Below are 144,179 nucleotides of genomic sequence, written 5' to 3'. Positions count from 1 at the left end.
ATGCATTTGTAATGATGGTGTAAGTGACTCAAAATGCAGGGCAATGGAGAACCAGGCCCTAAACCTTTTACATGGCACAGGGCGATGGATGACCTTTGCCTAGAGTCAAAGAAACTCAGAGGAACTCAAGTAAAGACTCTGCTAAATTGGCTTAATGGAAGTGGCCTTGCTGCAGTGCTAATGTTTGGGAATGGGGAATTCAGTCCCACACCATGGCGAAGCAAAGTCTTTTAATCAGCCGTAGTGGGAAAGAATGGATCCTTTCCTATCAGGTTGGGTTGAGAAAGTGCCCGAGCCTTTTTCTTGCCTGGAATGGAAGCTTGTCATAGAAGCAGAGAAACTGGAGTTGGAAAAATACCTTTCTAGAAAGCCCAGTCCATCCCCTGTCTATGGAGGATTGTTCCTTACACTGTATTTTCATAGGTTTTAAGGCCAGAAGGGACCATGATGATCGTCCGTTGGACCTGCTGTATGATCCAGGCCAGAGAATGCAACCCTGTGATTCCTGCAATTGATCCCCAGGGGCGGCTCCAGGCTGCAACATGCCAAGCACATGCTTGGGGTGGCAAGCCCCGGGGGGCGCTTTGCCGGTGCCACGAGGGTGGCAGGCAGGCTGCCCTCGGCGGCTTGTCTGCGGAGGGTCCGCTGGTCCCGCGGCCTGCCTGCCATGCTTGGGGGCAGCAAAATTCCTAGAGCCTCCCCTGTTGATCCCAACACCTTGCAGTTGGACAAGAGCACATGAAGTCTGGAGCATTCACCGGTGCTTTTTGCTCTGCCTAGTTTTAAGTGCCACATTTGGCACTTCCCAGGGGAGAATATTCCAGAGTCAGATACATGGCACCATTGCCAGCGCTCAATTCTTCTGGCACTAGAATACTCTGAATGTAGAGAGGAAATATTTTTGCCCCAGGACACCAGTGCAAAGCCCCACCCTTCAAACAGAGAGACAGTTGCACATCCACCACTTTGTGCCTAGTTACTATGGCAGTGGTTTCTTCGGCAGCCAATTTGTAGCTCTCTGGGCCCAGTTCTCTATCGATCAAGTGTCGTCATTTACTTCCATGATCTGATTGTATTTTACATCTACTTTGCACTGGGGGTCAGTGACTGCACACAGAGCAAGCCAATGGAGAGCCAGACACTCCAGCTCTTAACTGTGATCTCCAAGTGGCAATGCTCACTGCTCAGTCAGCGTCTCCTTTGCTTGGCCTCTGGCCTTTATGAGATCTCTCGCACACTCGCACCCCGATTGCAGGAAAGGACCCCAGGATAATGATCCAGAAGCATGGGCTGGCAGGGAGCTAATGGCTTCCTTAGTGTCTGCGCTCCCAGCAATTGTAATTTCTCTGGGGGATAGCCTGGTGCTTGGTGCACTTCAGGTTCACTCATCACTCTGAGCCTTGTAGGACAAGGTTAACAGCAAGAGACTGTGGTGGTTTGTACTAGTGGCTGGCTGGGCAATGCAGCTCCAGCCTGAGGCTCGTGTGCTGCATAACAGGCACCTTCTTGGCTGACAGACTGGGGGACTGAACCAGGGACCCTACAAACATAAGCACCCACAGTTTGAAATAAAGAGCCAAAGCTCCATAGCTGGGGGCTGTAAAAACTCATTTTTCCTGTGGACCAACCTAGAGGAGCAGCCTTACCACACTCCGCAGTGAGTTACACGTGTGCACCAGTGGGGCCGTTTATCATTGAGTTACAGGAACTTCAGTGTTGGGTTGGAGGCAGGGCGAGAACACAGCATCTCTGCTCAGACACAATGAGGGGGACAGGGAGAGATGCCAAGATACCATGAAGTTTAGGGGAGAATGTGCAAGGACAAATATTGGGAAGACCATACACCAGCATGGACCCCATTTTATGTATCATTTTGATTATGGTAGTGGCTAGAGGCCTCCTGCAAAACAGAGCGCTTTTGTGCTGGGCAGAGGCTGTGGGCTGGGGAGGTTCTCTCTTGCACGTTTCTGGGTCCAGAGGATGTTGGGAATCAAGTGATCCATCCACGATCACCCATTCCCAGTTCTGGCAAACAAAGGCTAGGGACACCATCCCTGCCCATCCTGGCTAATAGCCACTGATGGACCTGTCCTCCATGAACTTACCTTGTCTAGGTAGGATAGAATCTTGTGGCACTTCCTTCTTCAGTATAATAATGAATACAGTAGCTCTGTCTAGGTATCCCAGCTCTGATCACCATATTTTATGGCACAGCAGGTAACCATGATACACACAAACACGAAAATAAAATCAAAGGTACCCCATCACAGAATGTATTTGGTTCATTTCATTTGACAAGAGTAGCTTAGGTTTAATTATTTATAGTACTTCAGAGCATACCAAGAGATGTTCTGTCCTGTGTTATGTAAAAGTAACGGAACCTTAAGAACAGCACTGTGATGTCAAATCACTGCGGAGAAGCAGGGCATGCGATGGAAGGGTTTGGGGGTTTTGAGTGTGACAAGAACACAGTGGGATTTATCAAGGATTTTGTGTTCATATCAGCCTCTTTCATCCATCTGGAGCCAAAAGCATGTTCACGTATTTTATACAAGAGTCCCCTCACCTACTAATGAAAGGCAGCTGCTTCTGGGGTGGGACACAGCAGCTGTGTAACAGTGCACCAGAACACAACACAACAGTGTAGGGCAGAAGGTGAAAAAATAATGTTATAGCCCATGAAAGCGCAGGGGGAATTTAAGGTGGCAGAGTGAAATTACCCAAAATGGAACCTGGCCAGGCTACTGACACAGGGAAGGGGCACTTCCTGTTCTCCAGTACAGAAGGTTAATTTCAGGTTCACTTTCCTCCCCACTTGCATAGACAGCCAGGGGAAGGGCTGCTGGAGAGGCAGAAGTGGGGAGAAGATGAGCTCCCGCTGGGGGATCTTTTTGTTCTATTCAGCTGAAGTGATTATCGTTTATAGGTTTTCATTTGGGGGTTTCCTTATTTACATTTTTTTTCTTATTGTCAGTTTTGACTGGATGGCTCAGACATGTGGTGGGGTTGGGGGTGGGGTTTAAATTAAAAAAAACAACTGGAAAACTCAAATTTTCAGAAATTAGAGGAAATTTTAGTTAAAAACAGGATGAGAAATGTTGAAAAAGGGACCCATTTTGAACTCAAATAGAATGAAATCATCTCCAATACAGTTGCAAAATTAATAACAAGAATTCAGCCTGGTCCATGCAAGTGTGACATGGCTGACTTCAGTGGAATTACTCCCAATTAATGCTGGGGTACAGGAAACACCACTGCAGTTATACTGGTTGGTGAGAGGAGAATCTGGCCCTGAGACTATCATGTATTAGAAAATTAGAACGGCCACACTGGGTCAGACTAAAGGTCCACCTAGCCCAGTATCCTGTCTACCTACAGTGGCCAATGCCAGGTGCCCCAGAGGGAGTGAACCTAACAGGCAATGATCAAGTGAGCTCTCTCCTGCCATCCATCTCCACACTCTGACAAACAGAAGTTAGGGACACCATTCCTTACCCATCCGGGCTAATAGCCATCGATGGACTTAACCTCCATGAATTTATCCAGTTCTCTTTATTCCTTCCCTTACCTCACAACCCAACATCCCCATTGGTCTGAAAGCGTCTGCTGCACACACCATTGATGTGCCAGGCTTCAGGGGAAAGTTGAGGGCACGTTCCCAGGATAGTGCAGGAGTGGAAGGGAGATGTTTCTGTTGCTTTGAATTGCTGGATGGCTGAGTTAATTTGTCACCATTCATGATTGTTTAATGGTGATGGTGGGCTAAGTTTACATGTTATTGTGGCAGCTGCCATCTTGGCTGATATCAGCAATTGACCTGAGCTAAAAATGTGAGTTTCTATAGCAGGGGCTGGAGCAGAATTGCATCCTCTGTAGATCATGCACAGAGAAGGATGTATGACACTCACTAACCATTATGCAAATATGTTGTAATTATTGTTATGTTATAAAACTAATTGTCAGGGAGATTCAAGATTTTTATCTGGGTCGTTTGTTTATTTGTTAGTATTGTTTCAAGCTAAAGAAAGAATCAAAACAAAAGAACATTGACTGGTATCCAAGCTGTGGGGTCACTAGGACTCTTTGGCAATTCAGAGCGTGCCAGAAACTCTCGAGAATGCTCTAGACCAGTGGTTTTCAAACTGGGCCGGGACCCCAAAGTGTGGTCACCAGGGCCAGCGTTAGACTTGGTGGGGCCCAAGGGCTTCAGCCGGCTGTGGCAGGGCTTGGGATCTGTTGCCACCCTGCCCGGGGTCATGTAGTAACTTTTGTTGTCAGAAGGGGGTGGTGGTGCAATGGAGTTTGAGAACCGTAGCTCTAGACATTGAGAAGATGACAAGGATGGCATCTGTTGATTTAATCTTAATTCCTCAGGGTTCTCAGAATATGTATCTGTTCTGGTAGCTAGGGAAACAGAGTTTAGTAAAGCTGAGGAGGTCAAAAGCATCTAATCTATAAAGACAAGGACATGACAGCCTTTGACACTTTCTCAGCCAAAACAAGTCTGGTCTCCCAAGCTGGAGTGAAAACTCCCTTGATACTTCAAGGTATCAGTTTAGTCTTCAAGATAGTTGGTGTAAATGCTTCCTCCATGAGTGCTGATCATAGCCAGAAAGGAGCTTATCTCTTGGAACAGTGTCTAGTCGTGTGTAGTGCCATAATGTTATGCCTGCATATTTAAATGTCTCAATCCCTTAAACAGAACAGGAGCTTATTGTGTCACACAATATATTTTTGAAACAGCAAGAAAGGGGGCCAATTTTGTGATGTGTTTGGCAATGAAGTATAAATATGAGCTCTGTTAAGTGAATACCCTGCAATATATTGTAGGTCACACGTAACAAATCTATGGACAGAGATGACTTTTCCATATGGAAAGAATTGTAAGTGTCTGTTTTTCTTAAGGGAAAAAATGACTCCTTTATTTCAGTCTCCAGATCACAGAATCATGGGATAAACCCTAAGCAATATTCCTAGATTCCCTCAAGGACAATGCAGACGGGAGCCTGGGAAAGTTTATATTTATGCATAATCAGCTGTATGCTGCATTACAGAAAATTCCCTTACAATGAAGATTAGGAGCATAAGAAGGAAGAATTCCGTGCACTGCTACAGGCTGGGGACCGACTGGCTAAGCGGCAGTTCTGCAGAAAAGGACCTGGGGATTACAGTGGATGAGAAGCTAGATATGAGTCAGCAGTGTGCCCTTGTTGCCAAGCAGGCCAACGACATGTTGGGCTGCATTAGTAGGAGCATTGCCAGCAGATCAAGGGAAGTGATTATTCCTCTCTATTCGGTACTGGTGAGGCCATGCCTGGAGTACTGCGTCCAGTTTGGGGCCCCCCACTACAGAAGGGATGTGGACAAATTGGAGAGACTCCAGTGGAGGGCAACAAAAATGATTAGGGGGCTTGGGCACGACGACTTACAAGGAGAGGCTGAGGGAACTGGTGTTATTTAGTCTGCAGAAGAGAAGAGTGAGGGGGAATTTGAAAGCAGCCTTCAACTGCCTGAAGGGGGTTTCAAAGACAATGTAGCTAGGCTGTTCTCAGTGGTGGCAGATGACAGAACAAGGACCAATGGTCTTAAGTTGCAGGGGGGGAGGTCTAGGTTGGATATTAGGAAACGCTATTTCATTAAGAGGGTGGTGAAGTACTGGAATGGGTTCCCTAGGGAGGTGCTGGAATCTCTATCCTTGGAGGTTTTTAAGGCCTGGCTTGACAAAGCCCTGCCTGGGATGATTTAGTTTGTGCTGGTCCTGCTTTTAGCAGGGGATTGGACTAGCTGACTTCCTGAGGTCCCTTCCAAGCCTACTATCCTATGATTCTATGAACAGCCAGATTGGATCAGACTCGAAGTCCATCTAGCCCAGTGTCCTGTCTTTAACAATGGCCAACAACAGATGCTTCAGAGGAAGGTGTAAGAACCCAGCAGTAGCAGTTGTGGAGTAATTTTCTCCTGCAGCATCCTGGTCTCAGTAGTTTGACACTGGCTTATGCCCTGAAGCAGGAGGTTTAATAACCCTTCCAGGGTTTGTTATCATGAGTTAAAAATATATATTGCATGACATAATGCGCTCAGATGGGTAATCATCCAGCAGAGCTCAGGTCAGGGTGTTTGTGCACACAGATACACATGCACATGCCCCCATTTTCAGCCAGATTTCCAAAGGGACTTCAGACCAACTTTTCAAGGACCGAGCAAGCTCTCCCTCCCCGACCCCCTTGGGACGCTAATGGCCATATTTTCAAACCAGGTGAGCACACCATGTGCAGAGCTCTTAAATTACAGCCATTGCCTTAAGTTCTAAAATGGATGTATAATAATAAGATAGATGAGGTGACATGACATCCCCAAGATCACACAGCTAAGAATAGGAGCCACGTGCCCTAACTCCAAGTCCAGAGCCCTTTGCCATACACACAACTCGAGCCCCAACCCAAAATAATTTTTACCTTATCCGAGATCCAGACCTGAACATCATTATGATCACATCAAGGTCCTTATCAACCACGTACAAGCACTCACTACTTCTCTGTGCTTAGTACCACCACTGGGGTTCCTTGTATATATATTACAGGCATCTAATAACAGCTAAAAGCAGCAAAGAATCCTGTGGCACCTTATAGACTAACAGACGTTTTGGAGCATGAGCTTTCATGGGTGAATACCCACTTCGTCAGATGCATGTAATAACAGGTAGAGGCATGTCGGAAATTAAGGGAGGATGATCAGAGACAAGCAACGAAAATTAGTAGAGGACAAGAAAAACTTATTCACGAAGGAAAATTAAAAGAGCCAGATATGTGTCGATTGGGTGAACAATGGCAATAATATTAATCTCATATTCTGGACGCTTTCCAGACTTCACCAATTACTCCATGGGAAGAAGGTAACTATTATTATTAAAACTGTCTGGAGGGCAACAGTTTCTTTTGGCATCCACATTTGACATTTTGAAATTTGTCTTTGTTCCGCATCAGAAGGAAATCAAAAGCTTTCAAACTTTTTTCAAAATGGAATTGCGTCAAAATGGTGGTTTTCTGATCCAGACCCTGAGCTTTTCAATTCCTCTGCCTCAGAAGTGGTCAGAGAATGGTCACAGAACCAAAAACAAGAAAGCTCTGGACCTCACAGTCCTTCCCAATGAAAATGTAAACAAATCCAGTAAGGTCTCTGCAAAACGTTTTGGTTCTGACAAAACAACATATACAACAAATTTCATGTAGTCAAAAATGTTCTGACCAGCTCCAATTCTTATCCCCATTGCGCAGCTGGGCAAATAGAGGCAGAGAAATTAAAGAACTTGACACAAGGTCCCCAACACAGCAAGTCAGTGATTACAGCTGGAACAGGATGCAGGAATCCCTTGCTCTGAGCCTCTTGCTCAGTGCACTTGCCCTTGTTGTCTCTTGCTACCCCATGCTGCATCTCATACTCTCTGATTTAGTTGGGGATTGGTCCTGCTTTGAGCAGGGGGTTGCACTAGATGACCTCCTGAGCTCCCTTCCAACCCTGATATTCTGTGATTGTGCTGTGTCTGGATTAAAGAAAGGTGACATACAACTGTGTACAAATATTTGCGGGATGGTAAAATTAGACCCAGTCAATATTTTTTAAATTTCAAAATTTTGATTAAATTTTGAAATGGGAGGTGAAGGGGAAGGAATAGGGAAAAACATATTAAAAAATTGTGACATAACCTAACCATCCCTGATTGGTTAGAAGTTGCAGTCAGACAGAATCATGGACAAAAATCAGCATGTATTCTTCTTAAATGCTTGGGATTCCTGCTGGATCTTTGCATTTGTTGTCTATTCTGCATCCGTTGGTTTTTTTTTCACTAATCCTGGACATATCTTTGATGCAAGGGATGGCATGGGAGAGATGAGGCAACCTCGGGGTCAGAAGGATACTCCCCAGGGAGCAAAGTATCCTGCACTTTCCTCTGAACCAGTTGTTGATGGAATACTGGGATAGATGGGCAGCTGGGCAATTCTGAAGATCCTGTGGAGCTGGATGCCACTCAGCATCCAATCTTATTAACAGTTGGTTTGGCCAAAGAGTGGCAGGGTGACTCATTTGGCAGGATATTTAAATAAGGGGGGGGTATTAAAATACCTGATTGCTATTGATTTTTCACTCATGCCGTAGTCATTTGCGCTGGACTCTCCAAACCGTTTTACATGATGAAACCATTAGGAGAAGACTGGCTGGCGGGGCTGGGGAGATGGTCTGTTTGTACTTAGCAAGCTGGCTGCTCTGGTTTATCCCCACGTTTCATGCAACATTAGCTGTAAAGAGCCTGGGCAGACTTGTTAAGTTTCCTAAGAGTGAATAACAAGCAGAAAATCCCATGATCCAAAGGCCTATGAAATGATAAAAGGTATGGGTCCGGTCACCATTGACAGTGGAAATGAGATGCAGATGGAAGTCTGGACCTATTCAGAGCAAACAGTTGCAGTAACTCATTGGAATGGAAAAGTGTTATTGGTTTTCAATTAATTTCCTTGCTATTAGAATTCCATTAATGACTAAACACGGCTTCCACTTTTGACAGTGTTATTAGGTTAAGCTTCATTGCAGATGCAATAACCCAACACAAATGGCTAGTGCTGTATCCTGTTATTAAGTGGTAACAAAATTTAAAAAATCAAAAGCAGCACAGAGGTTGAATTATGAGGCTGAAATCATTATAGGCACTGACTTAGAATTCTTTCTTTCTGTCTGTCTGCAGGAATCACTTCCCTCATTTCTTTGCCTATAAACATGGCAAAAAGTCGTACACCCTGATTAATGTTGCTAAGACTTTCCCTCAGATTGCCCTCTGGGAGAGCCCAACCTTTTACCCCCTTTGGTTCCCTGTTGCCCTGCCCCAAAGCAGTGGCTATTGCTGGTTCTTAGTACCGCTGGGGCTTCCATATGGAGGAGTCCATGCTGGCCAAGTCTGAGCCAAGACATTTCCTAATGATAACACTTGCCTGGATGCACAATTCCTTAATTATAGCAATACTTTGCACTTATGGCTCCATATCTCTGTGGAGCTCAAAGCACTTCACAGATAATAGTTAATTAGGCCTCTCAGCATCCCCTTGTGGTAAGTATGTCACTTATTATTACACCATTTTTAAAATTAAGAATGGAAAGGATACACAACTTTCCCAGGGTCATACAGCAAATCTCTTGAAGGCCCCTACAATTAGACTTGAGAATAGGATCCCGGTCTTCCAAGTCTCTGCTGTAACTGCTAGACCACTATCCCTCCCAGACTTATAAAAACAAAAGTATTGCTGTGTAAATATTACTGCACGCCATGTACACTCACTGGGGTGCTCTCTCCCCCTCTAGTGGTGGCGGGGCCACAAAGAGCCTGCGACAGGCTTGGCAAGGAGAGCAGAGTCTTTTAGCTCCAGCAGTAGAGCCAGGGACGTGGCATTACATTAGTTGCATCTTCCCCACTTCCCTTGCAAAGGGAGGGCGCTCTTCCAGAGGCATAGCCAGAGATTTAGGGTAGGACTTTGGAAAGTGCTTGGTATTGCCCTAACTGTCCTCACACTGAGGTCAATGAACCTTCCACTGACTCCAGTGGGAACAGAGTTAGGGTAATGAACCCACAAAGCCCAAATACCACAAACAGTGGCATAAACACTGGCAGATTCATTGGTCCCTGTGCCCACAATCTCTCCATGTTTACTTTCTGGTACAGTCCTCTACCCCACATTAGGATCTTGTGGGGCTAGACCAATTTAGCAATGTGTTAATAATAGACCTGTTGAAGAACCTCCAGAGACTCGCCACTCACCCTAAGTATTGTTCGGCTTAACCACATGCATAACTTTAAGCATATGTAAAGCCATGCCCACTCAGTGTGGAGCTCTGTCCCTCACTGATTGGGGCTTTACCACCTAGTGACTGATGAGCTACCACAACGTTAGCTAAGAGGGGTGAATCTTTTAACTCAGGCAGTAGAGGCTCATGTATTAAGATCCAGAGGTCCCATGTTGAATTCCCATTGCTGAAGACCAACCGAGGGGCATCGGCATCACACACATAGATAGTCCTACTGGCTGCAACAGGACAACTTGTGTGTTTGGTGTCACTTGTGTGAAAGTGTCTTGCTGAACTGGGGGCCCAGTTAGGGTGACCAAACAGCAAATGTGAAAAATTGGGATGGGGGTGGGAGGTAATAGGAACCTATATAAGAAAAAGAGCCCAAAATCAGGACTGTCCCTATAAAATCGGGACATCTAGTCACCCTAGGCCCAGTCAGTAATAGGTCCATATGATGTACCATACAGATTTACTCCCCAAAGGCTGGAGTTATCTCCAGATGACAAACTTTTAATTCAGTAATATGGACAGCCTCAGAGCCACCATTTTTGCAACTAGCATATAAATGAGAGAATGAAAGAAGCAAAAAGTCCTTTATTTAGAACATAAGAATGGCCAGACCGGGTCAGACCAATGGTCCATCTGGTATCCTGCCTTTGAATGAACAGAACAGGGAATCATCAAGTGATCCATCCCCTGTCACCCATTCTCAGCTTCTGGCAAACAGAAGCTAGGGACATCTTTGAAAATTACCCCTTTTTTCGGTCAGATGAAATATTCCTCCATGTGCTAGTGGCATTTAGTGACTGTTTAGATTAATCCTCTGGCCCCATTCCCAAAAGGTCCATCTGTATCTTACAGATTTTGGTTTCTGTTGAAAGGACATGCATAGGTAGCGTTCGGCTCTTTTTTCCTTTCCTTTTCTTTTTTTTTTCTTCAGTAAAAGAGACACAAGTGTTCTGCAACACTTTAATGTGAAAGGAAATGTCTTACATTTCTAAAAATAGTACAGTAATTAAAGGGGAGGGGAGGAGGTCCTGTGGAAGAACTAGTATCTGATCATGTAATTAAAGACTATATAATAATGCATATGCACAAGAGGAATCCAATTAAGTTTGCCCATGCATCCTTAATTCTGGCCTGTCCTAACTGTCGAGTGCGTGACTTTGCAACCTTTATATTGACCTAATAAGATAGATTGTTGTGTGTAATTATTATTTCTATGCCGAGTAATCAAGAGAACTCCCCAACAGAGCGCCCCCTCTTTCCCAGACACTGCATTGCAGGAATTGTTGTACTCTAACTTCCCCTACTGTCTGCCATTCTGGTTCTACAGCTGTCTCACCTTCCAGTCAGTCCACCTTTCAGACTGAGTACCCTTCCTGGAGTAAAAGAAATGTCCAAACAGAAACCTGTCCCCAAAAGTCTAAAGCACTTTATGTCAGGCCTCCAGCCCCCACCTGGGACTCATCTGTGTTTGTCCTTTCCAGTCCCAGGGATTGTACTTCCCCTGTGTGGCGGTGTACGTGGGCAGATGCAGCCCGAAACACCATAGAAGCAGAAAGTCAAGGACAGCCAGAGAAGCACTTGTACAATGATCCTAAGAGAAAGGTGAGAGAGCTTTTTGCTGGCTGGAAAACAAGGCTTAGAATAATGAGCAAAAAAATTGTCTCCTGATTGAGTCCTACTTTGTTCAGAGAAACAAGACTTTGTATAGTTTTTGAAAATAAACAGAATTGCAACAAGGAAATACCTGACTCCACCATCAATTTTGTCTCTTACTGGAAACAACCTTCAAGACCCTGAATATTGACTAACTGCTAAGATTAGAAGGGGTAACAATCTGTTAGCCCACATAATTAACACAGTGCTCCTCTACCACTTCCCCGCTCCTCCAGTATCCTTAATACCATCAGCTGTTTAAAAAAATCATCCCAAAGTATTTTAAAGTAAACATTAAATTTAAAAAAAATCAAAATCCCCAGCTCCTAGCCCCCCAAATCTCATTAATAGAACCTCAAAATATGAAAAACTACTTACCTGTAATAAAGTAAATGCCATATATGAGAGAGGCTATCAATAAATTGGCACACATAACTTGGTGGATTGTACTGAAATGTCTTAGAGGAGAAAGTTGGGGGATTAAATTGCAATTAAATGACTTCAGACAAGTCCAGCCTCCATGAGATAACGAGGCAGGTCATTAAGTGAAAATGACTTTAACAAAATTCTGTCTGAGCTGGGACTTTCCATTTGAGCGGCTTCGAAGGTCTCTCCCATCTCAGAGCAAATTCAAAAGGAACAGAGAAACCACTGAAATTCACAAAGCAAAACAATGAGAGAGAGACGTTAATTAATCTCAGTGTGATTAAGAAGTTGAAGGAGATGGGAAGTCTAACTGTGTGACAATTACTTTTATTTATCCGTTTTATAATGAAGTGCTAGCAGGGGTGAAAGTGAGCCGGTACTGGCTGGTGCTCTATCCCGGGAAGAACCCACACTGTCCCATACCCAGCCCACATTAAAGTGCCGCCCTTTTAAATCAACAGGGAAGCCCCTTGGGATGCTGACCCCAGCCCTGCCCCTTCCACGTGAGGCCCTGCCCCTTCTTGGGCCAGAGGCCGACCCCCCCCCCCCGTACTGGTAAGTGTCCTCAGTTACTTTAACCCCTGAGTGCTAGCAAGGAAGTTTCTTCGGAGTTCCAGCCAGACACTGGTTATTTTCCAGACTCCACCTGCTCTGTACAGTCACCTGCCATTACAACCTCAGCAGTGAAAGGAGAAGCACAGTTTCATAGCAGTATCGATGGGGGTAACTCTGGATAGTTGTGCTAGTAATGTGTGTTATACTGTACGCTAAGTATAGCTCTTTTGTAGCACTTTCCATCAGCAGATCTCAAAGTGCTTTACAAAGGAGGTTGGTATCATTATCTGATACTGTCAGTATCATTATCGGACACAAGGCTGTTAGAAGAGGCTGACTTCTGACACAGCCTGCAAACTTTTTCTTTCTTTCTTAAAAAAAACCAATGGAACCTTTTTGTAACCATCAGAGAGAGAGCTGGTGGATTGGCAGAAAAAATATTTGTTCACTCAAGACATTTTTTAAAATAAAAAAAATTGCGATGTGTCAGTACTGTAGAGATTAGATAGCTCCATAAATTGCTCAAATTGGTTTGCTCATCCTGTGCGTGTGATAATGTGGACACACTGCTGTTATCAAGTGCCGTTCATCGTGAAGTAAAAAAATTGCAAGATTCTTCTTGATTGGCTGGCTCAGGGGATTGGGAATGGGCTAGAAAGCCTTGTTCCTTTGAACACAGTCTAGATTGGTAGCATCCAAAACTTAATATTAGCATGGCCTATGTAACACAGATACCTTTACTATTATCAACTGGGGTACAGTAACACCAAGGAGCCCCAACCTGAGCTCATGGGGAGAGGGATAGCTCAGTGGTTTGAGCATTTGGCCTGCTAAACCCAGGGTTGAGAACCCTGGAAAATGCAGTTTTATCAAAATGAATCAGGGGCTTGTGTCAACTTTGTCAACATTTTTGAGACCAAAGTTTCAAAATGATTTTCCCATTTTCTTTCAATATTGAAATGTTTTGTTGAGGTAGTGTCAGTTTTTTTCTGTGATGCAGTGGTTTGCCCCGTAAAGGGTAGTGGTGCATAAGGGGGTCATCCCACCCCTGTCACATGGTATGGTCATGTAAGATTTTGGGAGGTCTGAGATATACAAGGACCTAAGGGATGTTGTGAGAGAACAGTCCTGGGAATAAGTAGGGTTTGGGAAGAAATCCTATTACTGTTTCTTTAAGGACCTGAGACCAGGAACCTTGCAGAGTTAGTGGGGCAAGTCTCCCCTCTCTCCCAACCAACTGGGATGAGCTCTAGGAAGGGGACCAGCATATATGCTATTCTGTCCCTCATAGCAAAGGAGATGCCAGCAGGAGAGCACCTGTCTGATGAACCGTTGGAGCCTGGGAATTAACTGGGGAAAAAGGGGGCGTCTACCAGTGGCTTCAGTTACAACCCAGCTCCAGGAGAAGAGCTGGGGTGGGTCTCCTCTCTTACAGAGGGAGTTACGAACGTCCTGAACCATAATCACAGCTCTGGGAGACTGGGAGACTCCTGCCTTCAGGAGGGCAGCCAGAAGGACTGTTTGAAATACAGCCCAGCTGCTGGGAATGGCTCTGAAGAAGCTCAGCAGTAGCTGCTTGGGAAGACACTGCAAATCCAGGGTGGGAACAGTGGAGCTCACAGAGCCGTGGAAGATGCTGATGAGCCAGGGAAAGGACAGACTAGCCCAAGGAAGGAACAATCCTTTGCCACCTAAACTGGGATCCCTGGGCTGGAACCCAGAGGAGAGGGTGGGCCTGGTTTGCCTACCTCTCCCCAAACAAGAGGGGGGAAGTATTGGCTTCAGGATGGAAAGAGGTCAACAATGATGAGTCCCAGGTAGGGGGTGAGAGCCTGGCAGAGAAGCCACTAGATTTTGGTCCTTCTGTTTTGGACTTTTCTGTTAAACCTGGAAGGGAACTGGACTGGGAGGTGACCTGGCTGGAGGACGAGGCCTTGGAAACTGCAGACCACTGTGGAACAAGGAGGATGGACAAAGAGATCCAAGAGTTGGAGAATCCCTGCAGCACCACAGCCTGACACAAGGGGGCGCTCCGATGGTGACTGTGCCTCATAACGGTTGTGTTTCAATGTTATGGTTTTGGTTCATTTTTGTTTTGACCTTTATATTACAATATTAGTTTCAATATTATAGAGCTGATATTTAATGTTTTATATCATATTAAATGTAACATCTGAACATCAAAATGACACATTTTAACACTACTGAAAGACGTATCACTCTTTCTGACTTCAACATTTTCAGAATTTCCATTCCATGACAACATTTTGAAATTGGGATGATTTTTTTTCAAGATGCTGGAATTTTTCAAGATGCTGGAATTTCCCATGGCACAGAAATCCATTTCCCTTCAAGGGCCTTTTTTTTCCCCCAAACAAAAACTCAAAAAACGTCAAAGAAGAATTTTGATGCAAATGAAAATTTATTTGCATCAAATATTTTGTGAGGGGGGGCGGGAAAACAACTAATCGACCTTTCCCAACAAACTCTCCTGATGATCCATGATTATAAACAGCCTGTTGGATTCCGTAATGATCTATAACAAATGCGTAACCATTAATCAAAACAGCTGTTGCGCATTCATTAACTCTTTATTAACAATCAGCGGAACTGATGACCTACCAGAGATTAGTTAGCCCTGAATCCTCCTGAAGTGCTGTCCTTATAACCTTTCAAGCTGGCTAGAGACATAACCAAGAGGACAAACAAATCACAATTCTGCAGCTCAGAGGCTGGGATCACAAACATCACTTACAGAGAAAATGAGAACAAAATGTTTGACCTTTCTCAGCTTTTCCATATCACTGACTCAACCTTTGAAGCCTGCTGCTGTTATTTTTTTTCCCTTTCAAACTGTCTTTATTACAATCCCCTGCGCTCTCATTTTTATACCTGCTACTGGGTAAGCAATTGGCCAGAGACTGAACAGCGCTGGCTTCCTTGAGGAATAATAAACCTTAACAGAGGAGTGTTGGTTTTGTAATCCTTGGCCAGTGCATAGAGTTTGAATACCTGTTCCCCATCCCTATCCCAATCAATAATGCATTGTCCTGGATGGGAGAAGGTTGGGGGGAGACGGAGAGTTGTTGGTCCTTCTGTTTCCTTTGTGATATTGTTATGTAGGATCAACGCTACAGGGAAGAGCAATGGAGATAGACGTTGTAAATTGCAGTCTGGGTTTATAGTTTAATTTCATGTTATAATGTAAGTTTTTTATTAAATCTAGTGTCAGGAAAATACAGGGTCCGGGTGAGAATTATGCTCCTGCTTTGCTGTATAGGAACTCCCTGCAGCTCCATGTTACTGTCCTGCACTGGCACCAGAAGGTTGGGATGGGTTTGTTACTAGTTCCCGATTTTGGAAGGTAATTGAGAACTGGCCTGGTGCCATGGGTAGGTGACTGGCCTGGGAGTCAGGATGCCTGGGTCTGCCACTGACCTTGAGTGAGTCCCTTCATCCCTCTAGGCCTTGGTTTATCTGTCTGTAAAATGGGACAAAGCTACTTGCCTTCCATTGCTGGGCACTAGGAGGTCTGTGGACGAAGATGTTGTTACTAATAATAGAACTGGGGGGCCAGGTCAGGCCTGAGGTGGAACTAGCCAAACAAGCTGTGTTGTCGTGTCTGCCAATAGACGGCTTTCAGAGGTGCAGGGTGCTCTTGAGGTCAAGGGGCGAGGTGGGTGTTTGGCACCTTGGAAAGTCATGTCTGGATGCTCTGTAACCTTCACTGATTAAAAGAACTTGGGTGTGTGCTCAGGGCCGGCTCCAGCGTTTTTGCCATCCCAAGCAGGAAAAAAAAATATAAAAGCTTCGATTGGTGCATTCTTCAGCGGCAATTCGGCAGCAGGTCCTTCCCTGCGAGAGGGACGGAGGGACCTGCTGCCGAATTGCTGCCCAAGAGCTGGACATCTCCCTGCCCCTTACAGGGGCCACCCCAGGCACCTGCTTGCTGCGCTGGTGCCTGGAGTCGGCCCTGGGTGTGCTTAAAAGGGTCAGGCTCTATGAGGTCTGTGTGGATGAACTCTCGTTGTTCAAAGGCCCCTGTTCACTGCACACATAAGGGTAGAGTTTTAAAGGTATTTAGGCACCTAACTCCCATACACAATTACTAGAAGCTAAAGGAAATTGTCTTGAGAGAGACTATTAAACACTAGCCCAGCCCTATATCCTTCCCCCTTAACTCACTCACTCCGGAGGAAATAGATAATGGATCTTGTAGCCAGCAGTATGTGCTGGACCAAGGAAGGGAACTGAATTCCAGATGTGAGGACCTCTTACTCAAAACACCGCTGCAACCAGCCCTATCACGATTGAGTGTGGGAGCCTTATCTGAATGCCCTGGGAGGTCTTCCTGGATCGCTGCATACAGAATCATAGAATATCAGGGTTGGAAGGGACCTCAGGGGGTCATACAGAGCATCTGGCAGGGCGGTGATGAAGGCATGGACAGCAAAAACAGTGATCTATCTCCCTTTGGCAGCTGGTGAAACTGAGGCTTGTGCAATGTTACCCACTGAATCAGTGGTGAAGCTGGAAATAGAGTCCGGGTTAAATGGGCCCTTCTTGATGTATATTGCAGCGTTGCCTAAGAGCCATCGTCTTGGACCAGGACTCTATTGTGCAAGGTGCTGTACAAACACAGGACAAAAGATGGTCCGGCCCTAAAGAGCTTATAAACTGAGTAATGAAACCCTTAAATGCTCACTGCCCCTGGACTGATTTGATAGTCACTCCATTGTCCCTCGCATAAGGTTTCCAGATGCTGCCCAACAAACCCCTTCTCTCCATTAATTACTTACTCTGACTCCTTGGTTTGGATATTTGTATTTTTGAAGACCTGCGTTGACCTGGTTATTGGATCTCCTTGATCTGCAAAGACTTATGTTTTTCCCAGAGTCCTCGCTGCTTTTCATCTGGGCTGAGGGAAGCTAGGGCGGAACACCAGGCTGTAATTGGATGGCCTGTGGCTATTGTGTCTCATAAACCTTGGCGTGGATATGAGGGGTGAGGGAGGAGATAAAAAGAGACTTTATATCGTAGGCCAGTGGAATTCAAGTCAAAGGAAGAATTAACCAGCCGATACCCCAGGGCAGTTTCCCAATGGAATATGGTAGTGGGGGGCCCCTGTGAATAAAGTCTGTCTTGGCAGCCAGCTAGCACAAGGGCAGGTATTTGAAGTATTTCCTGAATGGCCTAAGGCTGTTATTATTTGCAGAGGAGGGAGCCTTCTTCTGGTGCCACTTAAGCAGAGCCACAGCAGGGGGTTAACAAATCCTGGGCACCGCAGAGGCCAAGGACTGGGAGGAGGGGGCCCTGATCCAGCAATGGGATTCCAGAAAGGCCCAGGGATTCTCTCTCCAGGATCTCGTTGCTGGATCAGAGCCTTTGTGGGGCCCTCTCTGACTGCTGCCCATGGCTAATAATCAATAGCTCACTGGTGAATGTTAGCCACGAGCTGGTCCTGTTAGCAGCCCAGCAGCCTGGCACGCCGCTTGGTTCCTGTTAGCCATTAGGCCTGTGGTTAATTTACTGTGTGGAGGGGCACTGAATCTAGGCCTCTCTCCTCCCAGGGATGTCCTGCAGTACTCTTCCCTGAGTAATGAAGGTACCTTTCATGTGCCTGACCTCCAGGGACTCTATCCCCTGTGGGTGAGCCATCTCACAAAGCTTCCCTTGTTATCTCCTCCGGAGGGTAAGGGCTGAGGTAAATTCCCAGTGCTCTCGACCGCTAGGCGAGACTTTTGCACCATTTCCCAGAGACCTCAACATGGTGAGCTGTAGAGCACAACTCCACTGCTGCTTTACGCCAGCAGCTGGGACACAGGTGCGGCTGCACAAACAAGGCGGTGATGACACTAACGCTGCAGTGTGCAAACTACTCTGGGCTACTTGTAACTAGTTACACTGACTGGTTGCCCCGGACTGGTGACGAGTTGTAGTGAGGCTGATCTTCAACAGAGAGACCCATAGTTCAGGGCCGCTTTAGAGTGATTCCACCAACTCCCAGGAATTGGGCCCCATGCCTAAGAAGGCCCCGCAGTGTCCAGAAGAGGGCCCCCGCGCCCTCCGCCGAAGTGCCGGCGGAAACAGTGGCAACCGATTGAGCTGCCACCGAATTGCCGCCACTATCTTCTGTGGCAGCTCAATCACTGCCACTGTCTTTGGCAGCATTTCGGCGGTGGCTCTTTCGAATCGGGCCCTGCACGTCCTAAAGCTGGCCCTGTTCAGCTTTGTGTGTTGGAGATTCCCCACCAGCCCCAGTGCTGCTCAGAGCAATCAGAAAAGACAGACACAACCAAGTCTGTCTGACTGAGCTACTAGCAGAAAGGGTTATTGGCTCCTCCGAAGCTCCCGGCAAGGCCTGGCTCAGCCCAGCGGAATCTTGTCGCAGGCATTTTATTACTGAATAGCAGAGAGGAAAAGGAAGATGCATCTTCAGAGAAGCATTTTGAGTGAGCTAACCCTTCAGGGGACCAGTCCTACCTCAATAACGGGGAGGAAACAAAGTCCTGGCTTGTGAGGACAGAGCTCCGACACCTGATAACACCGACGAGTGGAATGATTTACTTCTTGAGGTGTCACTGCTGCACAAAAGGACCCAAAGTTTTATCTAAGTCCTATTAAACTGATGTCAACTTTTATCAGTGCATCCCTTTTCTGTCTGGCTCTTGGATTGCTAAAGTGGAGATCTAGCTGAAAAGGCTACAGAGTTTTTGTGTAAAAATGTGGGCAGTTTCTAAATCGCTTTAATGCTGTGGGTTTCTAAAAGGCATGCAGCTGACCTGCCTGGTGGACAAAGGGGATATTTAAAGGGGGCATTGGAAGGAGCCAGACTAAGAAGTCAATAGGACTCAGCAAGGACACAAGCAGTTCTCCTGCATGCTATCAACTGCAGGACAGGGGCCTTTGGTTTGATACTGCCAGCCTCAAGCATTCAGAAATCATGAGTCAAGCCCTAAATATCAGGAGACTGGCTTCAAAATCATGAGACTGTTTTAAAATTATAAAGTTGTGCCTTTTTATTTGCATTCTGAGTGCTGAGCCTCTAGGGGCCATGTATTCAAATGTTTAGCCATTATGAGCCTGTTTTTCCCAAGCTTTTCTCCCCAGTCATGAGGGTAAGAAATGTACTTCTGTTATTTAAAATGGAAGCTGAGATTCTCACATAATCACCTGACCTCAGGAGCTGGGGATTTAAGAAAAAATATTAAAGATCATTAAACTCATGATAAAATGACAAGCATTTGCAATAATGCAACTATAAGTCATTTATTCAGGGTAGGCATTGTCGCTTAATAAATGCCTAGCACACTGGGATTCAGATCTTGGCTGGGAATAGAAATGATCAGAAAATTTTCACTGAAACAATTTTCCAAGGGAAAATGCCATTTCAACAAAACAAGAATCTTCTGTGAAATCATATTGATTTTGATGAAATTTAGTTCAACAAAAAATTGAAAAAAATGTTCAGAAACATCAGAACCTCCCAGTTTGTCATTTTTGAAACAAAAATGTTTGATTTTTCACTTCAAAATGACTTTTTGCTTTGAAATTTACTTTATTTCATATTTTTAAAATTTAAAAAACTTTAAAAGGGTCAAAATCAAAAGAAGATGTTTTGAATTTATAAAAATGAAATGTTTTGGTTGCCCAAAAATGAAATTCTTTTTTGAATTTCACTTAGTGAATTTTTTTTTAAATATTGGGTTTTCCTTCTGATTTGGGACAAAATTCTGAAATTTCAAATTTTAGGTGGGATGGAAAATCTGTTTTCTGACCTGCTGTAGTTGGCACCTCTAGGCATGACTGAGATCCAGATAATATTAACAATGGAATAGATTGATAGTGCAGGGAATATCTTTTTGTTCTGTATTTGTACAGCACCTAGCACCATGGGGTTCTGATCCAGGACTGGGTCTATTAGGATACACCGAATATAAATAATAACAATGACAGCAAGCACCCTTTGGTTGTTACTCTTTGCGGGCTCACTGGGATGTTGTGGAGACCTGCTTGAGAGCAATGTTACAGAACTGCTCCATCAGCCCAATTCCTAGCTGCTAACAATACATTTATCAGGATCTTTACAGAGCATTGTGGTGCTGGATGCTATCAGGAGGGGAGGTGTGAGTTGCGGCAGCTAGGAGCGTGTGAATTGCAGAAGAGGAGGATGGGCTAATAATACTCCAGTCTCAGAACTGGTAGTCTTAAAGACAGATTGAATTTTAAAAGTACAAGGAGCCCACAGGACCAGGGAAATTTGTACAGTATTGACAACATGTGGACATGATAAATATGCTGATGTCTGAGGAATCAATTCATTTTAATTTGGGAATAAACAGGGAAAAATGCCTGTATTATCTCCCCTCAAGGGGACTGAGCTGGCAGTCCTACGTAATTGGATTTGTTCTTTGCTTTAGAAACTATTATTTTATTTTCTGTACTTTATATTGGATGGCCTGATAGTGATCTAATGGCCTCCAAGGGTTGCACAGAATCAAGTGAAGGAAGCATTTGGAAATAATATTAATAATAAAATAATACCTAGCACTTTTCATCAGTAGATCTCAAAGCACCTTACTAATGAGGTCAGTAACATTATCCTCATTTTACAGATGGGGAAACTGAGGCATAGAGAGGGATGTGACTTGCCCAAGAGCCCCCAGAAGGTCAGTGGGAGAGCCAGGAACAGAAGCCAGGTCTCCTAAGTCTTACTGCAGTGTGCCTTAGACCACCCTCCTGCCAGAAAGGGCTCCCTCACCCTAGACTCCATTCCCTTCCAAAATGGAGTGTTCGCCCTGTTCTTCCTCTCCCTGCTTCAGAGAGGAACGCAGGGCCAGTCTGTGCCACTCCATTGAAGTGAACAGATCTCTGCTGGTGTGTGTCAGCTGAGAATCTGGCCTCTGGCTTGGATCCTACCCACGCAATAAGCCTTCTGAAGCTACTGGTGTTGTGTGTGAGTAAGGGGCTGAACTGCCAGGCACCTCTGTGTACAGCTCCAGACCCTCCATGAAGATGCTGCAGTTACTGATTGTGACTGTTCTTGTCTTGTGGGTCAGTGCAGAAAGCAGGGGACTGATCAGTTCTCACTGCACCCTTTGATCATCTTAGACCCCTCAGTCAAGTGCCCTCCTAATGCTTCTTGGCAGGCTGAGTAACCCTAAGGCTTGTACTTCAGAGGTGCTGACAGCTCCTCGAATTTCCATGGGAACTGGGGGCTCTGATCCTCTCAATGTCTAGCCCCTAGATTTTAAGCTGTCTCTTGCTGTCAGACCTTTAACGGTGACAGCCTTGGGCCTGTCCCTTTCTCCTGGCTCCAGGTGAACTCAGGGGGAGCGATTGCTGTTTGTCTGTGTTAACCTTTGACCCTTCTTAACATTGGTGCCCTTTGCTGGGGGATAGCTCAGTGGTTTGAGCATTGGCCTGCTTAAACCCAGGGTTGTGAGCTCAGTCCTTGAGGGGGCCATTTAGGGATCTGAGATTTGAAGAAAAAAAAAAAGAACCGTCTGAGGACTGGTCCTGTTTGGGCAGGGGGTTGGACTAGATGCCCTCCTGAGGTCCCTTCCAACCCTGATATTCTATGCCATAGGCAGGGTCAGGGGCATTTCTAGCAATAGGCATCCCCACCAGATTCATTGTCGCCCTCTCCTGCCTCCCTCAGAAGCATGCACTGCAGGGAGGATAAAGACCAGCAGCAGAAAGTCATTATTGCCCTCCAACATCCAAGAAGATCGAGGCAATCAAAGGAGGACACAATGCCCACCCCATCTGCAGTGGCACCAGGACCAGACATCTATTCCACTAGCTCTTTTGGCCCCCTCCAGGCAAATTTCAGGGGCCTCCTCCACAAAAGATGTTTCATCCAAATCAATTATCCCCTTTGAGCCAAAGCATTCTTGGTGGGAATCCACCATGACATCTCAGTGCCAAACCCCGGTGTGGGAGCTCTAGTGAAGATAGATGGCGCTGTGTGCCGGGATGTAGCTGACTCCAGGCTGTTTTTCCCATGCAGCGTAAGAAAGGCGGGTCTTGGCTCTTGCAACAATCAGAGCTTGGCGCTGCATCCCAGGGGAGCCGTAGGTGGAGAGAGTGCTGATGAGTGCTCAGCTAGATGGTGACATCCATTAGTTCGGCTTGGAGGGTTTACTGAAGCTGGCTGGCTTAATTGGATTTCTGTACGACACAAATCTGCCCAGTCTGTAGCAGCCGAAAATTAAACAAACGCGAAAGCATTTACATGTGACTGCTCAGCACGGCACAGCTCACCAAGGGTTTGAGCTGGAGAAGGACGGGGGCTGGTTTTGTTCTGCTGGCAACAAAGGGAGGGGACTGAAATGGATCAGGGGAACTGTCTGAGCAAAGCCATGAATTGAGCTCAGACTCTGATTCAGGGGGCTGAGACTGAAACAGCCATGAGCAGGGTTCACCTCAGGTGCCAGCAGTGAGCCAAGCTGTGGTGTGCTGGCCACCCCGCCTCCACATCCACGCTGTATGAGTCAATGCAACTCATGGAAACGGAAGGAAAAGCAAGTCTCAATTAAAGACCCAGGGCTAGCTCTTGCCCGTCTTGTTCAGGGGAGTAGCCCAAAGCTCTGCCAGTAGCCCTATTGAAATCAATGGGCAATTTAGGTAATTGGAGGGAACCCATCACTAGACCAAGGGCTGGGAAACCTGATGTAGTCCACAGAAACTGGGTAGTATCCTTTTAAATAGCATGTGAGCTGTCTGGTGGTGCTCACTGTGTTCTATGTTTCAGCTGCCATCCGATCCCTGCCAGAGCAGAAGGATGGATCTGGAGCTAGGTCGGGCATGTTCTGTATTTAGTTAACAGGGTTAGTTGGGTTCCACCGTTCCAGTGTAGTTCTTATATTGTGCAAAAAGCCAAATACGCAACAGCTGGGTTCTGTTCCAGGCTTTGCCACAGACTCACTCTGCAGCCATGGTCAAGTAACCACACCACTCTGTGCCTCAGTTTCCCCATCTGCAAAGTGGGGATAATACTTCGCTTGCTCACAGGCATGCTGTGAGGTAAATTCTTCAGCATTTGGGAGGGATTCAGAGACTTAAGGGGGTGGGCCAAAGATATTCTATAAGGTCAGATACTCTGACAATGGTGGTAGGAAGAGTAGCACTGGAGAGCTCCTTAACAGCCAGCTGCAATGAAATAAAAAGCTGGCTTTTCTTTTGGGGAGTCACAGAGCAGGTATGTCGTGTTCTGCAGGATTCTGAGGACCCTCTGTGTGGTGTTGGAAGCCATTGAGAGCTGAAGGTTGCTCCTCCTGTAGCACTTCTAGACTTCTGTTTCCAGGAACTAGTTCCTCAATCAGCCTCAATGGGGAAGACTCCCATTGACTTCTGTTTCCAGGAACTAGTTCCTCAATCAGCCTCAATGGGGAAGACTCCCATTGACTTCAATGGGGTTTGGATCAGGCCCTCTATCTTGCTGACCCTGATAGCACTAAATATGTATTTCTGGTGGAGAATTGAGCTGCTCAAGCCAGGCTGGCCACAAATGGCCTTTCGACTCCCTCTGCAGCTGTAATTAAAGAGATGTTCCTTTGCTTAGATCATCACATTATCTCTCAGATCTCCTTCTGCTATGATGGAGGCAGACTGAATTTGCAGTTGACCATGTCAAGTCAACTGCACGTTCAGCTGAGAGATGGGGATCCCTCTGCTAGCAATACTCTCCGCTGTTCCCATCAGCGAATCCCACCGTAACACGTCTCGCTGCAGGTGTCACTCTGGCGCTTTAGTGATGGCTGCCTTCCTTCTCACATGCCGAGGCGCCAGCAGCTGGAGAGACAGGTCCATTCTAACACACACAGCTTAACCGGCTTGGCCTGAGGAAGCTGGAAGCAGGCAGATGGCGTGGCATGATCTCCTGTCCACCTGACGCCTCGAGTCGACTGCTCTTATGGGAATCTGCTCTAGTCCTCCTGCCTTTAACGTGCCACTCAACGATCTTGCCAAGATCTATCCTTTGCTGTCAGGCTACTTTACTGATTCCAGAATCCACAAGCAGTGTAAAATCCATGCCTCTTGCCAGCCTGGACAGTGGCAGCATCTGCTCTGGTATCCTGCATTCCCCACCATCTCTCTGCGTTCACCTGAGCAAGAAGACGCAGGAGCTGAAACCTGTATCATCAGTGCTCACTGTTTGCCCCCTGCCCTTATTGGTCAGACAAAAGGAATTAGTATTCTTAGTTACCAGCATCTAGGAGCTCTAATCATGGAGCCAGGATCAACTAGCTATGGACTGTCATTGTGTGTAAGGAATGCTGGCAGAATCTGCTTGCATGGTCAGTCCTGGATGCAGGACTAAACTGATTGTTCCTGGAAATAGAGTCTATTAGGGCATCATCCTTTTATATCTCACAGACTAGGTGGGTAAGGTAATATCTTTTATTGAACCAACTTCTGTTGGTGGCAGAGACAAGCGTTTGAGCTTACATAGAGCTGTTCTTCAGGTCTGGTAATGTTGCCACTAAGAGTGTCACAGCTAAATACAAGGTTGGAACAAATTGTTTAGTATAAGTAGTTAACACATATTGTAAGAGACCACCAAGGTGAAGTAACTCGTTAACATCTCTTTAGTCATAGCACAAAAACTGGGGAGTTAGTGGATTACAGATTGTTGTAATGAGCCATATCCAGTGTTTTTATTAAGTCAATGATTTCTAATGTCTAGCAAAGTTATGAATTTAAGTGCCCAGATTTGTCTTTTGAAAGTGTGTTGTAATTTGAGGATGAGGACTCAGAGGTCAGATACAGAGTGATCGCTTTGTGAAAAGCGTTCACCCTCGGGTGATAGGGTGCTTTTCTCTTTTATCCTATTTCTGTGTGAGTTCATTTGAGAGCAGAGTGAATGTCTGTTTTCACCCACATTGTTGTTATGGGGGGAGTTAGTGCACTGGATGAAGTACCCCACATGTTGTGATAGGCGTGAGTAGGACATATGAAATTCAAATGTGTGTTGTGGGCGAGGGTTGATCATTGTAGCAGTGGAGATGTGTCTGCAAGTTTTACATCTGTTCTGGCAGGGTCTGGTTCTGCTTTGAGTTTGTGTGTGCTGGTCTGTGGGGAGCCTGCTTCTGATGATCAGCTTGGCAAGACTAGGGGGTTGTTGGAAGGCCAGAAGAGGGGAAAGATTTCTTTCAGGATATTGTCCTCAGCGAGAATGAGTTGTAGTTATTTAATTATACACTGGAACTCGTACGGGGTATCTCAGACATTTCTCCCTGAGGTGAGAGAGAAGGACGAGAAGGCACCTGGGATAGTGTCCTCAGTTCTGGGCTAGAACAATTCATAGGATCTCAGAGCAGGAGACTCCCCTACCTTTTTCAATCAACTTTAAATTCAGGGCTGGAGAAAGCAGCCAGACTCTTGGACACTGGAGGTTTAGGTTGGACATTAGGAAAAACTTCCTAACTGTCAGGGTGGTTAAGCACTGGAATAAATTGCCTAGGGGGGTTGTGGAATCTCCATCACTGGAGATTTTTAAGAGCAGGTTGGACAAATACGTCAGGGATGGTCTAGATCAGTGCTTCTCAAACTATCTGATGTGGTGGACCAGCATTTTTTCCCCTCAATATGCTGGGGACCTGTACCACATTTCCCAGGGACCAGTACCATATTTGTGCCATATTATTATCGTTTTTGCATAGGCACGTAGCACATCAGATCAGAAAAACTAACATTCTTCACTGCATTAATTGGAATGGGAATGTGGCGTACATGTGGAGGTGTTCCCATTTAAATGCACTGAAGACAGACAGAAGGGCTGTGCATCTGGGCGCATAGTATAAAATGACTAGATCCAAGAAAATATTATTTGAACATTTGTAGTAATATTAATTTATATCAGAAACAATATAATGAATAAAATAAAAATTGGCAGACATTTTTTATTTATCAATATTATGAAATGGGCTTCTGGAACATAATATTATTTAATATTGTTGACTTTTATTGACTGATAATTATTCTTGGTGGAATTCCTGTGTGATTTTTAAATTATACTATTATTTCTCTCTTTCTTTCCTGGAAACTCCCCATGGACCAGCACCCAATGGCTTGCAGATCGGCACCGGTCCACGGACCACCACTTTGATTAGCACTGGTCTAGATAATATTTAGTCCTGCCTTGAGTGCAGGAAACTGGACTAGATGACTTCTCAAGGTCCCTTCCAGTCCTCTGATTCTATGATTCATCTGGTGCAGAGTGTCAGGAAACCAAGGAAATCTGTGTGGGTGACACACTGTGGCTAGCCTGTCACTGGTTGAGGCTAGAACTAGTTTACAAGGCTAAAAGTTCAGCAGGTCCTCAGCTCCTCAACTGGTGGGTGAATTTCTGTTGTCTTTTAGCAGTCTCTAGTATGTGTTGGTTTCCATAAGTCTGCATGGTCGCATCAGGATCATGGTTCTTTCTTGCTGCTTGAGAGCTGGAAGATCTCTGACCATCGCCTTAATGACCGTGGCTTGATTGTGATGTCCTTGATCTTCACATCTAGGCTGAAAATCTGGTCCATAGTGTGACTGGCTACATGGGTTGGACCAGAGATGACTAGTGAAAGTACTAGGGAGGCAAGTGAGGAGATGAGTCTTTTTTATCTGCAGCCTTGTTGATATGCCTATTGAAATCTCCCAGGATAACAAAACTGGGGTATTTCACCCCCGCTGCCAACAAGGTTTCTGTGCACTCCTTTTGTCTGTAGTGGTCTGTAAATGAACATAAAATGTGTTAGCTTTGGCTGCGGTTCCTGTTGTCAGAGGAATGAAGTTAGCTACCGGAGGCACCTCTCTTGGATGTTTGCAGAGAAGTTGAATAGAGCCTTGATGCAGCCTCAATTCACATACTTTTCAACTGATTCCCTGCAAGAAGAAATGTGACTAGGGCTGTTTTATTAGATTCACCTACATGTGTAATCATAACATCAAGGAAAACACAGGCATCTGCTTTACTGTTCACTGGGAAGAGGTTGGGCACTTTTTATTAGTCAGTGTAGGATATGCTTGCCTATAGGGAGGAAGGCTGGACCAGTGGCCTAGTGCTCTAGGCTGTAGAAGAACTGGGTTCAAGCTACTGCTCCAACCCAGACTTCCTGTGTGCCTAGTCTCATTTTCCCATCTGTACAATGGGGATAACTGCACTGTCCTACCTCACAGAGCTGTTGTAATATAAAAAAATGAAGCATTGTGAGGTGGTCAGATACGAGGACAATACAATTTTCAAAAACACCCAAGTGACTTAGATGCCTAAGTCTCATTTTTAAAAGTGACTTTATTGAAAATGTCACTTTTGAAAATAAGACTTAAGAACCTAATGCACTGAGGTGCCTTTGAAAATGTTATGTGTGTCTGGTTCCTGGTGGTACTATTTGAACTCAGATTAATTCACCAGCAGTTAATGAATGTGATTGTAAATGCTAGTCTAGCCCCGCCACAAATGTTTGTTCCAGGGAATAAATATGTGTGCAGAGTCTAGACTAGCATTTGCAATCACTTTGATTAACTAGTGCTAATTGGCAACAGGACTGCAGACTCTGGTCTAGACAAACCTATGAAGCAGGAATTAATACCAGGAATGGTCCAGTGATTCCCTCCATTCTGTTCCCCTTTCCCTCTATTCCAGGTGCACTGCTGTACGTCAGTCTCCTACAGGTTAGGGCTATGGGGTGGTGATTTCAAAGCCGCATGGGAGCTGCAAAGGCATCGGCTCTATTTGCTTTGCTGTGATTGCAGGCATTGCCCCTGGTGTCAGGAACATACCTCGCTATTGTAAGCAGACAGATGCCTGCTCTCAGCAGGCCCCTCTGATAGCTGCTTTATGAAATATTAAAGGGCGCGCAAAGAGCACACCTCTCCCCCCGGCCCAAATGATGAGGCTTAAATTGAAATGTCAAGCGAGTCCCATGTGAGCGTAGCTTCTCCCTGTCCTCGCGAGGCTAGATGAGCCCTTTCCTGAAGTTCTTCCCTGCAGACGGAGGACAGATGCTCATGATTATCACTGGACACGAGCAAGAAAAATGATGGCAGTTGTACCGTTTTCTCCCTCTAAGGAAATGTTTTTTCCAAGATGCCTCTGACAGCTGGATGCTGGGCCCCTTAGAAGCTTCTGCTGCTGCATCTCTGCTTTGTCTCTCCATAAGCAGTCTCTCCGCCTCTTTCCTCCCCCTCCCTAAAGCATAGCCTATATTTAGAGTGTTTAGAATTGCGTATTTAAATGGCAGGCTTAATTAAATTCTCCTGCTGAAGAAATCAGCCTTTATTGCTTATGCATGATCCTAACCAGTGGGTTGCTCTGATGTAAACAATCAGAGGCAGAAAGAGACCCGGGAGGCCTCCCAGAGCTTGTGCAGGGCAGATGGTCAAGAAGTGCCGCTGAATATTGCAGCTTTCCAGCTGAGCCAAGGGATTCTCTGCTTTGCCCCTTTCCCCTTAAGGAAGAATCCCATAGAATGAAACTGGCAAGGTTCTATAACTGTTACTACGGGATTTAACACAGTATTGTTCGGCAGGAGACAGCCTAGCTGCTCCTAGCGGTCCCTTCTGGCCTTAAAAATCTATGTGAACGAGATCCTGTCTATAGGTATTTCGTGCCATTCTAGAGCAGGGAGAGAATTCTGCATTCTACTCTATAGGATGATTCTGAAAGGCTGTGGTTATCCATTCATTTCTATAGTGCTTTTCCATCAGAAAAGAGCAGCCCTGGGGGTAGTGTCAACATGTGACAGATGTGTAGTCACATTGCTTAATGCACAGCTGGAAGGGACTCAGATATGCGGGTGACAGGCTTTCAGAGCATGCTCATCTAGATGAGATCAGTGTCATATAACCTAAATATGATCCACAAATAATGAATGTGTCAGTCATTGGGGAAAATATATTGAGCATACTATTTTGCGAGTGTAATTCAGCCATCTATACAGGCTCTTATGGAGGAGTATTGAATAGGTATGTAACTATCAGGACTGTACAGAAATTTAAGGCCAGATTCTGCCAGCTTTACTTGTACTAAGTAAAACCCTACAGCAAAAGTAATCCCATAGGGAACTTACTACTCAAAGGTACTACTCCCAGTGAGTAAAGGTAGCAAAATCTGGTCCTCAGTAGGGTTTGATAGAAGTTACTTTAGAAACCTATAGAACTGAATAATACTTCTTATTCATAGACCTATAAGCATCTTACAAAGGTGGGTGAATATTACGCCAGGGAAGGGCAAATAAGACACAGAGAGATGAACTGATATACCTTTCTTGTACAGATGTTTTGAACCAATTTGATCAATAGCAGGAATGTAATTCTCCACTAAATCCTCTAGGAGTTCTGCATCAGGGTGTGGTGAGAAATCTATTTGATGAGAAATACCAAAATCAGAAAAGCCAACTCTCGCAAATTTATTACAAAAGACACAATTTCTGTGTAAAATTGAGCTTCACTCTCTATCTCATGATAGAAAAATCCTGACATTTAGAGTTCTACCATGAGATCGTGAGTGAGGCTCAATTTTACCTAGAAATCTCTGCCAGCCCCAGGCATGGCGGGGTTCCTGCTGTCAGCTCTGGGCAGCTGCTTCCTTGCCTGCCTGGAAAGTGGGAGAGGGGACCCCACTGCAGCCTGCCCAGGCTTGGGGAGGGTGAAGAACCCTAAGGAGCAGAGATGAGGCTGCCAGGGGGATGAAGTGAGAAGTGGAGGGATAAGGGGGTGGGAGGGTGAGTTCTGAGCAGATGGGGTGAATGATGGGAGGGTAAACTGAGGGCGTTGGGGGTCGATGGTCTAGAGGACTGAATTGATGGGGGCTGGGCGGCTGAACTGAGGGGGGTTGGGTGGGATCAGACCTGATGGGAGACTGGAGAACAGGGTTAATGGCTGGGCAGGAGATGGACAGATGCAGGAGTGAGAGCTCCTGCAGCAGTGGCCAAAATCCCCTGATCTCAAACATGTGGGAGAGTGGACAGCACTAATTGTCACATGCACACACCTAAGCATGGGCGGCTAGTGTCTTTCGGCTGCACAATCCAAGGAGCAGCTTTTCTACCAGAGGCTGTGCGTGAGCAGTCCAGAGTAGGGGCTTCTCCCAGCAGAGCAGGGTAAAGCTGGATCCCAGATCCAAGGACTGGAGTGACCTAGCAGATCACCGGTCCGGATAACACTGGTGGGAAAAGTCACAGGTGTACAGCAGTTTGTGTGTGTCTTCTGCATGGGGGGTGAATGACACTCTCTGGGGTTCTTCACCTTCCTCTTCATCATCAGGAATTGGGCTCTAATGGAGGCAGGATCCTCAGTGCATTGGACCATGTGGTATGGGAAATCCAGTGTGTATATGCCCTTGAATTTCCTTACTTCAGCTGGTACGTGTAATATCCTAGGGGTCTGACTGCAGTCCTTGCACACCTCCATTAACTCTGCCAGGAGTGGTGGGTACACAAGGACGGCAGGATCAGACCTGGAGGTGCTGTGTCAATGCCTGGGATTCTCCCTCTCCCAGCACTGTATTAATATCAATATCACGCTGCACTGAAAGCAGCATCTGCACTCTGCAAAAGCCCTAGAGAAACAGCTTTGTTTTGTTCCTGCTGTTGTTGCTCGTGGTAGAGTGACAGTGGTAGAAATAAAATGGTTTATTGATGTCTTTTTATTTCCTGCTGGAATCATATAAATATGTATACACACACCAGCCCTGTATTTATACAAGTGTAAATTATTACTCAGTGCCATTCCAATGAGAACATTGAAAGGAATCTTGATTTGATTTGATTTCAGAACAAAAATTATAAAGAGACAGAGTCCTGTTTTTGAGGGCTTCTCTACATAGAGCTTTCTAATGTACTTGTAACCTCCAAATATAGCAACACTCGTGGCTGAGTCCCTGGCGATTGACCCCACTACCTCGAAACAGAAGCTGTGAACCACTAGTTCTTAAACTAAGCAATCAAGTCTGTTAGCTCAGAGGCATATAAGTCCCTATATATGGTCAACTAGAGGGAGACAAAGAGACACACGGTTAGCGTGGGTTGCACATGTAACCAACTCAATGTGATACTCTGTTTCCATCTCCCCACATCACTGGGTCTCTGATAGAGGCTACTGAGCCTGGTACAGCTGGGGCAAAGAGAGCTGGGCCTTTTAGCTCATGCACTAGAGGCTCATGATTTTTGAACTGGAGATCCAAGTTCAGTCCTGCTGCTGAAAAAGTGTGCGGAGCTGTACACTTGTGATGTGCTTCCAAGCCATGCTGGTGCACTCTACTTTGATGTCAGTTTTCAAGCATGTTTCAATTGGTGTAAGTAGCTCCTGCTACAGTTCTCCTGCAGTGAGGCAAGGCCTTGTTACCAAGTTAGCCAGTCTGCTTGCTGCTCAGATCTTCTGGCACTGCAAACAGCCCCCAATCTCCTGTGCTACATTTGTATGCCGTGGTCGGTGGGGAGGTGTAAACATGCTTGTTTCATGCTTCTGCCTGGATTAAAATCTGAACTAGGTTTTCTGTGGTCGTGTCAGACAAGTGGGGAAAGAAGAACCAGTTTTCCCAGAGATGGTTCTGACTGTTATGGAGAGAATCTGAGCTCAGGGGAAAGCTTAGGGTGAAGTTAGAGTTTATTGTGCAGTCAGTATACAGAGAAAGGCTCCAGGGAGGAGTTAGGTCTGGAATATTATTTCTATTACCCTGATGTCTAGGAGCTCCAGTCATGGGCCAGGACTCCATGGCGCTAGGCACTGTACAAAGAGAACATGGTGATGGTCCCTGCCCCAGAGCGCTTACAATCCAAGCAAGGAACCTGATTCTGTGCTTGGTGTTAGGGGCAGGGTGCTAAGAATGTTCACAGTCAGGCTACTGCCCCCTGCTAGCAGCATTATCACTGAATTGTTATATGTGGGGAGCGCTGTCTGCAGTGTCTTCAGGAACTGTAAATAACGAGTCGTAAAGAGGGAAAACCTGTGCCTGACGCTGGGCAAGAGACCGCTGAGAGGCCATCATGCTGCCTGGCAACCTGCCACCCGCTCAGCAATGGCCAGAAATGACAAATGGATGTAGGGGCTCAGACCCCAGGCAGAGTGACTGACCTGTCCTCAGTGAGCCGCACCCGCTGACTGATACTGAAAGGGCCTGGCTTTTTCTACACTTTGCCAACACCCATGCAGCTTGTCAGGGCAAAAAAGTCTCATTGATTTGGACTGAGTTGAATTGAGATAAATAAAGGGGTAACAGGTAAAATATCTCCTGTTGTACCATCTGTTACCAAACAGACTCATTATCTATCAGCTTCACGCTGCTGCCTGTACCAGGGTGACCTGGCTGCACAACAGCAAAGGATTGGGTCTGTCGATTCCTGGGTGGGGGATAGAAATGAGGGTCCCAGGGTCAGGAGGGAGCCTGGTCCCAGAACAGTGCCTGTAGCTGGAGTAGATGGCTGTGCTTGGGCAAGCAAGTCCTGAGGACCTTCCTAGGCTGGAGAAGGTCTGGACCATTCAGCTGATGGAGGCTCAGCAGGCTCCCCAGTCTAGGTTGAGAATGGGACTGTTACTCTGTTCTTGTTCCAGATTTTCTCTTTTGTACTGGAGAACAAAGAGGGCGACAAAGTGCAGTGTTTCTCTCTGGGTGATGATGAGGTTTACCTGCCTATGTAGGACCCACTGAAGTTCAATAGCAATATTGGAAATCCTTAGCAGGCTTCAACTCTTTTGCTTTCCATCCTGCACTGGAGCCATGGGCTGCTCCCCAGACGTGGCTCCAAATGCAGCTCTGCGGCACTAAGCAGCGGGAATAAACAACCTTTGGAAATCTCCACGCTGGAGCCTGGGGTGGAGGAGAGGATCTGAGAAGAGTCGAGACAAATAGTTCATATCCGGTCATTAATCTGAGGTCTGGGGAGCAGGGCATCTCCTGCTACTGATGTCAGCAATGAGTGAGCCCTGGCAGAGAGATATGGGGGTCAAACTGCAAGTTTCAAGAGAGAAATAAATTGTGTGAGAGGCAACAATTGATTGTCAAAGCGGACAGAGCAGCAGGAGAGAGGAGTTCCCTGGTCTGAAGTCAGCTGTTCTCTCTCTGGTTCCTAGAGTTCTTCCCCAGCTGCTTGGAGGGTGACATGGATTTTTCCTGGCCATGTCACCCTGCTCTGCCCTGCCCTGCCCCCGGCTGGATCCAGGAACAGGCAATGAGAGGGAGAAATGTGTAAATAGTAATAGTCAATACTAGCAGCACGCTTCGAAGCACTTACAAAGGAGATCAGTATCACTATCCCTATTTTATAGGTGGGGAAACTGAGGCACAAAAGGTCAGTGACTTGGCCAGGGTTTGCCAGAAGCAAAGCCAGGGAGATGCCCAGCTTTCCTGAGGCCCAGTCCACTAGGCCATCCTGCTGTAATGGCGACGCAGCCCCTAGAAGCTCCAGCTGAGATCAGGGACCTCAGGGTGTTGTACATGCACCCTGCTGGGAGACCGTCCTTTCCCCAGTCTAATTAGAAGAGCCAGGTGAAGGGTGGGAAGATCAACCAGCAACTGAGCTGGGAATTGAACCCAGTCTCCTGTGTCCCAGTCCAGTGCTCTATCCACTAGGAAGCACTGCCTCCCCATACTCTCAGCCTCTTAAAAAACCAAGGCTGAGACTTGAATCATTCCAGTTCCCTGGAGGGAGAGAGAAGAAACCTGGACAATCCTTATTGAGAGGTTTCCCTTTTGGTGCAGCTGAACAAGAGGGTGAACGGAGCAGCTCTGACTTCCCAGCATGCTCCAGCAGCGTGTTCTAAAAATGGAGTTGCCCCACCCCGCCGCGGTACAGCCCGAGATCTTGCTCTGTCTCTGTGCAAAGGATGGAGCAAGTGGGAGCGCAGTCCCCATTGCTGTGCTAAGAGCAGAGGGCTGGGTCCATCACCATTTCCTCTCCTAGCCTGGGGGAAGCTCAGCCCCCTGGAACTCCCCCTCTTCCCTTATCATGAGATGTGGGGGCACCAGACTCTGGAGTGGGAGCAGTAGGGGGGCACAGGAACCTGGCTGGGGAGTTTAGGGGCTCCAGGAATTCTCACCCACAGGGGTAGCAACACCTGGTGGGAGAATTGTCCAAGCTGGGATTCCGCTATGTGCCCCTTTCCTCCCCGTAAGCTCTGCCTGCTCCCCTCTCTCCTCCAGTGTGACTGAGAAGGAAAGAAGAAGAGCCTGAGATCCCCAACTCTCCCTCCTCTCCAAGGGAAAAAGGAGACACAGGCTGTGGTTTCCCCGGCCCTTGGGGAAACAGAATGGCCTCATCAGTCCCCTCTCTTTCCTGGCACTCCATGGTGGTGGTGGGGGAGCTGGTGGGGACGGCTGGAAGAGATAACGGTTGTTCCCCTATTCTGTTGTCATGCTCCGTTCAGATACATTTTCCATGGATGCCACAGACTGGCCTGACTATGGCTGTGCTGCAACGACACCTGCAGCTGGCCCGGGCTGCCTCAGGAGAAGGGGCTTGGGCTAAGGGGCTGATTAAATACAGTGTGGACCTTCGGGCTTCAGTGCAGCCTGAGCTCTGGGACAATCCCACCTCCTTGGGTCCTAGAGCCTGGGCTCCAGCCCGAGCCCGCATGTCTGAGCTGCAGTTAAACAGCCCCTCAGCCCAAGCCCTGGGAGCCTGAGTCAGCTGGCCCTGGCTAGCCGGAAAAGGGGGGAGGGGGTATTCACAGTGTAGACATGCCCAGAGCATCATTGCCTACCCCACCGAGTTTATAATCTCCATAGCCAAGACAGACAAAGGAAGGATTATTATTATTGTAGAGGCCCTGGAAGATTAAGGGTGATATTTTCAGAAATGCCTAAGTGCCTAAATCCAATTTTTAAAAGTGACTTAGGGGGTCTAGCTCTCTGTGAGGGTTAATGGGACTTGGGCTCCTAAATCACCTAGGCACTTTTGAAAATTTACACCCAAAGTGACTTGCTCAGCTTCACCCAGGCAGCTTGCAACAAAAGATTGCTTTCGTTCCTGTCTAGGGCCTTCACCGCAAGCCTGTCCTTCCTTAGTTACTGCTTCCCACCAGACTGGTGAAAATCACAGCTCCAACCAGCGGCTGTGTGATCCTAGGCAGATAGTTTGCCCAGGGGTCAGAGCAGAGCCTTGCTTCTGTCCTCCAGGCTGGGCCACTGGCACCTGTGTAAACTAGGCTGAGTCACTTTAGCCATGCTGGGGCTTGTTTCTCCACCTTTCCAGGTGGTGGATAAAATTATGGCCTGACCTACTTCACAGGGACATTGCGTGGGTTCAGGGCTGTGAGATCCTCGGATAAAAGGGTCTATTGAAGTGCAAACGATGAATGTTTCCCACTAGAAAATGAAGAGGGGAAAGTGCAGCATCAGCAGTAACAGGCTGGAGTGGAGGAGTCATTACAGATAGGAGATGGAGCAGTTACACCCCCTGGGGTAGCCAATGCTGGTGAAACTGGCACAGGTTTAGCTACCGTGGGACTAATCCATTCGAACTTTACTGCAGCAGTGGTGCTTGCACAGCACAGGGTTGTATGAGCAAAAATGAAATGGAGTAAGTTTGGAGCAATGGTAAGTCTGAATGGAACAGGAAGCGTCTGACGGAATTGAGATGTCTTCGAGCATCCGCCGCTCCAGACTGCGTGGGTATTTGCAGACATACAGAAGCAGTGTTTGAGTTTCAGCTAATTTCCTGCTGTGTCCCAGGTTGCTGTTATGACACAGACTGCATGAGCCAATGACGGCTGTGCTACGACACATAGGTTGAGGGACAGCCGGTTAGTTGTGGCTGGCGTGATTGGGGCTCTGGGCGAGGGCTCAGGATAGCTGGGTTCAATTCCTGGCTTAACCACGGGCTCCCTGTGTGGTCTGGGGAAAGTCACTTAATAAAACTACCCCGTGCCTCAGTTTCTATTCTATGGGGTCGGACCCTCAGCAAGCTGCAGGTGAGCCATGCCAGAGCTAGGAGCTGAATCCGGATCAGCTGAGTCCCATGCCTGTGTTTCAATCACAAGGCCACCCTTCATCCCAATATGTTCTTTACAATCATCTCGACATCCCTTGTGATCACCCTACACCTAAGTGTTCCCTCAATGACAGCATTTGATCCTGCCTTTCTCAGCGGCTCACCCAGCACTACAGCCTGGCTTTTTCAGGCTCAAATATCTCCTGTTAATAAAGTGGCAGGAATTCGTTTCCTTCAAGAACTGAGTGGGCTCAGGATAGCATGGAGAAGCATTACCCTGAGAGACATGTCAGTTGGATGAACCTTTATGTATGACCAGGGCTGCCCGGGGTGGGGGTGGGGGGCAAGTGGGGCAATTTGCCTCAGGCCCCATAGGGATCCCGCGAGCCCTGGCCCAACAGCAGTCCAGGTCTTTGGCCTGCATTTCGGCAGCGGGGAGCCCTTCAGTGCTGCCAAAGATGCAGAGCGACTGAAGGGTCCCCTGTTGCCTAAATGCCGCCGAAGAGCTGGACCGCCACTGGGTGAGTACAAACCCCACAGCTCCCCCATTTTGCCCCAGGCCCTCTGAATCCTCTGGGCAGCCCTGCATATGACACTCCACAGCAGCTGCACAAAGTCAATGTTGCCTGGAAAGACGTGCTGCCCCGTTGTGAGCAAGTAGGAAGAATGAGGTTTTTCTATATATCTTTGACATTATTAGCTGCCAAGAAAAAACAGGGCCCTGGATTCGAGTATGCCACAGCCTGGGATTTGTGGGGAAATGTTCACCTTCTCTTGTCTTACTTTTAAGTTCTCTGGCTTTCATTTTTTCAGTGAAGTAGTCGTCTAAACATGCTGTGGTCTAGCTAGGGAGGGAATAATACCATTGCATAGCTAGAGCCTGTTTCATGTATCGTGTTCTAGGTAACAAGACGAGTAGATACAATGCTTGTAAAATTAGACTGCCTCTTTATTAAGAGAACTGTCTACAGAGATGTTGCAGCTGCAGCTAGCATTCTAGCCATGTGCACTCAGACTGACTTCCTGGTGCCTCTGCCAAACTCTTCCCTCCAAGTTCCACCCAGGTTACTGCAGGTTTCCAATGCTTTCCAGACCCTGTACAGATGGGTCCACTGATGCAGCCACTTCTTAAAGGCAGCTTCCAACTAGTACACATCTCTTTGCAGAATGACTCGGGGAGGGGGAATTTTGGCCAGGACACCTGTTATCTCTGAAAGAATCATGTGATGTTAAAAGCCATACAGCACATCTGTGCTGTGAAAGGTACCACAGTATCTTTCTTTCATAAGGCCTTTGTAGTAATGAACATGGAGATCACCTTACCTACACTAGCCCTTGTTAAAAAGTTCACCGTGTGCCTACAGTGACCATCTGTTTGTATCAGAGTTACTGTAGCTTCCCCCTGTGTTTAGAAAAGAGAGGAACTCTGGGGTAGCTGGTGACGAATGGGGACTTTTTAATGGGAATCTGTGCATCTCAGAAGGATGTAGACCAAGTTGACCTTGTAGGAACCAGAGTTTCCCCAGGAGTGTCAAACAGGATTATTCAACTGTCCGGTTACAGAGTATTTCTGGGTATAAGCAACCCCCTGCCTTGTACAAACTATTCTTTGGGTCAAGATTTTCAAAAGTAACGAGTGATTTGGGGTGTCTCAATTTTGGCATGAGACACCTTGAAGGCCCCTGACTATCAGAGGGTGGGTGCTCGGCACTTTCTGGGAATCGGGACCCTCTCAAGTTGGCCCCCCCAAAACAGAGGCCCCCCAAATCCAGTTATTAGTTGTGAAAATCTTGGCATACAGATAGTCCCACAAACATTTCTGAAAGCTTCATCAAATCACGTTAAGGCAGAGAGAGGGGAATGAGCTGATTCAGGAAATCTGCATTCGAGAACTTAAAAAGACAAGACTAATCCCCTCTCCCTCCACACAACCCAAAAGACAAATAAATCACTTTCATGACTGTGGGGAAAAAAAGCCTTCATTATCACCCAATAGCTCAGCAAACCTTGAAAATAAAGTTAAATCGCAGCAAAACCACTCCGACATGAGCGGTGTGCTGTGTCGCCTAACGAATTGCTAGTGTTCTGTGCCTGCTAAATGAGTTCTTTTCTGTTTAAGGCCTGTCATGCCAGCATGCTTAGATTAGATGAAGGCTTGCGGCTGTACTAAATTTACTAAAGGACATGGGCTCAACAGCAGTGGGTGGACTGGAAACATCTCATAATTCACTCCGAGTGTGTCATGGTATAATTCCCCACTCTGAATCTTAGCGTCCAAAAGATGGGGTACCAGCATGAATACCTCTAAGCTCAATTACCAACTTAGAACCTGTAGCGCTGCCACCAACCAGGAATTCCAGTGCCTGGTACACTCTGGTCCCCCCAAAACCTTGCCCGGCGACCCCCAAGACCCAGACCCTCTGGATCTTAACACAAGGAAAGTAAACCCTTTCCCTCACCGTTGCCTCTCCCAGGCTTTCCCTCCCTGGGTTACCCTGAAAGATCACTGTGATTCAAACTCCTTGAATATTAAAACAGAGAGGAAAATTGACCTTCCCCTCTCCTTCTCTCTCACCCTCCCAGACTCTCCCTGAGACAGAAAGTAATCCTAACACAGAGAGAAATTAACCTTTCTCTCCCCCTTCCCTCCTTTCTCCCCACCAATTCCCTGGTGGATCCAGACACCGTCCCCTGGGGTCTCACACCAGAATAAAAAAAAATCAGGTTCTTAAACAAGAAACTTTTAATTAAAGAGAGAAAAACAGTAAAAATTATCTTTGTAAATTTAAGATGGAATATGTTACAGGGTCTTTCAGCTATAGACACTGGGAATACCCTTCCAGCCTAAGTATACAAGTACAAAGTAAATCCTTTCAGCAAAATACAAATTTGAACTCCTTCCAGCCAAATACACCTTTGAACTCCTTCCAACCAAATACACATTTGCAAATAAAGAAAACAAGCATAAGCCTAACTCGCTTTATTGACCTAGTATTCACTATTTTGAATCTATAAGAGTCTGGGCCCTCTGAGCCCCCAGAGTGAACAACAACCAAACAGTAACAGCACACACACAAACTTCTCTCCCTCAAGATTTGAAAGTATCCTGTCCCCTGGTCAGGTGACAGCCAGGCTCACTGAACTTAACCCTTTACAGGCAAAAGAGATGTTAAGTACTTCTGTTCTATTAGCTCTTACTTATCTGTTTATGACAGAGTGTGATAACAAAGACAAGCATGAGACCCTGACGGGACCTTTGCATTCCCCTGTCAGCCTCGTTTCAAGGGAGTCTCATACCCTGTGTCACATTTGCAGGACTGGCTGCACCTCTGGCCCATTGTGGCACTTCCTCAGATGTCAGGCCATGGGCCTTTGCCCCCTCCTGGGGTAGATCCTGTGATTCTCCCTCTCTGAGACCAGCCCTGGGCTACAGTTCCCTCCTGTGTTTCAACTGTGCTTACCCTGCAGATGCCGTGACTCTTCCCTTTGGGCGTCTGTGTCCACTGGTGAACAGGCTTTTGACCCCACTTATCCAAACCAGTTTGGTAGGTTCTGCAGGGGGATTGAGCCAGCATCTACAAAGCCAGTGGTGGTGCCATTGTCCTGTAACAACCCTAAAGTGTTTACCCTGGGGTGACTTATCTGACTGCGAAGTTACAAACTGGGTTAGCAGGCAACAAAATGACAGATGAAATTCAATGTTGATACATGCACATAGGAAAATGCAATCCTACTTATACCTACAAAATGATGGAGTCTAAATTAGCTGTCACCACTCAAGAACGAGATTGTGGAGTTTTTGTGGAAAGTTCTCCGAAAACATCTGCTCTGTGTACAGCAGCAGTCAAAAAAGTGAACAGAATGTTAGGGACCATTAGGAAAGGGATAGATAATAAGACTGTAAATATCATAATGCCACTACGTGTATCCCTGGTACACACACACCTTGATCACTGCATGAAGTTCTAGCTGCCCCATCTCAAAAAGATCTATTAGCAATGGAAAAGGTACAGAGAAAGGCAAAAAAATGATGAGGAGAGTTTAAAAAGACGGAGTCCATTCAGCTTAGAAAAGAGGCAACTAAGGGGGGATATGCTAGAGGTCAATACAATTATGAGTGGTGTGGAGGAAGTAAATAGGGAACTGTTATTTACCTTTTCACATAACACAAGAACCAGGGGTCACCCACTGACAGTAATAGGCGGCACGTTTAAAACAAACATAAGGAAGTATTTCTTAACACAATGCACAGTCAACCTGTGGAACTCATTGCCAGGGGATGTTGTGAAGACCAAAACTATAACTGGATTCAAAAACAAATTAGATAAGCTCATGGAAGATAGATTAATCAATGGCTATTAGCCAAGATGGTCGGGGATGCAACCGCATGCTCTGGATGTCCCTAAGCCTCTGACTGCCAGAAGCTGGGACTGGACAACAGGAGATGGGTCACTTGATGATTTCCCTGTTCTGTTCATTCCCTTTGAAGCACCTGGCATTGGCCATTGTTGGAAGACAGGATGCAGGGCTAATTGGACCATTGGTCTGACCCAGTATGGCTGTTCTTATGTTCTTATCTTCAGACATTGCTTCTGCATCCTACTTGTTTTCCCAACAGCCCTGTTGATTTAACCCAATGTAATCATACATTCAGCACCGCAATAATCAGGTCAATATCCAGGATTCCTACACTATTACAGAGCAGCTCACGTTTGTCAAATCCTGCTTAGAAGTAAATTGGATAAATCTGGATAAATTGGAGAAATGGTCTGAGGTAAACAGGATGAAGTTCAATAAAGATAAATGCAAAGTGCTCCACTTAGGAAGGAACAATCAGTTTGACACATACAGAATGGGAAGAGACTGTCTAGGAAGGAGTATGGCAGAAAGAGATCTAGGGGTCATAGTGGACCACAAGCTTAATATGAGTGAACAGTGTGATACTGTTGCAAAAAAAGCAAACATGATTCTGGGATGCATTAACAGGTGTGTTGTAAACAAGACACGAGAAGTCATTCTTCCGCTTTACTCTGCGCTGGTTAGGCCTCAACTGGAGTATTGTGTCCAGTTCTGGGCACCACATTTCAAGAAAGATGTGGAGAAATTGGAGAGGGTCCAGAGAAGAGCAACAAGAATGATTAAAGGTCTTGAGAACATGACCTATGAAGGAAGGCTGAAGGAATTGGGTTTATTTAGTTTGGAAAAGAGAAGACTGAGAGGGGACCTGATATCAGTTTTCAGGTATCTAAAAGGGTGTCATCAGGAGGAGGGAGAAAACTTGTTCACCTTAGCCTCCAATGATAGAACAAGAAGCAATGGGCTTAAACTGCAGCAAGGGAGATTTAGGTTGGACATTAGGAAAAAGTTCCTAACTGTCAGGGTAGTTAAACACTGGAATAGATTGCCTAGGGAAGTTGTGGAATCTCCATCGCTGGAGATATTTAAGAGTAGGTTAGATAAATGTCTATTAGGGATGGTCTAGACAGTATTTGGTCCTGCCATGAGGGCAGGGGACTGGACTCGATGACCTCTTGAGGTCCCTTCCAGTCCTAGAGTCTATGAGTCTATGAGTCTATGAGAAACAAAAGGACCAGATTCTGTGCAACTAAGTGATCTTCATCACTATAGTATTTGAGCAGCTTAATGGATTTTTATCCTCTTAACTTCACTGTGAGTTAGGCGACTATTACCCCCTTTTACAGATGGGGAACTGAGGCAAAGGGTAGACATAGGCCTGGCCTACACACAGATTGTTGTGTGTTGGTTGGGGGTTGATTTTATACCAATATACCTATATCAGGGCTGTATTACATAGAAAGCATTCGGCATATATAGAGGCTTTCTCTAATTATGCAGAGTTGGTTCAATTCTCTCCTCCTCACTCTGAGCTCCACTTAACTTTACAAACAAGAACTGCTTGGAAATAGCATCAAAGCAGGTTGATTTTCCCCCTCTTGCCAACCAAAGCTGTTGCAGTGCAGAACAGTTTGCAAATCTGTTGCTGAAAGGTTTTGTTCTTAACAACACTCCAAGGGCTAGATTCATAAAAGCAGCATGATGTATGTTGCTTGGGTTGCCATTGGGTGGGTTTTTTTTTGCTGAGTTCACTTAGAAGTAGGTGCTCCTGTTTCTGCACTGAAGGCATATTATTTATTGGCTTAACTATGGCACTCATCACTGCAGCATCTAAATGCCTCACAAATGTTAACGAGTAGGAAGCATCGCTATCCCTTTTTTATAGACAAGGAAATGGAGTTAAGATTAAATGACTCTCTTAAAGTCGCCCAGAAAATATGTAGCAGAGTCCAGACTAGAACTCACAGCTTTTAGGTCAATGCCTTAGTTTCACATCCAGCCTTTCTCTTACAATGGGATGGGGTGTCTAGCAAAAGTCAGCAGTCTATTGTTACCATACACATGTAGGTGGTAGATGAGAGCTGAGTCAGTAGGGCTGGGGGGCTGTGATGGGATCCCCAGAGTGCAACCTGGGATGTGGGCCTGCTGTGCCCCCTTAACTCACTAATCTGGGCTGTCTCTGACAATGTCTTACTGGTGACATGCAGCAAACCCCTCCAGGTGCTGTGATCACTCAGCACAACCACATGTGGAACCCCATACCCAGTTAGATTGCATGAATGCTCCCAGAGCCACTCACACATTACCAGCCAAATCCCTCCAGCTTCCAACTTTGTACCTCAGGAATATACCATCTTGCACTGCTCAAGAGCCTTTCTTGAGCAATTCAAGTTTATTAATTGGTTCACCACTGCTTCAGGGAAAGTGAACATATGCCAGCCTTTCTCACCTGAACAGATTTACCAAGCACTTCAGTCAAACTTGCTGATAAGGATAAACACTAGAATAAGTTTATTGATTACAAAAGATGGATTTTAAGTGATAATAAGTGATAGGCAAAAAGTCATAGTAGTTACCAAAAGAAAAGATAAGCATGTAGTCAAAATCCTCAACCTTATCAGACTAGACAATATCTGGACTAAGCAGTTTTTCTCATCCCACTGGATACTGCAGGTTGGTTACACTCTTTCATAGACAGGCTCTCTCTGTTAGCCTGGGGACCAGCCTCCTCAGCTCCAGCATTCTTGTTGCTTTCAGCGTGGGTAGGGGAGGAGAAAGGCCAAACCATGCAGCCTCTGACCTCTATTTTATATCCTCATTCCCTGTGCTTGGCCATATCTGAGGGGCATTGCTGAGTCACCAGGCAAGGTTGAACAATTCCCCTGGTGTGGCTTTGTGTAAGTGAGTCCTTGAATTATGACTCCCTTGCGGGACAATGACTGTTGATGGTTGTTCAACACCCACCCGCGTGTTGGTTACCTCTCTTGTTGTTGTCTCTGGGGATCTAATATTTGGGTGATTCTCCAAGTCACAGCATATTTTTGAGGGACAACCACACAACACAATCCCAATCCCAATCCCATAACTTCATATGCACTAATTTTATATATATATAAAATTTGGATAGAACAATGGCTTTCAACAGATCATAATCTTTCCCATTATACTTTACATGGTATGCTTTCTATGAATTATCACAATTATATATAAATGACGAATATGGGCATTACAGGGCACCCTCCCGAGGTGTAGAATGTCACAGGGCCTGTGATGGTTCTCAAGATACCTAGGATTGTGAGTCACCTTGTTACCCCACTAACTGCAGCAAGAGAGAGACTTGCTGGTGTTTATTTGGGTTTCAGCTTCCTGATACCTTCAGTCTGATAGGCACCCAAACAATCACTTTTGGGCAATGCCAGCCCTCACTTTGCTTTGCAGGTTAACAATAGGTACATCTCAGTCCCTGACCCCTTTGAAGCATTCCCCTTTGATATCCAGCCCCTGCCATTGGCTTCTCCGAGAAATACCAGGTTTGTTATCCCCCAGGGGACAGTGCACGTACCAACTTGCTTGATTCAACTGAGGATTAATGACTATAAAACATCACAACACTGAGATACATTTATAGTGAAATAATAAGTTTATTATCAAGGTTAAGATTTAAGAGATAGTGAGTAAGGATAATGGAAACAGAAAGGTTACATATACAACAAAATCAATACATGCTCTCTAGAGAGTAAATTTAAATTTAACGGGCTCACCATCTGTCTAAAAGCAGTCTTATTTCACCTAAATGTCCTTTATGGTGCATCCAACAGAAACGGTTGGGTTCCTGTTTTCATAAATGTAATCACCCTGCCTGATTACTTCCTCAGGTGCAGGGTAAAGAAGTATCCTTTTGCCTTCTGCTTATAGCCCCCGAAATCTATTGTTTTGTTCTCAGAGTCAGGATGAGCTGCCAGGGTTTATTCCCTGGTAGGGTGACTTCACACGCTCACGTTGACTTTGTATGCAAGCAGAGCTTCCATTGAATTAACTTACAATGCGTAATCTACCTGTTGTAAGGATCTGAGGGTTTGAGTCCACCGTTTTGATGGGTCTGAAATGTAGAGCTGTGGGATCCCTGAGACTCCTTCATCGCCATCAAGGGAGAAAAACAGAGTAATGCTTTACCAGTCCTAGAAGGGCAGGCCTCATAGGAAGTCCTATCAGACTGTCCAAGGCATGTAGTTACTCAGTTGGCTTGTACCCACTATTTCAGCCAGGAAATGAGCTGGGTATGAGTGGATTGTCTGAGAAGCTGTATGCTGATATTCCCTCTGAGCTCTTTTCCACTTTGTTTATCCAGAACACCTCATCCAGTTAGAATCATAGAATATTAGGGTTGAAAGAGACCTAAGGAGATCATCTAGTCCAATCCCTTGTTCAAAGGCAGGACCAACCCCAACTAAAGCATCCCAGCCAGGGCTTTGTCAAGCCAGGCCTTAAAAACCTCTAAAGATGGAGATTCCACCACCTCCCTAGGGAACCCATTCCAGTGCTTCACCACCCTCCTAGTGAAACAGTGTTTCCTAATATCCAACCTAAACCTCCCCTACTGCAACTTGAGACCCTCGCTTCTTCTTCTGTCATCTGCCACCACTGAGAACAGCCGAGCTCCATCCTTGTTGGAACACCCCTTCAGGTAGTTGAAGGCTGCTATCAAATCTCCCCTCACTCTTCTCTTCTGCAGACTAAACAACCCCAGTTCCCTCAGCCTCTCCTCATAAGTCATGTGCCCCAGTTCAGGGAGAGCACTTTATCCAGTTAGTCCAAGAAATCAGTTCAACTCCAGATTCATCACTGAAGTTTCTTTAATTTGCATACAATCAAACTACACTTGAGTTGATTAGGCTTAAACGTAGGGGGTGGGTACAGAGCATACTTCACGTCCAACGTACATAATCATGAATCAGTTTATATACACACTTACACTTAATACCCCATATCACACAATTTATGATTGGTCCACTCATTTCTGTAGCCAATCCCTGTTGAGATCATGAGCTATTCATGCACGGCACTACATGCTAGGCCACAGCTGCAAGCTATCATGCATTGCTTGCTATCCTACTATCTCTTTTCTACTAAGTACATCGATTACATGTTTACAAGCCTATACGCCTATTGTCGCTTCCTGCTTTGTTCATTGTTTCATGTCCTTGCTCGAAATAGGCCTACACTCCGCCTTTTTTCTTTATGGATACAAGTTTTTCATTTTAATCATATTTCTTTCCCGTATTGCTTATTTTTAAGGCATATTATCCAGCAACACATTCCTAGGCCTACAATGGTGATTATTAATTGTACAACCATTAAAAGCAAGCGTAATCTCCAAATTATATGATGGAGACCTACTTCCTCTGGAATATTAATCGCCTTTACAATGGTGGTGTCCAGATTTGGTTCAGATATGAGTTGGGTACCAACTGTTCCAAAGTGCATTCCACTAACCCCTCATTTTATTTCTTCTGTTCCCTAAACCAAATGAATTACAAATCTATTACTGTATTTATCATGCAATAGCCTTGGCCACATTATTATTATTAATAAGATATTCTGAGGTTCTATCCATTAAGCTTTTAAGATCCTGGTTTAAGAAAGGAATAGGATGCTCAAACTTGCATTCTGCTTTTAAAGCATCCTTCTACAATTTTAACAGTGCCTATATTTCAATTACCTTATAAAAACTGCTAGGGGATATAATGCTTTTATTTATCAGCACAGGAAATTGAGGTGTGAAACAGTGCCTAGGCCAATTAAAATAACATTCCTGATTCCATACTGGCAGTGGTCCCCATCAGCCACCGCACAATATTTGCCATTTCTAGTACAGTTTGTTTTTACTTTCCCAGCTTCCCAGCATCTCAACTGTATGGTGCAATTTGCAGATTGTCCACCCACAGTGAACCCATATGCTAGCAACTCTGTAAAACACCTGCATATGCAGGTGTCCCAGACAGAAACAGGAGTAGCAGCCTGGGGCTTTCCAGAGCTTGGCATTGTCTAGCAACAGTATTTGAGGAGAGAAAACAAACTCCTTCCACACTACCTGGGCTGCAGTGGTTTCACATTTAACTTTATTGTATTGACCCTTGTTATTCTTTGTCATGCACCAACTGGCCTCACCTTTCTTGGACTACATTTTTCTGTGGTGGTAAAAGATGGCAAGTTTTCTTACTCCATATTATTTAAGGCCACTTTTACTTTGTATAGCATGGATCCCCCATATGCTGTACGTCACATTATCATCATTATTCATTATTATTATTATTATTAATAATTAAAACTAGGGTGACCAGATGTCCCGATTTTATACGGAAAGTCCTGATATTTGGGTCTTTTTCTTATATAGGCTCCTATTACCCCCACCCCCTCCCGATTTTTCACACTTGCTGTCTGGTAACCCTAATTAAAACACATTGACTTAATCCCATATTTCCTTAAAAAGAAATTACAACATCATGGATATTATATACCGTTTACAAAGTTTCATTAATGAGGCCTTGGTTTTGCTCAATCCGTAGATGCAGTATTATTGCTGCTATCTTCTGTTGAAATGCTTGATCGTGTTCTCATAGCATCTCTTACTCAGCTTGGTCTCAGAGTGACATATCAATTTGAAACAGTCCAGTTTTTGTGCCAATCCTATTCAGTTTCCTTTGGTGTAGTTGCTGCTCCATCTTGGTAGTTTTACATACTCTAAAATATATATTTTTGTCTAAAAGTCCTTAACCATAAGAACCTTAACTGTTCTTAACCATATTCCATCAAACTCCAATGCACCCAATCTTTTAGGTAACTGCAAATTGGAAAAATCAGTAACACCAATTCATAAAGGGAGCTTATTACTACAATATTACCCCAATAGGTTTTAACCCTAAACCATCTGGCCTAATTCCCATTTAGGACATTTTAATCCTTTTTTAAATTATTTACAAAACGCCACCATATTGTTTTTGATTTTACTCCCTTAGTAACATTAATTTTACAACAGAGAGTTAAACAGAACATTTGGAAAGATTTTAACGGGTTTTATGATGTTTTTGAATGGCGATAGCACCATTCAAAGTAGCCCCATCACTCATAATTAATAACCGGTTAAAAGAAAACAAAATCTGGATGGCCGCTTTGGATAGGATTTTGGTGATTATATTACTGGTTTTCCTTGGTACTAGGTTGGTTTCTGCTGTCAGCCTATCATGGCTTCTCTTTGGAGCTGTCACCTTGCCTCAATGGGTCATAACTGCAAATACCAAATTCAGGACAAGCTGCTGAGGAAGAGGGCAGACACACCGCAAAACCGGTGTTTATTCTTCCATAAAACATACCAATCCAGCTACAAAAGTAAACTTCTGTCTCACCACCCTGGCTAACAGGAAGTCAGAAATGCAGCCTCCATAGGTAGTCCAGTCCTGGATTCAACACCTAGACATGACTTAATGATGAGCGGTTATTTAAAACTTATTTCATCAACCAAAGGGTTCTTCTGATCCCAAAGGACCAGCCGCTTACCCAGGACAATATATAACTTAGATCTTACCAAATAATTATGCTGTTGCCAATCCTTTAGAGTCTAATATCCAAAGGCTTATTTATAAAGAGAAAGAAAGAGGTGAGAGTTACAGTTTGGTTAAAGGAATCAAATACATACAACAATTGCAAAGTTCTTGGATCAGGCTTGAAGCAGTGATGGCATAAACTGCTAACTGGTTAAGTCCCTGGTTGCTCCCAGATGATTGGAAGGTCCTCTGTGCCTTGGTTAGACTGCTCCCATTAGTATAAATCCATAGTCCAGAGATTAAAGCAAGAAAGAGGCAAAATGGAGATGTTTCCGGGGCCTTTTATAGCTTCTGCCCTGTGGAGGGAAACCCATTGTTTCAGTCTGTGGAAAATTACAGGTAACAAGATGGAGTTTGGAATCACATGGGCAAGTCACATGCCCTTGCCTGCTTTGATGAGTCATAGCAAAGGCCATTACCCATTTTCTAGCTAGACGGTCCGCAGGAAGGGCCGTCGGGCATGGATGGGTGTCTTCCACGGTCCATTGTGAGTTAAGTGTTCTCTGATGGGCCATTCAACTTGAATTGTCCCTTCACAATGTGCTGGCTTGTTACACGTAAGTACATTGTGGGTGTTACCACAGGAGCAAACAGATCTGAAATACAGATATTTAGTACAAGTAAAAAAATGATGCATGCATACAAATATGATTATCCTATTCAGCAAATTATAACTTGTCCATAGACACCTTACATGACATACTTTGTACAAGACTTGTTGTGATCATATAACAGTGGTAGCAACAATGATCTTCATGGTCATAATTTACTCATATAAAGTCAGGGGAGCCCTTGTAGGATTTTAATTAAATAACGTATCTTGTTTGCATTTCTTTTACCCCTTTTTCTGTATACACTGCATACTCCATAGGAAGACATGATGCTTTCAGAGTTTAGCTCCACATTTTATTTGCCATAACACCATATTAAGTTAATTATATATTATTATTGCATATTAATTGTATGAATATAACATGGTACTGTTTGTTTTGTGCTCAGAGAGTTTTCATATATTTCTATCAGAGTGACTGTCTGATCACTCAGATCCTGCTTAAGGCTCGGCGTTCCTAACATTGCTTCTCTTGTTCCAGCCCCTAAAGTACTTCTGGAGGTGCACCGTTCTTTTGTTTTATTATTATTTATTATTATTTTTATGTTTTGTTTTCTGCAGTTCTTTCAGCTCTGACTTCACTACTAGATAAGGGATGCGGGGTCTCTCTCCGCTATCCTGGTTCTGGCCACCCTTTTCGTCCTGATTCGCAGTTACTAAGTTATTTTTTACATTTTAACCTATTTTTTAAAAAAATGTTAAACTTTGTAAAAGCACTAAGGCCCCCAAAGGGTTAACTAACAAAGTTAAGACTGACAGGAGACATTGGCTGCTGCCCAAAGTGTGTTTGTGTCAACTTTGCAGCCTGGAATAAAAGATTGGCGGATTTTAATGGAATCTTTTAAAAGCCAATTCATTTTGCACTTATAGTTTACATTTTCCTTTTAAATACGTTTTCCTAAATTCTGCCCTCGCTTGTTATGCTGTAAACAGTATCTCATGAGAGACCAAATAAATATTGCCAGAGGACCCTTTGAACCTTCTTTTTTCCTAAAATGGTTTTACGCTCTGGAAGTTTTTCCTTTGTAAATTGCAAGTTATGAGCAGATGACAAATTTAAATTGCTCGCGTTTCTAAACTGCTATTTTTATTTTTATATTTAAGCTTTCAGTAAGTTTTTCACCAGCAAGGGAACTATTTTGGCCGGGGCTCTGATTGCTGTATTCTAGCAATGTTTTATTTTACTGCTGTTTTCACTCCCTTGTTTTCCTCATGCACGTCAGCTATTTGAGACTTTAGTAAGCTGATTGCTACAGTTAATTTTTTCTTTTCATGACAGGCAATATGTCTCTTTCGACTTCCTATGTTTTTTCCCCCTTTTTTATTACAATCTGTTGTTTGAGGTGATCAATGGCCCTTGTGTTGCTCATAATTATTTTTCTACCCAGCTGCACCCAGGTGACATCCCCACTGGTACAATCAGAAGTAGCCAAGCCATATAGAAATCCCTATTTCCTTTTTAGAGATTTTCACTCAATTGTCCGTAGTTCAGTATTTCAAATCAAATTGTCACTCTGTGCCTGCAGCATCATTTACAATTGACTATTTACAGACCACATTCATTGGGCAGGGACCATTTTCTTCAGAATGGCTGCAAAGGCTTCTGGGGACAAAAACAGAGCGGTGGCGGTTGTTACCATCTGACCTCCCCTTTGCCTAATTTGTTTGATTCGTAAGGATTTCACCAGGCATGACTGCGCTGAGTTTTATGGCCATAACTGGGTTTCATTACCAGACCAAGCATTCCTTTTTTTAACTCTTTAACATCCTCTTTTTTTGACACTGTAACACCTTCTAACACTTTATCCTGTTCACTACTCCCGACTGTCTAGTCCAGGGATGGGCAAACATTTTGGCCCAAGGGCCACATCTGGGTATGGAAATTTTATGGTGGGTCATGAATGCTCATGTGAGTGTGGGAGAGGGCTCTGGGCTGGGGCAGAGGATTGGGTGCAGGAGTGAGGCTCCGTCTGGGGGTGCAGGCTCTGGGGAGGGGCTGGGGATGAGGGGTTGGCGGTGCAGGAGGGTGCTCTGGGTTGGGACTGAGCAGTTTGGAGGGTGGGAGAGAGTTCAGGGCTGGGGCAGGGGGTTGGGGAGTGAGAGGGGGTCAAGAGTGCAGGCTCCAGGCAGCACTTACCTCAAGAAGCTACTGGAAGCAGCAGCATGTCCTTTCTTCGGCTCCTACGTGGAGGCGCTGCCAGAGGGGTCTGCACATCACCCTGTCCACAGGTGCTGGCCCTGCAACTCCCATTGGCCATGGATCCCTACCAATGGGAGCTGTGGGGGTCACACTTGGGGCGGGGGCAGTGTATGGAGTCCCATGGCTGCCCCTATGCGTAGGAGATGGAGGGGGGACATGCTGCTGCTTCCAGGAGCCAGCTGGAGCTCTGGAGCGGGAGCTCGAGGGCCGGATTAAAACATCTGAAGGGCCGGATGCGGCCCCTGGGCTGTAGTTTGCCCACTCCGGTCTAGTCTCCTCTGAGCTCTGCAGTGTTAATTTGTGCAAAAGCTTCTTTTAAGAGAACATACCTTTTTTCTTAAGTCACTCACTTCAGTTTTTCATTGTTTAACAAGACACTTCCCAAGACCTCACTAGCTACTAAATTCTGAGACTGTAACTTTTCTGTTTTATCTTCCAGAGTAACGGATTTGTCAGCTGACTTTTTCTCAGCGGCTCTAAGCTAATTGTTTTATGTTTTTTTTGTCCTTATTTCTTAACCTCATATACTTCACCTGCAAAGCTGTACTCACTAAATATAGTCCTTGAGGGACACCTGGTTTTTCCTTTGGATTGATACAAATAGATAACAAACATTGTTTTCTCCCTGACCTTTCAGGAATCTTTTCCATTTAGTTTGTTTCCTCCTCTACAACTTTGATTTTCTCTTCATCTTATTTTTAACATTCATCCCTTGAGGTTGCACATTTTGTTTGTAGAGTTTAGCCACCAGAAACTATTCTTGTGAAACCATGTTCTTGATTTAGACTTTCTTTGCCTTAGGATAAAACAAAACAAAACAAACAAACAAAAAACCTAGATACTATTTTTCTCTGGCTGCCAATAAGTCCTTTTTTTTTAAATTTCAGTGGCATTTGGCAGAACTTTGCTAGCTCTACCAAGCATTCTTCTTTTTTTTTTCCAACCTAATACCAGATTCTAGACTTCCTTTTTCACTCGATCCCACTCTCCCCCCAATACTTCTCTGGGGAGTCCATAGAATCCACCCGTAGATTTAGCCCACTTCTCCAGCATGGTACTAACTTTCTCATGGTTAAACCCTTCTCCTCTGGCTACTGACTACCGGCTCTGACCCTTGGCTTCACTCCTGATTCTGACTCCAGGTCTGCCTCTGGTGTGACCCATCGCTTACTTTCTGGCTCCTGCTCTGACCAGCAGGTCTGACTGCCTCAGCCCTAGTTCCCAACACATGCAAATTGAGGCAGACAGGTGAATGTACATCCTTTATTGGGCAAAGTCTTCTTTGTTAACCCTGCCTTGACTCAGACTCTTCTAGGAATATATTTTCAGTGTGTGTAGATGTATCTACACATTCAGCTTCTTACACGGTATTTGTACGTACATGTCACAATGAAATGAATGAGGAGTGTTGACCCGGCTTTCACTGAAGAGCCCATATGGCTTTTTCTCTGGATAAATAACAGGAAAGCAACGTGTTAGGTGTTGTGAGCATGTCAAGCCTTTCAGGAGCTGCTATTACAGAACAATGAACCCTCTGCCAATTGGCATTGAGTGGTTTTTAGTGTCACAGGGACCCAGAATATTCTGCACTGGCTAATGTCAAGGCTACCCTGTGCACAGGCAATGGGCTGAACTCGCTGGGATGTCTATTGTCAGAGGAATTGATTGGATTACTTTACCCTTCAGTAAGGAGAATGAGTTCTTGCTGTCAGGCTCAAAGCAAGCCACTCTACAAGGCACCCAGGTGAAGGGGACATCAGAGGGGCATGTGCACCAAGGCCGGCCTCATTTGTCTCTTTGTTAATACCTTCCCCCAGCTACTGTTGTCATTCCTCAATTTAAAAAATCTGTCATAGTTACCTACTGCTATGTGCTGCCTTAGAGATGGGAGCCCAGTCGTGGAGCGTAATAGTTAGTGCTCCATGTTACTATGCAGGAAACTTCATCGCTGATTCTCTTAGGTGCTCTGAGCTTTTATACAGGAGGAGCCCTGGGTTTTGCTTATGCTCCAGTTCCAGGACAACCCAGCATGCTCTTCTGAGCTATTTGTACATCTGTCTGTACGTGGCAAACCGGCCTGGATCCCTACCAGGGAGAATCCAGTCCAGTTTGTCCCTGTGTCCAGCAGAGCATGAGCTCATTGGGCATATATGGCTAGAATCGAGGCCCCACTGATATGATAGTTTCCCAACAGGGCATGCTGAAGTGTGAGAATATACTTAGGTATAGGGTAATGTCTAGGGCCTCGGAGAAGTCAGCTTTCAGGAGGTGCTGGAGGCGAGTGTATCTGGAGGAAAGAATAAAGCCCGAATGTTGCATGATCTCAGCTCTCTTTTTAATGCTGGAACACCGAACACACATGACTGTGTGTCTGTGTTCCTCTGATAATGTAATGCTCCGTTGTGCGTGCATATGGTACCACAGTGCCCCAGTCACGTTGGAGTGGTCCCTGAGCACTCAGAGGAGATTCAGGAAAAAAAAAATTCTGCATTTTGTTAAAAGCTAAATTCAACCACACAAGCGGCTCTGCACATCCTGTCACCACATCATCAAGCTCCTGCCGCTTTCCTGATAAGACTCTGCACCTTCCCTTTTGTTCCCTTCTCCCAAAAATTCCTCTGTACTTTCTCCCTGGGGCATTAGGACCAGACTGCCCTGCCTACCAGGACACAGCTCCAGTGCCAGCACCTCCCATGGTTTTCTCGTGAGTGATGGGATTTCAGCCAGGGCTGGAGACCAGTTCCATGGTCACGTGAATGCTTCAGCCCACTCGCTAGTCTCAGCCTTTTGATTGGCTACCCATCCCATTCGCCCACCTCCTGGGGCTGAGCAGCCAATCAGAGCTGCTACAGGCAGCGCTCTTGCTCCACTCAGCAACCTAAGGCCATTCTCACAATGGGGAAGGAAGGAGAACAAAGAGCCCAGCGCTCTGGTCTCTCCTCCCTCTTCCCTCCTGTGAGCAATGGGGATGGGATGGTCTCCTCACTCCTCCCCTCTACCACCTTGCAACACCCAGTCTGGAAGGGGACAGAGGGGGGTGAAAAGCCCCTGTAAACACTACCTCTCCCAGCTGGGAAGGGAAGAGGGGACACTTCTGCAGCACCCAGGCCTGGGGTGGTAGTGAAGAGCCCCACTAGGAGCAGAAGTGAGGCTGGGGGGAGACTCAATTAATTGCAGGGCAGAGGATGGGCAAATATGAGGTGCGAGCTTCTGCAACGGGAGTCAAAATCCCCTTACCCAATAAATTTGGGAGAGGGCAACACTGATCGTCACACATACACACTGGGGATGGGCAGGGGAAGATCAAGAATCAAAAGACAGACCATGATTTTGGGGCCAATCATGATTTGTTGGGGTCTGACTCACAGTTTTTGGTTGGCAATACCGCCACCCTTCTCCTCCTTTAAAAGGCAGCTGTTTCTGCAATTCTGCACACGATGATCCTCTAATCCTTGTTAAATGTTCGATCCTGAGTAGGTGTAAATCGTCACAGCTGGTTGACTTCAGCAGGGTTACTTTGAGCTATATCAGCTGAAGAACTGGCCTTAAAATTTTAATCTTACAGATACAAAACTCCAGGAATTAAACTCAGTAGGGCTGGATGGGAGAATTTTTCACATTTAGTTTTTTTCCCCATCCCAAATTGGGTCAAAAAGCTGAAATTTTTGGAAACTAAAGAGCCACACATTATTTTTTTTAGTTCTGGTCAATCAAAAAATTTTGTTCTGATTTTGATATTCCCTCCTCCCAACCTTTCAGTGTAAATTTACCAAAAAACAAAAAAAAAAAATTCTAAACAAAAAGTTATTTCAGCTTGAAAAACAGAAACTTTCCAGTTTGGCAATGTTAAAACTTTTAACTGCATTTTTTGCTGAGTCAGGTTTTACATCAAGCAGTTTCAGTTTTGACCCATTGGCCTTTTCTGATGAAAAGTACATTAGTCAAAAAATTCCTGACCAACTCTATTCATCAGAGCAAACTCTATCAACAGCTGATTAAGATTTCTGACTGCAACTGTCAACTACCAGCCATGAGTAATGCTATCATGGGTATCATATATCAGGCCATGTCTACATCTAAAATTTTGCAGCGCTGGTTGTTACAGCTGTATTAGTACAGCTGTATAGGGCCAGCGCTGCAGAGTGGCCACACTTACAGCAACCAGCGCTGCAAGTGGTGTTAGATGTGGCCACACTGCAGCGCTGTTGGGCGGCTTCAAGGGGGGTTCCGGGACCGAGAGAGCAAACCGGGAAAGGAAACCAGCTTCGCCGCGGTTTGCTCTCTCGGTCCCGGAGCCAGCCAGCAAACCGCAGGGAAGGAGACCTGCTTGCTCGGGGTTCCGGGACCGAGAGAGCAAACCGGGAACGCCGCGGTTTGCTCTCTCGGTCCCGGAGCCAGCCAGCAAACCGCGGGGAAGGAGACCTGCTTGCTCGGGGTTCCGGGACCGAGAGAGCAAACCGGGAACGCCGCGGTTTGCTCTCTCGGTCCCGGAGCCAGCCAGCAAACCGCGGGGAAGGAGACCTGCTTGCTCGGGGTTCCGGGACCGAGAGAGCAAACCGCGGCGAAGCTGGTTTCCTTTCCCGGTTTGCTCTCTCGGTCCCGGAACCCCGAGCAAGCAGGTCTCCTTCCCCGCGGTTTGCTGGCTGGCTCCGGGACCGAGAGAGCAAACCGCGGCGTTCCCGGTTTGCTCTCTCGGTCCCGGAACCCCGAGCAAGCAGGTCTCCTTCCCTGCGGTTTGCTGGCTGGCTCCGGGACCGAGAGAGCAAACCGGGAAAGGAGACCAGCTTGATTACCAGAGGCTTCCTCCTTCCACGGAGGTCAAGAAAAGCGCTGGTGAGTGTCTACATTGCATTACCAGCGCTGGATCACCAGCGCTGGATCCTCTACACCCGAGACAAAACGGGAGTACGGCCAGCGCTGCAAACAGGGAGTTGCAGCGCTGGTGATGCCCTGCAGATGTGGACACTCTCAAAGTTGCAGCGCTGTAACTCCCTCACCAGCGCTGCAACTTTCTGATGTAGACAAGCCCTCAGTCAGCTAGACACGGAGCATAGACCTAGAAGTGGAGGATGATGCTCAGACAGTCTATGACTTAGTTCAGATGAGCATACAAATATTCTAATGTTTATTTAAGCCCCTTGATTACTACTGTGAGGCAGAAAGTCTCATGAGAGCCTGGCTTCTCAACATTACAGTCATTTTTAACTCCAGATAGAATTATTTGTTATTTTGTTTTTTTCTTCATTTTACAAAAATACATCTGTATGAGCCATCCAGTGCGCTGGATCTCAATTCCATAGATTACAACCAACTACGAGGTCTGCTAATTCTAAGACCAGCTTTCTGACTAAAGCTCGACTCTATGTGCTCTAAAATCCTCATGGTTATTTGGATTCCCTTGAAATTTGGCATGGCTCAGGGGGTTGCTGCCTTGGCTTAGTGATACAGATTTGGGGGCATTTGACCAAGGAGTTCCTGAGATACAGCCCTCTGGAAAAATGGTTTTTCTGAAGTTCATGAATTCTGCCAATGTATTTTTGCCCACAGATAGGGGTCAAACCAGGGCTATGATCATTGCTCCAGGCTTTCAGTCACTTGAGCCGCCCATAAATACCTCCACCTCACCCCATTTCCTTCTCAATTGGCTTTGCAGTGTGCTCAAAAACTTAACAAATCTGGGTTTTGGTGGAGCAAGGCTGGGGGGAGTGAGTTACAAGATCAAGAAAATACTGTGGGACAATCCTCTTTTGCAGTATTGTGGCACTCTGGTTCTGGCCTTGACTGGAGATTGGAATAAGGAAGAGCTGAAGATGAAGGTGGACATTTCATCTGAATATCACAGAATCTCCCAAGGGAGAAAAAAGTTTGGCATTATTTCAGTTCTACACATAAGTGGCCATTTGGTTTATGTGTACACATCTTTCAAGGCTGATTCCCAACTCTGTCACTCCGAGTGCAGCAGGTGGGGCCCGCAAGGATTTTAAAAACTAATACTGGCCACTCCAAGCTTGTATTAAACTCCCAGGGTTACAGCTTCTCTCTGACCTTGGCCACCAAAATGCAAAAATAAGCAAAAAAAACTCCCAACAAAGCAACCAAACAAAACAACCCTTTGAACTCTGGAAGGTGCGCTTGGGAATTCCTCCCTATGCGGTACCTTCAAGCCCTTTCACCCCTCCTCCAAAGAAGAGCTGAGAAAGAAAGCAAAGGAAATTAGCTGTGGCTACCAGCTAATCAAACAACATGCACAAACCTCTTAGGACACTGAAAATCCAATCCTGTTCTTAAAAAAGATAAATTATATTAAAAAAAAAAAAGAAAGTACCGGTAAATACATCTGGAACTTAGGCTTTTGTTAGATTTTAAAAGAGCAATTCCAAAAATCAAGTATCCAAAATAGCTTTCTTGGGGGTTCAGCTTAAAGGTAACAAGCAAAAAAAGCATCTGGGGTTAGCACAGAGGAGTTCACAAGCCAATAAGAAATAAAAGAAATAACCCTAATCACATCTAGCTAAACATTCTGATCTACTTACACATTTGGACTTCAGATAAATCGTTCTAGGCATGATCTGATGATTTATGATCATACCTGGCTTAAGCTGCCGTTAGCATGGCTGCTCTGTCCCTGCAGCCCAGAGAACAACAGACAAAGGGAAAGTTTCTTTCTCAATTTTAAAAAGTTCTACCTTCTCACTGGCTCTTTTGGTCAGATGCCCACTTTTTTTCTTTACCTGGGGGACTTTTTAACCCTTTACAGGTAATGCAAGTAAAGAACAGCTACCAAGAGGGATTTTACAGCTAACTGGCTGGGTGTCCATCAAAGGGAGCTACCTCTTCCTTTATTTATCACAGCACCGTGCGTTTCTTATTCCATCCAAACCACAGTTCACCTGCCTGTGAGTGGAACCCACAATATTCTGTTCCCAAACCCAGGCCTCTGTGAGTGAAGGTAGCTCCGGCCTGCAGTACTATCAAGGATAATTATCTGGGTCTTCGCTTGCGAAAGATTAATCTAGATCTGGAGGGGATCTAGATTTTTTTTGGGGAGGGTAATAATCAACCCACCCTACTCACCAATTTTTGTGGATGCTCAGGCCTTAACCCCCTTTTGTAATACAGGACCGCAGCCAGTAGGAGGCATCAGGATCACAAACATTTGGGCAGGTGTGAGTCCACTCGCAGAAGAACGTAGTGCATATAAACGCTAACCAGGAGGATACAGTATGGTGGTACAGTACAATTCTCTGTGCTCATATGTCTCTCTGCAGTGGGTGGTTCAGAAATTGTGAGAACCTGTTACTTACTTATCGTTGATAGGGCTACCATGGTAGCTCAAATGGCAGGTGCACGTACTGGAGATTCTGGCTTTGATATCTGTGTTTTCCAGATGTGTATTGCAATGGACTGTGATAGCAGGCAAGTTTTATGGATGGCTGTAGATAGGAGATGCTGGCACTCTCTCAGCCATTTATTATGGAATATGTTATGTCAGCTGGCTGCTCTCTGCGCTATGAAAATGTATTTTATTCCTACCAATTGCTTTCTGTGGTGGCCTCTTATGACTATGCATTTTCCCTCATTTCCCTTAATCAGATGAATATCTGCATCCTTCCTTTCCCAGAGCTCTTCTCTAATGCTTTTCTGTTAACACCATTGCTAATATGTATTCATGTCCTCCGCAGCGCAGGACAGCACATGAGTGTTGGGGAGTTTAGGGAAACGTTTACACCGTAGCCAATTCATCATCACTCTCATGCAAATCCCACCCCCGTTGGGGGCTGTACTTCTGATTATGAGGAGCAATATGTGGGATGAAATGTATATTCTCCAATATATTGGAGAAATGTGCCTAATGCACTAATAAACTCACTCATGGGGAATAAGAAGTATTTTGCGTTAGGCACTCAGCTCAAAAGATACAGTAACAATCTGAAAAGGTTTGCTTTTGGTTTTGGTTTTTTTTTGTTTTTTTAATTAGACCCTGGCTGGAAACAGCAAGCACCCCTGAAACTAAGCGTTGCACTTTGCAGCTTAAATTGGTTTTATCAAACGGAAGAAAGAACCAGGCATGTAGGCCCGGGAATTCATCTAGGAACAGGAGAGATGTCGAGACCAAGGGTCCATCTACAGTGGTATCCTGTCTGCAGCAGTGGCCTGTGTTGGAATGCTTCAGTGGGAGACCAAACGATCCCTAATGGTCTAGGTGTACTTAACAATGGATGACCTCTTAAGGTTCCTTCCAGCCCTAAGTTTCTATGGTTCTCAAACGGACGCAGGAGGCTGGACACACTAGGCCCCTTGGGATACTAATGTTCAACTCCTGCTTCACCACAGGCATCCTTTGTGTGATGTTTCCTCTGAGCCTGCCAGAGCCTAAGCTACCTCAGGCTCTGATCCTGAGCCTGCTTATGCCTGGTGAGTCATCCCGGAGCCCAAGAGCGTGATGAGTTAGAGGCAATTACCTGCAGGTCTTGTGATAGGTCCCAGGCCGTCCAACCAGGGTTCAGCCAGTCCCCAGGTGAGGACCCCTCAGGTGATCCCAAGATAGGCTCCTAAGGGAAGTAATCTCTCCAGTCTGTTTAATGTCACTGCCTGGCAAGGAGCACTCCCATTGCCTCATGGCTCTGACAGACTGCTCCTTCTCCAACCCCTGCCTGCTTCCACACTAGCCAGCCCCTGTTCCAGCCTGCCTCAGCCGGCCACCTGGTGAGATGGATGATATGTGACTTTGGGCAAGTTGTTCAGTGTCTCCATTTTTCACAGAACTCCGCTACCTCACAAGAGTGTGGCGAGATTAAATGTGATGGCGAGAGAGGCCACGTAAATATGATAGGTGGATTGGGGGCCTTTGTGTGGCAGCCAGATGACACAGATTCTGTTGAGGGTAGAAACCCTACTGGGTGGAACCCCATTTGTTGAAAGGATAGAGACAAGGGCCTAGTTTGTGTTTGTCAGACACAGCGCACACTAAAGGGTGGTGTGTTCCCCTGTTGTCTCAGGAGCATCCCAGGGAAGGAAATGTGCCACCTCCCCTCCCCTCCCAACTCTCCCACATTGTCTTAGGGGAATTTTCTGCTGGCTCATATCGGTAACAATTTATTGCCTTTCCCAGCACTGCCTCCGATCTGGTGGCTGGTGGACTGGCCCGCTCTCTAGGATGGGGAATAAGCAGACCTTCTCCTTGGTCACCTGGTCGCCTGGCCCTGGACTCCGCACTGGGGCCTCAGGGAGGTTCTTATTCCTCTGGACTTGGACGGAGCCTGCTCTGAGCCACAACCCCCCTCCAGTGAAATGTGAATACAGCAGCGGCCATTTACAAAGGCAGCATTTCCCCTCAGCTACCACGCCACCATGTCTGAGGCCGTCTGCCCTGAGAAGAGTTAGCCTGCTTGTCCTGAGAGGTTGGCCCAAGGCTCTCTCAGGGTACCATGACTGGGGCTGGTTCTGTGCACTGACAACTTGCTTCAGCTCCCTTCTCCCGCACTGACCTATCAGCACAGGAGGGATAATCAGTGACCTACCTGCCAGGGGCCTTCTGAGACCGAGACAGGGCTCAAGAAAGCTGCACACAAGCCACCTTCTGCAGGGCCCAATAGCCAGAGGGAGTTATACTGGCCCTACATAATCCAGGAACAGCATCAAGCCTTCTTGAGCTCCTTCAAAAACAATTTACACATAGACACACATCTCTTTGGTAGAGCAGGAACCTGGGCCGGGAGTTCAGGCCTGGATCCAGAGCCAGATGATGTTCCAGTTTGTAAGAGTCCACATTTGGGGTTTGGGTTAGCATTCCTCCGGAGAGGAAGGATGATCCAGTGATGAGGGTGCTAACCTGGGACTTTGGAGATCTGGGTTCATCTCCCTGCACTGCCACACACTTCCTGTATGACTTTGGGCCAGTGCCTCAGTTCCCCATCTGTGCAATGGGGATGGTCCAAAGCTGTGTTGTGGGTTGGGCCATTTCAAATGAGACTGTTTGAGCTTCTCAGGGGAAAGGGCAGAGAACCACTGTTTTATGCACCCAGTCTCTTTGTAACTACAGGCGCTGTTTTGTGCACATTGTCTATTTGGTACTGGAGCCACTGGTCCAGCTGCATTATTCTATCTGATTTGCACAGCTGTAAACTGTGTCTACACTAGAGGGGTTGCACTGCTGCAGTAACACTGGTGGCTAAAATCCCAGTGTAGACTAAGGGCTAAGACACTCTCCTGGTTTCACACTGACCGGAGGGGCTCATGACCATGAGTGCCTCCCTCAAAGCAGATTGTCAAAAACAGAGCAGACCCCCCAAACTAGTGGTGTATTCTGTAATTAGATTTCACCAAGCCTGTAACAAATGTGAACTTCTGGATCACTGTAGCAGTCCTACCATGGAGTCCCTTACACATTTCCTTGTAGCATGAATTCATTTCCCAGTGTGTACAAACCCTAAACCAGGATTCGATTGTTGGAAGCTATCAGCTCAATCAAAAGTAGCCCTTCCATTGTCTGCAGTTGGTGAACCAGTTAGGCCCAGTCCTGCACAGCAGTAAACACCCTGGCACCCCTTCTTACTAATTTCAAAGGGTGCTGAGAGCACTCCGTGCAGGCTGATGTAGCTCCCTTTGCTGCCGGAATCAAGGCTGCAGCCACGTTAGCGTTATTCATCCATTTGCCAAGGAAACAGAGACGAACTCGCTCACAAATGGCCTAAAATCTGTGTTTTATTTTAAGGGAAGTGGAGACATAAATAGCTCCCATTATGATGAGATTTTGTTAGCAGGGCTTAGATAAACCTCGTGTGCAGCTGGTTTTTCCCTGAGCAGTCTGTGCAGTTGCCAAGTACATTATCATTTTTTAAAAAAACAAGATAAATGGTGTCCCTGGGTGTAATCTGGTGGGGCCTTTAAAACTGTTCAAGGAGACAAGAGGCTCCTATGTGTAGAGCCATTCACAATCTACACAGGCAGCTCTGCTCTGATTATCTGGCCAAGAGTAAACAGTAATAGTGTTGATGTGGCACTATTGTTATTGTATGCTGTGGCAGTGCCTAGCGCAGTCCCTGTCATGTACTAGGACCTCCGTTGTGCTTGGGGCCGTACAAACACAGAATAAAAAAGACAGACCCTGCCCCCAAGAGTTTACAGTCTAAGGATAACTCCATAGTATGAACTCCAACATCGCTTCTCTAGCCTGGGCAGTTAATGCACTCTGGGGTTAATGCCTGGTGGCGAGGGCACAGGTGAGGGAATTAGGAAATGTGGCATCTGCTCCTGGCTCTGACACTGCCTCGCTGAGTATCCTTGGGCAAGTCAGTTAAAATCACACTGTGCCTCAGTTTCCTCTTCTGTGGGTACTATGTGCCAATTCAAATCATGCCAATCAGCAGCACATTCATATGCATATATCGTATAACTCTGTCCAAAGCCTACTGAGATATAGGTGTCTTTTCATTGACTTCAATGAGCCTTGAATCAGGCCCTTGGATGGTTCTATGGCCAGTGTTACGCAGAAGATCAGAGTACATGATAATTGTTCCGTGTTTGTACAGCACCTGGCAGGGGCGGCACTAGGTATTTTGCAGCCCCAAGCATGGCAGGCAGGCTGCCTTTGGCAGCGTGCCTGTGGAAGGTCCACTGGTCCCGTGGCTTTGACGGACCTCCTGCAGGCACATCACCGAAGGCAGCCTGCCTGCTGCCCTCGCAGCGACCGGCAGAACGCTCCCAGTGGCTTGCCGCCCCAAGCATGTGCTTGGCATGCTGGTGCCTGGAGCCGCCCCTGGCACCTAGCACAACAGCATTCTGGTCCATGGCCAAGGCTTTAAAAACTATGAATCTATTAGTTGTAACCGCCTGGGGGCAGAGAGTGTCTCTTTATCTGTGTTTGCACAGCTCCCTCCAGTACAATAGGGTCCCAAGATTGAGTGGGACCATAATCAATTAATAACACAGTGAAGCCTTCTGATTCTCAGTAATCAGTGTGGTGGTGGAAGGGAATAATCAAAGATCATGCTCTGACCCGGGCATAAAATAATCTTCTCTTGAATCAAGAAGGAATTTTCCATCATCATCATCATCATCATCAATCATCATCATCATCATCATCATCATCATCATCATCATCATCAGTGCACAGCGAGCTGAGTGTTTCATGGTAGTGGATGCCTTGAATAAAAAAATCCAGTTTGGCATATGTTTCCCCCACCAAAGTGAGGGAAAGTTTAGATCTAGATCTGAATTCTGCAGCTAAATCCCATCTCTAATATGGCACATAATCCCAAGATCATTGCAACATTTAACACTGAATCTGTAGGCTGCTGAGCTGGATGCCTGATCATCCATGAGTAAATTACAAATACATGACATGTATCTGACATGCATCTGACGAAGTGGGTATTCACCCACGAAAGCTCATGCTCCAAAACTTCTGTTAGTCTATAAGGTGCCACAGGATTCTTTGCTGATTTTACAGATCCAGACTAACACAGCTACCTCTCTGATACTTTACAAATACATGGATTGTGAATGCCAAGCTCGGGGAAAGTAAAATATCTCATTCAATTATCTTTAAACCCCATGCTATTTGCCACGTTTCTGTGGCACATGAATGTTACTGGTGACGTGAACACTAATGATAACCTGATCTGGGGTTCGGAGCTGTGTTATATTTAGCCTGATTAGTCCTACTTTAGATTTTTAACCTAGTTATCAGACTAGCTAAAACCAAAATGGATGTGATCTGGTCCCGGCAGGATAACGCCCCAAGGCCCGGACATGGAATGCTTTCCAAAGCAAATGAAATGTAATGAACGATGTACAGGAGGGAACGTAAGAAGATTGGATTTGGTTTAATGGTTTTCTATAAATATCCTGTCCAGCTGCAAAGTGCAAGCAGTTGTTTTTGCAGAGGCCTAAGAGAGTCTTGCACGAGTGTATCCCTGTGAATAATCAGCCCTTCCAACTGAGCAGTGGGAACTCATCTCAAGAGGGGAAATGCACATGCCCTGACCTGGACTGCTGTGTCTCCTGTCTGTGCCTCTGCAGCCCCTGATCCTGCCAAGGGCTTAGCATTCTGGAGGGAGGGAGTAGTAGGTGTTCTCCAAGAGTTTGACCAAAGGTCCATCTGGTCCAGTATCCTGTCTTAGAATCATAGAATCATAGAAGAGTAGGGTTAAAAAGACCTCAGGAGGTCATCTAGTCCAATCCCCTGCTCAAAGCAGAACCAACACCAACTAAATCATCCCAGCCAGGACTTTGTCAAGCCTGACCTTAAAAGCCTCTAAGGATGGAGATTCCACCACCTCCTTAGGCAACCCATTCCAGTGCTTCACTACCCTCTTAGTGAAATAGTGTTTCCTAATATCCAGCCTAAACCTCCCCCATTGCAACTTGAGACTATTGCTCCTTGTTCTGTCATCTGCCACCACTGAGAACAGCCGAGCTCCATCCTCTTTGAAACCCCCCTTCAGGCAGTTGAAGGCTGCTATCAAATCCCCCCTCACTCTTCTCTTCTGCAGACTAAACAAGCCCAGTTCCCTCAGCCTATCCTTGTAAGTCATGTGCTCCAGCCCCCCCGATTATTTTCATTACCCTCCTGTGGACTCTCACTAATTTGTCAACATCCTTCCTGTAGTAGGGGGCCCAACACTGGACACAATACTCTAGATGTGGCCTCACTAGTGCCGAATAGAGGGAAATAATCACATCTTTCGATCTGCTGGCAATGCTCCTACTAATGCAGCCCAATATGCCGTTAGCTTTCTTGGCAACAAGGGCACACTGCTGACTCATATCCTGCTTCTTGTCCACTGTAATCCCTAGGTCCTTTTCTGCAGAACTGAATCAGATTTCTTTTGGCCCAATCCTCCAATTTATTTAGGTCACTCTGGACCTTATTCCCATCCTCCAGTGAATCTACCTCTTCCCCCAGTTTAGTGTCACCTGTGAATTTGCTGAGGGTGCAATCCATCCCATCATCCAGATCATTAATAAAGATGCTGAACAAAACCAGCCCCAGGAAGGATCCCTGGGGCACTCCGCGTGATACAGTTGCCAACTAGACATTGAGCCATTGATCTCTACCTGTCGAGCCCGACAATCTAGCCATCTTATAGTCCATTCATCCAATCCATATTTTTTTAACTTGCTGGCAAGAATACTGTGGGAGACCATATCAAAAGCTTTGCTAAAGTCAAGATATATCATGTCCACCGCTTTCCCCATATCCACAGAGCCAGTTATCTCACCATAGAAGGCAATCAGGTTGGTTAGGCATCACTTGCCCTTGGTGAATCCATGTTGACTGTTCCTATTCACCTGCCTCTCCTCCAAGTGCTTCAAAATGGTTTTCTTGAGGACCTGCTCCATGACTTTTCCAAGGGCAGAGGTGAGGCTGACCGGTCTGTAGTTCTCCTTCCTCCCGTTTTAAAAGCTGGGCAATATATATGCCTTATTCCAATTGTCCAGGACCTCCCTTGATCACCACGAGTTTTCAAAGATAATGGCCAATGGCTCTGCAGTCACATCAGCCAATTCCCTCAGCACCCTCTGATGCATTAGATTTGGACCCATGCAGGGCCGGCTCTAGCAATTTTGCCGCCCCAAGCACGGCGGCACGCCGCGGGGGCGCTCTGCCGCTCGCCGGTCCCGCAGCTCCGGTGGACCTCCCACAGGCGTTTCTGCGGATGGTCAGCTGGTCCTACAGCTCCGGTGGACCTGCTGCAGGCGTTTCTGCGGAGGGTCCGATGGTCCCACGATTCTGGTGGAGCTGCCGCAGGCGGTCTGTGGGAGGTCCACTGGAGCTGTGGGAGCAGCGGACCGTCCGCAGCCATGCCTGTGGCAGCTCCATCAGAGCCGCCTGCTGCCCTTCCAGCAACTGGCAGAGCCCCCCCCCGTGGCGTGCCGCCCCAAGCATGCGCTTGGCGTGCTGTGACCTGGAGCCGGCCCTGAACCCATGGACTTGTGCATGTCCAGCTTTTCTAAACAGTCCTCAACCTGCTCTTTCACCACTGGGGGCTGCTCACCTACTCCCCATACTGTGTTGCCCGGTGCAGCGGTCTGGGAGCTGACCTTGTCTGTGAAGACAGAGGCAAAAAAAGCATTGAGTACTTCAGCTTTTTCCACATCAGCTGTCAAGGTTGCCTCCCCCATTCATTAAGGATCCCGCACTTTTCCTGACCTTTTTTGTTGTTGTTAACATACCTGTAGAAACCCTTCTTGTTACTCTTCACATCCCTTGCTAGCTGCTACTTCAGCTGTGTTTTGGACTTCCTGATTCATGTCTTCGAACACTGGTGCCCCCGAAGGAATGAACAGAACCGGTAATCATCAAGTGATCCAGCCCCTGTTGCCCATTCCCAGCTTCTGGTAAACAGAGGTGAGGGACACCATCCCTGCCCATCTTGGCTAATAGTCATTGATGGACCTATCCTCCATGAATGTATCTAGTTCTCTTTTGAACCCTGTTATAGTCTTGGCCTTCACAACATCCTCTGGCAAGGAGTTCCACAGGTTGACTGTGCATTGTGTGAAGAAATACTTCATTTTGTTTGTTTTAAAACTTCTGCCTATTAATTTCAGTTAGTGACCCTAGCTCTTTACTCCCACTGGCAAGATCAGCTCAGCCTTCTTGGGAGATGCCTAACTTGTTCCACGCCTCCTTGCAGTTTAAGCACCTCCTCTCAAGATCAAATCCTTAGGGCTTTTTTGAGACGGGGCGATGACATCTGCACACAGTATTCAAGATGTGGGTGTACCATGGATTTATATAGAGGCAACATGATCTTTTCTGTCTGATTATCTCTCCCTTTTCCAGTGATTCCCAGTATTCTGTTCGCTTTTTTTACTGCCAGTGCACATTGAGTTTACGTTTTCAGAGAACTACCCACAATGACTCCTAGATCTCTTTTTTGAGTGGCAACAGCTAATTTAGACTCCATCATTGTATATGTATAGTTGGGATTATGTTTTCCAATGTGTGTTACTTTGCATTTATCAACACTGAATTTCACCTGCCATTTTGTTGCTCAGTCACCCAGTTTCATGAGATCCATTTGTAACTCTTCGCAATCTGCTTTGGACTTAACTATCTTGAATAGTTTTGTATCATCTGCAAATTTTGCCACCTCACTGTTTACGCCTTTTTCCAGATCGTTTATGAATATGTTGAATAGGACTGGGCCCAGCACCGACCTCTAGGGGACACCACTATTTACCTCTCTCCATTCTGAAAACTGACCATTTATTCCTATCCTTTGTTTCCTATTTTTTAACCAGTTACTGATCCATAAGAGAACCTTCCCTCTTATCCCATGACAACCTGCTTTGCTTAAGAGCCTTTGGTGAGGGACCTTGTCAAAGGCTTTCTGAAAATCTAAGTCCACTAGATCACCCTTGTTCACATGCTTGTTGACCCCCTCAAAGAATTCCAATAGATTGGTGATGCATGTCTTCCCTTTACAAAACAACAAGTTGATTCTTCTCCAACAAATCATGCTAATTTCTGTCACTGACAATTCTCCTGTAGTTGGCTAACCTCTGGCTGATTTACTGACATCCTCAAATCTTAAGTGTTTAAGTACTGTGTCAAACAGAGATGGGCTTAAGATTTAAGTGGATCATAGGCAGAGTGAGTGGGAATTTTGTCTCCAATGGATTGAGGTTCAAAAGAAATATTCACCATGACTGTTTCCCAGCAGTCTTATAAGGAGAGAAAGGCCTGTGAAAGAGAAATGGCTGTATTGTTACAAATTTAAGGTGATGATTTTCCTTGAAAAAAAGCCCCCCTCACCGACATAAGTTTCACTGACAAAAGTGTCGGAGTGGACAGAGCTATGTTGCCAGGAGACACTCTCCCAGTGACATAGCTACCGCTGCCTGTTGGAGGTGCTTTAATTTTGATGGCAGGAGATCTTTTTCTCCTGCCGGCATAGAGCGGGCTACACAGGAGACCTTACAGTGGCACAGCTGAAGCGGTATAGCTGTGCTACTATAAGGTCTGTAGTGTAGACAGAGCCTAACATGAAGGAAGAATAGGGAGGCTCCTATGTGCTAGAGATAGAAAAAGGGTGATAGATACAACTTTTTCTCAGTGGCAAATAGAAAAGGGGAAAAAAGAGAAAAGAAAGTATGGGGAGGACATCCCCCCAAAAACAGCTTTAGGTTTTGGAAGGGAAAAAATTGAAACATTTCAAAAGAAACACAAATTTTCCACAAAACTCTTCAGTGTGGGAAAAAAAGCCGCTTTCCAGTAAAAAAAACATTTTCAATGGAAAATTTTCCCCCAACTCTAATTATAACCTTTCATAGAATCCCATGGGATCATCTTCCCTCATGATCTTCTTTGGTTAACAATGTAACTTTTAAAAATTGCTGGTTCCTTCTTTTTTCTTTTAACTTTTTTCACCCACACAAGACTTGCCAGATTGGACCAGACCCTTGGTCCATCTCAGCCAGTAGCCTGTCTCTGATGAGGGCCAGAGCCAGATGCTTCAGAGGAAGAAACCTGCAGTAGGTGTGGGATAATCTCTCGCCCCTTCCTGATCTCTTAAGGCCTTGTCTGCACTAGGTAAAAGGTGTGTTCTTAACTCATGTTAGCTAGGTCTCATCCTGATCTCTTAAGGCCTTGTCTGCACTAGGTAAAAGGTGTGTTCTTAACTCATGTTAGCTAACGCCAGATAAAACTCCAGTGAAGCCAAAGCAGTTTGTAGTTTTCACGAGTCAGCAGATTGAGATAAAATCTGGGTTCCCCCATAGGCTTTAACTCAACCGCTAACACATACGAAAACTATAAACCGCCGTGTCTTTACTAGGGTTGTACTTCAAGTTAAGAGCACATCTTTTTCTCCAGTGAAGAGAAGGACTAATAGTTATACACTGGTTTAAATCCCATAGCATGTGGGTTAATATAACAGGGATTAATTTGGGGAAATTCTAGGGTCTGTTTTATCCAGGAGGTCATTTTGTCTAGGAATATTTCTTCCAAAATATGTGTTTTCTTTTATTTGGATTGTTCCTATTTCTGTTTGTTATTTATTGAGTGTCATTTGAAGGTTGCTTTACTCTGAAATTAGCATAACATTAGGGGCTTGACTCTGATGCCGTCTGCCCCAGGCTTTTCCATGTGGACCCATGCACTGGGAGGTATCTGTATTGAGGGAGTTGTATGTCTTTGGAGAGTGAAAGACTTTTATTTTTTTTTTTATTCTTCAATACCAATTGGTTAAAAAAATAAGAGACATATGTGGGTTTAAGCTCTTTGGGATTGAAATAATCCCCCGGCACTGCTGGAAACCATGGAAATGATTTAGACGTCACAAATTCAGCAGCCACAGGATTTTGCTGCAGAGTTCGGCTGTGATTTTCAAAGGAGTCAAACACCCAACTCCCAATGAATTTTAATGACCCTTGCCTGCCTAATTCCATTAGGTTCTTTTAAACCAAGCCTTAAATTAGAAGAGCCACAGATTTCAGATTCAGGTCCAAATGTTTTGGAACTGAGGTTGTGATTTGGGTATCTTTTTTGGGGGGAAAAGGGGGCACATGATTCAGCTATGTATGTACCTTCAATTCCCCGGGAGGCATTCTGCCATGTAGCTGTCTCTACACGCTTTGGCAGAAGCTCCCAGAACAGGGGTCATTATAGGGGGGCATTGGGGAGTTCTGGGGCATGGCCATAGTATGTCCATGTTCTAATTATGCCACATTGTTGCAATGGCTCAAAGGGGTTATTGCAGCAGAGGAGAAAGTTAGAGCAGCCGTCAGGGGTGCTCTAACCTTCTCTAGGCACCAAGCTAGCCTCCAGCAACCTCAGGATAGGGGAGACACATTGTCCTGTTTCTTTGTTCCTGCACTGGGCCTTAGAATCATAGACTATTAGGGTTGGAAGGGACCTCAGGAGGTCATCTAGTCCAACCCCCTGCTCCAAGCAGGACCAATCCCCAGATTTTTACCCCAGTTCCCTTAATGGCCCCCTCAGGGATTGAACTCACAACCCTGGGTTTAGTAAGCCAATGCTCAAACCCCTGAGCTATCCCTCCCCCCCTCTATTATAGTGAAGAAAGCAGAGGACTCGGCTGTAATGACTATAAAGGGGATTCTCGGTGGAGGCTGCTGGGCACAGACAGACACTGCAGGTCTCTTTGGCTCCCAGTCTGTGCCGCGTAGTGTCACCACAAGGGGTCTCCCTAAACCTGACCGGGATGAAGCCAGTGTGGAAGGGGGTGCAGTGAACTATCTGAGTGGGCCTATCTCTAGGAGAAGGAGGGTGTAGGCTATAGGAATGGGAGCCCAGGAGCACCCTTGATAATTAGTAAGTGTGCTTTAAATAAAGTTATGCTGTGTGTGTGGATGGAGAAGAATTTATGGCACATTGAAGCTGGATCTGTCACGTTGGCTTTCCGGCTGGTGCAGATGAGAGCAGCTCCGGATCTAGGCTTGAGCAGTATTTAAAATGAAACTCTCTCTAACCACAGCAGGGATGTGCATGGACGCCAAGACACAGAAGCGTGCTGTGGTTGCGTAAAGTTTCCTGAATTATTTACTGACTAAGAAGTGCAGCCTGTGCCAATGCTGAATGCAAAGTCCTTCCCCCTGAGCACAAGACGACACCTCCCACTGCACCTGCTTCATTTGCATCCTCTTGCCCTTTCTCACCTCTCGAGTAAACACCCCAGGCTGCATGTACACGCTCACCGCTCCAGCTTCTCCAGAGGGACGCGGATTTTCCAGATCTCACTCCAAAGCACGCTTCCGTGAGCATCGCAGCTCAGCCAGGACGGTCTCCAGAGGTTTTTGCTGCTCTAGGCAAAGCTGAAAATGTCAGTCCCTTCCTGGCTCTGGCACTCGCACAGTAAATAAACAGACGGTGCATGCAGGGCTGCAAAAAGTGAAGTGACTTGTTTGCAAAACCTGAAGCGGGGTTTGGATTTTGGATCCCCTGCTCTAGGGTTTTGCCTCAGATTCCTCACTACTCCATCCAACATAGGCCTGGCTACTGGGCTCGAGCAGAGGCAAAGCTCCCTGCTTAGATGCCTTCTGCACAATGGCATCGGGAAGCAAGTCTGATATACAGGGAGCCTCTGACAATGCATTAATGGAGTGTTTCTCTTGCTTTGGTATTGGTGACCGCATTCACACAGCAAATCTATGAATGCAACCCCCCTTATGAATTAAAAACACTTTTTTTTTTTGTATTTAACACTATTATAAATGCTGGAGGCAAAGCAGGGTTTGGGGTGGAGGCTGACAGCTCACGACCAGTCATGTAATAACCTTGCGAGCCCCTGAACGGTCACGACCCTCAGTTTGAGAACCCTTGCATTAATGCCTCTTCTATCTCTGGGGAGGAGGACAGTGTGAACAGGGCCCTCTCTCTCAGCTGGGATGTACTTGGGGGCATGTGTCGGGATAGACCAGGCCTTGGTGGCTCCCTTCAGGAGGTTGTGGTCCTACTGCACCCCACCCCACCCCACCCCAGGCAAGGAGCAGGCCTCCTGGAGAGGCCTCATGGATGCAGCCAATCAGAGCCCAGCAGGCTCAGATAAAAGGAGCTGCGGGGCATTAGCAGGGCAGTTCCCAGATCGTGGCTGGGACCGGAGAGGCAGGAGATTCTGGGCTCCTCTGTAGCCACATAAGCTCAAGTGATAGCCAGAGATAGGTTCTGGCTGCACTGGTTTAGCTGGGTTTGTAAAGAGACAGGACCAAAGGCCCTTTACCCTGAGCTAATGTAAGCAGGGGAATGGTCCCACTATTGTGGGGAACTTTCCTGGCTTCTGCACTACCCCGGTGAAGTGAGCTAGCGAAAGGATCTGAGTCCTCGCTCCCACTTCCTTTACCCAGAGGCCTCCCTGCCCTTGAGGACTCCCCTTCCACTCTCCTGTCCGGCAGAGTCCTCATAACCCTGACAAGGCTGGGCCCAGGATTCCTGGGGGGCTCAACTCCCAACCCTGCTGTGGTCACTCAGGCCGGGGGCTAGAATGTCCCCACTCCAGGGTCCTCTCTCTGCACTAGGCACCTTCCTGACCCACTGATCTTTACATATAATTTAAAGCAAATACAAGTTATTTAATTTACAATTAATTAAAAAAAAAGAATAAGGAAAAATGGGAAAGGTTAAAGGAAAACACATCACCCCACTCTGGGGCAGGAAACATTACAGTGTCTCTGAAATGTCAGGGCAGTTCACAGTCTGTTCCTTGTAGGTCCCAGGCCTCCTTCTCAGGCCCTGGCTGTGCTGCAGGGACGCTGCGGGTTGGACACTTGCTCTGGTGGTGGCCACACACTCTCAGGCTCTGGGTGGCAGGACCCTTATTTCCAGCGTCACCCCCGCCCTGTCAGGGTTATGATCCCCCCCAGATCTGGCCTGCAGGGCATCTTGGCTGAGGCTTCTCCCTGCGCTGGGCCCTCTGCCCAGGGTCCCTCTCGCTCTCCCCAGCTGCTCATCGCACCCGGCTCCGAACTGCTCCAGCCCAAGCTCCAGCTCCACTCTGCCTCAGCATCGCTTCTGCTGCTGCTCTGCCTTTAGCTTCCTGGGCTGCTTTTCCAGCCCCTCTGGCTCTAGTTGCTACAGCTCTGCTGCCAGCACAGGTCTGCTCCCTGGGCTGCTTCTGTAACTCAGCTCCCAGCACTCACCTGCTCCCTGGGCTGCTTGTCTGGTTCTCTCTGGCTCTGGTTGCTGCAGCTCCCCTCCCAGGGCAGGTCTGCTCTCTCTGGGCTGTGCTTATGGCTCTGTGGCTGCTTCTCTGGCCTCTCTGGATCTGGCATGGCTCTGCTTTCCAGCTCAGCTTGGGCCCCTGCTCTCCCCTTAGCTTGGCCCCACTCGTCTGACTCAGGCAATTCCAGCTCACAGGCACTGACATCCCTCTTCTGGCCTCTGTCTCTTTTTCAGGCATTAGGAGGCCACCTGACCTCTTTGTTCTCCAACACCTTCAGTTGGCACCCTGCAGAAGAGCGGCCCAGGCCATCAGTTGCCCGGAGACAGGGTGTTGGCCATTCTCTGTGCAGATGGCATCACACTGGCCCTCTAGGGCTCTGCAACAATCACACCTCCTTACCCCACCATCTAGATCCTTGAGAAATGCATAGGGGAAACTGAGGCACCCGCACAGTATTCAGAGAAAACATTAAGAACATTCCCACTTTGTAACACCTGTATACGACTAGTTATATACTTTAAAGGGTGTAAAATAATCAAGTATTATGCTAAACACAATGATACTCCAATCTGACCACCAAATTTAAGTTGCACATTTTTTCCCTCAGGTGAGGGCTCTGGGGTGGGGCTGGGGATGAGGGGTTCACAGGCTCTGGGATGGGGCAGGGCTGAGGATAAGGAACTTGGGGTGCAGACAGGCTGCCCCAGGGCTAGGGCCAGAGAGGGAACAGCAGAGAGGGACAAAACAAGCAGGTCTAGAAGCAGAAGCCCTGTAGACTCATCCATTTCATCATTCACTGAGATTGACAGGTAATTTATGTCCAGGCAGAACGCTGGGGTGTTGCCAACGCAATTCACCTTTCACATCAAGGCTGCAATCTTAGAAACAAGGCTAAAGAAAGAAAAGGGAGGAAAAATCCTGGTAAGTTTCTGAAAACTTAAAGCTGTGTTGCCAGTGTCCTTTCATCGCTGGGATAATCGGAGACTGATCTCTGCATTATTCATCAAAGCAGTTGTGGAGACAGAGAGAGCAGGGAGTCTTAGCTGTCCAAGATACAATAAGCATCAATCAGTTCCGATATCAAGTGTCTCATCTACGCTGGGCTGGAGCAGATGAGGTGGCAACTGGTGAATTGCAGGGTGGCAGTTAGTTTGAACTTTCTCTTGGGCACCTTGTCTAGATGTAATCGAAAGGACAGGATTAGCGCTTCTTCAAAGGACGACTCCAGTGTCATGGACAAGAGTAGCCACTGTAGAGAGGAAAATGCCAATGCTTAGTAATAACAATGATCCCCTAGAAAGCTGCTAGCTTGACAGCCTTTTTATTATTATGGTTTGTTATATGTAGTGCGATAGCACCTGAGACCATAATGCAGGTGCAGGCCCAATGGCGCAAGGCGCTGTACAATCACAGAACAAAGAGATGGTCCCTTTCCCAAAGAACTTACAATCTAAGTAAAAGATAGGAGCTCAAGAAAACAATGAGATCACGTCAGCCAGTTTGGTGGACTGTGGTTTCGGCTCACCAGCAGACTAAACACTGTCCAATTTTTTGTAGGTCTGGTTGCAGCGTGGGGGGATGCATAACTGTGGCAGTCATGCTGTTCATAACCTTCAAGGAGAAAAGCAAAGCAGGCCTGCTTAGGCAATCTGACTTTGCTGAGGAATTCACAGTATCGGCAGGGAGCTGAGGAGCCTGGAAATAACTCTGGTAAGGAGAGAGAGAGAGCCTGAGAGAGGGTCTCATGGTGGACCACAAGGGGGAGAGAGCAGCGCCGTTGCCCTAGTTTCTGACAACAGCCAGCACGGAAGAGGAGGGTTTTCAGACGGGATTTGAACGTCTGATAATGCTGCAGAATAGCAATGAGAGGAGACAGCTACCATTTGAATGCTGTCCTAGTAAAAGTCCTGTCTCATTCTTACACTGTGTTTAGTTTAGGGCTGTTGAGTAATCAGTTAACTCATGCAATTAACTCCAGAAATTCATTAAGATTAAAAAAATTAATTGTGATTCATCACAGTTTTAATTGCACTGTTAAACAATAGAACACCTATTGTAATTTATTCAAAATTTTTGGATGTTTTTCTACATTTTCAAATACATTGATTTCAATTACAACACAGAATATAAAGTGTACAGTGCTCACTTTATATTACTTCTGATTACAAATATTTGCTCTGTAAAAATGACAAACAAAAGAAATAGTAGTTTTTCAATTTGCCTCATACAAGTGCTGTAGTGCAATCTCTTTATCGTGAAAGTGTAACTTACAAATGTAGATTTTTTTTTGTTACATCACTGCTCTCAATAACAAAACAACATAAAACTTTAAATCCACTCAGTTCTACTTCTTGTGCAGCCAATTGCTAAGAGAAACCAATTTGTTTACATTTACGGGAGGTAATTCTGTCTGCTTCTTATTCACAGTGTCACCTGAAAGTGAGAATAGGCATTCACATGGACTTTCGTAGCTGGCATTGCAAGGTATTTATATGCCCCTTCATGCTTCAGCCACCATTCCAGAGGACATGCTTCCATGCTGATGATGCTTGCTTAAAAAAAAATGTGTTAATTAAATTTGTGACCCACATTAAATTACCCACATTTTGCCATATATTTTGTGTTATGATAGTCTCGGATGATGACCTGGCATATGTCGTTTGATTTAAGAACACTTTTAGTGCAGATTTGACAAAACACAAAGAAGGTTCCAATATCAGATTTCTAAAGATAGCTACAGCACTCGACCCAAGGTTTAAGAATCTGAAGTGTCTTACAAAATCTGAGAGGGACGAGGTGTGGAGCATGTTTTCAGAAGTCTTAAAAGAGCAACACTCTGATGCAGAAACTACAGAACCCAAACCACCAAAAAAGTAAATCAACCCTCTGGTGGTGGCATCTGACTCAGATGATGAAAATGAACATGAGTCGATCTGCACTGCTTTGGATCATTATTGAGCAGAACCCATCATCAGCATGGGCGCATGTCCTCTGGAATGGTGGTTGAAGCATGAAGGGACGTATGAATCTTTAATGCATCTGGCACGTAAATATCTTGCAACGCCTGCTAAAACAATGCCATGCAAATGCCTGTTCTAACTTTCAGATGACATTGTAAACAAGAAGTGGGCAGCATTATCCCCTGAAAATGTAAAAAAACCTTGTTTGTCTGAGCACCTGGCTGAAGAAGAAGTAGGACTGAGTGTATTTGTAGGCTCTAAAGTTTTACATTGTTTTATTCTGAATGCAGATTTTTTTGTACATAATTATACATTTGTAAGTTCAACTTTCATGATAAAGAGTTTGCACTACAGTACTTGTATGAGGTGAATTGAAAAATACTATTTATTTTGTTTTTTACAGTGCAAATGTTTATAATAAAAATAAATATAAAGTGAGCACTGTACACGTTGTATTCTGTGTTGTAATTGAAATCAATATATTTGAAAATGTAGAAAACATCCAAAAATATTTAATAATGGTATTGTATTATTGCTTAACAGCGCAATTAATTGTGATACATTTTTTTTTAATCATGCAATTAATTTTTTAAGGGCTTGACAGCCCTAGTTTAGTTAATTAGTGTTAAACTGGTCATTAAAAAAGTATAACTTACCATCTGTCTTTGATAGGATAACGAGTCTTGTGGATAAGGGAGAAGCGGTGGATGTGGTATACCTAGACTTGAGTAAGGCATTTGATACGGTCTCGCATGATATTCTTATCGATAAACTAGGCAAATACAATTTAGATGGGGCTACTGTAAGGTGAGTGCATAACTGGCTGGATAACCTTACTCAAAGAGTAGTTTTAATGGTTCCCAATTCTGCTGAAAAAGTATAACAAGTGGGGTTCTGCAGGGGTCTGTTTTGGGACCAGCTCTGTTCAATATCTTCATCAACGACTTAGATGTTGGCATAGAAAGTACGCTTATTAAGTTTGCAGATGGTACCAAACTAGGAGGGATTGCAACTGCTTTGGAGGACAGGGTCAAAATTCAAAATGATCTGGACAAATTGGAGAAATGGTCTGAGATAAACCAGATGAAGTTTAATAAAGATAAATGCAAAGTGCTCCACTTAGGAAGGAACAATCAGTTTCACACACACAGAATGGGAAGAGACTAGCTAGGAAGGAGTATGGCAGAAAGGGATCTAGGGGTTATAATGGACCACAGGCTAAATACGAGTCAACAGTGTGATGCTGTTGCAAAAAAAGCAAAAGTTATTCTGGGATGCATTAACAGGTGTGTTGTGAGCAAGACACGAGAAGTCATTCTTCCACTCTACTCTGCGCTGGTTAGGCCTCATCTAGAGTATTCTGTCCAGTTCTGGGCACTCTCTGGAGAGGGCCCAGAGAAGAGCAACAAGAATGATTAAAGGTCTAGAGAACATGACCACGAAGGAAGCCTGAAAGAATTGGGTTTGTTTAGTTTGGAAAAGAAAAGACTGAGAGGGGACATGATAGCAGTTTTCAGGTATCTAAAAAGATGCCATCAGGAGGAGGGAGAAAACTTGTTCACCTTAGCCTCTAAGGATAGAACAAGAAGCAATGGGCTTAAACTGCAGCAAGGGAGATTTAGGTTGGACATTAGGAAAAAGTTCCTAACTGTCAGGGTAGTTAAACACTGGAATAAATTGCCTAGGAAGGTTGTGGAATCTCCATCTCTGGAGATATTTAAGAGTAGGTTAGATAAATGTCTATCAGGGATGGTCTAGACAGTATTTGGTCCTGCCATGAGGGCAGGAGACTGGACTCGATCTCTCGAGGTCCCTTCCAGTCCTAGAGTCTATGAATCTATGAATTACCTTGCCCCATCTTTGAAACTCCCAGCTTTTTTCTTGTAGCAGGGACTGGGATGTAGGCCAGGGCACTGGAACAAGGAGTTCGGGGTGCAGCAACACCCCCTGGCTTGAAGTAATAATAGCAACCAAATGCATAACTTCCACCATGGAGACGGTTACAGTTTTTGTTCAGTGGCTTTCAGTTTCCCCTTATAAATATTGTTCCAGCACCCCTGGCTCAGGCAGGAGATATGGATTCTGTTCTCATCTCTACTTTAATAGTGAGGTCATGGCTCCTCTTTGCCTTAGTTTCCCCATCTATAAAACTGGGGACGTTGATACTTACCCACCTCTTGGCAAGATCTGGAATGAAAAGAGCTTACTGGAGGTGGTGCTCAGCCCTTCTGTAGTGACTGGGATACAACTGGAGACGTAGGGGTCTGTTGGTGGTTTGGAATGGAAAGAGACGGTTTGCTTTGCTGAGGCAGCAGTCTCATGTTTTTTTTCTTAGATCCAGAGGTCCTGGTTTTGATCCCTATTTCTGATGGCTCCGTTGAGGGCGTCACATTACACATTCGTGTGTGGCGGTTTCTAAACTATAATTGCTCTTATTTTTCTCTCTCTCTGAGCTTTGTATGACTTCAATAACTGTATGAAGGCACCTGGCGCTACAGGCAGAAGGGGTGAAGAGTGGGCCCAATTAACACTGAAAGACTCTCTAAAGCATTTCTAAAAGTTTCCCTGCGATGTATGTGATATCTGCAGAATACACCGCGGCATGGCAGAGAGATGTAATTGGGATGGACTGTTTAGCATACTGCAATTAGGTGGACTCTGCAGTTATCCAGCGGGAAGTAGGCTAGAGAGAGAGACACGGAGACAGAGTTCAACAATTCGGAGCTAGATAATGAATTTGGACTCATCTATTAAATTGTTGGTGTCACAGTTAAATAAAACACTTTTCACCTGATTCGTCCAGAAAGCTGTAACCTGCACAGCTCACACATACCTCCAGCACTGCTAGCCCAAACTCAGGATGACAAAGCCTTATACCACATCGCACCATTGTGTATCCTGCATATTAGAGAGGGCTGTATTCTGTTCTCAGGTGGTGTACCCGTCTACATTCAGAATGACCCCACTGAAATCAACAGTTCTCCCAGCTTCACAAAGTGGAGCAGAGAATAGAAATGAGAGCAGAGCCCTCAGTTTATCTTAGCCCTAGACCCAGCCTCTCCAGCTGCTGCTGGCGCTCTGCTTGAATATAGCAGCTGTTTTTGCACATTTCTAAAATGATCGCGTTGAGGATCATGTCAAGCAGCTTTGAGACTCAGGCAGCCAGGGTCAAACTGTGCTCTGTGGTCCTTAGTTACTGGCGCTGCTGTTATGAACACACTAGAAAAGAACAGGGTGTGAGGGAGTGAAAGGGAGATGGAAAGCAGGAGGGAGTGATGAACTATTAAGAAAAGGGAAACCAGCGAGGATAAGAGCATTAGTTTCTGCCTGTGCCCATGACTTTAAGGCATGAAAAACAGAGGGCCAGATCCTTCATTGCCACCTGCCTTGTGGGCCATTTACACCAGGGCAAAATGGGTGTAAAGTGATACTAGATCAGAAGGTGGCACTACAAAGACAAGACACCAGCTCACTTTGTGCAGGTGGAAATGACGCCCCAAGATGCAGGACAACAGAGAAGTGGCCCCAGAAACTGAAATGCAGCCATTTTGATTCGCTGCAGGAAATGCCACTAGATCCTGCAAACACGTCTGCATGTGAGTAACATTACTCAAAGGCGGATCCCAGGATTGGGGCTATAAATGGCTTTCCACAGAGTGACTTTACTCTACTGTACAGTAACAACAAATATGAACTGCAAAGGAAAGAGCTCTATTTCCGTATTGCCAGCCCTTTGCTCTCAGCATCTCTTCTGTCACAGGAGTTTACTCCTGGAACAAACAGGCACTGCTCCAGAGCTGTCTGGGGAGTAGCGCTCACTTACACTAGGTCTGAATTTGGCCGGGGGAGTTTGACTCCAGCCCCATCTGTTCTCTTATATAACCACAAAATCCTTATGCTGTCGATGTGGCTTAAATGGGACACTGTTGGGATAAAAACAGTGGGTGGATTCCTATTGATGCTGAGGCTCCTTCCTGCCCCTCAGATGGTGTGAAGGGCCCTTAAAGTGGTGTGCTGCTGGAGAAGAGTTGCCGAGTCCCAGTGGTTGGGCATTACGAATCATCCTTCCTGTCCTAATTTTGTTTTCCCCTGTTTAACATTTCCCTTGGCCTGTATCGTTAGTCACCTGGTGCAGTGGAACGGAGGTGTGGGTTCCAGGGATGCCTGAGTTGTAGTTCTGGCCTTGACACTGAAAGTCACATCACCTCTGCCTCTCCAGCTTCTACACAATGGGGAGAGTACGCCGGGGCTCATCTCATGGGAGGGCTGGGTGGATTAAATAAGCTTTGTGCAGAACTTTCAGGATGCAAAGTGCTAATTATCCTTCACAGCTCCTGTGTGAGGTGGGTGAGTGCCCTTATCTCCATTCTATGGGTCAGGAAACTGAGGCACAGAACAGGGATGTGATTTGCCCAAGGGGTAGAGAGAGTGAAATTCATTCCTACAGGGGGCTAGCATGAGGCTTGAATATCCCACTTAAATCCCACCATAAACACAGCTTAAGTATGGTCCAAATGGGACAGGAGGCTTGTACTGACCCTCTGAAAAGGGGTGAGTTTTACCCCAACCGGTACAAAGGATGGTCTAGGTGACAGTAGTAGGACTCGTGAGATCTAGGTTCAATTCCCAGCTTCCTCTGGGACCTAGACATGAGTGATGTCTCTCCTGCCATTCATCTCCACCCTCCGACAAACAGAGGCTAGGGACACCATTCCTTACCCAGCCTGGCTAATAGCCATTAATGGACTTAACCTCCATGAATGTATCTAGTTCTCTTTTAAACCCTGTTATAGTCCTAGCCTTCACAACCTCCTCAGGCAAGGAGTTCCACAGATTGACTGTGCGCTGTGTGAAGAACTTTATTATATTATTATAATTATATTATATTATATTATGAGAACAAGTAAATAACTTTTCCTTATTCACTTTCACTGCACCACTCATGATTTTATGTACCTCTATCATATCCCCCCTTAATCTCCTCTTTTCGAAGCTGAAAACTCCTAGCCTCTTTAATCTCTCCTCCTATGGGTCCTGTTCCAAACCCCTAATCATTTTAGACCTTGGGGAAGTCACTGTATTTATCCTGTGCCTTAGTTTCCCACCTGTAATACAATGTGGATACAACTTCACTATCTCACAGGGTTGTGTTGAGCATAACAATCCATTAATGACAATGAGGTGCTGAGAGACGATGGTGAGAAATGCCAGATAGAGCAACGAGTTAAATGGAGGGGTTCTGATTACCATTTTGCTGCCCTAACCCTACACTCCCCAATTATAATTAAACACTTACTGGACCCCATTCACAGTTAATTACTGCAAGTTAGAGCTGGCTGAAAAATTTTCGATGGAATAATTTCCTATCAGAAAATACAGTTTTACCGCAATTGAAACGGTTGACAGGAATGCGTCAATTTCTATGAAATTTCCAACGGGGGGAAAAGTAGTGATGAATTGTTTTGACATTGTCATTTCATTTCAGGGTTGAAATGTTTGGTTTTGCCTTTGTTTTGATTCATGTAGTTAAGGCTTTTATATTATAATAAAACAGTAATTTTAATATCACATTGTCCATAGATTTAATATGAGAGATAATCTGTTTAACATTATACAAAATGAAACATTTTGATGGCTCCAAATCTTTTATTTTTTTCAATTTTCATGCCCTGAGAAATTTCAAAAATTTGGCATTTCTCACTGCTTGGGAAATTTCAAACTGTCAGAGTTTGCTGTGGAATGCAAACTCTGTTTTCTACCAGCTCTGCTAATGATAAATAATAATAATCTTATATAGTACTTTTCATGAGTGGCTCTCTAAGCACTTCACAATGGAAGGCAGTATCACTATTCCCATTTTACAGATGGGAAAACTGAGGGATAGAGCATGGCAGGAAGTCTTCTCAGGCCTAGTCCAGTGCTCTATCCATTAGGAAACACTACCTCCTCACTATTTAGACCAGTGGAGTTTGCATTTGAAGTGAGGGCCGAACATAGCCCATTGTTTTCTCATGACATGGGATTTTTCTGATGCCTTATCCTGAAGTATTATGGTGAATTATTTTACAATGCCATGTCGCACTGAAGTAAAACAGGTTCTTGTCCCATTGACCTTAATGGGATTTTGTGTTGTCAGAATAACAGGCAGGGTTATTGGTTTATTATATTATGCAGGTAGAGCAAGAATGGGAGCAAAACAATTGCTGATCCAACATATAAGATTATAATTTTGTTCTGTGAGCAGTTTGGGCAATCGACCTGTGGGAACATGTGTGACATAAAGACAAATGCTCAGGCTGAATCTGAATCAGGAATGAGTAATTTTATGACCATTAATAACCTATGATGATGGATAAGCCAAGGCTATGATAAGGGTAATGAAACCTCATGCTTCAGGGCATCAGAACGCTCGCAAGGAGATGGGAATGAATTCGTTCCCTGCCATTGAACAATTGGCTAAGCACGTTATGAGTTCTTCTGCCTTTTCTCTGAAGTCTCGAGTGTTGGCCATTTCTGGAGGAAGGATGCTGTGACCCAATGGACAGATGGTTGGGTCCAGCATGCAATATTATTACCTGCTACAATGTCTTTCACTAGGCAAAGTTCCATTAAAATAAATGGGATGATTGCCCCATTAATCTCAGTGGTTCTTGGGCACAAAGAGTAATAGGCTATGTGCATCTTCCTATGAGGAAAGAGGACAGGTCTTTCCAGAGGATTGCCCTATAAAATTCATACTGCCATTAACATTGTGGGCCAGATTGTCGTGTGACTTCTTTGACTTTAACGTAGTTGCACCAGCGATGAATTTGGCCCCTCGAACACCTGCAAGGGCAAGTCCCCACCTGAAGGCCCCATCAAGTTTCAAGTTGAACCTAAGTGACAGCCTAAGTCCATTTAACCCCTCATGTTTAAGAGATGCGTATGCCTTGTACTGGCAGTAAATTTCACCTAGGAACTCAAGGGTATATGCCGGTCTGGCAGGGGCCCTACTGGTACAGGGAGAGGAAGAACTAGGAACGGTGTTGGTGACATGCTGTTTTCCTCTCATTAGGGGTTCTTCTTGTGAAAGTACCTGTAAGTTAAGGAAAGAGGGGAAAAAAACCCGAGACACACCCTTACCTTCCTCTGCTGACAAACTCAGCTGGTTAACTTCCTGAGTCTCCCAGCTGGCTTCAACTCACTAGCCAGGGACCTTAATAAAGTTCCTTGTTCAGTACTAGTAGAAAGCAACTCTTTCGATGCCATTTTTTCTTTTACCATTGTCACCCGACAGTATGCAGCCATGGCAACCATTTTGTTCCCAGAGTTGCTATAGTGCATTACAGAGGAGACACACCCACCCAAAATGCATTTTCTGCTGGAGACTTTACTTTTGTTCTTTCTTCATGTGACTCCCCAGCCAGGAGGCCTGGCACACAGACTCATGTGGAGTATGGGTCACAAGCAGGTGTCATCGGAAGGGTTGGGTGGCAATGAGACAGTCCTGACAAGTGATCGTCCTTATGGCACCTATGCCCTCAGCCAGGCTGCTGTCAATTTTGCTGGCTTGGGTGCCCGATGAATCCTGCCGGCAGCCAAATTCTGCAGCAATTAATGGAAAGTGGGAAAAACTCCCTTAGAATGGGGTGCTGGAAGAGCCCTTGAGACCAGGATGCTCGCTGTTTCAGGAACATGCTGTCACCCATAGGTGCCAACTTTTCCTGATGCCAGTGGGTGATCGACGCCCCCCAGCCCCGCCCTGACTCCACTCCTGCCCCACCTCTTCCCAGCTCTGCCCCACCCCCATTTCAGCCCCCGCTCCAACTCCGCCCCCTCCCTGCACCTATTGGACTCCTTCCCCAAATCTCTGCTCCGGCCCCGCCTTGTCCCCGAGCACGCCACATTCTCCCTCCTCCCGCCTCCATCCCAGCACTTGCCACTGCGAAACAGCTGTATTGCAGCAGCAAGCATTGAGAGCTAGGGGAAGAAGTGGAGAAGGCGTACTCAGGGGAGGAAGTGGAGATGGAGGTGAGCTGGGGTGGAGGGTCGTGGAGTTTGGCTGCCGGTGGGTGCAGAGCACTCACCAATTTTTCCCAGTGGGTGCTCCAGCCCCAGAGCACCCACAGAGTCAGCGCCTATGCTGTCACCCCTACTTTGCAGCCAGGCTTGGTCAATACTGAAGTGGGTGGCTGACCCACTCTTTTAGCCAGCCTGTGGAGGTCAATGTTGAGCACCAAGGGCACTCCCTGCTTTATGGGTGGTACCTGTTGCCTCTGCATCCCTCCCAGCCCTGGGCCTCCTTCTGAATAAACCACATTTATGGCAAGGTTCAGCCTGTTTAAATATTAAATAGGAAACCCATATAAATTAATGGTGCTGTTTTAAAATCTTCTGTTAAAGCCGGCCCTATTGGCACTGACAAATTGTCTCATTAGAGGACATGAATTTCTTGTCATTTATTTTAGTGAGTGAAGGTAAATGTATGGCTCCCTTTCCCTAGGGCACGTTGGCACCGAGCAGCCGGATCACAGGGAGGCCATCTAGACCCCTTAGAGAGTAGTTAAGGATCCGAGTGGGTAGACAAGCAGGCTGCAGCTGGGCTGAGATTCACTCCTGTGCTGAGGGCCGGCACCAGGACAAGGTGCCTCTTAAATGGTGCATGTTGGGCCCCAGCCAGGTTGAGTCTTATCCCCATTGAAGACTGTGTGGTGCTGACGTAACCACCTGGTCAGTGGGTATGTTCTGGGTTCCCTTCTGTGATAATCAATAGACGCTATACGTGGTTTGCTTACGCTTTTAGCTCTGGAGGGTCCCCGGTTCAATCCCTGTTCTCAAAAGCACTTAATGTTGGTCTAAATCTGCTCCCAGTAAAGCCAATTGCAAAACTCACTGATTTCAACAGGAGCAGAGTTTGGCCAACGCTGAGAGGTGTTACTAGTCTCAGTCAGCATTACGGACAGAAATGGTCAAAGCGTTGTATGCAGATAATATGCTGGGTGAACGTGTCCTTGGCAAATCATTCCTGGTTCCTGTCAACACACTCGTCATTTGGAAGCTTTAGCTGAATATTTTGGATGAACAATTCTCAACCTGTCTGTGAGCTCTTTGTGGGTAGGAAGCATCTTTTTTTCTTCTGTTTTTGTACAGCACCTAGCACAGGGGGGGCTGGCCCATGACTGGGGTTCCTAAGCAACCGCAATACAACTAGGCTAATAATCATAAGAAATGTGCTGATTGCAAACGGTTCATTTCTGCTTCTATTCTGGATGTTGTGACTGGTCACCTCAGGCACAGGATATTGCTTTCGTTACTTTTTGGGTCACCAATTGGCTGAATTAAACTTTTTAAATGAATAGTGAATCCCAGGCTTCCCCTGCCAGGGTTCAGATAATTAATCCTTTGTGCTAAAGTCTGTGGCATAATTCCAGGTCTGGAGACTGTTTAGCATCTGAGAGTTGGAGGCCAGGAGCTCCTGCCAGATGATCTAGCCTGATCTCCTGTATTGCACAGGCCAGCACCAAAGCATCTGCATACTAAACCCAACAATGGGCCTTACGCCGAAGTATTACAGTTCTCTTGTATGCCACAGAGAGAACAGGCGGGGCTGAGATGCACCAATGCCCGGGCCCTTACAACGGCAGGGAATTAATACAAGGGAAGTGCGTAGGGTGTTGCACGAATGCTGATGGTGGAAGTTCCAGCTGTGCGGATTGGTTTTGATGGGGCACCCAGGTCACATGGCATTGCTTCTTTTGCCGAGCCCAGCTTTTGGAATCAAGCATTTGTGATTCAGAATTCACAATTTGCTTTCTGCTGCTGTTCTTTTGTTAGTCTGGGATCTCCAAAGAACTCCCTCCCTCCATCCCGCAAATTACAGGGCCTAATTGCCTAGACTCTTTTGAAAATCCCAGCCTCAATATTTGTATTCCAGCACCTCCACGGGGCCCCAAACAACCTCAGGCCTCACGTGTGCCAGGAGCTGTTCAGAGAGACAGTCCCTGCTTAAAAGAGTTTAGCATCTAAAGGATTCTCTAATATTTGAATCTCCCCTGCCTTAGAGCTTGTGTGGTCCCTGACATCTGTGTGCAAAGTGAGTGTAACAGCAGAATGGTGGTGGAAGGTCAGACCTGGGGGAATCATCTGCAGAGAGTGAAGCCGGGGCCTCTGCATCTAAAAGTAGGTGCTTCTCACTGCTCTTTCCGCCTAGTGTGTACGAGCGCAAAGGATGGCACAATGGGCAGAGCAGTGGCGGTTCAGGCCCATCGTATTTTGCTGCCATCCCTGCTGGCCGCTCACATCGTGTATTTTTCTGCATTTCCTATCCTGTGGCTGCTGGGAACAGCAGTCCCAAGAACTAAATTTAAATTGTGCTGATTTGCAAGCGCCCCTTGGGCTGCAGTGCTTCAGAACACACTGGAATCTGGCCTGGGATCTGTGCCATGGGGTGCCCCAAATAAATTCCCTCAAGGGCTTAAGCGTTCATCAAGGCCCGTATCATTCGATGTTGCAAACTGTCTCTCTGCTCTGTCAGGTGAAGATGATGGGATGGGGTTTTCTTTCCCTTTGCTGGTGGGGCACTTTTCCTGGTGAACACAGCACATTTTGAGCTATCTCTGACAGAGTGCAATGAATTATGTATGTTGGGAATATTTTGTTTACATCCCTGATAAACAGCTGGAGTCTTTGATGGGCTTCCCACAGCACAAAACTCATTTAGCTGGCTTGTAAACTCCCAAATCAGCAAGCCCAGGCTGTGCTGGGCCTACTGCCTTGCTTAGGTAGGCAGCTGATGTTCTCCAGTTCTGTAGTGGCCTTGTGGCAAACTTGTCTATAAACTAGAGTCAGAGTTTTCACCTGCGTGTGGACAGCCAGGCACAGGAGCCAGATGCACATAGTCGCAGAGGCAGGGGCCTTAACGTCTCTGCACCGGCACTCGTCCTGCCCCTCGGCGGGCATGTCCATCACCTGGAGAATATTGCTGAACAGCCATGTTGGTTTGTGATGTGCTAGATGCGTCCTAAGTTTGGGGCATAGCACAAAACTGGCAGCCTTGGTAGAGGGAGGAGTCCTAGCTACTCCAGGTGATGAAATGGTCCTGTCCCCGCAATTGCAATAGCCTTGCCTGTGCCACTTGCAGGGCTCTGCATTAGGGATCCCTCCTGGACATGCCCCCTCTCATCCCCTCAACACGCCCCTATGGTTCTCCTACCTTCTGACAGTGCAGGGGAGATTCCCCCACTGCTGCCTGGTGTGTGTGTGTGTATGTGTCTGTGTGTGTACACAGAAGCCCAGGAACACAGAAATGTCCAGATTGGATCAGACTTGTGGTCCACCTTGCTCTGCATCCAGTCTGTGACAGCAGCTGTCAGAGGAAGGTGTAAGAACACTGGAGTGGCAGATGTAGGATAATCTGCCCCTTGTGCAGGTATCATCCTGGTCTCTAAGAGTACGTTTACACTGCAGTGAGTTGCCCGAGGCTGGCCCGGGCGAGCTGACTTGGGCTCACGGGGCTTGGCCTAAGGGGCTGTTTAAATGCAGTGTAGTTGTTCGGGCTCAGGCTGGAGCCTGGGGTCTGGGATCCTGCAAGGTGGGAGGTCCTAGTGCTTGGGCTGCAGCCCGAGCCCAAATGTCTACACTGCAATTAAACAGCCCCTTAGCCGGAGCCCCATGAGCCCAACTGCCCTCAAGACACAGGCCTCGTCTACACTATTGCACTGTAGTGCATCTGGGGAAGACGGGCTGTGCTGACAGGGGAGCACTCTCCTGTTGGCATAATTACTCCACCTCAACGAGAGGGGGGAGAGCGTCTCCTGCTAACATAGCGCAGTGCAGACAGCGCATTAAATCGATGTAACTTGCGTCGCTTGGGGTGTGTGTGGATTTTTCACACCCTTGAGCGACGTAACTTACATCGATGTCAGCGGTAGCGTAGACAAACCCATAGTCAGCGTAGACGAGCGGACTCACCCCTGCGGCGCCTCCTGCTGGTGACTTCTGGGAATTAGCTCGATTCCAGCTCCGGAGCATCCTCTGCAGGCTGGTGATCCACCTGTCCTCTGGCCCTGTGTCCCTCCGTGGACCTGGTGCCCTTTTATGTGGAGTGCTGCCCCCAAGCAGTCACCCTTTTCTCTGAGGGTTTCCCCTTCCCGGGGGACCCCCCACTCTCTATCCCCACTTTGCCTCAGTATATGGCTACTGCTCAGTCTCCATCTAGCCCCTGTTCACTGGGGCAGACTGCAGTATCAGCCACTCATCATAGGCAATGGGGTTTGGACTGGCTGCCTTTACCCACCCTCCGGCTGCCCCTCTGCAAGCCCAGTACCTAGGAGGCCTAGAACTAGGCCCTACAGCCTGGGGAGTTGCTGGCCTAGGGCTTCCCCTCTCCTAAGGCCTTTCCCCAGCCCTGCCTTCCTCTGGGTCCCCTGCGTGAGTTCCTAAGCAGCCAGGCCTGTCTCCCTCTCCAGTCAGAGAGAGACTTTTTTCTTCTGGCTTCCCTGGCCCTCCTATAAGGCCCTGTTGCTCCATTTGGGGCATGGCTCCAGCTGCAGCCACTTCCCCAATCAAAGCAGCCTAAAGGCTGCTTTCTCCAGCCACAGCCCCCTTTCAGGGCTGTTTTTAACCCCTTCTGGGCAGGAGCAGGGGTCCACCCTGCTACAGTCAGAGATCAGCTTAAGCCCTGAAGCCTGAGGTTTACTAACCATTCCAGCCCTTTGGTCATCATTATCCCTTGCTGAAACCGTCCAGCATCAGCCCCTTGGGTATCTATGAAAGCTGGGATGGTGCTGTTCATTCCCATTCATGCACAGAGGGCAGTGAGCAGGAGGGTGCAGAGAGGAGTCAGTGATTTGATGTTGGTGGCAGCTAGGATGGGAGCAGCAGGGCTGGTGGCAAGAGTCCTGCAGGCCTAGCAAGAAATGCTAAGACTCCCCCGAGTACATGGGGTCAGCTGTTCACTGAGTATGCAGGCCCACAGCTTTTAAAGCCCTTAACACCACAAGTGAAATGGATCTCAGAGCATCACCCTCAAAAGGCTAAAAAGCCGAGCTGACCCTGGAGAGATCAGCGACTTGTGGATCTCAAAGCACGCTCCTCTTTGACGTTTCCCTGCTGAGATACCAACCTGCAGGTTGAAGGGCACCAAGGTATTTTTGGACCTGATGCACACGCTGTTGAGCCGTCCTCTTTGGCTAAATGCATCTCTGTTATGCAGAGCAATACATCTGCAATTTAAGGAAGACTTTGAAATCTGTAGCAGCTGTGGCTTAGCAGCGACTGCTCCGCATGTGGAACTGGTGAAATCTTCCCCTAAGGTGGACTGAGAGATGCAAGTGCTGATCTGTCTGATTTCAAAGACACTTTTCGCAGCCTTGCACGGCTACCGGCGTCCACAGGAAGTAATTTCCCCCTGACAGATTTGCTAATCAAATATCCAGCCTCCCAAATGACAGCAAAAGCCTCACTGCTGGACAATCGAGGCATTGGCTCCTCCTTGCAGCAGAATATAATGCACACGTCACCTGGGCACACCATTAACTTTGTTCCCTTGGAGATTTATGCACTGGGTCCCTCCCAAACTGAAGGCAGAAAATATCCATGGCTCTCCATCCAGTGCAGAGGTACTCTGAGCGTGCTGCTTCCATGTCCAAGCACAGGGAGGTGACTTGGAATACACCAATTCGCAACTGGCATGTGTTCCAATGAGACAATAATTATTTGCTGTACTGTAAATTACAGCAGCCCCTATGCTGTTCAAATTTAAGCCAATGAGGTGAAGTAACTTGCTCACTGACGCTCTCTCTCCAGTGCCCAGCAGATCTCCATGCAGGAGAGAATCCGGGCCAGTTCTTAATCTGGCTCTTGCTGGGTCCACCCTTAGGGAATGTCTTAACTGCTGAGTTAGCCCAGGTGATCAGCACCTGGATCTGAGCACCCAGGTTAGCTTAGCTTGGATGTGAGCAGCCACACAGCAAAGCTCTGCATGTGTGACTGAGTCCCTACTGATGCTCTGCTCCGCCATGGGTGTTTCTAGGGCTTCTGGGAGCACATCCCATGGTTCTGCAATAAGTTGAGCTGCTCTATGATTATTTCCCGATGAATTGTCCTTGTAGGCACACAGGGAACTGTGGGAAGGCACTGGAGGACTATCAGCACCTGAGAGATTTAGCGTGTGTCCTTGGGTTACCAGCCTGAGTGAAAGCAGCACCTGGACTCTAGCTCACCCCCAGGCGGAACAGCTGTCCCTGGCTGATAGCGCCACTACATTCCGGTGAAAAGGTTTTGTGTGTGGACAGAAGGAGGGTTTGGGCCAAACCCAAGGAAGGTCCCAAGTTAACTCTGCAGTGAAGACATAACCTGAGTCCAACCCACTGTCTCTCAGCAGTGCTACCAGTGGAGCTAAGGCCCTTCCATGGAATACTCTGTGGCCTTGCTTTGGAAGAAGCAGCTAAAATGCAGCCAATCACACAAAAAAACCTTTTTCAATATTCTTGTTTATGTTGTGGGAGTTGCCTAGTCGTGGGGCTGCCATCCCTGCCGAACCATCACACATTTATTCAGCTGTTGGGTACCACGGGCCCAAGAATGGCTTGATATTGCACTGACACTATCGTGCAAGGCCCTTTACAAGGGAAGAACAAAAAGACGGGCCCCGCTGCCCACCGTGGCGTGAATTTAGCCCACATGTGGTGATCCTGTAGCACACTGCTATAAAGTTCTCACGGGATAAGAAAGAAGGTGCTCTCATGGACTGGTAACTGGTTAAAAGATAGGAAACAAAGGATAGGAATAAATGGTCAGCTTTCAGAATGGACTGAGGTAAAGAGTGGTGTCCCCCAGGGGTCTGTACCAGGACCAGTCCTATTCAATATATTCATAAACGATCTGGAAAAAGGGGTAACCAGTGAGGTGGCAAAATTTGCAGGTGATGCAAAACTGTTCAAGAAAGTTAAGTCCAAAGCAGACTCTGAAGAGCTAAAGAGGGATCTCACCAAACTAGATGACTGGGCAACAAAATGGCATATGGGATTCAAGGTTGATAAATGCAAAGTAATACACACTGGAAAATATAATCTAACTATACATATAAAATGATGGGGTCTAAATTAGCTGTTACCACTCAAGAAAGAGATCTTGGAGTCATCATGGATAGTTCTCAGAAAACATCCACTCAATGTGCAGCAGCACTGAAAAAAGCAAACAGAATGTTGGGAATAATTAGGAAAGGGATAGATAATAAGACAGAAAATATCATATTGCTCTATATAAATCTATGATACTCCCACATCTTGAATACGGTGTGCAAATGTGGTCGCCCCATCTCAAAAAAGTTATATTGGAATTAGAAAAGGTACAAAAAATGGGAAACAAAAATGATTAGGGGTATGGAACAGCTTCCATATGAGGAGAGATTAATAAGACTGGGACTTTTCGGCTTGGAGAAGAGATGAATAAGGCAGACTATGATTGAGGTCTATAAAATCATGACTGGTGTGGAGAAAGTAAATAAGGAAGTGTTATTTACTCCTCATAACACAAGATCTAGGGGTCACCAAATGAAATTAATAGGCAGCAGATTTAAAACAAACAAAAGGAAGTATTTCTTCACACAACACACAGTCAACCTGTGGAACTCTTCACCAAAGGATGTTGTGAAGACCAAGACTGTAACAGGGTTCAAAAAAGAACTAGATAAATTCATGGAGAATAGGTCCATCAATGTCTATTAGTCAAGATGGGCAGGGATGGTGTCCCTAGCCTCTGTTTGCCAGAGGCTGGGAATGGGCGACGGGGTGGATCATTGGAAGATTGCCTGTTCTGTTCATTCCCTTAGGGGCACCTGGCATTGGCTGCTGTTGGAAGACAGGATATTGGGCTAGATGGACCTTTGGTCAAACTCTTGGAGAACACCTACTAAGGTGGATCTGACCCCGTATGACTTTTCTTATGACACCCAGTAGATAGAGTTTTTGGAGAGAGCTGACAGGTGTGTTCACACAGCATGGAACGACTTGAGACGAGCTGCTGTGTAGCTCACTAGCTGGCACAATTCCTTTATGAAGGAATAAAGACAAGTGCAAAGTACTTCCCTTAGGAAGGAAAAACCAAATGCACAACTACAGAATGGGGAATAACCAGCTAGATGGTTGCACAGCTGAAAAGAATCTGGGGGTTACAGTGGATCACAAATTGAATATGAGACAATAATGTGATCCTGTTGTGAAAAAAGCTAATATAATTTGGGGGTGTATTAACAAAGATGTCGTATGTAACACACAGAAGATAATTGTCCCACTCCACTCGGCATTGGTGAGGCCTCAGCTGGGGCATTGTGCCCAGTTCTGGGCACTATCCTTTAGGAAAGATGTGGACAAATTGGAGAGTCCAGAAGATAGCAACAAAAATGATAAAAGGTTTAGAAAAGACGACCTATAGGCTTTGAGGAAGGGTTAAAAAAACGGGCATGTTTAATCTTGAGAAATGAAGATTGAGGAGGACTTGATAACAGTCTTCAAATATGTTAAGGGCTCTTATAAAGAGGACAATGATCAATTGTTCTCCATGTGCACTGAAGATAGGACAAGGAGTAATGGGCTTAATCTGCATCAAGGGAGATTTAGGTTAGATATTACTAGGAAAAGCTCTTGATCTGTTAAGGTAGTCAAGCTCTGAAACAAGCTTCCAAGTGTGGCTGTGGACTCCCCATCATTAGAAGTTTTAAATAACAGCTTGGACAAACCCCTGTCAGGGCTGATCTCCGTTCACTTGGTCCTTCCTCAGCATAGGGGGGCTGGACTGGGTGAGTTCTTGAGGTCCCCGAATTTCTATCAATCTATGTGCCATGATTTTAATGCTGTGGTGGTTCTGTTGTAATATTAATTGTGTGTTAGCGTGCCTAGAGCCTCATGTGGGCATTTTTTATTATTATTATTTCTCTTGAAATAAATCAATAAACAAACAAGAACTGAAACTCGTATATCCAGTTCTACAGGCCATCTGAGATTCAGAGCCTGCTCTGTATCCAAAACTGGTATCGAACCCATTTTGGAAGCTTGATTTTCAAAGCGCCTCAGATGTCCCTTCTCCGAAGTCTGTAAATTTAGCCCTTATCTGTCTATCGGTTTCATAAAGTGACAGCGGATTTCATATTGTTTCACTGCAGGTTTCTTCTTCCTCCCCTTCTTCATAACGGGCAATACCTGTGTGCATGGAAGTTCAGTGCCACGAGCTAGTGTTGTCATGGTGGAGTGAGAAGTGTCTTATATACGGCATTTGGGATATTTACATCTCATGGCTCCTTTATGATCAGAGAAGGGGAAAATGGAAAATAGGCAAATGAAACAAAACAAAGCCATGTTTTTAAGAAGGTGCCTGCCTAACCTGTGCTGTTATATTATTGGCTTTCATTTATGCCAGATTTTAATGTCTATGGTAAAGGAACAGACCTTTAATCTGGATTGCAGGGAGTGTGAGCGAGTGCATAGGGCACAGGACTGTGTTTCTGGAGTCTGGAGTTCTATTTGTGCCACTGGCCCCCTGTGTGACCTCTGGCAAGTCAAGTCATCTGTCCGTGCCTCAGTTCCCCCCTTACCTTTTGTCTGTTTAGACTGCAAACTCTGTATACATACAGCACCTAGCCCCAATGGGGCCCTGATCTCAGGTGGGCCTTCTAGCGCCACTGTAATTCAAAGAATAGGTATTAGTAATGTTGCAAAAGCAATTGACTTGGGCATTGTTCTTTTCCACATGACACACTCCAGGTCTATGTAACACACTTGTGAATGAGTATATCACAGTAAGTCTTTTTGAACCAATCTAAATACAGTCCAGTCAAGGTTCATTACAAACCTCCTATTTTGTGAAGTGTAGCTTTCTTTTTTCCCCATTGTTTTCACCAAAAACTGCCTGACATCTTCTTATCAATCATACTCCTACAAGGAGAAGTGTAACAAACATTTTAAAAACCCTTCCTTCTGCGTTACAAGACAGCTGAGTGTAACATGTTATCCTTAAACATACAGTGGCTAGAATTACAGATGTGGAGCTCAACCACCAGCTAATAGAGCACTTTGCACCAGGAGATATCAAAGCACCTTACAAAAGAAGTCAGTATCATGATCCCCACATTACAGATGGGGAAACTGAGGCACAAAGAGAGGCATGATTTGCGCAAGAGCACTAGCAGATCCGGGTCTAGCTCGAGATCTCTTGAGTGCCAGTCTAGTGTACACATCAAAAGGCCACACTGGCTCCCCTTCTTCAGGGGGTGGAGCACAGCAGCTGTAGAACAGAGCACAGGGTGAGAACTGGGCACATAGGATAATGTATCCAGTTGAAACCGCAGGGGCAATTTAAAGAGCCTGATTGTGAGAAGTGGTGAGGACTTACAGCTTTCAGTTGCGGTCATGGGTAATCAGCACTTCTGAAAAGCAGGGCCTAGGAGAGGCAGAAGAGAGCTCCCTGAGTTGGGATTTGGACCAAACACCAGCACTCATGCTCCTGTTCCTGCAGAAGATTCACGGGCTCTTTAATGGCCACAAGTGGCCCAGGCCACAATCTTACACTCCAGCCAGGGTTTTTTCAGTGCATTGCTAAGCTTCCAAACCATCCTGGGTCACTAATTAGAGCAGACACGGCCCCTAAATTCCATCCAGCATCTCTTCAGCAAACTGATGCTCTGAATCTTAGTTTCCCCACCTGTAAAATGGGGATCATGCTGCTGACCTGCTTTGTAAAACTCCTTGAGCTCTATGGATGAAAAGCCAAGAGCCTGTTGTTGTCACTCGTATTATTTGCTGTGAATCATTTGGCCCCAAATAGCACATTCTAAAACCCAAAGAAACAGAGCTGGTGGGAAAATTTTCCACATCAGAAAATGTTGTTTCAATAAAACCACTTTTTGTATGTGCAAAATTGTATCAATTTTGACAACATTTGTTTATAAAAATAATTGGAAATAAATGTGGCAAACCCAGGACAAATGGCTACAAAGGGAGGGGTAGTAATTAGTCCCAGGGAGGTTAAAGGGCCTCTCCCTATCCACTGAGGGGAGATAGCAATGGGGAAATAAGGTTCAGCTGGAAAAGGAGTTACCAGGGAACTAATTAGATTCAGCTGGCCCCAACTGCTGGAGACCTTTTTAAACCCTCCCTGGTGTGGAAGCAGTGGAGAGAGTGAGAGAATCTATTGGGTGTCTGGGAAGTGGGCGGGCGAAGCCCGCCCACTGCTAAAGGATCCCCCCCCAGCCTAAGGGGAGGACCCACAGGACCACAGAACCCACTGAGTTTGGGGGACAACTAATAAAAGAACAGGGACAGGAGTGAGGTCAAAGGGTCATAAGAAGGGAACCTGACGGGGACACCGAGCAGAGAACCCTGGACAGCGCCCACTGCTCCTCGAAGGCATCAAGGGAGCCAGTGGACGCCGCCCAGAGGAACTCCGCCCGGATGCGTGAACGGACCATGGATCGGAAACAAGCCCCACAGTCGCCGGGGTCTCCATCGGCCAACCTCCTCTCTCTGGTCGCGTGGATGGCCTTTTTAGCCAGGGCGAGGAGGAAGTTGACCAGGAGGTCCCGGGACTTCATGGGGCCACGGATAGGGAGTGCGTAGAGAAGGAGGTGAGGGGAAAAGTGCAGCCAGAAACGTAAAAGGATGTTAATAAGGAGCCGGTGCAGGGGCTGCAACCGGGCGCACTCTAAGTAAATATGCGCCAGGGTCTCCCTCACGCCGCAGAAGGGGCAGGTGTCCGGGACAGGAATAAACCGCGCCAAGTACAAGCCCGTGCTCACGGCCCCATGAAGGAGCTGCCAACTGATATCCCCAGTGGGCCTTGGGACCAAGGTGGAGTAGAGGCTGACCCACCGGGGCTCCTCACCCTCCAGAGGTGGCAGGAGGTCCCTCCACTTCGTATCGGGGCAGGACACGAGGGTGAGGAAGTGAAGGGTGTGGAGCACGAGCGCGTAGAGCTGCTTCCTAGGCGCGGTTTGGAAACGGACTGGCTGCAGGTCGTGCAGCCGGCTTGCGGAGAAGGGGCGGGGGGGGGGGGAGAGAGTGAGAGAAACAGGGAAGTTGCCAGCAAGTTAGGTGCAGCAAGGCTCTGAACCCTTCCAGCAAAGGAAGAGGGTGCCCTGTCCCCAGAAGGGGAGAAAACCAGCACAAGGGACTGACTGAGGGAAGGATCAGCCAGATCCTGTGTGACCTGGAAGGATTTGTTTTGCCCAAGCTGGTGTCTCCAAGGCTAAAAATGACTGAGCCTGCTGAGGAGAAGCAGGTACTTTGCCCCATAAAGGGTGAATTTTGTTACTCTTTAACCTCAAATTTTTCCACAGGGTGGAAAATCCATTTTCTGACCAGCTCTACAGAAAATCTCCCATTGATTTCAATTAATGTTGGAGCAGGCTCATAGAGAAGCTATACTGTAGTCACTCTCACAGGCAGATCCTCTGGTGATTTAAATAGGAGCAGTTTCATTGACTTCAATGGAGCTATGCCAGTTTATCGTCTCCGAGGAACTGGGCCATTAAACCAACACAGGCTGTCTTCTCAGAAGTGCATTCCTCTTCCACTTCCTTCCAAAGCGCTGCTTTCTTTCCAGCAACAGATTCCTCAGCAGGAAGCTGCAGTAACATTGTTACCTGTTGGAGCCACTCTCTGCCATTTTAGTCTCATTACGACTTGCTTAACAGCCGAGCACAGCACCAAAAGGCCTTTCACGTCTATGGCTGCAGGAAAGAGGAAAGCTTGTTTGTACAGCCCGCAGAATGTAATATCAACGCTGTTGTGTAATTGCCTGCAGTGGTGCTGTTAGCAATGGCACCGTGAGGAAGGCTCGCTCTTAGGGGAATGGTTTTTAAAAATGTCTCTCTCACTCAGAGCAAGTCAGCCCACTACAATCCACTGAGCAGGCGGTCTGGCGTTGTTGGTGTTTAGATGGGGAATGGATGAATATTCTCTGAATACCTCCTCGCAGATGGAACGAGAAGGGTCCCGTTGAAGGGCCTTTATAACTGGGCAGCCAACCACCTGCAGCTGGTCAATCGCCCTCCCCTCCCCCAGGCAACAAGGGGAAAAGCTGCAATGAGTCGAAAACCCTCCTATAGCTTGTAATGAGCTGCAGTCTTGGACCCTGAGCCCCTGCAAATGTCGTCTTAGAAGGCGAAGGCAAAACAAGGCTGGTGGCCTGGTCAGTGAAAATTTATTGCCCTTAATCTTGGAACAGCTTTCAGGGTTTACAACAACCTGGCTCCCAGCAAGAAACACTAGTTGAGAGGGATGGAAACTGAGGCACGGGCAAGTGAGGCTTCCAGGGATGGCTTGAATGGCAGAGCAATGCAGGGAGGCTCAAACTGCAGAGGAGAAGGCTCTTGCTCCAATGGTGGTGAGACCATGAGGAGGGACAGGAGGAGGCCTGTGCTAGGTAAGTGCAGGGAGGAGAGTGGATATAAGCTCTGTACTTAAGACAAGTCTGTGGAGGGTGTAGAGCAGTATAGTGGGAGTACTCCAGAGCCCAGGGCCGGCGCTACCATTTAGGCAGCCTAGGCAATCGCCTAGGGCGCCAGAATAAATGGTGGGCGCTGTTTTGCTGGAGGGGGCGGCAGGCGGCTCCGGTGGAGCTGCCGCACTGGTGCATGCGGAGGGTCTGGTGCTCCCCGGCTCTGGTGGAGCTGCCGCAGTCGTGCCTGCAGACGGTCGGCTGCTCGCGTGGCTCTGGTGGACCCTCCGCAGGCACCACTGCGGCAGCTCCACCGGAGCCGCGGAGCACCGGACCCTCCGCAGGCACCACTGCGGCAGCTCCACCGGAGCCGCGGGACCAGCGCGCGCGGTGGAGAAATTGCCGTCCGCCTAGGGCGCTCAAACCCCTAGTGCCGGTCCTGCCAGAGCCATGAATCTTTAGGTGACTCTGTATTTAGGCCCCAGTTCTCCTGGATCAGCTGATGGGGGAATTGCAGGGTTACCACTCAGGCTGTCTGTAAATCTTGGCTTGGTCCCCACGGTCAGGGAATGGGCTGAAAACCACACTACACGCTACTCTTCTTCTTGATAAGCATTTCCATAACCTTGCCATTTACAAACCGGAGACAAGACACATCCCCTGCCCTGAGGAGGTCACAATTTAAATACAGCCAGGCAGACAAGGTCAAACTAGGCCCAGGACAACAGGGCTGCAGAGGGAGAACATGGGAATTATGAGTGTTAAGGCGGAGGGGCTGCACAAGGGGCTGAGGCTTTTTAAGAAGGGCTTTCAAGGAGACAGAAACGGGTACGTGTGATGGTTCGGGTTATTCAGTGTTCCAGGCAAAGGGCCTGATTCTCCGTTGCCCTGTACCTGTGTGGTCTCAGCGCTAGTGTAAAGTGAGTGGAAAACACGGTTGTTCTGATTTAATAGCATTTCAGGCTCACTTTGCACTCATGTAGCAGATGATGCAGGGAGCAGGGCAGTGACAAATCAGGCCTATGGGGGAAGCATGGTAGAAAGCACACAGCCATATTCTGCTGCTCTGAGTTTATCCTCCTACTGGGCCACCTTGCCACTCCCAGCATTGCCAGCTCCAAAGGTTTAAAAGTCATGAATTCTGCCCCTCCTCCCCCAAATTGCAAGCTTGACTTACAGAATCATGAGATTTTTTTGTAAAATAAGAAAAACGAGTCTCCTTTTCTTTGTCTGTGAGTTTTTCAGCCTTAGGGACATACTTAGATCACATTTTCAAGCTTTTCTCTTCTCTCACAAACAAATCTTTTTTGTTTGTTTTTTAAATGGAAGCCGAGATGCTCATGCAAGGTCATGATTTCAGGAAAAACACACCAAGAGTTAGCAACCGTGCACTCTCCTGATCCTGGGATGCTTCAGGGCAAAATGAGCCCTAATATTACTGCTCTGAATTACGCTGCCAGTGGCTGCAGGGAGCCGGAGGAGGACTGTGCCCTCTGCCCTGCCTCCTTTCACCCTTGGTGTGCTTCTGCCCTGCCCAAATATGTCCACAGGGAATCGTCATCTGCCCCTTTAGGGCACTTCTCTGGCTGCTTCACGCTGCCTCAGAGTGAGAGCCCAGGATTCATCCCCGCCATCATTCAGGGGGCACGCAAATCATTGTAAGCACATTACATTTTCAGAGGTGTTTTTATCAGGCTATTTGTTTTGTTGCAGCCTTCACTGTGGAAAACAAGACCAAAGACCAGTTCTGGGGTTTGTTTTTAAACAAAAAACTCCCTGCTGCAGTTCTCATCCTTTTTAAAATAAAATGACAGCTAGTTTTATAGGGGAATAAGCAACGCCATCCCCATGCTTTCAGCTTGGAAACTACTGGCTTTTGTTTTCTGTGCATTGCTAAGCAGTCCCCTGTGTGAAGTGGAGCTCAGCAGCCATGTTGGTCTCAGACCTGCTGCAGTCTGTTACAGAAAATACCCACATGCTGTGCTCTCCCGGAGGCTTCAATTTAGTTCTTTCTTTTCCATAATCCTTAAATGAGTCATTTCAGATTGAAAATACCTGTTTTGCTCTATGTGTATGGAAGCATGATGCTGTTTGCCATAACTGCCCCTGCCTCGTAATGAGCTAAATCCAATCAATATACAGTACTTATCTGACACCCCAACCTGTAGAATTTGGGCATCTTGCCATCTTTCATGTATTTAGCACCACGGTAAAAGAGAGCAGTGCTACTATTCCTCTTACAGATTGAGAACTGAAGCACAGTGAGACGTAGTGACTTGCTCAAGGTCACACAGGGAGAATGTGGCAGAGCAAGAACTTGCACCCAGGTCTCCCAGACTAGTACCCTAACCACTGTGCCATCCTTCCTCTCTTAAGCTGAACCTCCTTACTAAGTATTTACTCAGTCTCTGTTCAGAAAAAATTCCATCCACATGACTTGAGTAAAGCCGTCCGTTAGGATGTGGCATAGAGATTCCCCAAGGCGTGTTTGCTTAGGTACGTCACAGATTATTTTTTGTTGTCCTTTCATAGAGGTTGATGCACAGGTTGAGGCTGGATTAGATAGCCCATCACTCTGAAACACTATTTCACAAGGAGGGTGGTGAAGCATTGGAATGAGTTACCTAGGGAGGTGGAATCTCCTTCCTTCGAGGTTTTTAAGATCAAGCTTGACAAAGTCCTGGTTGGGATGATTTAGTTGGGAATTGGTCCTGCTTTGAGCAGGGAGTTGGACTAGATGACCTCCTGAGGTCCCTTCCAACCCTGATTCTATGATTCTGTCCTGCAATGGCAATTCTTGGGTTACTATAGCAGTGCACATGTATTCAGAGCCGTACCCAGCTATATTAACTTACAATAAATATTCATTAATAGACTATACAGCCAGCATGATGAAAACCCTCCCACCTCTGCTTCAGTGCTTACAGAATAAAATTTACATGAGCAGATGTGTCCTTGCTTCAGCATGGTCCTGGATTCTTGTGGACAGGGGCTTTCACTCAGCTGACTCAGTATCTATGGTGGTGGTGGTCATGGGTCAGAATAATTTCTCTGATAACATAATGTAGCACTATTAACAGGCTCCTTAACATCATCTCTGAGTCTCAGAGCCACCCAGATTGGTGGCTGCTTATTTTTAACTGCCAGTGGAAAGTCCAGCAGTTTGATAGCCCTGAAAACTGAAGACGCAGGAGTCCAGAGAACAGGGACAGTGCAGCTGACAAACCAGCTGTCGTATCAATGTGGCTTAACTGTGACCTCTAGGGGCGTTGCTGGGGAGGAGTTCAGTCTCTATAGCTCATTCAAGGCTTGACTTCTCCACTGTCATCGCTAACAAGGGCAGCACATGATGCCTTCTGTGGTGCGGTTCTTCAGTGATGCAGGAACCACCATAAGGATGCAGGGACAGTCCCACTGAACTCATTTGATGTGGGCCCCCTGAACAGGCAGCAGATGGCAAAACCTTTCCGTTTCTATGGACCTGGACTGGATTTGAATGAATGGTCTAGTAAAGGATCTCTAGCCTATTAGCAATCCCTGAGTCACCCAGTCTCTGGGGCAGTGACTCCATCAGCCCCGCCTGCTCTGGAATAAATTCCAGTGTTTAAATAAGGTGGTACATTATGCAATGGTTTATTATTGCCACTGTTGCATCCATGAGATTGTAGGCTGTTGTGGGCACTGAAATGGCCCTTTGTGTAAATTAGAGCAGCCCCAGGGGTGCTCTTGTTTTTGGCAGCTTCCTGTAAGATGCCTCTGAGCAGCTCCATAGAACGGTGCAGCCCAGAATCTCCAAAGAGGAAATTCTCTATGGAGACTCGCACTCCTACGCCAAAATGCTGGCTCTGTCCTTGGCATGCCCCCAGGGCTGCTTACTGGCAGTCCTACACTGTGCTTGAGCGGGGGCAGGGAGGGTGGCACTTGCAGCATAGTTCTGGTTTCTGTCCCCATCGGGATGGGATAAAGGATTGAATCTCTCCCAATATGTATCTTGTCTTTTCAGAAATGAGTTGGGGGGAACAGGTTATATGTGGCCTTGCACAAGCACATACAAACAGGTACATTTGCAGTGCAGACAGAGCTAAGTATGCAGCCTTCTCTTAAAGGTGGCTCTTTTCAAACAGAGGCAGGAAAACAAATGGGGTAGGACAGACTCGCAAAACCACGCCATGGATGGCTGAATTAAAATCATGGAAATGTAGGGCTGGAAGGGACCTCGAGTGAGATCATCTAGTCCAGTCCCCTCCTGAGGCAGGACTAAGTAAACCTAGACCATCCGTGACAGGTGTTTGTCTGGCCTGTTCTTAAAAACTTCCAAGGTGAAGGATTCTATAGCTTCCCTGGAGAACCTGCTCCTGTGCTAAACTAGCTTGAGAATTAGAATGTTTTTGTTAATATTTAACCTAAATCTCCGTAGCTGCAAATTAAGACAATTCTGTCTTGCCCTAGCCTCAATGGAAGTGGAGAACAATTGATCGCTTTCCTTTTACATACTTTAAGGCTCCTATGTCCGCTCTCAGCCTTCTCGTCTCTAGAGTAACTGTGCCCAATTGTTTCCTCATAGGTCATGCTTCCGGACCTCTTGTAGAAGTAGGACCGGGTGTGAGGTGGTGGCCTGGAATTCAGAGCGAACTGGAGTATTTCAGGGGAGAGGCACAAAGCAGAGATATGGTAATCACCATCAGTGGTCATGTGCCGCAATAGATGCCTCAGACAGATAAATGTCCCTTCAAGTGGGACAGATCAACAGCATCTGAGACTCTCTGTTCTGTGTCTTCAAGTGCTCGGTCAAGGTTAGTTGGTTAATGACAGTGCAACTGTTACACAAATGTGAATGTTTCCTGGGCAGCTGAGACATGAACCCGGCTCATGCCCCCAATAGCATCTCTCTTTTTCATTTGCTTCTCCTGCCATGGGACCATAGAGCCTTGACAAGCTGCTTTGATTAATTAGATGAGCTCCCTGGCTCTCATCGGGGACTAACTGACAGAAAGTGAAGCATGACAGTGAATAATGGCAGGACCTTTGAAAATCCATGAGAAATTAAATAAACGCAACAGTATTTGTTCCATTTTCCCTCCCTCCTTTTAATGATATTTCAGGCTGTGCTGCTGCTGCATTCCCCGCCTCACAAAACAGGACCCAACACTTCTGAGAGCAACAACGTTAGAGCTGCCATTGACAGGCGCTTATTATTGCTGAACTGGGTGGTACGAATTCAATGGAGGGATGGTCAGAGTATGGTAGAGTGGAAAGGTAAAACTAACCTGAAGTGTGGTGGTATGTGCAGCACCTGGCACCTTGTGGTGCTACCAGGAACAACTAACAAATAGTATCAGCAGAGTGGTCTAGAAGGCAGGACTCTGGATTAGGAGACCTGGGTGCTATTTCCAGCTCTGACACTGCTTTCCTGTGGAACCTAGGTGAAGCCAGCAGCAATCAGGGCCGGGTTCAATATTTAGGGGTTTCTTACCATCGATACAACACAGAACCAGTCGATTACCCCACTCAGTAACCTGGGAAAATTACACACCACCACTGGGCACCTCTGAGAGGCAATACTTCCCCACTCGCAAGCACAGAGTCCAAATGTAGAAAAGAAACTTTTAATAAAAGGAGGGCAGTAACTGGGTGTTAATTTGGGAAAACACCACAAACAGGGTTCATAAACAGGTGAGTAAAAGACCCACTCCCAAGTCGGTTGGGCAGTGTCCTTTTCCTCTCAGCTTCTTAAGAACAGCCACCCAAAAATCCCTTTCACGTGCCCAACCCTTTTCTGCACCCACTCACAGTTGCTGTCCTCGGTCAGTGCAGACCCAGAGGTGCATCTGCAGAGTTCACCTCCCACCCTGAGTGGGGGATAAAGAGGCATCTTACTCGCTCTGCTGGCCGCTCACCACTCACTTGCTCACCACTCTCACAGAACCGTTCTGCCACTGGCCGCTCTTCGCCACTGCCCTGCTGGTCACTCGTTCGCCAGCTGATTGTCAGTCACCTTCTACCTCTCTGCTATGACCGCCGCACATCAGTCTTTTAGTGATTTCTAGCTCTTTTGCAGGCTGGGCAGAAAGACTGCCCCATCCCAAGTGATTTCAGCTCTCAGTGAGTTTTGCTCTTAGCAGGCAGGGTAGAAACACACTGTTCTACCACAACTGGTTTCAGCTCTGATTGAGCAATTAAAATAACAAGAGGCTCCTAATAAAGCCTATTTAGCTCTATTCTTTAAACAATATGGAAGAATAGGTTAGTCCAGTCTAGAGAGGACTGCAGGGGAGTAGGGGGAGATGCAGCCTCCTGACCAGGGCACCAGAACTCCTGTCCCCACCCCTTACTTTCACAAGGCTCTGACGTTCGAGCCCCTGCTTAATGAGGTTCTTTCAACTGAGAGTGCCCCCCATCATTTGGGACAGGATAAGCACAGTTCTGCTTTCCTGTATTCCTACAATGATTACAACACTGGTAACCATAATTCAGTACTAAGGTCGTTTGTAGCCAACACCAGCCAAAGTTGATCTTTTGACACAGCTGTAAATGATGAATATGTAAACAGAACAGTAGCAAACTGTCTTTATAGAAACACACCCATAGTGTTTTCCCCTTCCACCTAGCTGTTAGGGAAACATTCATTCAGACCCTGCTTACATCCTCCCCCCAAACCAACAATTTGTCGTTCCAGAAAATTACACTTCAGATTACACCAGCTACGTGAGTTCTCCTCAGAGGGTCTGAGGAAACCCACTATGGCTGCCACAGGCCAATGAAGTCACTAACCACTTCCTTACTAACCACTTCAGGTGCATCATAAGTTAGCCTGTTTCCTGGCCTTATAACCCCATCACGCCCATTGAGAGTGGGTATGGCGGGGGCAGTGGAGACTTCTTCTGGGGCCAGGGATGGTGAAGGTCCCCTTGGGGGTACTCCCTCTACTGGCACAGTCCCCTGCATTTCTTGCTCCGGTACCGGGATGTCCAAGGCACCAGGGACACCTTCCACTTGTATGTCCCCACTGTCCACCAACCCAAGTGTGTCATCACAGGCCTATTTCTCTTCTGGGAGGTCTGGGAATGTTGGTGGGACAAACTCATCATCCCAGGATGGTCTCATTGTTGCCAGGGCATTGCCAGCAACAGGCCTAAACGCTTCTGCCATGGGATTTAGAGCTGAAGAAGCAGAGCTCTCCCCATGTTCAGCTGATGGAGTCTGGAATCTGATCTCCATTTTAGGATACTTTATGGTAGTGTCGTCCTTTTCAGACTTGCTCTCAGATGTGCTAGATATGGGTGGATTAGCCCCACAAGGCCCACTGTGGTGCTTGGTGGTGGATTTGGTCCAGCACCCCTTTTTCACGCAGGTCCATGTTATGGTTCATTCCATAAGGGGTTCCTACTAATTCCTCCATAGGCAGTAGGAGGTTCCTATATACTGTTTTGGGGTTGCCCCAACCCCATCTCAGGTTTAATCTTGTAGACTGGCAGATCTTCCAGTTTTTCCACCACCAGGTAAGGTATTGCCGTCCATCTGTCAGCAATCTTGTGTTTGCCAGCAACACCCAAATTCGCAGCAGAACTCTGTCCCCTGGCTGGAGCTCCTGCGAATGCACCTCTTGTAGAAGTACCTTGCATCATAACGATGCTTGTTACTATTTGAGTTCTTGTGGGCAGCAGCTGTAGCCAAGCAATAGGCATCCGGCAGTTTTTCTCTTAGTCGGGAAACATACTGCAGATGTGTCTCATAGCTTTCTCCATCTTCTGATTCCCCAAAGCACGAGGCTATGGGTAATCTTGGCTCTCACCCAAACATTAAGAGAGAGGGTATCTCCTGTAGCATCATTCTTGGTGGCATTGTAGGCGTGTACCAAAACTGCAACATGCTGGCTCCAGGTTGCTTTTTGCTCTGGATGTAAAGTCTCCAGCATCTCCAACAGAATCTGATTAAATCGCTTTAGCTGAGGGTTACCTGTTGGGTGGTAAGGCGTTGTTCTGGACTTCTTAATTCCTGCCATCCTTAGCACCTCCTTCAAAAGGTGACTCTCAAAGTCGTGTCCCCGATCAGAGTGTATCCGAGCCAGGAATCCATACACTGAAAAATATTTCTCCCATCACACTTGAGCAACAGTGGTGGCCCTCCAGTCACGTGTAGGATATGCCTGCGCATACCATGTAAAATGATCGGCCACTACTAAAATGTCCCCAACTTTCCTCCTGTCCGCTTCTAAAGACAAGAAATCAACACATGCCAGCTCCAAAGGGTCGCTGCTGGCGATGTTCTTCAGATGTGCTGCTCTAGTGGGCAGCGTTTTCCTCTGAACACACTGAGCGCATGTCTCACATTTCTTGCGTACCTCCTCAGTCAGCCGGGGCCAGTAGAACCTACTCCATTCCCAAATGTCCAAAGTCATCATGCAAGGCCCTCGTGGCCAGGGCTCTGTAGTCTTTTGGTAGCGCTAGCCGTGTTAGTTGATTTTTGTAAAGGATGTACTGTGATCCCTGCAGCCCTCCCCGTACCTGTTTTTAGTTTGCTTCATTCCCTCAGTAGTAGTCTACCCTCGGGGGTAGATGGAATAACTGAAATAGGGTTTTGCCTCTCTCTTTTTGCAAGTAGTGTGTCAGAAATGTCAGTATTTTGCAATTGGGTTTTTTGCCAGTGAGCAGCATTGAGCATGGGCAACGGAGACTGGTCCAACACAATATAATTCACCGAGGCAGATGGCACACACTCAGGGGGCAGGCCCAGAGTTTCTGCAACACAACCATGAAGACTCTCTTGGGCCTCTGATGATTGATAATTTCCATTGCATATAGCTCTCACTCCATCCATAGGAATCACAGCAATGTATGATGCCTGTGGACAATGCATCCGCATCTACATTACTTCTCCCTGATTGGTACTGAATGCTGAACTCGTAGCTAGCCAAGGGTTCAGCATGTATGACCCAAACACGGCATCCAGTGAGTGTCCCCCGGGGAGAAGGTGTATGATGAAATAGCTTATTTTAACTTGCTTTCTTCTGGCTGCTGGGCACATGGGTTTATCAATTGAGTCCCTCAAGCATGGGCAGGGCAAGTGGGTCTATGGCAGTCTAAATGAGTGTGAAGTGGAGGCAGTGTGGCCTAGTGGCTAGATGGAGTCTCAAAAGACCTGGGTTCTATTCCCAGCTCTACTATTGACCTGCTGAGTGAGCTTAAGGAAGTCACTTCACCGCCCTGTGCCTCAGTTTCCCCAGCTGTAAAACAGGGTTAATGATACTGCCCTCTTTTGTAAAATGCTTTGAGATCTACTGATGAAGAGCTAGGGTGTAGCGGGGTGATAACCTGCTCCAGCCCTGACAGAGGGTTGGAACCAGCCCTGGGAGAGGGCTGGCAGGCTGGGAGAACAGCCCAGGCTGAGTGAGGAAACAGTCGAAGTTGTGGCCACACCCCAAACTGACTCAGCTGACCATATAAAGGGACTGCTGGTCTGAAGCAGTCTCAATCTCCCTCTGCCAGGGTACCTGAGTGGAGCAGGGCTGGGGAAAGGCGGAGGAAAGCCCCAGGCTGCAGCCTAGCATAAGGTCAACACGTAGTGGGGGTTGCAGAGGGCAGCTCAGGGGTAGGCACAGGCAGCAGGTCCAAACCCAGCCTTGCCAGTGATGAGTGGCTGATACTGCAGTCTGCCCCAGGGCCTGGGGATAGACTGTGACTGGCAGTAGCCATATACTGAGGCGAGGTGGGGATAGTGAGCGGGGATTCCCTGGGGAAGGGAGACCCTAAAACCTGGGGGGTTACTGCCAGGGGCAGCACCCTAGACAAGATGGCACCAGGTCCGGAAGGGACATGGGAGCCAGAGGACAGGCGGATCACCAGCCTGCAGAGGGCGCTCTGGAGCTGGAAAGAGCTAATTCCCCAAAGTCACCAGCAGGAGGTGCCGCAGGGGTGAGTCCGTTCGTCTACATAGGGATTATTATAACACACCATTGTGCGCATCACATTTGAATGTGGCCTGATCTTTGTCCCTTTGCCTGTAAACACCAGGCGTTCTTGGAGACTCAGATCTCCTGGGCACTGGCTCTGGCTAGAGATCTCACATGCCACCCTTTGGTAAGCTATTACGGATATATGTGATCTGGGGATCCCTGTAACCCTTATATACGTCCTGTGCCCTTTGACAGTTGGCATCAAGGAGATCCTGGGTCACAGCCACCTTGCTAAACAATTGGCATAGAGTGTGATTCTGCACTGCAAGGATAATTTAAAGGACTTTTGATCTTCAGTATAGTAATGAAGTCTTTCACTATTAACCTTTAAAGAGTCAAAAATGTAACAGGTAGCCCTTGGAACTTGGCTAGGAGCAGTAATTAGCAGCACTAACAGTTCTGGTGAAGATTCTGGTTTAGCCTTTCCCAGAGAGATGCCAGCTCCCTTTCTGTGCATGGAGAGGATTGAAAATGTGCACCACAGAGCCCTGGCTGTGGGCTGTGTTCTGTATTTAGTCTGGCCTAGTGAATAGAGCAGCAGATGAACTCACACTGTCTGGATTCTATTCCTGTCTGTATACTAGCCTGCTGGGTGACACTGGACATATCACAGCACTGCTTTGTGCCTCAGTTTCACCATCTGTGAAATGGGAGTAGTGATGGTGCACTCCTTTGTAAAGCACTTGGAGATCTACTGAGGAAAAGCCAGAGACACCATTCACTTGCTAACTGTCACACATGTCACTACAGCAACATGTGTCCCGTTCAAGCTGGACTGTGTAAGTTACATGGGGCCATTGCAGCCCCTCAGCAGCCTAGAATCTGAGCATGCAAGGGTCTCCTTAAAGACAACTTCTCCCCAATTCCTGTTCCCTGGTAAGTGCTGTACAGAACACTGAAGAATCAAGGGCCCTGCCCCATGAATATTATAACATAAGGACCAGTCCTGATGGCTGCCTGAGGGCCCACTAGGAGGCAATGAGCATCATGAACTCTCATAGGCTCCTACTGGAGAAGGGAGACATAAGAGCAAAGATGTAGGCGGTGGTCATGCAGGGCCCTGAAGTTAGGACTGAAGTGGGGGACTTCCATGTCTCCAGGGCCGGCTTTAGCAAGTGTGGGGTCCAATTCGAACAGTTCTGACAGGGCCCCAGCAGGGATGACTAAAAAACAAAAAAAAACCATGTAAAAAACCATGTGGGGCTTGTACTCACCGGGCGGCACTCCTAGTTTTCGGTGGCGGGTCCTTCACTTGCTCTGGGTCTTCAGTGGCACTGAAGGACCTGCCGCTGAAGTGCTGCCGAAGACCCGGAGCGAGTGAAGGACCCGCTGCCCAAGTGCCGCCAAAGACCCGGAGCAGTGCCGGGTGAGTAAAAATTAAAAAGGAGCCTCTCGCCAGGGAAGAGATTCTCAACCACTTGCCCCCCCCACTGCCCGGCGGCCCTGCCACTGGGCGCTGGGCCCTCTTAGGCACGGGGCCCGATTCGGGGGAATTGGTGGAATTGGCCTAAAGCCGTCCCTGCATGTCTCGTCCCCAGCTATGGCTTTTTGGGTGACCTTGACAAGTCGCGTCACTGCTTTGTGCCTCAGTCTCCCCACCTAAAAAAAACCCAGGGATGGTCAGGCTCCTGGCCTAGGATAGGAGGTTCAATGAATGTTGACAAAATACTTGGAGATCCTCAGAGGAAAAGCATTGCATAGAAAAGCAAAGTTAGAAAGTTGGGCTGAGATTTCAAAGCTTATTCGGCTGATTGACTCCCATTAAAATGAATGAGCATTGTGGATCCAAAATCCCTTTTGGTAGCTTTGAAAATATCAGCCTCGGTTTGAAAATTTCCCCCAAAGGAACATCTTTTTCATAAGATTTATGGAATTGGCTGGGTTGGAAATTCACGAACAGCTTCTCACATGCATTCAGGTATCTTTGCTTCCAGTGAAAAACTCAGGAAGCAAAGAGGTGGGCAAAAATTAGTGAGACTTTTCCAACCCTTCCCTAAAATGCCTGGAGGCTGGGATTGAATTTTGGATGAAGATTCTGGACTTGTCATATCCCAATCAGGCTCATTCATCCCTGACTGAAATCGCTCTTGCCATCAAGGGAAATATCAAATGAGGCTTTTTCTAAGTGGAATTATCTGTATTTTAATTTTTGTTCCTTAGGACAGAGAAACCTACTGTTCAGTTCAGAGCTTTCTTTCTTCCTGCCATGCATGTGCCTTTCCCATTTGGAGAACTTTAGCAGCCATGAATAGACAAAGGGACAGGTGATCCCTCCTTAATAGGGTGACCAGGCAGGAAGCGTGAAAAACTGGGACAGGGGTGGGGGGTAATAGGAGCCTATGTAAGAAAAAGACCCAAAAATCAGGACTGTCCCTATAAAATCAGGACATCTGGTCACCCTACTCCTTAATTGCCACAGTAACACTTAACAACATGCAAATCAGGTGGCAGTTTAATTTCACTCTGCGGAAAGGCAATAAAAGGGAGGGAAAAAATATGGCAGCGAAGGAGTTAGCAGTTCTGTCCAAATCAGTCATCTTGCTGGAAGAAAAGGAAATAGTCTCTGTGCTCCAGTCTTATGTGCTTAATGGGCTATGTGAAAGCACTACTGCTTGGTCCTGTGTGGTAGATAAACAGAGGGATAAATTCCGCAAGGCTGTTAATCTAGCCCCCGTTTTCATCAGCCCTGAGTGCAGTTCAAAGAAAACCCTGCTTGAGCCCGACCAAGCCATTATACACAAACCAGAGACAAAGAAAAACACAGGTCACAATGAGTAGTGGTATTACAATAGCACTTAGAGACCTCAGCTGAGATCAGGGCTCCGTTGTGCCCGGGGCTGTACAACCACCTAGCAAGAGGCAGTCCATGCCCTCAAGAAGCTTAGTCTAAAGGGACAAGACAAAACGAAGGGTGGGAGAGGAATCAGGTCACTTCGCAAGTCAGTCACAGTAGCAGAGCAGAGAATGGAATCCGAGAGCTAATCAAATGCCTCATCGACTGGACCACACTGGCCTGGAAAGATCACTTCCCCCACTCCAGTCCAGTTGTAGGCCACGTGCGCCGCTGGTTTCAGCTCTGCTCAGAACACCCACCTGTCTTAGACAGATCTTTCCCCTCCCCAAATAATTAACCACTTCCTTTCTCATAAGTAATCCCTGACTCCACAAACCTTTCGGCTTGATGGGTCACTGGGAGGTCAAAGCAGCCCCTGGCAAAGGTGCTGACTCTGAAAATTGGTGGGTGCTCTGCTGGCAGCTCCCCAACCCACCGCCCCAGCTCGCCTCTGCCTCCTCCTCTGAGCGCGCTGCAGTATCCTGCTTCTCCCACCCCCCCAGCACTTGCACCACGAAACAGCTGTTTTGCGCAGCAAGCACTGGGAGAGAGAGGGGAGGAGGAGGAACGCAGCACACTCGGGGAAGAGGCAGGGGGTGAAGATTTGGGGAGGGATCCAATAGGGGCAGGGAGAAGGCGGAGTTAGAGTGGGTGTGGGGAGGTCGTGAGCACTCAGCAGTGCCAAGGAAAGTTGATACCTGGGCTGAGGGGATGAATGACCCATAGCACTGTATTGGGTAATGTGATGTGACCTCAGGCAGGTGCACTGACGCATCATTCAAAGCGTTGTTAAGCCCAAGGGATTCGGATGCAGTTCACTGCCAGAAACTGAACAGAGACACACTTCAACTCACATCACATGGTGCTTAAGGGCAGAAGGAACCACTGTGCACCAGAGGCCACAATTACCCCGGACTGCATCCAACGCCGGGACTTGGACTAAAGTATTACAGCCCTCTGGAGACTGAACTCTGGTGGCCAAAGGCAGCAAAGAGGAGGCCCAAGTGAGGCAATGCCTGAGGCCCCTGCTGGTTAGAGATACACTCATGATCCTAGCAAGCAACCCACACTACAGAGGAAGACGAAAAGCCCACAAAGTCCCTGCCAGTCTGGCCAGAAGGAAAACTAGTCTGGAGATCAGTTCGACCCTGAGCATGTGAACAGGACACACCAGCCAATTTCCTGTACCATAAACTATTGGGCTTTAACATTTTTTCCCCTAGGGCTCCATGGTTGTGGAAATCACTCCATCCCTTAAACCGTAGTAGTGTTTGTGAAATGGCTTCACTATGATCCCATGGTCTGAGGCGCTGAGATTCCTCAGGCCAGACATCGCCAACTGCTGATGGACAGAAAAGATATATGAAGAGAGCAAATCATCTCGAGACCCTGTAAATCCTCATATGGTTTCAGTTCAGCCTAGAAAAGGAAATGGAGAGATTTCACCATACCCCTTGGTAATCTATTGTTTTAAGGGCTACTTCCCTTCCCTGTTAAACCTCTGCTCTGCCCCAAGTGTTTTGTCTCAGATCCAAACACAGAACATTGTTGTGGAGCGTGTTGTCTGCTGCCTCTGAAGGCTGGGGAGATGGCAGTGTTGCAAAGCTAAGCACAGTGCTGGCAATTACAGGCTGAGCTTTGCTGTGCTGCCTTGCTGAGAGAGCCAATCCTGATTCAAAAACCCTGCTGGAGGAATGGCAGCAGTGCGAATTATACACTACCCCGGAGCTACATGATCTGTGGGAGGCCCCACATTCTGCTTGGTAATAGATCTGTTCTTCACGTCCATGGGGAGAGGAGGAACTCATTTACCTTTCACAGGCTGAAGATACAGTTCTTCTGTATGTCTTGTACAGGAGTTTGGTAATAGCCCTTTAAATAGCGTGGGAGCCCTCTAGTGGCTAGTAGTCCTGTGTTGCAGAAGTCATGAGAGCCCTGCCAGAACAGCAGTGCAAATAGGTAGCCAGGCTGGGTACGTACATCATTAATGAACAGTGATTTGGACTCCAGCTAGACTACTGTGGTTCCCCATATCCTCGATCTGGTGTAGGAAGCAGAGCAAGGAGACAACGTTGTTCCTTTCCTATTACATTGTCTAGTGATTTTGTATGTGCTCTCCCTGTTACATCAGCTCTTGCTGGGTCTCACTCTGAGAGCCTAGGATGGGTCCCGGATTTTCAAATGGGACTAGTGATTTCGGGTGCGTGGCTTTTGGGGGGCCCAACTTGAGACACCTTGAAGGGGCCTGACTTTCAGACAGTGCTGAGCACCTGCCCTCTGGGAATAGGTTCCCTTAAAGGACCTCAATTGGGGCCCCCCAAATCAGGAATCACTTTGAAAACCTAAGGCTCTGGTAGGCTAGGGAGGGGAGGTGCTTTAGTTTAGTGCACACCTTCCGGACAGGCCCAGATTTGCACCCTCTTGGCAGCAGCAGCCCCTGTGTGATTTACTGCTATTGCAGCCGGCTAATTTGCATGGATGATTAATTGCAAAAGCATCCATAGAGCCAGCACCTTAAAAAGGTCAAATCGTTCATGTTTTAACCCTGTATCCCATACACTAAATCAGTTCAGGCAACCTCTCCCTTTTCCACTCCTACCCTGCCAGTCCCCAGCAATCAAACAGTCTAGCAAGGGATGTGTGAGGCAGGAAGAGCCACAGCAACAATTCAACTGGCTCGCCTTTGCCTTAGGGACCCACTTTAAGTGAATTTCTGTAAACTAATCTCTCCCACCATCTCCCTCCTAGCGCTGAGGGTGTTCCGGCAAAATAACAGAGTGATCCTGTTTCAATTTCAATTCCTATAATGCTTAACCATGTGCGATATATATATTTTTGTTGTTGGTGGGCTTAATGCATTATTATCAGATTAGCATGCTAATTTATACTACAAAGGAATTAAAGCATTTGCCATGGCATTAAGTTATTCATGCAGATATAAATCCCTCATGGCAACCTATAGTAACTCTCCGTCCTTAACCAAGGGGCTTGGAATATGTAAGTGATAAATGATTTCCCACCGCGCAGTTGGCAGGCACAGATTTAGTCAATTTCCACGGGGCTGAGATGCTGCTTTTAAACAGTCTGGCAACCAGTGGGACATGTTGGGTTTAACCATTTCCACTCATTCAGATTTAGTGGCATCCTTTGTGTGTGACAATCGAAGAGATTGGCTTCTGGGTCATGTATTTCTCCTGCTAATTATGTCACCGGGCAGGGAATTGTATCCCTAGGTGTTAGGGATGTCATCAGCTCTAGCTTGAAAATGTCCCATCTGCATGAGCATTGACAAGAGGATTACAATAGGAAACAGTAGTCATTAACTGTCTCCTTCTCTCCCAGTTCAAATTTGCCAGTTGAAAATTTACTCGGAGCTAGCAAAAATGCTCAGTTGCTGGCATTGTCCTCTAGGGGGCGCTCAGCTCAAAAATGGCTCAGTTGCGCCTTAAGGAGAGGCGGTAGAGCTTGGTCAAAACTTTTTATGGAACAGTTTCTGGCCAGGAAAATGCAGTTTTGTTGAACTCAAAACAGGAATGTATCTCTTTCAATGACATTTTTAATGGGAAATAGTCTAAATGAATCACTTTGACTTTCTTGTTTCCCTGTGATAACATTAGAATATTTAATTCAGTACAGGAAAAATGTTTATCACTTCAGTTCATTTTGTTTTGACTTCAATATTACATTACATTACATTAACATTGTTAGCATTAACTTATATTTATATATTGTCTCTTTAATGTTCTATTGAATATGCAGTATTAATATTTTATATTATTTCAGTATTACCAAAATAAAACACTTTCACCGTATTGAAATAGATCAGTTTGTTTGCTCTGAACTGAAACTTTCCAGAATTTTTACTCCATGGGCAATGTTGTGTTTTTGTTCTGAATCAGAGCAAAATGCCATTTTGAAATGTCCTCTGAAAGGGAAACAGCAGATTCTGACCAGCACCAGTTGGCAGGCTGGAGCAGATCTCAAATTCCTCTTTAAACTGAGACATTTTTGGAGGTTTGGAAGAATTCAGACAGTTTGAACTTTGTCTGGTGGGTAATTCATGCTTGTGGGATCTGGCTCTGAACCTGTTTTGTAGCTAGTGCATATACAGACATTGATGAGGTTGCTGTGGTACTTAACTCCAGGAGTCTGAGTTCTTTGGCTCCAGCAGCAGACTTAGATGTCCTGGGTTCAGCCCTTGCTCCTACAACCCAACTCAGGGCTTTACCTTAGAGGTGGTGACTTGTAGGGGGATTTGTGCTGTGGTGGGACAAACTTCCCTGGTCAGGGGGAATATGTAATGTATACATTGTGGCTCTGGTCCCCATCTATTGACTTCTCCATGTATAGAGATGTGTGGCTGAGCTTTTAAACTAAGGGACCTGAGTTCTTGTGGTCATGTTTTTGTTTTTGTTGTTGTTTTGTTTTTTAAAGATCCAGAGGTCTGAGGTTCAATTCCCACCCAACCAGATGTTGCTTGAAATACTGAATAAAATAACCCCAGTGAGAGTCCATGATGCTGCACCTTTACACTAACTTTTTGTCAATAAGTGAGGCTGCTAAAGGGTTTTTAGAAACCTTGCTTGGTATTTCAGCATCTCCCGAAGCATATGGTGCTGGTCTCACAGTGATAAAAAGTTCACACTTGTCTTCATTCCTGGATCTCCAAGTGCTTTACAAACAGCAGTGACCCAATTATCCCACCGGCTCCACTGACTTTAAGGAGAGGAGCAGGCACAGAACTGACAAAAAACCAGGGCCTGCTTAATTAAGCTTCTCCCTGTCCTTGTGAAGGAGGCAAGTGAGATTTGTCGCCATCTGTAAAATGAGGATATTTGGGCACTGGGAGGATGACACCAAAAGATTGTAACCTGATTCCTAATGTTATGCACCTAAATTCCTATCTAGACACCATATAAAGGGGCCTGGATTTTTATTTTCTCAGAGTGGCTGAACACGGGCAATGCCCGCTTACCTCGGTGGGAGTTTTGCGCTTTGCCCCATTTCAAACTCTAGTCACGTAGGTAATAAATGCAATGCACCCCGGCTTGAAAACCTGGGCTTGGCCAAGCGTATACAGCAAATCAGTGGCAGAGCCAGGAATAGAAGTCAGGAGCAGGGCCAGCGCAACCCATTAGGTGATCTAGGCAGTCGCCTAGGCAGGGCCAGCTCCAGGCACCAGCTGACCAAGCACATGCTTGAGTCGAAGAGGGGGCATGTTTCGACAGTGTGGAACGCAGGGGGGGGTGGGGGCTTTGGGTGGCGCGGCTTTCTGAGGGGGCGGAGGCTTGGGCAACGCAGTGTTCGGGGGGTGGGGGCTTCGGTTGGCGCTCGGGGGGAGTGGGGGCTTCGGGCCGCACGGTGCTTGGGGGGGCGAGGCTTTGGGCAGCGCGGCACTTGCAGGGGGTGTTATGGTGGGGCAGTGCTCTTTTTTTTTTTTTGCTTGGGGCAGCAAAAAAGTTAGAGCCAGCTCTGTGCCTAGGGTGCTAACATTTGGGGGGCCGCGGCCGCCCCGGTCTTCGGCGGTATTTCGGGGACGGGACCTTCCCCAACCAGTCTGACACTGGTGCCTCCCACCAGGGACTGGCTGCTAAACAACTAGCAGAACATAGGCAGAAGACTTTCCGTGCTCTTGTTCTTTCTCATGCGTTCAAATGCAGAGCCACACTCCTATTTTCATATACAGCATGAGGCTGTCAGTGTCCTCTTTAATTGCTAATTATGTTTGCATTATATTTACGGCATTCATTTATTTTTATTAGTTATGGGCTGCAGCTAGTTTGCAAAGACATTTACATGAATTATGAGATCAGAAATCAACGTGTACAGTCATGATGTTTGCTCATGCCTGTATCTTCCTCTAGAAAGCAACAGAAATGGCTAATTGTTTCCAGTTGACCAGCCCTGGAAACTGGTGCTTTGCTCAGCAGATGGTGCCACTTGGCCAGTAAACATCTAACAAGTTTACCTTTGACTGGAATTGCTGCCTATCTTAGGGCTCAGGAGCAGTGCTAGCTCAAGGTGTAATGCATGTTGCCCTAACCTGACTCCTGTCCACACACACAGACACTCTAGCTCCATCTGAGTAGTGCTTTAAACTCAAGCTAGCCGGCTTGTTAAGGAAGGCGGCTTAAATGCTGCTGATGCTTGAGCTAGTAATGTGGCAAGGATGCGGCTACTCTGTGTGGCTAATCCAGTCTCTCTGTACTACAAGTGTTAATTTGCAGCGTGGTTGCTTTCAGTAGAACCAGGTTAAAGGTACGTCTGTACTGCAGTTGTAACCCACACACCTCCTGGGGGTGGTGTTCTGTCCCATCTAGTGGCACAGAGACCACTTACAGAGAGATGAATGAGTTTGCACTAGGGCTTTAGCCAACAGCCAGCTGGCGTTTAGCTCATGTGGCAGAGGCTCATACACTAAACCTACCAGGTTCGATCTCACCTGCTGACTACTGGGGTCTGCGGGTGTTACACAATCACAGGGTGTGATTGCAGCTAGCTTTAATCTAGTTAGCTGGGTCCTGGAGCAGTGATGCTAGAGCAGTCATGATTCAGGGCAGGTTGGCCTCCCAAATAGCTACCCAAGTTCTAGGGGAGCTTCTACACCCCTTTCTTAAAAGTCTCTGCTACTGTGGCTTCATTGCTCCAGTATTCAAGTCCCTTCCAGGACATTGACACAAGCTGCAATCTCACACCCTGCCTACAGTGTAGATATAGCCTAGTCCAAAGAGGGTAATGAGCTCATACTGCAGGGAAGACAGGCCCTTAGTTTCCTATAGTACCTATTAGTGTTGTGTCTAAACTTTTCCCAGGTAAATTAGATATGCATGATGGACTTCATGGAGTCATCTGCTCATCTCCTTTCCCTGGTATGGGAGGATCTTCATGAGACTGGCAGGTTTGACTTTCTCTGACCTGCACCTTGTACAGTCTCTTATGCCAATGCAAAAACAGGTGCAAAACACTCCTGAATCAGAATGGTGCATCCACAGAGCACGCCACAGCACCGTGTGATGCTGCAGTCCACCTACCTCAGTTTCCCCTTCTCATTTCTCCAGCTAGTTCTCATGCACCCAGGAATTTTAATGGAACATTCCCTACCCCACCCTTTGGGGTCTGGTTTATTATGCCATCACAGAATGAACACACCATTCCTTCTGCATTTAATACAGAGTCCTCTTTCAAGAGATTGTGGTTGAATCATGCTAGGCTCTACCAGTCAACCACCGCTGTGACTATACCATAGCAATGCCTGCTTATTCAAGCTGGTTGGAAATTTGCTGACAAAATGTTGTTTGTTTTTTTAGTGAAAAATTCCAATTCGTTGGAACCAAAATGGCCTGGGAAAGGGTCAGTTTCAACTCATTTCCCAAACTGAAAAATGTTGAAAGGAAAAGTTTTGAAATTGTCAGAGTCCCATGGAACTGGAAAATTTTGTTTTTTTTCCATTGAAATATTTTTTGAAAAAAATTAAATTACTGTATATACTCGATCATAAGCCAGTTCGTTGGTAAGCCGACCCCCTCCCCCCAGATGGATAAGTACAAATAGAAAATTTTTATAAACCATTCATAAGCTGACCCCTATGATTCAGAGGTCGGCAAACTTTGGCTCCCAGCCATCAGGATAAGCTGCTGGTAGGCCGAGATGATTTGTTTACCTTTACCGTCCGCAAGCACAGAGGTAAACCTTGGTAAACAAAGTATCCTAGCACGCCAGCTGTTTACCCTGACGGGCCGGGACAGTGACTGGTGGGGAAATTTTTTGAGGGGGAGAAGCTGGAGGTCAGGGGAGTAAACCCTGTGACCAGCCCCCACATGATCCCACCACTAGCCCAGGACCCTCACACTCTCCCCATCCTATCCCTTCCCACCTTATCTGGGAAAGGCCAGGGGAGGAAGTCTCTGGTCTGGCAGGCGCTGCTCCGGCAGGCTGGGCAGTGCAGTCACAGCTAGCTCCGGCAGGCCAGACCGGGCGGCGCGGCTGCAGCATGTTCCAGTGGGCTGGGCGGCTTGGCTGCCGTGTGCTCTGGGGGACGGGGCTGAGCGGCACGGCCGCCGCCTGCCAGCCCCAGAGCTGCAGCTGCTTCGGAGACGGGGGAGAGCAGCGTGGCCAGAAGCGGAGAGACTCTGGCCTTGCTTCTTCCCTTCTGGCTCTGCTGGCTGTGCTGCCTCTCCCTGCTCCCTCTGCTGCGGGGTGGGGCTGTGTCCCACCTCTTCCTCTCTATACCCCTTCATAAGCCGACCCCCTTCTCTGGTGCTTCCCTCTTTTACTAAAAACATTTGGCTTATGAACAGCTATATATAGTAATTTATATCAAAGAAAATCAAAATAAAATGTTTCAAAATTATTAAAGCAAAACCTTTTGATTGACTCTAATCAAAATTATTTTTTTTTGGTTTGTTGTTTCATGAAAATTTCTAAGCTATCAACTTTTTGTACTGATCAAGGATGGGAAGAAATTTTGAAACCTTCAAAATTTTCATGGGCTCAGAAAAGAGTTTCCTGCCTGGCCTTACTCTATAGTCCCTTCTCTGCTCTCCCAATCAGAACAGAAGGCCCTGCCTTTGTATTTCCTACCTTGGCCAAATGATTAGTCACATGACTCGGTCACCTGATGCTTGGCCCTTTCTAGGGGAACTAAGACACCCAGAACAGCTGTTCTTAATAAGGGGGCCAGACCTTGGAACACAGTTGGCTGCTCACAGGCCACATCCACCTCTATAGAGGAGAGACTGCCTTGTTATGATAGCATTTAAAATCCTCTGTGCAGAAGTGTAAACAGCCGTGGAAGGTGCAGGGTAACTGAAAACCAGGCCTGTGTAAGAACAGAGTTTTTAAATTCCCTTTTCCCAACTCTGCTTTCGTTCTGGTTATGGTGGAGGAGCTTTCTTGAAGAAGAGAGTCTTGTGATGTGCTGTAAAGCCGATCAGACTCTGCATTAACCTGTCCTCCTGGGGAAGGCAGTTCTTCCTCTGCAGAGAAAGTGTTATCTACAGCTCCTGCATACTGCATCCCAGGCTTTGAGCTGCAAATTGCTCTTGACAAATTCACTTGAGCGTGTTGACAGGGTAGCACTGTATCCAGCGCGTGTTATTTCACATGGGGGGTAGGAGATGAAGACCTCGGGGGTGGATCTAGGATCTCTTCCCTAGGAAAAAGTGGATGGAAATATCTGCTCATGGAAACAACCTGCTCATTGGAACACTCTGATAGTTTCGAAACACAAGAGGTTTGCTTCTCAGGAGCATTTTCTGAGCTTCAGCCTGCCCTAAGTTGTCAGTGCTTATCAATCCTGGATGCATAACTTGATTTAAAGGTCTCTTCCAAGAAAAATGCACATCTGAGGAGCAAAGGAAAAAAATGCTTTCCTGTAGGAGCTTGGGGAAATGGTTAATATACAAAGCCCACTTAAAAGCTAAGAAGCGTGTCTATAATAATTTTGTTTTAGAACAGGGCTGTCACAAACTGGGTTATGCCTAAAGAAAACATGATGCTTCTCAGTCCACCTCCTTGTGCAAATCTGTCCCTTGGCTACCTTTACTCTGGAGAAAAACCTTTTCCATCAAGATTAAAAGGAAGGATTTCCACAGAGGCAGAACGGTTAGCTCAAATGCCTTCTATCTGAATGCACTTCATCTGCTCCGGGAGGCTTGCTCCACAGCAGAGGATAAAATGCAGTCCCCAAGGGATCTTCATTACCTGCGTGAATGCAAGTGCAGGAACAGATACATTGGAAGTGGGGGTGATGGGAGTGTAATTGGAAGTAATTTTACCTTCTTTCAGATTAAGCCTTCAAATATGCTAATTAACACTATCTGCACTACACACCGTTGGTGGCAGAGTGCTGGGTACGTGTGGATCTGTGACACTGAAAAGCAGACTCCATCCACACTATGGCGCATAGCTCCATGTGCCAATGAAAGGCTCTGGTGCAGGGAGGCAGTAGGGAGGCACTCGGACAACACGTGACTAAAAATAGCAGTATAGCTGGAGAGGCACGGCTTGAGCAAGTAGAGAGATGTGTAGGGTATCTGTTCAGGTACATACCCACATCCTTCAGGCATTTCTGTATTCAACTGGCCTAAGCAATGCCTGACCATCTACACTGCTATTTATACCCCTACTAGGGGTGTTATGTGTGTGTATTCTACATGCCGCTGAAAAATGGTGTATAATTTAGACATACATTTAGTCGGGGAGTAAGAAATCAGACTGCACGGGGCAAGCAGAGAAGACTGCAAACCAGCAGAGACCCCAGCCTCTGTGTTGCTAGGAGGGGTCCTAAAATGCAGGAGGCTGTTCACATACCGAACTGTAAAATGGGAATAATGATACTGACTTCCTTTGTGAAGTGTTTTGAGATCTACTAACGAGTGCTATATAAGAGCTGGTTGGTGGTGTTTATTATAACCACTTTTGGGCTGCTTTGAAATGCAGCCTGCTCGGGAAGTCTATGGGTGAACAATTTTATTAATTCTTTTTGTATTGTATTGTGCTATGCTTATGTAACCCTGACAGACCCCAGTCATTGGCAGGTGGGATTGAACCTAAGACCTCTGGTGCTAATGTATGAGCCTCTACCACATGAGCTAAAACCGAGCTGCCTGTTAGCTAAGGCTGTAAGGCCAGACTCACAATCTCTCTCTCTCTCGCTGTGGTCTGAAGAGAGAGACAGAATCCCACCCATCCAGAAGGTGTGGGGGTTACATACTTCCCCTAACTGAGGAAGCCTGTCCTGAACTTCAGAGACTTCCCAGTTGAAATCCCCGATGAGCCCACAATTGTAACACCAACTGACCCCAGTCATGGGTGGGCAGGATCAAACCTGGGACCTCTGGAGCTAAATGCATGTGCTTCTACCACATGAGCTAAAACCCAACTGCCTATTAGTAAAAGACTCTTAATACATCTATCTCTGTCGGTCTGTCTCTTTCTTCTCCCCAGCCCTCCCTGGTGCCACTAGATGACCCAGAACACAATGCCCAGGAGGTGTGTGGGTTACACTTACAACAGTAAAGGTCTAACCTAGCATGAGCAGACACTATGCAAGCTTTCTCAGTCACACGCACACACCTGCAAATGCACCTTAATCAAGGTCTGCAACATCCTTTGCTTTCTATTCTTGTGACTCCAAATGCAGCTTTATCAATGCAATTTGGCCCTGATTTGCAACACTTGTGATGCCAGTCAGCCACATTGGGTCTGAATCTCTTCTCACTCCTGGTGATATAAGCCAGAAGGAACTTTGTTGTAAATAAAGTTGTGCCAGTGTCTTATCTATGTAAATGAAAAGACAATCCGGCCCAGAATCTAAAATACTTGTCATGATGCTCAGGACTTCCCAAAGATTTAGGATGCAGGTAAAAAGAATGCAGCTGTTACCATTCTCAATGTTGTCAGTGCTGTAATTTTGTTGCATTCTTCATGATATTTGATGTCTTAGGGCTTGTCTACACTATTGCGCAGGGTCAATCTAAGATATGCAACTTCAGCTATGTGAATAGCGTAGCTGAAGTCGATGTACTTAGATCTACTTACCACGGTGTCTTCAATGGGATAAGTCGACAGCTGACGTTCTCTCATTGACTTTGCTTGCACTCCTTATTCTGGTGGAGTACCGGAGTTGACGGGAGAGGGCTCAGCGGTCGATTTATCACATCCATACTACACGCAATAAATCGACTCCCACTGGATCGATTGCTGCCTGCCGATCCAGTGGGTAGGGTAGACAAGCCCTTACTCAAAGCGCCAGCTCTTGGAATCCTGGGATTATATGAGAATCTCAGCTTCCATTTAAAAAGAAAAATACATTTGTAGTTCTTGTGAGTGCAGAGAAAAGTTTACAAATGTGACCTGAGTGCTTTCTAAAGGCTCAAACCCCCAAAAGCAAATAGAAAGAACCTAACTTTTATTGTTATTTTGAAATCCCACAACTTCTGAACCCCTGGAGTCGGTAGTACTGCATCTGATCAGCTACCTGACCTCAGGGCATGGATAGGTTATGATGAGAGGGCTCTTCAGAAGATTATAGATACATGGCCAAACCTTTAGTCCGGGGCTGACCCTGCAAAGCCTTAATGAGCAAGAATTTCTCACTCACAAGTTGTCTTGCAACAGCTGCTGTGAAAGACAGTATAGTAGAGTGGTCAGTGCCTTGCTACAGCATTCAGGATGCCTGGGTTCTATTTCCCTATCTCCCATTGGCCTGCTGCAAGACTTCACCAAGTCACCTTACCCCTTTGTGTAGAAATGTACTTATCTGTGGAAGGAGGCGTTTGATGCTTACCTCTGTATGTAAAGTGCCTTGATGATGGAAGGAAGGAAAGCTCTAATTGGCATCATCGTTATTCACATGAATAAGTTGACAAAGATCAGGACATGAATCTGTACGCAAGCAAAACTCACAGGGTGTGTCTGTGTTGTAAAGAAAAACCCGTGGCTCTGAGTCAGTTCACTTGGGCTGTAGGGCTAAGACAGCAGCGAGAGACACTCCTGCTCAGGTTGGAGCCCTGGCTCTAAGGCCCTCCCCTCTTGCTGAGTTTCACTGCCTGTGCTCCAGCCCGAGCAGCAGCATCTACACTATTTTTAGCTGGGATGCGGGGGCTCTGAGGCTCAGAGCCCTGGGCATTTTTTGTTTTGTTTTTTGCAGTGTAGACAGGAGTGGCTCTAGGCATTTTGCCGCCCCAAGCACAGCGTCATGCCACGGGGGCGCTCTGCCGCTCGCCGGTCCCGTTGCTTCGGTGAACCTCCCGCAGGTGTGTCTGCGGAGGGTCCACTGGTCCCGCAGCTTCGGTGGAACCGCAGGACTAGTGGACCCTCTGCAGGCATGCCTACGGGAGGTCCACCGAAGCCACGGGACCAGCGGACCCTCCGCAGGCATGCCACCGAAGGCACCCTGCCTCCCGCCCTCCCGACAACCGGCAGAGCGCCCCCCGCGGCATGCTGCCCCAAGCATCCGCTTGGTGTGCTTGGGCCTGGAGCCACCCCTGAGTGTAGACACCCCCCCACTCACCTCTTGCTGAGTCCCTCCTTACTTCTCTCCCTCAAGAACCCCCAGCTCACCACTCCCCTCCTCAGCCCCCCATTCCCATCCTCACCCCCTGCCCCCACAGGGGAGGGAGGTGGAGGAGTGGAGGGACATGGTGAGAAGTGGGGACCGAAGGGAGGTGGAGTGGAGAAAAGGAAGGACAGACTCACCAAGCAGTGGTGGGTGGTGGGGGCCTGGCGGAAGTGGCGGAGCAGGGAGGGGGAAAGGCGGAGTGCAGTCAGGGCTAGACCAAAGAGCCCATTATTAAATATATGTTCCCTAGGTAGCTACTTACAGACTGTGATCAAGTCACCCATTAGCCACTTTGTTAGATAGATTGAACTCCTTGAGCCTGTGGCCCCTTTGCAAAGAGGAAACTTTCCCTGCAATTAAAATGAGACAAGATAGACACAGGGGAAGGTAAAGGGACATAATAGAAAAGGAAAATGAGTTAATTTGTGTCAATGGGGTAAATACATCGGTGCCGACTCCTTGAGTGCGCCAGGACTGAAGTAAAAACAATAGACTCATAGACTAACAGACTCTAGGACTGGAAGGGACCTCGAGAGGTCATCGAGTCCAGTCCCCTGCCCTCATGGCAGGGCCAAATACTGTCTAGACCATCCCTGATAGACATTTATCTAACCTACTCTTAAATATCTCCAGAGATGGAGATTCCACAACTTCCCTAGGCAATCTATTCCACTGTTTAACTACCCTGACAGTTAGGAACTTTTTCCTAATGTCCAACCTAAATCTCCCTTGCTGCAGTTTAAGCCCATTGCTTCTTGTTCTATCATTGGAGGCTAAGGTGAACAAGTTTTCTCCCTCCTCCTGATGACACCCTTTTAGATACCTGAAAACTGCTATCATGTCCCCTCTCAGTCTTCTCTTTTCCAAATTAAACAAACCCAATTCCTTCAACCTTCCTTCATAGGTCATGTTCTCTAGACCTTTAATCATTCTTGTTGCTCTTCTCTGGACCCTCTCCAATTTCTCCACATCTTTCTTGAAATGCGGTGCCCAGAACTGGACACAATACTCCAGTTGAGGCCTAACCAGCGCAGAGTAAAGCGGAAGAATGACTTCTCGTGTCTTGTTTACAACACACCTGTTAATGCATCCCAGAATCATGTTTGCTTTTTTTGCAACAGTATCAAGGAGTAGTGGATGCTCAGTTCCCACTAGCCAGCTATTCAGCGGTGGGAGTGGCGAGGGAGCGGAACACCACCCAGAAAAATGAAAGTCGGCGTTGATGAGATTTTTTCTTTTGTTTGTATGTATCATACTTAGTGGTGGTTGGGATTTTTTTCAACTAATAGTTTTTTAATAGAAAAAGCCTATTAAAATCGGAAGCGAAACTGTTCGCAAAACAGGGCGAGGTTTTAATGAATCTCTGGACTACAAAAAGAATTTTTTTTGGAGATTGTTGAAACACTTTGTTTTGACTTAAAAACAACAACAACAAAAACTTCTGTTTTTTTTTGGTTCAGAACCACTTTGCTTGAAACAAGCTAATTAGACTGACAAGTTTTTTTTTGTTTTGTTTAGTTTTGTTTAATTTAAAAAAAACAGGGTTAGAGAAAGGTCAAAATTGAAACTTTGTTTCCAAATGATCGATACAAACGGCTCTGTTGGACCTGACCCAACCTTTTGATTTTTTTTTTTATTAAAATACTTTTGAGATTTTGTTTGGACTTTTCATCCTGATTTATGAGAATAAAAAATGGTAATACTGTGAGAATTTGAACAAGGTGGAAAAGCCATTTCCTTCCCTGCTGTAATCCTGCTCTTTGAAGGCCAGGAGCAGGAAAGGGGTCTACCGCTGGAAGCCTAGAGGCTGTCAGAAGTAAACCCCTGTGACCAACCTATGCAAAGTGTCCAATGAGTTTCCTTCTGAGTGGCTTGGAAACTGGCTTAATGAGGCAAGGAGCAGATTATGCAGAATCTGTGTTTATTGGAGCCTTTAGAGAGCAGGAAAGGAAGAAGGGGTGATTCTTGCCTTGCCTTTTGCACCTTGTAAAGTGCCATGTATATTAAATCTTCCCTGGCTCGATACTTGTTCGCCATCACCCCAATGTACTAGATGGTGCTCAGAATGAAAATAAAGGGAGACACCTGCAGCTATGCCCCCGATCTGTTGAATTACCATCTGTGATTGTCTGCCCTAAGTGCAGTACACAGCAGATCTTTGTGGGGTTGCTATTTTCACTTGAGTGGCAGTGCTGAATGAAAGTCTAGGAAGGATCCAGCTACAGCTGTTTTCACAGCTGTTGAATGTTTGTTCTCACTTGCTGTAACATCTCATAAAGGGCCTTTCTTTGCAGAATCATTGGATAGCAGCTGAACTCCTCTGACTGCCTCTGTGCAAACAGCACTGGAAAGACGAGCACAGAAGCCACTGTCTGTGGAACTAGGTAAAAGAAGAATCAGAAATCCAGATAATAAAATCATAAAAGATTAGGGTTGGAAGAAACCTCGGAAGGAGACCTAAGGAGGTCCAACCCACTGCTCAAAGCTGGACCAACCCCAACTAAATCATCCCAGCCAGGGCTTTGTCAAGCTGGGCCTTAAAACATCTAAGGATGGAGATCCAAACCTCCCTGAACTTTGGGAAAGTTCAGATCCAAATCTGTACATGAACATTGGGACTTAGTAAGGATGTGCCATAACAGACCATAAAGAGGAGTCATTAATTAAAGAAAACAGCTACAATTATTGCCAAAGGCCATGCCCTAGTGTCTGTCAGATTCATCGGCCAGGTCCTCACTGAAGAAGTTTACGTGGTCTTAGTGGCAAAGGGGGGTGGGAGATCCTTCCCTGGATCATTTAATTGCTTCTGGGACATGGTCCGGGCCAGGGGTTTGGGGAAACTTGGCCTACTATTGTCCAGCGGTGCCCTGTCCTCTATGAAACATGCCACATCCAGTGCAAATACCTGTCTGCGCACGTTTACCATTTCCTCCTTGTGAGTCCTCGCTCATGGAAGCTTAGAACTGGCTGCTCACGAGTGTTTCTGCTACTAATACCAGCTGGCTGGAATGTTTGCAGAAATCAAGCAAAGAACTGGAACCTGACCATGTCTCAAGTTATTTCACTTTTAAATTTGGGCTCATGGTAAATACCTCCGGGCACTGGCCCAGCTCCTCCGTCTGAGTGGGTCATCTGGGAGGCTCTGTTGCTCCAAGCTAGATCTGTTGGGAACAACAATCAACCACCGCTAAGATCTTCTGCAACTCTGAACTTCTTGACAGCTGCTACTGCAGTGAACTCAATGCAGGCAGTCGTGGTTATTATCCTGGATCAACAGGGCTACATGTGCAGCTCGAGCTGTGACTAACTGATTTTTGGAGGGGTACAGGGAGGAACTCAAGTTAAGCTAGACAAAAATCGAAGGGGCTAGGCTTTCTTCCCTTACTTTTTGGGATCAATTTCCTGCATTTTAGAAGATTTAAAAGATCTAAGAACATAAAGCTATGGCAGCATAACATTTCTATCTGGAAGACCAAGAACTGGCTCACCCTGGTGCCTCAGTACCCTGCTGCCCACTGCATCTTCCCTGGGGGCAGTGCCTGCAGGGATAAGAGGCAGCTAGTGGGTGCAAGGAAAGGAATAGAAGCTTTCTGTGCTAAGACAGTGGCAGCTACAGTCTGCACTGGGCTGCTGGCTAGCTGGAGGCCAGGGATTTTGAGTGCTTATTGCTGGGAGCTCTGGCTAAGGTGCCAGCACCCCCTACTGGTTCTCCAAAGCCACAGACCTGTTTGGAACCCCAATCTTCTGGGTGCATCTAGGGGGTGTCATCAGAGGGCGTCATCTTTCCTCATCAAGCTTTGTTCCACTAGAAAGCTCAAATGAACCCTCAGTGTTTGCAGTACCCAGGGTTCCCAGTGGAAACGAGATGCAGCACCCAAAAAAGCAGACACTCCTAATACTTCCCTGACAAGGCTGCTAAGCAAGCCAGTTAGGCTTTATTCTCCTCTCCTAATTTGGCAGCTGCACTGTATTCCCACACTGATGAATGTCACTTTCCCTCATCATCTGGAGGCTCTGGAGATGCTGCACAGTGATTTAATATCTAACCGGGGACGTGTTTTTCGGAGCTGTCCTGTGCTGCTGCTGTACATGATATTCGTTTGTCAAGCTGACTGAAGTGATTTTGCCCATGACATGTGGTAATGGATAGACTCCTCTTGCTCTGTGAGGGTGCTTGGCAGGGAGAGAAGGAGCCCTCTTCATTCCAGATGGGTTAAATGGTTTGGCTGAATTAAAAACCCTGAAACCAGGTCCTGTTCCTGCTCTGCTCCTAGCACTGCACATGCACACTGGGTATATTGGGGACTTTTTCACACACAAGGTTGCCTTTATTGTTTACTGAAATAACCACAAAGATATAAATAAACTTAAGTTTCCAGGGGAATTTGGTGGTTTCTACTGCTCATAGAAGTAGAGCTGCCTCTGCCCCAGTCCCTTTTCCCCTCTGCCATAGAGAGATGCTTAAACTCATTGAAGTGGATAGGACTCACCTGGTCCGGCTGTCAGTGTGAGTCAGCAAAATAGTTCAGCATTTCCATGCAGGATCGTGGCCCCTAACACCCTATCACAAACTCTCTTACCCTGCAGACTCTGTCACTGAATGAGAACTAAGGAGTGGCTGGTTTGTCAGTATAGAAGGCTCTGCAGTTTCTTTTAGCTGCAAGAGCATTTAGACTGAGCTAAGTTTGCTCAGGCTTCTGGGAATATCTAGTTCTCACTAAACATGCTCAGAAAGCTTAAAACTGGTATTAGCACAGTGTGACGTTCCTCTGGTATTATCTGGACCAGTGATCTGCTAGGTCACTCCAATCCTTGACGCTGGGAGCCAGCTTTACCCTGCTCTGCTTTGAGAACTCCTACTCCTGGGATGTTCACACACAGCCTCTGGCATGTAAGCTGTTCCTTGGATTGTGCAACTGAATGGCACTAGCCAATATCTCCGGTCCCAAACACAATCTTAGGAACCTCCATCTTGCAGTGTCCAGTTATGCCTGTTGGATGCTGCAAGCTTATGTGAGTTCATCAGTTTAACAAAGAAATTGATAGGTACCAGGCTTGTTATCCCAAGGGGAGTCTTTCACATGCTTCTAACCAAACTCACTGCTTCAGGTAGAATAAATAAACAAATTTATTAACTACAAAGATAGATTTTAAGTGATAAGTCAAAGCACAACAAGTCAGATTTGGTCAAATGAAATAAAAGCAAAACACATTCTAAACTGATCTTAACACTTTCAGTGCCCTTACAAACTGAGATGCTTCTAACCACCGGCTGGCTGGTTACCCTTCAGCCAGGCTCTCCCCTTTGATCAGCGCTTCAGTCGCTTGGTGGTGATGTCTGTAGATGGAGGTGGAAGAGAAGGAAAGAGCATGGAAAATGACTCTCCCTTTTTTCATGTTCTTTCTTCCTTTGTGGCTTCTCTCCCCTCTCCCCCTTCAGAGTCAGGTGACCATTACCTCATTGCAGTCTCAAACTGACCAAAGGAAGGGGGGTGACTCACTCGAGAGTCCAACAGATCCTTTTGTTGCTGCGGAGGCCAGTGTCCTTTGTTCCTGTGAGGCTGGGCTGGGTTTGTCCCATACCTGCCTTGATGAGGTGTGAACTGCCCCTTTGCGCTTGGAGAGTTTTTGCCTGGGTTTATTTTAAGCCATGAGGAGATATTCTCAGCATCATAACTATATACATGAAATTATAACCTATAACATTACTGTAACAGTTCCTATAACATCACTATAACAACAGTGCTGAGTGCATCATGAGCCTTCTAAAGACACCCAGCATAACTAGTTTTGCATCAGATACCACACCATCATATTATAAAAATTAACATGGGGGTGTAGGGTGTTCCCATGAGGTAGAGAACGTCATTCCCTTACTAATATAATCCACTGGCTAAGTGAGTCTATCTAAGTCCCCTCTAGTATCTTCTCCACATAGAGGATAAAAGGCTACTACTGCTACCAGCTAACAAAATTCCTCCTTTATCTCAAGATGTATAAATATGTGCTTTGGTGATAAAGGTTCCTACATTCAATCCCCGCTGGTTTTGGGGGTTATTACTTTAAGGTTATAAACCCTCCTTTGTAGTGTCACTGCTGGGATCGTAAGTAACCTGATCTTTTGAAATTGCTCATTGCTAGCCGCGATTCAGCAGTTTTCATCATTTTAGAAGCAAGCTGTGTGGCCAAGGTACTGACATCTCCTGGCCCGAGTGGTACTTTATATGCACACTTCACCTGGGTATCAAACCAAACTAGGCTGGAACAAGGGTGCAACCCGAACAAGGCAGATTATTTGCTGCCGCTGAGAGCTGCTTGGTACACTAAAGAGGGAGTCCTCTGATAATTCATTAATTACAGCCTCCAGCCATTAAATTCCTCATGCCCTTGTCTGCTGAATTAAGGGCCCTCCTCTATCAGCTACCTTTTCCCTGCGTAGGTAATGATAGACTATGACCAAGTTGCCTTTTAACCCTCTCTTCAACAAACTAACCAAATGCTGCTTGTTAAGGCTCATTACAGGGCAAGTGTTCCAGACCATGAATCCTTCTTGTAGCTCTGCTCTCTCCTTGTTAGCAACCTCCTTGTTGTGACCTTCCTAGCTCCCAAGCAGATGAATCAAATATAATGCTAATAAAAGATTGCATTACAGTTCCAATATCTGCTGCTAGAGAGCTGGTGTGGTCTGCTGGGCTAGGAGGCAGGAGATTTGGTTTCCAGGGCTCTGCCTCTGACCTGTTGTGTGACCCTGAAGGGCCACTTCACCCCTCTGCTTCCCGTCTTGTCTATTCAGCTGCAACTTCTGCATGGCAGGGCCTGGCTCTCCTTGTGCAGGGCACTGCATGGACACAAAGGGGTCCAAATCCCAGCTAAGGTGACTAGATGCCCCGATTTTATAGGGACAGTCCCAATTTTGGGGTCTTTTTCTTATACAGGCTCCTATTACCCCCCACCCCGTCCCAATTTTTCGCACTTGCTGTCTGGTCATCCTAATCCCAGCTGGTGCCCCTAAGTGCTACTGTTACACAAATATAAACAGGCATCCTGTTGAGACCCATATAGATTTAGGCATTCCTTTGCAATATGTCTCCCATCTTAAGGTCAAGCAACCTCTCATTGAGATGCCGAGCCAACTGGCAAAGTTTTGTCTCCATTTTCCCTGACGAATTATAAAGCACTTCAGGACAGCATTAGCATTAATGGCCACTCCAGTATTTATGTAAACAGTGTGTGTATAATTTAACTGTTTTCATATAGGCCTGGTTTATGAGGCTTGTTGGAGCTGAAAGATGAAAATTGCCAATGAGAAGAGTGGCTTTGAATGCTGCTACAGCCCCCAACGTGGACAGAGGTAATAGAAATTGGAAATGGGAAAGATCTGACGTATTAGGTCATTTCAGGGCTGCCCAGAGGATTCAGGAGGCCTGGGGTCTTCCCGCCGCCAAACTGCCACTGAAGACCCGGCACTTTGGTGGCGGGCCCCGGGTGGAAGGACCCCCCACCACCAAATTGCCACCGAAGACCTGGAGCGGAAGAAGCTCCGGGGGCCCGGGCCCCGCAAAAGTTTTCCGGGGCCCCTGGAGAGAGTGAAGAACCCCACTCCAGAGGCTCAAAAAAACCTCTTGTGGGGGCCCCTGTGGGGCCCGCAGCCTGGGGAAAATTGCCCCACTTGTCCCCCCCACGGGCGGCCCTGGGACATTTAGCTCCTTCCCAGGCCAGTGCAGACTAGCTCCATAGATGACATTTCCTAGTGCTTTGCCTAGTCTTGTTTTAATCATAACACCTAGTTCTTCTGTAGTGCTTTTGATCAGTAGATCTCAAAATACTTTACATAGAAGGGCAGCATCAATATTTTACATATGGGGAAACTGAGGCACAGAGGCACAGTGACTTGCCCAGGGTAACTGAGTTGGGAATAGAATGCAGCAGAATCTGCTAGGCAACACTGCCTCCCAAATGGTCATACCCATGGGACATTCACCACTTCCCTTGGAAGACCCAGACTGAGAAGCCAGTGGGGCCCACCTGCTTAGTGCTCTGGGCTGCCATAGGAGAGACCTAAGCCTTGTGTCTCACTGTCTGGGCCAAGCGGAGCTTAGACAGCACATGGAGATGGCATACCCAGCTCATGGTGGAGGAGGAATCGCATCGCTGGGGAACTGGAAGGAGGTTTGTGTGGAGAGGCAGATGGAAGTCCTCTCCTCTGAGTGAAATAAAGGACCCTAAGGGGAGGTCCGTAAAGAAAATAATTGAGCAGGAAGCTCAAATGAACGAGTGGTTAATTTCTCCAGCATAATTAACACCTTTTATAGCCTCATTTACATTATTTTGCATTTGCAATAGGAATGATTTACCATCATGAAAGTGAAATAATTCTAGGTCTGTGTGGTTGGCTTTGGTTTCTAGTGGAGAACAGGGAGGGACAACTGAGCAAGATGCAATGATTATGTGCCCATCTCCATTCTCTAGCCAAGGTTTTAAACAATGCTTTTCACCTGAGCCTTATTTTATTCTCCAGTTTTACATTAAAGTTTCCCAAGAAACTATTCTAACGCTCAGTGGGTTTCTTGAAACTATCCCACTCAGATATGTATTTCGCTGTTATGCTAAGTAGGAGGAGATGAGCCAAATGAGGATGCTTGGATGGCCCAGCCCTTTCTTCAGAGGGCAGCAGTTTTCAGAGTTGAGATGAATGAGGCAGTTGATATCTGTTGGAGCTAATGTTTCATCATTTTTTGTTAATGAATGTTAATATTCTGCTCTCCTGTAGGGACTGATCTCATCTAAGAACTAGGGCCTTACGCCCAGGACTGTTGTGGTTATGCCATAATCTGGCCCTGATTACAAGGTTCATGGAACTTCAAAGGGGTACCTCATCTGAGTCAGACACAAACATGGAGGATGCAAATTCCTTTCCTGGACCTGTTTGCATTTCTCTTTGTTCTGCTGCTTGGCATACGAATTTGATGTCCCTAAGTAGCCCGTTCATATAACTTTTTCAGAGTTGTACCCCAAAATTACATAGTCTCTAATGTGGGATTGGGAGGGGGTTTGCAGACCCCCCACAATGCCCAGGCAAGGCAGAGGGCAGTGCTGAGTTGGGATGCCCCACGTTGCAGCAGCTGTAGGGCACACGCCAAGTGGAGGGATGGTTTACAAGGGCAATGTTAGGCCAGGGAAGAAGCTAGAGGCTGCACCAGGGGTGGGGCTGATGCCCAGAGCTATGAGAGGAGTGTCAAGGCTACTCTGGAAGTGGGGATCCAGATTCTCTCCCAACCCCTTGCTCTTGGGAGTTGGAAAAATCACAAGATGACAAATGAGGCATTGTCCCACTGGCAGACACCGTGGTTACCCTTAAGACTGACCATCTCCCGAACGGAGGAGCCATATAGCTCTGTATGAAGTGGCCTGAAGGGGGGTATAATTTGGGGTGGACCAATGAGATGTCCAAACACTGTAACACCCCTCTAGGGTCCTAAATGGGGACCTGTTGGGGTGGGTGGGCATGGTCCCCTTGCCTGGCTTCCCTGTACCTCTGCCATGTCACCAATCTAAGGGGAGTAGAAGGGATGGAGGCGCACCACATACGACACAGGTGGGGCACTCTTTAGCACGACCAGGCCAAAAAAGTGTGGAGACACTGGCTGACCACTAGGCCAACTGGCAACGAGACTGATCCACTATAAGGATATTATGGGGCTCTTGCAATAACAAGATCCAGTGGCTGGATCCAATGACTGTAAAAAGTCAAACTGGAAAGTAGACAGTTTTTGAACAATGAGAGTAATTAAGCATTGGGACAGCTCACAGAGGCACGTGGTTAATTCAGCATCACTTCAAGTTTTGAAATCAAGGTGGAATCAGGTCTGATTCTCTATCGTCCTGCATCTCGTGTAGTCATTAACACTACTGCAAAGCTTGGGCACCATCCTGCTGTGTGACCTCAGGAAAGTCATTTCGCCTCTGTTTTCCCTCCCACCCTTTGTCTAGCTTTTATATTTAAATCGTCAGCCCTTCGTGGCAGGGACTGCTCCATACAAGCTCTCAGCACAACAAGGCCTCGGTCACCGATTTCCGACATTTTCTGGGGGTTGAAAAATCCAGATTTGTCAAAACTGAAACTGTTCACAAAACAGAGTTGGTTTCAACAAATCTCCAACTCTGAACATTTTGGGGGGGAAAACAGGTTTCCAAACTGACCAAATGCTTTGTGCCTTCGAAACAAAACAGAAACAAAAGTGTGGTGCTGTTTCAAAAGCACATTTTATTTTTTGTTTAGAAACTTAAAATAATAGACTTGAAAGTTTTTTATTTTTTAAAGTCAGAAGAAAAACTTAACATGCTGGGATTTTTGAAATACCCTTTCAGGTGACCCAAACTGGATTTTTTTCAGTACCTGAAGTTGAGATGTTGATTTTTCAGCCCAACTTGAGATGGGGAGGTGGGTGGCAATACAGGACTCTCAGAACATTTTTGTGGGATGGGAAATTCATCTCCTGCCCAGCCTTGCTAGCCACCCTTGGTACGTCAGGGCCTAGGTGACTTGTCCACATCATACAGGAAGTGTGTGGTGGATCAGGGAACTGACATTAAGTCTACAGCATTACAACCTAGTGATCTTCAAGCTGGAGCAGATTCCCTTCTAGCTGAGGAGCTGGCTCTGGCATTTCTGAATTCAGCCCCTGACTCGATCACAAACCTCTGGAGTTTGTTCTGTCCCTAAAGCTCTGAGCCCAGAAGGGAATCTGTTTTCTCTTTTACACGTACACCCCTACCCTGATATAACGCTGTCCTTGGGAGCCAAAAAATCTTACCATGTTATAGGTGAAACTGTGTTATATTGAACTTACTTTCATCCACCAGAGTGCGAAGCCGTGCCGCCCCCCCTCTCCCCCCGGAACTCTGCTTTACCGCATTATATCCGAATTAGTGTTATATCGGGTTGTGTTATATCGGGTAGAGGTGTACAATGACTTTTGTTTGAAGGCCAGAGGGTTAATTGGGTATCACAGAGCAGCACATTTGCAAAGCAGAATGGTGATCTTTTTTTGACTCAAAATATTCTGTCTTTAGTCATTAAGCACAACCAACAGCATGAACATTTCATAAGCAGATAGTTAAATTTTAATTTCCCCATTGATTCATTAAGGTGTGATCATGCATCTGAATTTAATTTTGCAACCTGGCAAGGAACCAAATTAAACATGACATAGTGACAAGGTTTTTTCATTGCATTTTCTTCCACTTACCCTCCGCCCTATTAAAATCTGTTCTCCTCCCCCAACCCCACATATCCCATGACCATTTCTTAATCAAAGTCTTTGCAAAAGTGAAGTAAAAGTACCTTGCCCTGAAGCATCAATCAAAGATGTGTACAATGCACTAAACAGGAGTCTGACAGAATTTATTGTTTATGCTGGCAGATGGAGTGACTGCAACATGGAAAAACAGATGTTTTGTAGGGAACAATAGTGGTATGTGTTATGATGGTTAATTCATTATATCAAATAAATTGCACACAGGCTGGGCTAGCAACAAACAAGCTTTTCCCTGTTCCAGATGCAAACCTCCATTGACTCACTCATTTCCCCCACATGTGCTCTGAGAGGCAGTTTCCTCCTAAACATCCATCCAGTGACTCCCTAAGAAGTGGGCTTAGCTGGAGCTGGTGGGTTGGGTTCATGGGAGCTCACAGATTTTTTTTAAGGCCATTGTATCATCTAGTCAGACCTAGTGCATGTCACAGGGCATAAGACTTCATCCAGTTCCTTCTGTGGTGAGCCCAATGACTTGCATTTGACTAAAGTTTAACTTCCAGAAAGGCATTCAGTCTTGATTTGAAAACTTCATGGAGAACCCATCACTTGCCTTGGTAATTTGTGTTAGACCTGAATGAGTCCCCCTCAGGTGGGAGTTACCAGTCTGCACTACTGGACCCAACCTTTGGATCCCACCTGCCGCTAAGCCAACCAGGTCTGGGAAGAGCTCAGACACTGACCGAAGTCCTGGTCTCTCAAACCCAGTCCTGGGGTGCATGCTGTCCTCTGGCACCCACCTTGGACTGTGATGTCTCACATTCCAACTAGCCTTGGCCCTGAGACCAGTGCTGAGCCCCACAAAGCCTCCCCAGTAATTTATGCATGCTTCCCAGGAGCCCCATTCCTATGAGTGCTCGGGATTATAGTTTGAGGACCACATGACAGTTCCAGTATGGATTACAGGCTTTGCAAATGAACTTCTTACACACCCACTGACTCCTTAAACCCCTCTGAGGAGCAGTGGGCACTGTTTGGAGTTCTCTGCTTGACGTCCCCCTCTGGATCCCTTATTACTAAGCTTTGACCTGATTCTCAATCCTGGTTTGGCTGTTAGCCCCAGAAATGACTAGTAGCCTGGCCTCAGTGGTCCTGCCCCCTTAGCTGCAGGGGTGGGCTTATACCGTACACACTCCCTCTCTACTTAAGTTTAGGAAGCGTAAGAGAGAGGCAGATCCAGAGGTGAAACAAGAAGAAAAGGCTATGCCCAGTGCTCCCCTTTGAGGTTGCCCCTCCTGAGAGTTCACAGGGTGTGTGTGTCCTGAAGGGAAAACAAGCCCCTCCTGCCCCACTCCATGAGCATGTCTTCTCCTTTCTGGCAGGGGTATGGCCCTTCTTGCTCAGGGATCATGTCTCTTTTAAAAAGGAGGCTGGAGCCTTTTGTCATGTCCCCAGACTGGGAAGGATTCCAGTACCCCCCCCCCCAACCCCTACAAGGGTTTCTGTGAAGAGATAGTGCATGTGAAGGCTCTTGCTGGCAGAAACCCCATTGTCCAAGCAGTTAAGAACCATTCACTGTTGCTGTCTCCGTCATGCCTCTCCAGGCAGTCTGTTTGTCATGTGCCAGGGTCCTGCTAGCAAACGGCTGAGCAAATTCACAGTGACTGTAGCAATCCTAGATGATTTTTCATATAACAAAAAGGAATTCTTAAGCTGACACTGCCATATTCCCCAAACTGTCACAGTTTGTTGCACTGGCTAACCACCCTCACTGTTAAAGCGTGCCTTATTTCTTCTCATTTGAGTGTCTGCTTAATTTCCAGCTATTGTTTCTAGTTCCTCCTTTCACTACTAAATTAGAGTCTGTTAGGACCTGGTATTTCTCCCCATGAAGGTCCTTGTACGCTACAATCAAGTCACCTCTCAGTCTTCTTGAGAAGCTAAAGAGATTGATCTCTCTCTCTCTCATTGCCAGGTGTTTTCTCAATGCCTCAGCTTAGTTTTGTGGCTATTCTCTGCACCCTCTCTAGTTTTTTCAACATCCTTTGTGGAATGTGGACACCAGAACTGTGTACAGGATTCCAGTTTGTCTCACTAGTTGTCAGGGACTCTAACCCAGACGGCAAAGTTTGTTGTCTGTCCGCGAGAGAGACAGGCAACACCAGCAAGGTCCGATCAAAAGCTCTTTATTGACAAGTGCACGCATCAATAGAGAGCAGCTCGTCTCCAGAGAGAACCAGCCCCCTCTTTCCATCTTAGTATAAGCCTATATAGACAGTTCCGTCGCGTTATAAATTATTTACTGGAGCAACCCACCCCCTTCTTCTAACAACTAGAAACTAGACACCTTTAGTATACATGCATGCCTAAAGTTAGAAATGTAGGGGAGTTAAAAACAAACAAAGAAGAAAACCAGGGAGTGAAAACAAGGAGGCTGGGAAACTAGGGCTCTTATCAGTTCTTCGAAGGAGCTGCCCGAACACAGCACATCTGGTACTATGCCAGGAATGCAGCTTCTCTTTTATCTCACTTTTTCCCAGCGCTTGTGAGACATGCTGCTGCTTCTCAGTGTTTTCCACTCAGGGATTACCCACAAACCTCTGTTAGCCTGACTTTGGTCAGGTTGGCATACCTGGTTTTGTCTGCTATATCTTTATTCAGGCCTAACACTAGTGCTGTATCCAGAGGTTAGTATACTCACTGCTCATATACACTAGTCTCCTGTTCATGCATCCCAGCACGGCATTACCCCATTTTGCTACTGTACAGCAAAGTGCTCCACTTAGGAAGGAACAATCAGTTTCACACATACAGAATGGGAAGAGACTGTCTAGGAAGGAGTATGGCAGAAAGAGATCTAGGAGTCATAGTGGACCACAAGCTAAATATGAGTCAACAGTGTGATACTGTTGCAAAAAAAGCAAACACGATTCTGGGATGCATTAACAGGTGTGTTGTAAACAAGACACGAGAAGTCATTCTTCCGCTCTACTCTGTGCTGGTTAGGCCTCAGCTAGAGTGTTCTGTCCAGTTCTGGGCACCCTCTGGAGAGGGTCCAGAGAAGAGCAACAAGAATGATTAAAGGTCTAGAGAACATGACCTACAAAGGAAGGCTGAAAGAACTGGGTTTGTTTAGTTTGGAAAAGAAAAGACCGAGAGGGGACATGATAGCAGTTTTCAGGTATCTATAAGGGTGTCATCAGGAGGAGGGAGAAAACTTGTTCACCTTAGCCTCCAATGATAGAACAAGAAGCAATGGGCTTAAACTGCAGCAAGGGAGATTTAGGTTGGACATTAGGAAACAGTTCCTAACTGTCAGGGTAGTTAAACACTGGAATAAATTGCCTAGGGAGGTTGTGGAATCTCCATCTCTGGAGATATTTAAGAATAGGTTAGATAAATGTCTATCAGGGATGGTCTAGACAGTATTTGGTCCTGCCATGAGGGCAGGGGACTGGACTCGATGACCTCTCGAGGTCCCTTCCAGTCCTAGAGTCTATGAACATTGCACTGGGAGTTCAGGTTCAGTTGATTGTCCATGCTGACCAGGGCCGTCCTTAGGCATATTCAGCATACACGGCTATGTAGGGCATCCGAAAACTTGGGGCACCTGTGGGTCTTAGTGTCTTCCCTGTCACCTCTTCCTATGCCTATTCTGACCGTTCCTGTAGGCTCCCACCACAGCTGGCTGCTGCAGCCTGGTGAGTCTTCCTCGGGAGGGGATCTAGTACTTAAAAGTGAAAAAGCCTCCACCCTGCCAGACCTATTAGCTCAGTGGTCCCCAACCTTTTTGTGGCCAATAGCACATTCATGTTTTCAGAAGAGTGTGGAGGGCACCAACAATTACTCACATACAGGGCCGGCTCCAGGCATCAATGGAGCAAGCACTTGTCTGGGGCAGCACATGATACGGGGCAGCGTTCCATCCATTCTGCAGAGTCGGAGCATTTTTGTTTTGTTTTGCTTTTGGTTTCGGGGTGTTTTTGGTGCCAGTTCTGGGCAGTGCAGAGAGAAGTCAAAAAGAAGCCAGGAGGACAGAGAACATTGGCACCCACAGTCTGCAGCCTGGAGTACTCTGTGCCCAGCAGGCGAAGAGCCCCGCTCCTGCCAGGGACAGAGAACACCGGCACCCGCAGCCTGCAGCCCTGGAGTTCTCTGTCCCCAGCAAGTGTAGGGCCGCGGCTTCTCTCCAGCTTAAGCTGGAGCCCCGCGCCTGCCAGGGACCGAGAACACCAGCGCCCACAGTCTGCAGCCCGGAGTACTCTGTGCCCAGCAGGCGAAGAGCCCTGCTCCTGCCAGGGACAGAGAACACCGGCACCCGCAGCCTGCAGCCCTGGAGTTCTCTGTCCCCAGCAAGTGTAGGGCCGCGGCTTCTCTCCAGCTTAAGCTGGAGCCCCGCGCCTGCCAGGGACTGAGAACACCAGCGCCCACAGTCTGCAGCCCCAGAGAAGCTGGAGAGAAGCTGCATCCCCATGCCTGCGAGGGACCGAGAACACCAGCACCCGCAGCCTGCAGCCCCAGAGTTCTCTATCTCCGGCAGGCACGAGGCCGTGGCTTCTTTCTGGCTTAAGCCATGGCCCTGTGTCTGCCATGGACTGAGAACACAGGCGCCCACAACCTGCAGCCCTGGAGTTCTCTGTCCCTGGCAGGCGCGGGGCCGTGGCTTCTCTCCCCTGCTGGTCACTAGGCGGGTGCACATAAATGCCCTGGCGGGCGCCATGGCACCCGTGGTCACCACTTGGGGACCACTGTATTAGCTCAATACTGGAACTGTTAAAGAGCCTGTACCTATTGGGTTCTGGGGTTAAAGAGCCTGTACCTATTGGGTTTCTGGGAACTGGGCGGGCAGAAGTCTGCCCAATGCTAAAGGATCCCCCCCAGCCTAAGGCAAGGATCTACAAGACCTCAGGACCCAACTGATTTTGGGGGACAACTAATAAAAGAACAGGGACAGGAGTGCAGTCAAAGGGTCATAAGAAGGGAGCCTGACAGGGACACCGAGCAGAGAACCCCGGACAACGCCCAATGCTCCTCGAAGGCGTCAAGGGAGCCAGTGGATGCCGCCCGGAGGAACTCTGCCCGGATGTGTGAACGGACCATGGATTGGAAACAAGCCCCACAGTCGCCGGGGTCTCCATAGGCCAACCTCCTCTACCTGGTCGCGTAGATGGCCATTTTAGCCAGGGCAAGGAGGAGGTTGATCAGAGGTCCCGGGACTTTGTGGGGCCATGGATAGGGAGTGCATAGAGAAGGAGGTGAGGGGAAAAGTGCAGCCAGAAACGCAACAGAAGATTAGTGAGGAGCTGGTATAGGGGCTGCAACCTGGTGCACTCTAAGTAAACGTGCGCCAGGGTCTCCCTCACGCCGCAGAAGGGGCAGGTGTCTGGGGCAGGGGTAAACCACGCCAAATACATGCCTGTGCTCACGGCCCCATGAAGGAGCTGTCAATTGATATCCACCGCGGGCCTTGGGACCAGGGTGGAGTAGAGGCTGGCCCACCGGGGCTCCTCACCCTCCAGAGGTGGCAGGAGGTCCCGCCACTTTGTATCAGGGCGGGACACGAGGGTGAGGAAGTTAAAGAGCCTGTAGCATTGCAGTTTCTCGCTCCTGGGCGAAAAAGCTAAGCTGATCCGGGAAGCAGCCACAGCTGTGGCCACAGCCAATCAGGCCACAGCTGGCCCTGATATAAGGGCTAAGAGAGGGGTTGGGTCAATCTCACTCCAGCCTTAGAGTGGGAAGGATCTGGCTGTATGGGGACAAGGACAAGGTAAGAGTAAGAAAAGCTGGGGAGCTCCAGCCTGGCAGTTTCTCAGGCTGAGGCCTTGTTTAAGGCCCAAAGCAGGGACTGGGGCTGCAGAGTTGTAGCCTGGGGATATGCAAAGGCAGCTGGTCCAACCCCCTTGCCAGTGATGAGGGGCCATTACGGACTGCAGTCTGCCCCAGTGAATGGGACCTGGATGATGATTGGCAGCAGCCATTGAGGCAAGGTGTGTATGGGTGGAGGGGGTTCCCCTGGGAAGGGAGACCCAAAGTGGGGGGGCACTGCTGTGGGGCAGCACCCAAGGTAAGGTGAACTGGGGTCTGGGAGGGACATGAGACCTGAGGCAGGTGATACACCAGGCAGCAGGAGGTGCTCTGAGGCTGGAAAGAGCTAATTCCTGGATGACCAGCAGGAGGTGTGGTGGTGAGTGCTCCCACTGCTACAGAGCAGTTCAAGGGATAATAAAGCCATTTAACAGGCATTTGCTGTCCCCAGGTATATACTGTCCATTTCTGAATTTACTGACAATAGTTGTTCATTACTGTCATACTTACTCAGAACATATTAGTCTATAGGCCCTTAGTTTGAAATTTGCTTTAAAAATATTTCATTAGTGTGTTGCTGAAGATCATAAATCACATCTCTAAAAAATGCTTGCATAGATTTTTATATGCACAATCTGAGTATTTATCTTTAGCCTTAAATGCTTGAATCTTTAGCTGCAGAGTGTTTTAAATAAATCCTTCAAAAGACCACCCATATCTAAAATACACATGAGCCTGAGCTGCTGTCGGGCATAGGGGTGCTAGTTTAATAATACTGCATATGGCCCTGTAAAGCCTGAGGATGGCCCTGACCATGACCCCTAAATCCTCTTCAGAATCACTGCAAGATACACTACGCCCCCCTTCTATAGCAGGGGCCTTTTTTATTTATTGTTTTTTTGCCTAAAAATGAGACCTTCCATTTGGCTGTAATTAAAATGCCTTTTGTCTGAATGAGCTTGGCTTACAAAGCAATCCTGATAGCTCTAAATGGCTGACCCATCCTCCTTTTATTTACCACTCTGCCAATTTTATCAATAGTGATTTTTTTTTTTTTTTTTTTTACATTTGCTTCCAGAGCTCTGAAAGAAATACTGAATAGCTTTGGGTTTAAAACAGTCTCTGTAAAACCCTTCTAGAAATACCCCCATCCCATTCAATGACAATTCCCCATTAACTACATTTTGAGATCTGTCAGCCCACTCCTAATCCATGTAAGGTACAATATCAATAAGATACAGTGCTAACTTTCCATTCAGAGTACCTTGTGATACTATGCCAAATGCCTTACAAAAACCAAAATAAATTGCATCTATGCTGTTACCTTTATTAATCAAACTCATAATCTCATCAAAAAATGAAATTGGTTTGGTTTCACAAGACTTATTTTGCATAAAAACATATAGACTGGAATTAATTGTATTCCCTGCCTTTATTTTTTTATTGATTTGAATCCTATATCAGCTTTCTCCATAAATAAGCTCAGGATTGCTGTAATGATAAATGGCCTCTAATTACCTTAATCATGCCACTTGTCCTTTATGAACATCGGCATAATATTAGTACTTGTTCAGGCTTCGGGAATTTCCCTAGTATCCAAGAGTCATTAAAGATTTACATCAAAGATCTCCTCAGACAACACTTTTTTAGGACTCTTAGGTGCAACTTAGCCAGGCCTGCTACATTAAAAATATCTATCCTTAGTGTTGATGCTTTAAGTCCTCCTTCATTACTAATGAACTGGTAAATAGTTCATCATGCTGTGTGAGTAAATCCTCCTCCTTTCCAAATACTTCTGCCTTTTCTGCATAATTAACTACTTTACTATCAAGGGGAAGACAACTGATCTTGTGTTTAAGGAACTGGATTATCACTCCATTAACAAGGGCTCAGATCCTAAATCTGCCACAGATCTACCTGCGTGACCCTGGCAAATCACACTTCACTGAATCAGTGTTTCATTTACTATCTGTACAATGGGAATACTATTTTTTTTCTCCCCCAGGCTTCTGTTGTGTCTGGTTAAGTTGTAAGATATTGTGGGTCTGGACTGTATCTTATGTCTGTGTAGTGCTTAGGCTCTGCTATGTTAAAAGAAAGTCCTTGTTACTATTATCTCAATTCACATCATTTTCCAGATCCTCAGTTGGTGAAAAATTGATGCAATTCCCTTGAGGCCAACAAGGTTACATCACAGTTCACCAGCTGAGGATCTGCTAACATGACCCTCATATAATACCTCAGCACCACACAGTCATTGATGGATGTAATCCTACCAGCACTGCTGTGAGGGTGGGATGCATTACACCCATTTTATAGATGGGAAAACTGAGCCACAGGCAGGTTGCTCAAGGACCCACAGGAAGTCTGTGATTCAGTCAGTACTGAACCTAGATCTCCTGAATTTGACTCGAGCCTAAACTACAAGACCATTCTTCCTGCAAACCGTTTACCCCAATCTGCGATGAACAGTTGTGAATAGCAAGGAGGTTCCTGGAAGTTAGGATCATCAAGAGCTTAAAAACCTTAAATCTGTCACATTTTTGGTTCACCTGTGGTGTTGGCTTCTCTCCTGTGAGTCAGTTACAAGAGGAGCAGAGGGTTTGAGAAATAGGAGTTCTATTTGCAGCTCTGATGTGGAGAGTATGTGTCTACCCTGCAATCAGAGATGTGACTGCAGCCTGTGTAGACGTGACTGAACTAGTTTAAATAACATAGCAGGGAAGCAGCAGCAGTCCAGGGGGCAGCACAGACTGCGCAAGCCTGCCCAATACCCTGGGTAGGTACCCAAGTGGTTAGCCCAGGCTGCCACGCCTTTGCTGCCATCGTTACTCAAACTAGCTTTGACCTAGAACAAAAGTAATGCCCAGGTATGTCTACACATGCTGCAACCACACCTCTGACTGCAGCGTGGGTGGCGACTTTTATGGGCCCATGAGGCCCATTCTCCACCAATATTTAGGAACATGGGCCTGGCTCCACCAATGTTTGGGCTTACTATGCTTTGAGGGGCCCTGCACTTCAGGGGAACACAGGTCCAAGGCGGACTAGGGGATTAGTGGGGGGCCTGGCGCCAGCAGCAGCAAGTGACCTAGCCCCAGGGCCAGTGCAAGGATATTTTGCTCCTTAGGTGAAACTTCCACCTTGTGCTCCCACCCGCCCCGTAACACTGGTTCATTGAGGGGCAAATCCCAACGAGCCTTTATAGACCCCAGGGACCAGCGGTGGCCAGGGGCTGCTCCCCAGACCAGGTTCCCCCCTTCCATCTCCTGAAGTCCCCTGGAGGGTGCACAGGCCGTCCCCCGGAGGGTGCACAGGCCATCCCCCACCCCACCCCGGCAGCCCCCTCCCCGAGTCCACTCACTGGCTCTGCTGGATTTGGGCTGCTGCAGCAGCTTGGCAGAAGGAGCTGCCTTCTGGAGGCTCCTGGGGGCTCCTGCAGTGGATGCATGCAGGCAGAGGTCCCCATGCACCCCCGCAACCCCCTTCGCCATGCTCGGGCTCTGCAGCTCCCAGTCATGTGAGCCGCCGCTACCCTTCCCGCTTACATGCCCAGGAGCTGCAGGGCCTGAGCATGGCAAGGAGGGAGCAGGGGGGTGCACGGCGGCCTCTGCCCACATGCATCTGCTGCAGCCTGCAGGAGCCCCCGGGGGAGGCGCCAGGCCACAGCCCAGGTAAGAGAGTGGGGGGCGTGACTGCTCCCTGCTAGTGGTGCTGCTGCCTTTGCAGGGATCCTGCTCCCCTGCACCGCACCAGCTCCTCCATGGCTGGGGCTCGCCACCGCTGCAAGCAGGACACTCTGGCTCTCTGCTCCTCCCTGCTGAGCCAGGGCACCACTTTTTAGCACCCCCAGGGCCCTTAGGATTTATGGGGCTCTATGCAGTATTATTAAACTAGTGCTTCTATGCCCAACGATAACCTGAGCTTGCAGCCCGGCGGGGGCAGAGGGACAAGGCAGAAAATAACAAGACGCCACGCCCCCCTCACGGTGCAGAGAGTCACAGTTCCCCGCAAAGACCCCTTGTACAGGGCTGGTGCAACCATTTAGGTGACCTAGGCAGTCGCTTAGAGCGCTGGGATTTGGGGGATGCCATTTTCTTCGGCAGCGG

The sequence above is a fragment of the Gopherus evgoodei genome, chromosome 20 (genome assembly GCF_007399415.2).
Source record: "Gopherus evgoodei ecotype Sinaloan lineage chromosome 20, rGopEvg1_v1.p, whole genome shotgun sequence".
NCBI lineage: Eukaryota > Metazoa > Chordata > Testudines > Testudinidae > Gopherus > Gopherus evgoodei.
The sequence above is the reverse complement of the archived record's forward strand: the minus strand, read 5'-3'. Positions refer to the sequence as shown.